The sequence below is a fragment of the Brassica rapa genome, chromosome A05 (genome assembly GCF_000309985.2).
Source record: "Brassica rapa cultivar Chiifu-401-42 chromosome A05, CAAS_Brap_v3.01, whole genome shotgun sequence".
Lineage (NCBI taxonomy): Eukaryota > Viridiplantae > Streptophyta > Magnoliopsida > Brassicales > Brassicaceae > Brassica > Brassica rapa.
In genome coordinates this window covers 10,285,985-10,430,163 of record NC_024799.2, presented here as the reverse complement: position 1 = coordinate 10,430,163, position 144,179 = coordinate 10,285,985, and the positions used below count along the sequence as shown (strand labels likewise).

The following is a 144,179-nucleotide window of genomic DNA, read 5'->3' as shown; positions in this document are numbered from 1 at the left end:
ACAATGATTTTTAAACTTCTATGAAAAATTTAACATATAAAAAGGGCGATGAATTAGTCATCAAATTGTAAATAATTTCATTATTTTATTAATAATAAATTATTTATAGTCTTTGTTTTTCGTCAAGAAAATTATTAAATATCCATAACATTAATATGTTAAAAGACCATATTATGAAAGTCCATGTTGTAACCATTTTTTTCTGGAAAGTGTAACAAAAATAAATTACCTTTAACTCTTCGTTTTATTTAAGTTATGTATTGGTAAAAGATTAAAAAAAATATCTCTATATTTTTCAATGTTCAATTTGAAGCTTATTATGCGAAAATACGCAAATATAGGCAATTGGTTGTAATCTCTATATCTTTATATTCTTACAAATTTAAATTTATTGTTTCTTCTTCTACATGTAAATCAATTACCGAAATAATATATCAATTGGTTGGAATCAAATCTATTCTTATAATTAGTGTAATTATGGTTACAATTTCTATATTTAATAGGTACATTAAAGATACGACATCGAATATATTATGTTTTGATTAATAGAAGATACTAGATTTTGATCCGCGCTTACGAAGCGCGGATTATTTTATGACGAAAAATTTCACTAATAACTTAACAAATATTTTGTTAATTTGTAAGAATTTTGTGTATTTATAATATTTTTGAATTTAAATCAATGCTTTTGAATTCGACCCAAACCTGCGGTCTAACCGGTTAATCCGGTGATTCGACAATTTGATTTAGATTTGTAAAAATATTCATATTTAAAAAATCACTAAAATCTGAGACTAACCGATTGAACTGATGGATGACCAATATATAACTCAATTTGATTTAAATTGTTATAGTATCATAATTTTTCACCGTTTAATCCAAATTTTAAAGTTCCTTATTTTGTAATTTTATGAAATTATGACGTTTTTACAAAATTTTGATAGAGAAAAATGAAAGATATAAAATAATTAACAACTATAAATATGTCTTGATCATATTGCTCCTTTTTATATAGCTTAAGTATTTTTTTAATAATTGTTTTGTGTAATTTATCTTGTTAATAATTTATATTATAATCAGTTTAAATTTGTTGTTCACAATTAGTGTTAAGCATTTCTTTTAGATAACATATATATTTTGAACATTTTTCATAATTGTTTTTGTTATTATATTTATTGTACAATGTATAATGTTTATATATATATATATATATTATGTAATTGCTATTATTGAATTGTTATGTTACTTAAATCAATGATATAACCATTATTTAGTAATTATAAAATTAATATGTTAATTTAATTAATTTATTATTGATTGAAATATTTTTCTAGTATTTAAACTTGTAAAAATAAGTTCTATTTATTTTCGTTGTTTTTATTAATTATTTGATTTTTTTTAATTATATAATCTATCTAAACCATTTGAAAGAAAATTGTTAGAAATATTAAAAATATGAATTCTGATATTTTATATTGTTTGGACACAAGATTAATTATAATGTTGTTTGGAAACATGGATAGTAGTATAAAGAAATGAGTATATTGTTTGGAAACATTGATAGTAGTATAAAGAAAGTATTATTAGTGAATTTAATGTAGGTTTAACTATAAAGTAGGAAGATGCATTTATTTAAAAACTTACAAAATAAAGGTCAGGTCCAACGCAATGTTTCTGTTTTAATAATATAGATTGGATTTTGAGTTTGTATTTATTGATTTATTTTTTATAAAGCTTAGAAAATCAATAGGATGATTGGTTGGTTAATACATCCTATAAAGAAAACGAAAACTATAGGTGGTTTGAATATTGTACATCGATCGATGCATGATGTAAGTTGACTATATAAAACTTGAGCATGATCATTTCAAAGTAAAGTATAGGTAGGTTATGTGCATTTGTTATATTGTAGTTAATATATTTTAAATATTACATATGTCAAGTGATTCACGTTTTCGGCAAAATAAAATAAAATATAAGTTCATTATTGGGTCGTACTCGTCATCGTTCATAATAAGCTACATTAAATATATGATGTATTTTTATGTTCATTTAATGATATTAAGTTTAAATTTGATTAAGGAAAACTCATTAATTTAACTGAAAAAGACAAGCATTAAAATAGATAGGGTCATTTAATGACATTAAGTTTAAATTTGATTAAGGAAAACTCATTAATTTAACTGGAAAAGACAAACATTAAAATAGGTAGTTTAATTTAATTTTCAGTGGCATGGAAGTGGAAATAAATTAAAAAACTTAAGGGTATTTTTAATGCGTACTTCTCTTTTAATAATATAGATAATATTAGCATTATCATTATCATTATGCTCTACATTATCCAATCAATAATTGTTAGAAAAATATTTAGAAAAATATTTGCTAAATGTTAATGCTTTCCAAATGTTCTATGGCCAATGCTTTCATATGAAGCTTTTAGAAGAGTATTTGCATTTATAATTTATAAAATTAAAGAAAATATATAATTAATTCATTTATTTTATTTAATAATATCATAAAATTATTTTTATATCCATAAAATAAAATTTTGATTTCTAAAATTAATTTACAATAAGAATTGTTTTTTTTTAAAGTAGTATTTCACATGTAAAATATAATTTAATGTATTTAAAATGTGAAATATTATTTTTAAAAATAGATATTTTAATTATAAATTTTATTTTAAAATAATAATTTTCGATATAAACATAATTTTAAACTTATTAAATAAAATAAATTAATTAAATAACTTTTTAATTTTATATGTTAATATATATATATATATTCATTAAAAATAAATATATTATATACTAATTTTTATAATAATTTTAAATAACATATTCATACTGCTTTACCAATCATTCTATCAAACAGTTTAGTAAAATTATACAACTCCTTTAACATACTACTACTGCTAATGCTAATGCTAATGCTAATACTCTAGTAATCAAGGCCTAAGCTTGTGTATATATTCATATTCCCGTGCTGTACATTCTTTGAACATATGTGAAAACATATCTCTTATAATATATCGTTCGCCTTTTCTTTTACAGTCAACAACACAAATCGATTCAAAGACTGTTGGTACTACTAATCTTTTAGTACTGTTATGTCAACCTATGATGGGCTATTTTCGAGAACAAATATTTTTTTAAAAAAAATTATCTTACATGTTTATGAGAATGCAAAGCTAGAATCAGCTGGAGCAGTTGAGATTTTGTCGCTTTGAAAACTTACGGTTTTATTCAATGCATAAAAGGTTAGCACAGTTTTCGCAATCAAGCTCTCTAAAACAAGTTAATGTCGTTGATATTCTTGAAGAATATTTAGATATAATTTATTTTATAACTGAAAACAAATTTTATATTAGGTATATATGTTATATTAGATAATTTATAAAAGAATACTTCTAGAAAATAAGAAAATTCTTATATATATATATTCTATTGTTATATAGAAATAATATTTTTCATAATATAAGTTAATATTAAAAAAAATTAAGATATAAAATAATTTATAATTAAATATTAATCAAACAAAAACATCTGTATAAATGTATTTTCTAAAATATTTCTAAGGTGTGAATGTTTTTCAAATATAAATAATTTGATGTTTGATTTAAAATTTTGGAAACATAAATAAGAATTTATTATGGTGATTTTTGAATTAATAAAACATAAAATAATAAATATTCATAAAAATATTATGTCCGCATATGCGGGCAAAAAACCTAGTAGACATATACTAAAATCTCTATAAATTAATATTTAATAAATACAATGAAGTAATATCAAAAATTAGTTTCAAACTAAAATAATATAAAATATGACATAATTCAATTTTAAAAAATATATTTAGATATATACATGGTTCCACTAAAATCATAAATTAATAATTGCTATATATGAAACTTATATAAAGTTTATATAAACATAAACACAATATTATATTTTTTATTAATTTTAAAATAAATCATCTATGTTTCTTCATTTCAATATTGTGTGTATTTTGTCATATTAGAATTTGTATTTTAGGATACATTATTCCAACATTTAAAATACATCAAACAATCTTACAAAAAGGAGACATAATCCAAATCTACAAAATTTAATTGGTATATAATATCGTGAAATCAAAAATGCTTCCTTTTCTTGATAAACTTTTAGATCTTATTTATGTATTTTATTATTTTTGTATCTCACTTTTTGTATCTACAAAATAATACACATAATATATCTGTATAAATACAAAAACAAAAACTACATACCAAGAATCGTGATGGCAGACAGATAGGACCTACTCGAAGACTTCTTCAACAAAATGTAACTAAAAGATAAAATTTTCTAGCAACCACTATTCAAAATGTCGGCACCACTCAAAAAGAGGCACGTATCAAAGGACTCAGCATGCATCTTTTACTATAAATACCCTTTTATCAATAAAAATAGGTACAAGCGATTTCACCTTATTTTATAAAAAAAATTCAACAAATCGATGCAATTTTTTGCATAGTTTTCTTAAAAGGTTTTCAAAACAAAGTTTTCGTGAACTCAGACTAATTTAAACCCCTTTAGGAAGATTCTTACCTTTCTGCAAAAAAATTGTTACTGTAGGTGTTCCAAGCAGAAATACCTGAAAGAGAAGTAAGACCGTTGGCAAGCCACAATCATGTCATCGTAAAATTGGTTAGTATCCTCCTAGTATGAGTTTAAATTTAAAATAAGTCATGTCATCCTCGTTTAGAAAACTCTTTAACCAAAACATGCATCAACTTCTGCATCATATACAATAATTAATTCAAGAGAAATTATGTTAAAATAAAATTTAATCAAGAAATAACAAAATATCATCTACCTCATATCCAGCCAGAACACATATATCAAACTGGAAATCTTTAAAACAGCTTATTAAATAAAAGAACATGAGCAAACCCCATATCTTCGAAATGAATTTGAAGAAATTAAACTATTATTTTCACTCGCTTTAGTCAAATACATGCAAAAAGGATTCAATTATATGTGTATTTTGATTTAATACAAATTGATAACCTTTATCAAGAACCAGAATTAGATTCACCAATACTTATGTTATTAAGAGATAAAACTTTGTTAAAGTTTGAAGATTCGCTCATTGTAGCAATGCTATCTATTTTTTACAACGGGGTAGTCTATTTTAATTGCGCTCCTACTTTTCAAGTAAGCTTATATGATCCAACTATACTCAAACTCTAACATTAAATCTTCATTTACCAGAAATTAAATTCCAAAATGAACGACATAGATATTTGTTACTCTTATCGAATTTATTTTAAACTTCAACTTTTGAATTTAAACCCAAGATGTTTATCACAAGAAGATAAAGGAGAAACAACAATTTTATCTGTTCATAGTAAAGATGATTCAACAACTACATACTACATGTACACAATTAAAAAGGGATGAAATAACTATTCCAGATCAATGGAAATTTGAAATTACTCAACCTCCTGGAAAGTTTGAAAAAACAAATATTTCAAAAATAATTGAACGAATGGATAGAAAAATATTACTACAATTAGGGTCATATATAAAATCTACTTCTACCCATAGTTAGTTCATATCATTCATGAGCTTCCATTTCAGAATATCGTACCGATCAATTTAGTGCAGATTCGAAAACAGAAAATGTAAACCAAAGTATTTGACAAGAAAATTAAATTAAATTTAAAGTACCCATAGATGAACCTGAACAAGGTATGTATCTACACCAATACATTTAAATATTTAAATGTCATAACAATAAATTTGAAATTGACCTACAATATATCAAAGACAACTTTTATTCAAAAGAAAATGAAGAAAAACATAACTGGTATTTCAAAACATTCTCTAATCAGAAAACTACTTAATTTAGAGAAAATTTATAGTTGCATAATATTAAAATAAATATATATTCCATTTTACATCATTTTAAACATATTTAATCACACATAATATCAATTCTCTATTTAAAATTAATACAAGTTCATCTCTCAGTCAAATATGGGAACAAGTAGATGTTAATAATATTAAATCAATTCATCCACCACTAAAATATTTAAAATAAATACTTTAAATCGACAAATAATAGCCACACCTTTAAAAACCAGAGCTAATAAATATGATAAAGACTCTGTAATTCTACAAGATATTAAATCATATATTAACAAAATAATTACCAAAGTAAATTATTATATACAATTTCTAAACAATTAGAAAACACAGAAAATAAAATAAATGCCAATTAAAATAACAACTGGATCAATTTAACCAAAGTAATCAACATTCATTTTCATTTGTAACCATACCAATCTTTAAGCCGATAACTAGACAAATCAAATTTCCTGAGAATGAAATTTTAAATCAATTTCTACTAGATTAGATAAATTAAACAAAAATAAATAAATGAATATTATAGATGCAGATGATAATGATTCTATTCAAACATCCTCACAATCAGAAAAAAATAATCAAGAAACTAATTGAACAAAAAATAAAATCTATAAGATGTTATTATCGACGACATACTCCACCTAATCTATTATTTTTAAAATACCATAAATATACTAATAATTTTTAAACTGGAGATGATATGTATGAATGGAATATTGATGGACGTTGAGAATATAAAATAATGAATTTAATTCAAGAAACGAGGAAGGCCGCTATAACATTTATTGTTAGAGATAATTCTAATAAACAAGCATATGTTATACTAGTAACATGATATAATGAAGCATTAAACAATTGGTGCGATAATTCACTAGATACAGGTATCCAAAATTCAATAATAAACCATGTTGAAATAAGAAGAATAGAAGACGAAAATGGTCTTTACAAGGAAATAAACCATGTTGAGAGAGGTGGTATTCATAGTAGAAGATGCATGCTGAGTGCTTCAATACGTCTCTCTTTCTTAGTGATGCCGACACTTTGAATCGTGGTTGATACTTGAAAGGGAATACTGTCTTTAAGTGATACAAGATGTGAAGTCTCCTCGATACTTCCAGATACGAAGTATTAACCTTTTAAAGGGTACTTACTGAGATCGAGAGTTGCTAAGGCTTAAGTCTAAAAGAAGAGAGGTGCTAAACGTCGAGTATAAACTTGTTTTATTGAGTTTGGATTAAAGTACAAATTTTAATATATCAATTACAAAAGTAGATTTTAAAACTTTAAAAGCTTGAAATCTGAAAACTTTAATTGCTTGTGTCTCTCTTCTATCACTCTCTTCATTGATAGAAGAGATATTTATAGTAGAAGATGCATGTTGAGTGCTTTAATATGTGTCTTTTTCTGAGTGGTGTCGACACTTTGAGTGGTGGTTGATAGGGAATCTTGTTTTTTAATTACACTTGGTTGCATAAGTTTTCTCGTAGGTTCCATTTGTCTGTCATCATGATTCTTGGTAGGTAGTTTTTCGTATTTGTACAAATATATTCTATTTGTTGTTTTGTAGATACAAACAGTAATATACACCAAAGTAATATACACCAATAATAAAATACACAGATGACAAAAAAAAACTAATCAAATATTATTCAAAGAAGAAAAAAATATAAACCAATAAATGCATAAAAATTAGTCCGTTAAAACTGTAAAAGAGCTGGACATAGATTCACATAATGCAAGATGAAAAAGAAAATAAACGAAATATTCCAAAATCAACCAGATATTCAAGAAATAAAAACTAAATTATTAATATTAGAATTTGAATTATCAGAAGATACTGATAGTGATTATTAGTTTCAAAATGCTATATATGTATATATCACAAAATAACATTTGTTTCATAGTTTGATATCAACAAACCATATCTACTACAACCCTGAAAATATAATACATACTCGATTTTGACCCGCGCTTCAAAAGCGCGGATTTTTTTTCCGATTAAGAATATTGTTTGATATGAATTATTATTTTGGTTTTGATGTTTTGAAGTATATTATTAAGTTATAAAGTGTTATATATCGAAAAAGTAATGAATTTTAGTTTAAAATTATATAATTTATCAAATAGTTTATTTTAGATTTTATATGTGTATTCTTATGTTACAACGTCATCGTTGCATTTTGTGTGTATTTTTAAGAGTTATATTTGTTGAGTTGATGAGACAAAAAATTTACTTGACAGATTTTGGGCTAATCTAATAGTATATATATTGTAGAATTTTTAATATTTTTAGCAGTATTTTCATACCCGAACCAAACCTACAATCTCATAAGTAAATCAGGTGATTCATATAAATCTGGTCTGAATTTTGTTAAAACCTTATATATAAAAATCTGATAAAAGTCGGTAAAAACGTAAAAACTATCATTAACCTGCTATCCAATATTGGTCGACCCGATAAAATCCCATATAAATTGGATGACATTTTTTCAAAACTCAATTCAAACTTTTGAATCAAGCTTTGAAGCACGGGGTTAATACTTTTTCAAAAGAGAAAAATCTTGTTTAACTTAAGTATTCCAAACCTAGTGAAGAGTTTATACCAATCTCAGTGTGTTTAGTATATAATATATGATTGAATAACCCGCGGCAACCTGCCAGCTTGAAACTCAAATAATATAAATATTAATTCTGGACCTAATTATATTTGTAAATTTATTTTGTTATTTAAATTGAATTACAGAAGTGGACTTGTGTTTGAGCATCTTTTATACTAAACATTATTTGTTGCCCAAAACAAAATACTAATCATTATTTATGATTTTAGTAATTGTGCTTCATAAGTAAAAATCAAGTCAACTAATTTTTTTTTTAAAAAAAAAAGAGAAAATATGGAGCAATATTTTCAAAATTATTTGTATTTTTTAATTTTCCATAATATAGTTTAAGTAGTTGTATCTGAACTATAGTAAAAACTCAATTAAATATGTTGGCCCGAGGATAATTTTTAACTAACTTCATATGCATTTTTTCAAATTTGTTCAGTACTTATATGTTAATATCGTTTTTTATGAACTGAAAATAATATAATATACTACTAAGTTTGATCGGTTCTATAGTAAAACATGATTTTGTGATAATTATTTATCATACTTCATTAACTCATTTTTTTTAAATACATGTATTACTTACCAGACTATTTTAATTCAAATGGCAAATATTATTTAATGGTGATATGCATCATACCATTCGTTTTATATAGATATGAATTTAATAATTAAAATAAACATTATATAATATATATATATATATGGTCACATGCATAATAGATTAGTCTATGGACCCACAAGTTTATATATTATTGCATCAAAAAAATGTTGGTTAGTAAATCGTATATGGGATATCAGTAACTAAATGGAGAAATTTATAATCAAAGGGTGAAATTTATAGAAGGTAATATAGTAGTTACCATAAATATAGGAGTGACACACTTATAATATCTAAAGAAAATCAGAGAAATATATGAAAATATATTGTTAGGAGAAATTTAAGTAAGACTATGAAATTATTAACTCTTAGGAAATAGTCCAAACAACTTTGTATAAGTAGATTTTTCAAGACTGCTTCCCTTTTAATAGAATAGATAGTAAAAACTCTATAAATTAATATTAAATAATTAACTAAAAGTTTTATTTGCAAACTAAATTACTATAAGATTTGACAATACAATATAAATTTGATTTAATTAAATATAAAATCAATATTTAAGAATATGCATGTATATATTTGAAATTATAATCCTAGATAGATTTTTCTATCTATTTATTTTAATTAAATATATTAAATAAATTTGTAAGAGTTGTGTAATTACCAAAACTTAAAATTAAACAATATTAATAAAATTTGTAGATATATAAAAAAAATAATAATTTTACGATTAAATTTTTCTAATTTTCTATAAATATTGTATACATTTTTGAAAATTTTAGTAATAAAATTGTATAATTTGAAAATATATAATTATATTATATTTAAATGTAATATATAAGTTATTACCATATTTTGAATAGTTTACCAAAAATATAAATTGACATTAAATGTAATATATGAGTTATTACCATATTTTGAAAAGTTTACTAAAAATATAAATCTACTCTATTAAAATAGAGTCATGTTTTTTATCTACTATAGAGAAGTCTTAGTAGGACCATTTCATTAATAATTAATGTTCTAACAAATATTGTTTCCATTTTATTAGGTACATTTAAATATCCTATATTTTCTGAATTTAAATTCCATACTAATATTTATATAACAAACAAACAAAACGCAATCTATAGAATAAATCTTAAGAATTAATTAATTGCCCTTAATTGTATCAACAATTTGTTAGTTTTAGATATTTTCAATCAACCATGAGATTTGTTTGTATTTTTAATGTAATTTTGGAGAATATACTAATGTTTTTTTACTTTTAAAATGTTTTTGAACATAACAATTAATACATTAGATTAAAAATTTGTTAGTTTAAAATCTTTGACCCGTTAACCATCACGATTTTTAGTTTTTATATAAACTACCTAAATTGTTATTATCTTAGCTAAAATCTATTGTCGAACAAAATACCAATACTCTAAGCTGAAGACTATAAATATATGACTCCCAATACCAATTCTTTTTCATTCACATAATATTTCTCCCTAAACGCCCCCCTAAAGATTGAATACATAATGGCAAACAAAAAATAGTAATATGCAACTAAGTGACAATGCTTTTGGTCTTTAATCACGAACTATCTGTAATCGATCGAAACATAACTAGAAGTACTATGGGTCAATATACATAATTAGAGGTACTAGCTATCTATGCATTTTTTTTATTTACTCTTGCAAATCCTGTGAATAGTCAAAAGTTAAATAGGGAAACTTCAAATATTAAAGGAAAGTTGAAGAATTCAAAAGTTGGTTTCGGGTTTCATATGGTTGATTAACATTTTATACTCATTTAAAAGATTTATTCACTGTCTTCTTCTTTGGACAGATTGGCCATGTTGTAAAAAATCTGAATCATTTATGATAAAAAAATAAGTTGAATTTGTTACCTTTTTTGGAACAAGAAGTTAAATTTGTTATTTTTTCTGCTTTATACTCATGAAATCCATAATAATTATCATGGAAAACTAAAAGCTTTGACACGAAGATAATAATCAAAGGACAGCTTCACAGAGGGCAAGCAAAGTTTTTTACTTATTTTCTTCAGAAGAAAATAATTTTTTGATCCTTCTGCTTCAAAACATTATTTTCGTCAAACCACAAAAACTAATCTAACTATAATTATTTTCTTCAGAATCTCTTAGTTAAAATTATAAAAAACAAAAAATATCCGCACGAAAGTGCGGGTCAAACTCTAGTTAACATTAAATGCAATTGTCCATGTCATATTAAGCTATAAGACATGTCATCAATTTCAGTAGTCATGTCATATTTGTTTTGTGAAATTGATTGTAGAAAGGACATGTGACAAAATCACTTCGCAAATATAGTCTAGGGGATTTAATCATTTATAAAAAATTCAAATTTTTTTTTGAAAAAAGTTATTTTATATTTAGCGTTAAGCATATACATAATTTTGTTTTCTTGGCAAATCCAAACAGATCCTGATACGTGGCATAATATAATATATATGAGCAAAACATATATAGTTTGAATTCTTAAAGAAAACAAAGGCATCTTTTGATATATTGGAGTGTTGGGTTATGGTCCTACGGATAGTTACGTCCATTTTGTTTGGTAACGTCTAAAGAACGACGCGGGGGAACGAAGGAAATCATGCAGAGAAAAATCTTTACTAAAAGGATCCAACCATTTTAAAAAAAAACGTTTGAATGCCTGCAACATGCACAGTAGGCCTGCGGCTATTATCCAAACCGAACCGGCCCGAAAAGTTTGGTATTCGGTTAGTTCGGTTCGAAAGTTCGGGTCGGAAACTAAAAATAATTTGGTTTTTAGTTTGGTTCGGTTAATTCGGTTTTCTAAAAAAATTCAAACAACACCAATCCTATCCGAAATTCTGAACCAACATCCGAATCAAAATAACCGAACTAACCAAAAAATTTCAAAATAAGTAAATTTGAACTGAAAATTAACTAAACTAACCGCATAACCAAAAACTTCAGTAAAATTTTTGAAATCAAATTAACCAAAAATCGAACTGAACCAATTTTTTTCGTTTTACTTCGGTAAAATTTCAACTGACCCAAACTAACTGAATTTCGAACTAACCACCCAAATTAACCGAATAAACCAAACCCACGTGGCTAATGCAGATATCAACCCCATGGACTCTTCTATATGTCTGAGATCCAATAAAATAAATAAATTATTCAGTTGTCATATATTCTTATGTTGGTGGATTTAAAAGATCTTCTTTTCGGGGTGTCACATTCTGGAATCTTTATTTTTTAGTATTCTTTTTAGATAGTCCAAAACTTGAATGTCAAACATTTTACTAGTCAAATGCAACATGGGTTTTTCTGGTCAGCAGCAAAAAGATTAACAGGAGCATCATGGCCATGGGTGGTCCGAAACGAGAATGGCCAACTCCTCATGCACAGCTGAAGGTCATATACTCAGGTTGATTCTCTAATATTGGCCAAAATGAAGAATTGGAAATGGGCACTTGAAAATATGAGAAGTCTGGTTTTGCTTTGTTATTTTATTAGCAGGATGCTTTGCTCTGCTCTTACGTGAAGCTTATTTTGTGGTTGAACTTTGGATTGTTTGCATGAGTATGAATGAATTTATATAGAGGAAAAAAAAACATTTTACTAGAGAAGCTTTCTAGGGAATTACTTTTATATTAAAATTTCATTTCCAACCAAAGAAAATCAAATGAACATTAACATATAACGAACCATTATTGTTATTTATTACTCCCTCCGTTTCAAAATAAATGATTTTTAGAAAAAAAATTTGTTTCAAATTAGATGATGTTTTCAAATTTCAATACAATTTTTTTTTTAATTTTAAATGATATATAATTCTTTATATTCTTCAGTTTATTTATCTATTGGTTTAAATATGGTTAGATGTATAGTTAACGATGTTTTTATTTTAAAAAATATTAAATATTAAATATTTATTAATTTCATGCACAAATCTAAAACGATACCTAAAATGAAACGGATGAATATTATCTTTTTTTTGTGCAACGGATGAATATTATCTATTGGTTATATAGTGTCCTTATGAAGGAGATGTGACAAGTGGACAAATAGAGTCCATTAATACCACAATTAATCATTTTCACTAAACCAAAAATGAACCAATCAGTTATACGACTTATACTCTTTTTCGTTTCAAAAAGAATGTAATTTTAACATTTTTTATACAGATTAAAAAAATGATTAAAATATATTTATATTTTTATTAATAACACATATTTGACCAATTGTATTTGAGATAAATAAAATTATTTATAAAATCAATGCAGTTTACAATTAATATTAAGCATAAATTAAATAGAATTTGCTTTGAAATTCTAAAATGATATTTTGTGTAACAAGAAAAATTGTTAAAATGCCATTTTTTAAGAAACAGAGAGAGTGTATGCTTTTAAAACCAAGCTAACTCAAACCGAATCCAAATTTTATCATTGAATTACATATACTTTTATTTGTTTACCAGATAAACTACAATTCTAACCGAATAATTAATCATCTAACCAGACCAAACCAAACCAAACCGGAAACTCATAGAGACAAGTTTACATGTTCAGTTCTGTAGAAACAACAAATGCAGCTTTTGCAAAAAAAAACAAAAAAAAACTAAGTTGCGTCTGGGAGAGAGTACAATGTGGCATGTGAAACCTTTGTGTCTTGTCTCTTTCACTAACCAGTAATTAGTATTCCAGTTTCAGTCAGATATATAATTCAAAACCAAGAAAACAAAAGTTCAACTGTAAAAAAGATGATGACAAAGTTTATCAGTCAACCGGTGAAAGAGTAAGTAAAACAACTTATATGTTTGCTACTACTTCTTTGGCTGTTCAACTCAAAGATTCAAAGTTACATTCATTTGTTTCAGTGACTCTATTAATTCATAGTTATGAGGTAGTTAGTGGAATCTGTCAGCGATGAATCCTCCACAACACAACACACTGTTAAAAAAATCTAAACTGAGAGATATTGTTACTTTTAAGCAGGTAAAAAAAAAACTCAAAACAAAAATTGATCCAAAAAAAAAAACTCAAAACAAATCTCTTTCAGGTTCAAGATGTCTGTTTGCATCAACCCTTTAATTAAAGTAATCTCATTGTTCTATATTCATCTCTCAATCCGTAATTCCCCACTTCTACAAAGAATCTTTATATAAGCAGTGGTGATAATAAATCCTAGCACAAAAAAAAAAGAAGAAGAAGAGAATCGTATATAAGCAAGCATCTACTCTATTTTTTGTCCTGGTCCAGACACATCTAACATACATCATCATGCTTATGACATCAAGTCAACACGATCAAACGCAAAACCAACAAGAGAGCAAATCCTAAGATTTGAGCCTAGCAAAAGAATACTCAAGGTTTGCTGCAGCAAGAAAAGGAATTCAAGAGTCACATCAAATAATTGATAAGACTTTTGTTTGGTTCCTAAAGAACAGAAGAAACTGGTTTATGAGTTAAGTCCATGTGTGTGTTCCAAAAAAAGAAAAAGAGTTAAGTCCATGTGTAAACTATGGACCGTATGTACTATTGCATACAGTGGCAGGCCAATAAAAACATCTTCTCTAAGGCAACCAATGATATTTTCAAGATAAAATGGTCTGAAACAACCAAACAAATGAAAATGTCATACTTCTATAAACCAAAGTCTATAACTAAAAACAAACAAATGAAAACTGTCAAAAACATCTTAAGAGTTTCTATACCCAATCTATCTAATCTATTTTTCTCTTCTTTTTTTTTTTCTGAGGTAGCTTATCAACGTAATCATGCACTTATTCCACCAGAGAAGCATACAAAAACCCAGTGGTCCATGACCCAACTTTACTTCACCTTTTAAACACTTCAAAATGCTTCAACCTCGTCAACAATATCACCAAGTCTCATTCCTCAACATTTCTTAGCCTACAAGAGCTTCCAATAAGACTAGAGCTTTAAGTTTCTCTCCAGAAATGGAGGGCAAAAAAGCACAAGGACTAGGGTATCTGAAAAAGAAGGCTCCTATGTCAACTTACCATGCGGATGAAGAATTAGAGAATGATACTGATGGAGAAGAGGAAGTTGAGAGAGAGGAAGAGAAGAGGAAAGGAGTGATGGATAGGTTTAAAGGATCTAGCAGCAACCGTGTCTCATCGCGGCTTTGTCAAGTAGATAGATGCACAACTGACTTGAAAGAGGCTAAACAGTATCACCGGAGACACAAAGTGTGCGAAGTTCATGCAAAGGCATCTTCTGTCTATCTAGCAGGCGTTAAACAACGCTTCTGTCAACAATGCAGCAGGTACCATACAAAATTTTGCTGAGTTTTATTAGCCCACACACTTGCTGTAACTTTGAATGGTTTGAAACAGGTTTCACGAGCTCCCAGAGTTTGATGAAGCTAAAAGAAGCTGTCGGAGACGCTTAGCTGGACACAACGAGAGGCGGAGGAAGAGCTCTGGTGAGAGTTTTGGAGAAGGGGCTGGTGGTCGAAGAGGAGTAACTAGTCAGGTGATGCAAAATCAAGAAAGATCAAGGGTAGAGATGACACTTCCTATGTCCAACTCATCATTCAAGCGACCACAGATTAGATAGATAGAGAAGCTGTTGGCTCTCTCTCTTCTGTCATCTAAAATATCTCTAAGAATCTGAAATTGTGGTACCTATTACCATGTTAAAAATCAGCTGAGTCATGGTATTGACTCCTGGTATAGTATAGAGAAATAAGTAATAACTACCACTCTTCCATGTATTTAATGGATATGCTAAGACTTTGGCTTAACCTTATTCTACATAAGTCTAGTGTGCCATGTATGTTTTGAAGATGATTTGTCATGCTAATTGGTAAAAGGTTTTCAATACATATTTAAGGAGTGTCAGTTATCCAAAAGCACAAGAGACTAACCGACGATCACTAAAGTTTCAGAGCCAAGAATAAGATGTCCTCTTAGAAATAGTATTGCTGTAGATTTTGCCTAGACTCATTCTTTTTTTGCTAAGAATGTTAATATCATATTGAATGAGAGGTAGTCTACAAAAGTAGTTATCCTTTACAAAAGAAACCCTGGCAAAAAGAAAGTAAAAAACAGGGGTTCAATATAAATAAGAACAGGGGCTCGTGGAGAGGACCCTAAAAGATAGTGCGCAAGAGTCGAGCACTATTAAATCAGCCAAGCTGCATAAGGGAGCTGAACTTCTTCCTATATCTCCACGCATAAATAGAATTGATGATGTGCCTATTGATGTGTTTGAAGACAACCAACGGAGGCTGCAGCGTCTGGTTATGAAGATTATTATTTCTCTGCTGCCATATGTTGTAAACCATAGCTTGAACAACCATCATTCTCAGGTTTCCCGGAGCTGTAGAGCTAGAGGATGTAGTCCAGTGGATAAGTTGTGTCCAATCAGTGAATGATGGGACGGAGACTCGAAGGTGACGCCTTACTTGAGACCATAGAACCGTTGCGTAGTGGCAGGTGAGCATTAGGTGGTCTCGATTTTCAATCTCAGAGTTGCAGACACAACATTCTGTTTGTACTTGCATTCCCCATGAAGCCAAGCGAGAACGGGTGGGTAACCTGTTAAGGTTTGTGACCCAGAAGTGGAAGGCATGTTTAGGCGTCGCACCGCTGAACCAGAGATGTTTGGCGACATCTTGAATTGCAGCACGAGGTCTTAATGCATCCCATGTTTTTGAGGACGAAAAAACTCTGTTTTTAATCCCATTAGTTAACCAAAAGAACTGATCAGGTCCTCTATCAATGGAAGGTAGAGGGATGCCAGTGAGGTATAGGTGAAGATTGACTTCTTGCTCTGATCTTGGGTGAGGAAGAGACCATCCTCCTGCGTTGCAGGAAGCAGAGACAGGAGCATCTATATGAATCCTCAAATTACGAGTCCCTTCCCTCCCAAACACTCCAATTAATGGTCCAAGTGGGGATCAGTTGTCAAACCAAAAACTTGTATTCTGGCCACTGTGAATTTCACTGAATAAAAACCGAGACAGTATCTCTCTTAGGCGCAAGATGCATCGCCAGCTCCAAGATTGCGATGGTGACTCTACTTGGGACCAGAAAGCGTAAGAGGATGGGCAATTATGAGAGCGATGCCAAGCAACCCAAAGGGAGCTACTTCCTGAAAAGAGAAGCCATCCAAGCCTCAGAAGTAGCGTGAGATTCCAAATTTTGAAGTTCCTCAGCCCGATACCTCCCTCAGCCTTCGGCAGACAACAAGTTTTCCAAGCAATTTTTGCGTTTGCTCTTCGGTCCGTAGCACCAGACCATAGAAAGCGGGAACAGAGAGATTCAATCCTTCTTATGCAGCCTTGTGGCAGCAAAAAGGTTGAGATCCAGAAGTTAACCGTTCCCGTGATAACAGTTTTGATTAGGAGATAGCGCCCTGCAAAAGAAAGAGACTTCGTGGCCCAGCTGTTGAACTTTCTGTTTAGCTTGTCAATGAGCGGGGAGTACTCTGCTATTTTAAGCTTCTGGTGCATCAGTGGGAGGCCCAAGTAACGAATGGGAAGAGAGCCAGTCGAGAAACCATAAGCTGAGAGCGCATTTGTTTCATCTTGGCTCAATCCCGCATGGAACAGTTGCGTTTTGTCTTTGTTCATATGTAGACCTGACCAGCCTGCAAAGTCATCCAGAGTCTCGATAATTCCATGAAGGGAAGAGCTTCCTCCATCAAAGAATACCATGACATCATCTGCGAACATAAGATGGGAGATACCCAAATCTTCAGTGTTAGGGTGATACCGTATATAGCCCGAATTGTATCTCGACCGGAGAAGGCCAGAAAAGACTTCCATCGCTAGAACAAACAAGTATGGAGAGAGAGGGTCTCCTTGACGCAATCCTTGTGTACTCTTAAAGTAGCCGCTAGTATGCCCATTTACGCAGATGGAGAATGAAGGTGAGGTAATACAAGAAGCAATCCAGTTGACAAACTTCTCTGGGATGTTTAGACCTCTCAATGCAGCGAGAACAAAATCCCATCTCAAGGTATCAAAAGCCTTTCTCAGATCAACTTTAAGCATCCCACTAGGCTCAACGTTTCTCGAATTGTATCCATGAATGATCTCGGTGGCCAGGAGAACATTTTCTGTTAGCAATCTCCCTGGTAGAAAAGCAGATTGAGAATGCCCTATTGCCAAGTTCAGGATATTCTTTAGCCTGTCTGCCAATAGCTTTGAGATGACCTTGTAGGTTGTGTTTAAGCAAGAGATGGGCCTAAAGTCTGTTGTTTTGGAAGCGTTTGGGATCTTCGGTATAAGGACCAGGTTAGTGGCATTCATTTGCTGTAGCAGGCGACCAGAAGAAAAGAACTCAGAGACGGCTGCAGTGACCTCGCCCCCTACCACTGACCAGCAGCTAAGAAAAAATTCCGGTGAGTATCCGTCCGGACCACTCGTTTTATTACGAGGAAGAGAGAAGAACGCTGCTCTTATTTCTTCATCGGTGACAGTAGCAACTAGAGAATCCCTTTGTGATTGAGAGCAAGAAAACTCTAACAGACCTGATATGTCATCTTGAATGAAGATAGGAGGGTCTATCGGCTTCCCTAAGAGATCAGAAAAGTAATTGACACAAAGATTCTGTATGTCCAGCTGAGTTTCATGGCGATTCCCGTCTTCATCTTCGAGAAAGTGAATGTGGTTGAGCGCTTGCCTTGCAGTAGCCATGCGATGGAAATAAGGAGTGTTACGGTCCCCAACAGTGAGCCAGGTTACACGTGATCTTTGAAAGAAGAATGTTTCCTCAGCCGAGGATAGGGTCAGCCACTTCTTCTGTAGAGAAAGCTCCATGTCTGCGTTTTCCAGAGAAGGATCATTTAGAGTCTGGATTTGGGCAGCAGCCAAAGCCTCAGCCGCTTCAGAAACTCTTTTTTCGAGATCAGAGTAATTCTGTTTACTGAAGTTTCTGATGGCTCGCTTCAGGGTCTTGAGTTTTCTAGCCACACGGTACATAGCTGTACCACTGATGTTATAGGAGAACCAATGGTGGGCGACAAGTGGCAGAAAGGCTTCGTTCTGGAGCAGATAGTTGAAGAAGCGAAAGGGCTTTTTCTGCCTTGGAGCACCAGACTGCATAGCGAGACTCATGGAGGCATGATCAGAGAAGGATGGTTCACCAAATACAGCCAGAGAGAGCGGGAAGTTTAGGAGCCAATCTTCATTTACCAACACTCTATCAAGCTTTTTTGCAATAGGTTCAGACCGTCTCTTGTTCCACCAAGTATTTGACGGACCTCTAAAGTTTAGGTCCACCAGCTCAGCTTGGATCAGGGCATCAGCAAAAAGACGAGTTTGAAAATCCACGCTGGAACTAAGAGCCGCTGAGTTTTCAGAAGGCCTCAGTACCTGGTTGAAATCACCTAACACAGCCCACGGCTTGCCGGTAATACGATTATCAGAAGATAACGAAATAAGCTCGTTCCACAAGGACCTCCGAACTGATTCATCCGTAGATGCATAGACGAAGGACACAATAATGGTAGAAGCTAAAGACGGGAGCATGACCTCGCAAGAGACACACTGCAGGGACTTGTAGAAGACTCATTCTATATATGGTTTCTTGATTTTAATAACCAACGACTATTATCAGTTGAGTGGCGTGGAACATCTCCAGATTTTGAATCAACAGTAAATCATTCAAAATCGTTAGTAGTAAAGTGGAGACAGGCAGGAAAAAAAATTAAGCATGACCATAGATCAACATTAGCTCAACTGGAAAGGATTCTGACCATTGTGTCACAGATCCGCAGTTCGAAGTACCGTTAGGACGAAACTAATATTAATAGATGATGTGTTTTCGGGCATTATTACGGCCGAACGTCATGGTAATTTTTGTTTTATTCGAAGATCATACAAGACACGTCCATACGTGGCGCAAGCCAAGTTTTAAGAACGCCACGTGACATTTTTTTGCATGCATCCCCTTTGAATATCAAGATTCTCTTTCTCTGACTTTGATTTCTGCACCTATAAGTTTGTATGATCTCTATTCTATTTAACCGAACATCGATCAGCTCAGCTTTATCCATCAATACATACATTTTCATTTCGATAACAAGAAAAAAATGCCAGGGATCACACTAGGAGACACGGTGCCAAACCTAGAGGTGGAGACGACACACAGGAACTTCAAGCTCCATGACTACTTCGCCGATTCTTGGACCGTCCTCTTCTCTCACCCTGGTATATAAGAACATCCTTATATCTTGACTAACCCAGTCAAGTTTCGTTTTTTTCCTTAAATTGATCAAAATATATGAAGCATCTCCAATTTATTTACTCTCCTTATTGACCAATGGACTCAAAGGGGATTTCACACCCGTATGCACAACCGAGCTTGGTGCGATGGGAAAATACGCTCATGAGTTCGAGCAGAGAGGTGTGAAGCTCCTTGGTTTGTCTTGTGACGACATACAGTCGCACAAAGATTGGATCCCCGACATTGAGGCATTTACTGTAAGATTTAATTACATGCATGCATGATGCATATAATATAAAACTAATTAACATTTTGACATACCTGTTACGTTCTCGTTTTGATTAATTGCAACTCACATTGTGTTCTTCTTTTATTGCGACTTATAAAATTGATATAGCCTGGAAGCAAAGTGACATACCCAATAATCGCTGATCCGAACAAAGAGATCATCCCTCAGCTTAACATGATTGATCCTATTGAGAACGGTCCCTCTCGTGCCCTTCATATAGTTGGTCCTGATTGCAAGGTAAATGATCATATGTCATAATTTCATTCTCATTTATTTTTGCATGTATATATGATTAATTATGAATTTTTTTTATAGATAAAGTTGAGTTTCCTGTATCCGTCCACCACGGGACGTAACATGGACGAAGTGCTGAGGGCTTTAGACTCGTTGTTGATGGCGGCCAAACATAAGAACAAGATTGCCACTCCGGTTAACTGGAAACCAGATGAACCGGTTGTTATCTCACCGGCTGTGTCAGACGAAGAGGCTAATAAGTTGTTTCCTCAGGGTTTCAAGACTGCCGAACTTCCGTCCAAGAAAGGCTACCTACGTGTCGCCGATGTCTCTTGAAAGACCGAAAGAAAGAAACTAGTTATGTTGTATGAGTGTATTGTATAATAATGCACACAATGGGTTGATAAAAATATGAAAAACTACTTTTGTAACGTGTCGTGTGTGCACTCTGGAGGATATAGCCTTATATTAATAGAAATAATGTATGTTTTATAAAGTGGTGTACTACGACGTTTAACCGATCTTAGACGTGCTGGTGGTCGAAGAGGAGTAACTAGTCAGGTGATGCAAAATCAAGAAAGATCAAGGGTAGAGATGACACTTCCTATGTCCAACTCATCATTCAAGCGACCACAGATTAGATAGATAGAGAAGCTGTTGGCTCTCTCTCTCTCTCTTCTGTCATCTAAAATATCTCTAAGAATCTGAAATTGTGGTACCTATTACAATGTTAAAAATCAGCTGAGTCATGGTATTGACTCCTGGTATAGTATAGAGAAATAAGTAATAACTACCACTCTTCCATGTATTTAATGGATATGCTAAGACTTTGGCTTAACCTTATTCTACATAAGTCTAGTGTGCCATGTATGTTTTGAAGATGATTTGTCATGCTAATTGGTAAAAGGTTTTCAATACATATTTAAGGAGTGTCAGTTATCCAAAAGCACAAGAGACTAACCGACGAACTAAAGTTTCAGAGCCAAGAATAAGATGTCCTCTTAGAAATAGTATTGCTGTAGATTTTGCCTAGACTCATTCTATATATGGCTTCTTGATTTTAATAACCAACGACTATTATCAGTTGAGTGGCGTGGAACATCTCCAGATTTTGAATCAACAATAAATTATCCAAAAATCGTTAGTAGTAAAGTGGAGACAGGCAGGAAAAAAAATTAAGCATGACCATAGATCGACATTAGCTCAACTGGAAAGGATCCTGACCATTGTGTCACAGATCCCCAGTTCGAATTACCGTTAGGACGAAACTAATATTAATAGATGATGTGTTTTCGGGCATTATTACGGCCGAACGTCATGGTAATTCAAAAAAAAAAATTAAGCATGAAATGTAATCAAAGGATGGAGCTTGGAGCACAAGTAATCGAATTTTGTTTAATTTAGAAACAAAAGTTACTCTTGAATTGTTCTGCGATCTCTGTAAGCTCAACGATTTGGAGCTTGATGTGTGGTGCAATGACAGAAAGAATCATGTCAAGGAACACTCTCTTTGTGTCATTTCACCAACACATCAAGCACGTAGCCTTTTCAATCACCACTAAAGCTAATACTATTAACGCTCAGTCATGTCAACCCTAAGTTCTTATAAGAAGAAGAGATTATCAAGAACGAACAAGAACAAGAAAAAACGCTCATGAATACAAGTAGGAGAACGGGCGAGTAAACCTTGACGGATTCTTTCCAGCTGCAGGGATGTTTCTCTATGTTATGGACACAAGAGCAAAAGCCTTGCATCTTTACGCTTGTTCTCCTGTAGACATATTAAAAGACCAAAACTTAACAATTGTGCTCACAGTTGTCATCTATGGATTTTTTTTTGTCAACGTCATCTATGTATTTTACTTTGATAAAAAAATTCGTTAGAATCTTAAAGAAAACCTGAACAATATCAACTGTACACCTATAAATATTATTTATGTGTTTGCTAGATTCATTATCATCTTATTAACGTCCAGATAATATTATCATCATCAGGGCCGGCACAAAAAATAGTGGGGGGCCTGTGCCATTTTTTTTTAATTTAGTGAACTTGAAGTTGAAAGTTCAATCCATGTAAAAACTAAAAAAAAATAAGACCCTATTGAGTAAAAAGAATATTAGCCCTGTTTGTTTCGAGATCGCCACGACTAGCGTCAGCTACTAAAAATTAGGCATGATTTTTGGTCGCCGGAGTGTAAAACAGAAGACGCAGCGGCAAAATAATGAAAGAATTCGGTGGTTCCAGTGTCGCTAATTAAAACAGCGGCTTGTTTATATGTTTCTCTCTTTTCCCAGTGTCAAGAAACCCAAAGATTCCTTCACCAGATCTTTTATTTTTGCCTTTTGAATTCTGTTTTTGTTCTTTTAGTTTTGAACGCTCGTCACCGCATCAGCGATTGCGAAACGAATAGGGCTATTGACTAAAGCTATAATAACTAAAAATTTAGAGCCCTAAAAAGTAAAGAAATTTTGACCACAAATGTGGGGCTCTGTGCTGATGTACTATGTGCACTACCCTAGAGCCGGTACTTTATCATCATAATATCAACATCAAATCATTATTGTGATAAATTATCAATATTAACTAATAATTATCTTCATATCATAACATCATTATCTCAATATAATCATGATACTATTATCATCATAAGATCATCACCATTAACATATAATCACTAGGATAAGACCCGGGCTTTGCCCGAGATGAGATTAATAATTTTGTTATTTTGAAAATAAGAAGACATTAAGTCTATTTAATTTGAATATTAGTTCTTTTTGGGTTGGTTGTTTCGGGTTTTAATACCCATTTATATAACTAAATTTTAAATCCATAATTTTTTTTGTATGTTCGGTTAAAATGGTTGAGGCTTCTGATTTTTTGGTGATAAACCTAAGACTATTAATACTTAATTGGTTTTATGTTATGAGAATTTTAGACAATCCTGAAGCTAACCAATCATTTCATATTATAATTTCTAAACCATGCAAAATTAATTCAAATCAAGATAATTGTTGAAGAAAAAAAGAAAATTATAAAAAAGTATTTCATTACAATTTGGTTAATGGTCAAATGAAGCATTAAAAAAAATTAAAAAAAAATTCCTATAGATTTAGCATCCTCACTTGCAGTGAATATTTAATTATATAGGTATTCACTTCAATGTACATATATGTATGTGTATGTAAAAAATTAAATATATCAAAGAGGATTTTGAATCCATATATAATAATGTCAGATCGAGCATTACAAAAGGTTATCACATGACTTACACTTGAATCAACTAAAACCATCTCAATGCTCTCTCCAGCCAGAGTAGAGTATTGTTTCCATACCCAAATTATCTTAACCCTTATTCTCCACATTGTTTTGAAAGGTTTCAATGCAAAGACTTGATCAAAATTTGCCATCGCTTTATTCGTTATCAAGTTCTTGCGAGTCTTTGTTAGAAACAGTATAAATTCTTACTATTATATAGCAACCTTCAAACATTAGGTTAAAAAATAGATCACATCGAAATAATGGAAATAAAATATATTCCATGTACGTTAAGAGTTGTGAAACAATGAAAAATAACACAATCGATCTTATTATCAATAACAATAAGATCGAGATTACAGGACATATAATATTGTGTTCGCATAGTTTTATAACTCCAAAAACAATAATAATATTTTCAAACTGGTTTTACTTGGTACGAACGCACGATCTTAATTATGAATAGATATTATTTCCAATTTCCCGGTACCTTATTGAATGGTTTGCGTAATCTTCAAGTCAAATGCGAACTCCAGCTTATAATTAGGAATATATTTTATTTCCTACAAGATATGAACCCGTTGCGTTGCAACGGTTTTTTTAATGTTTTAATTTAATAAAAATCACAAAATAATAAATCATTTATTACAGTTTTATGATTTTTGTTTTTTCCATATGTTGTTTGAGATTTATTTTATAATTAAAACTTATTTTCACACATAAGTTCAAGTTAATATTTGTATTTTATAATCATGGTGCATAGATGAATTGTTATAAAATTTATACTTCGGATTAGAAAATATTATACCTAAACATTTGAATTGAACACAACCCGAAATAAGAAATTGAACGAAAATTAGAAAGAAATGAAAGTCAAATACACCAATGGCAATGACAACATTATACATGTTCTTATGAAATAATTTAATGTTTTATTAAATAAGTCTTCAAAATTTTATTTTGCTAGGATTCTTTTTTAAAAAGAAAACATTCTATTTTATAAATTTCCTTTTTATTTAAAATGAAAAATATAAAAAATAATATTAAATACTCTTTTACAATTTTGTTTAAGATTTTAGAAAACGAACATTATTGTCATATAACCTATTACAATTATCTTCTCTTTAAAATTTCATAAAAAAATAAAACTGCTATCAAATAATTATTTTTAGTTATTAATAAATAATTTTAAAATTACTATTTTGACAATTCGTATCAAAACTAATTTACAGTTCTTTTGTTAATTAAATACTTTTTTGTATCATGATCAGCATTAAATACTCTCTTAAAAATATTATCAACTAAATTTGTACAATTCTGTTTTGGTTAGGACTTAAAAATATGATACATTTTTTTTTAGGATTTTTTTTTTAAAAAGGAAAGCAACTATCAAATATTCTTTTACAGTTTTTTTAGATTTAGAAAAGGAAATTAATATTACAAAATTTTTTATAATTATATTTTGTCTAGGATTTAGAAAATTAAATTTCTATCAAAAAATTATTTCCAGTTAATATTAACTGTTTTTGTAAAGTTGCCATTTTCAAAATTCCTTTTTATTATCTTATTATATATATTATTTGAATCATTATATATTTAATCACATGTCACAATATTAGAAAGAAAATTAGTATCAAATAATCTTTTGCAATTATCTTTTGATTAGTATTCTGAAAAAGGAAAATTACTATTAAATAATATTTATAAGACTTTTTAATAAAATTAGTTTTTGTTAATATCTTAGTATATATATTTTTAATTATGAGATAGATTAACAATTGTCAAAATCTTAAATATATAATTCTCATATGTCGCGATCATGTTAATTAGCAACTTTGAAAAACCAACATTTATGCAACGGTTTTTTTTATCTTTTAATTTAATAAAAATCACAAAATAATAAATCATTTATTACAGTTTTATGATTTTTGTTTTTTGCATATGTTGTTTGAGATTTATTTTATAATTAAAACTCGTTTTCACACATAAGTTTAAGTTAATATTTGTATTTTATAATCATGGTGCATAGATGAATTGTTATAAACTTTGTACTTCGGATTAGAAAATACTATACCTAAACATTTAAATTGAACACAACCCGAAATAAGAAATTAAATGAAAATTAGAAAGAAATGAAAGTCAAATACACCAATCGCAATGACAACATTATACATGTTCTTATGAACTAATTTAATGTTTTATTAAATAAGTCTTCAAAATTTTATTTTGCTAGGATTTAAAAAAAAATAAAACCTTCTATATTATAAATTTCCTTTTTATTTAAAATGAAAAATATAAAAACTAATATTAAATACTCTTTTACAATTTTGTTTAAGATTTTAGAAAATGAAAATTATTGTCATATAACCTATTACAATTATCTTCTCTTTAAAATTTCATAAAAAAATAAAACTGCTATCAAATAATTATTTTTAGTTTTTAATAAATAATTTTAAAATTACTATTTTGACAATTTGTATCAAAACTAATTTACACTTCTTTTGTTAATTAAATACTTTTTTAGTATCATGTTCAGCATTAAATACTTTCTTAAAAATATTATCAAATAAATTTGTACAATTCTCTTTTGGTTAGGACTTAAAAATATGATACAATTTTTTTTTGTTTAGGATTTTTTTTTTATAAAAAGGAAAACAACTATCAAATATTCTTTTACAGTTTTCTTAAGATTTTAGAAAAGGAAATTAATATTACAAAATCTTTTATAATTATATGTTGTCTAGGATTTAGAAAAATAAATTTCTATCAAATAATTATTTCCAGTTAATATTAACTGTTTTTTAAAGTTGCCATTTTCAAAATTCCTTTTTATTATCTTATTATATATATTATTTGAATCATTATATATTTAATCTCATGTCACAATATTAGAAAGAAAATTAGTATCAAATAATCTTTTGCAATTATCTTTTGATTAGGATTCTGAAAAATAAAACTCACTATTGAACAATATTTATAAGACTTTTTAATAAAATTAGTTTTTGTTAATATCTTAGTATATATATTTTTAATTATGAGATAGATTAACAAAAATCAAAATCTTAAATATATAATTGTCATGTGTCGCGATCATGTTAATTAGCAACTTTGAAGAACCAAGTTTTATATAATAAGATTATATATATTTTTAATCATTATATATTTAATCACATGTCACAATATTAGAAAGAAAATTAGTATCAAATAATCTTTTGCAATTATCTTTAATTAGGATTCTGAAAAAGGAAAATTACTATTAAATAATATTTATAAGACTTTTTAATAAAATTAATGTTTGTTAATATCTTAGTATATATATATTTTTAATTATGAGATAGATTAACAAATATCAAAATCTTAAATATGTAATTGTCATGTGTCGCGATCATGTTAATTAGCAACTTTGAATAACTAAGCTTTATATAATAAGATTTATGCACCTTATTGAACTTTTTTTCTTAAAATCCAAAACTAATGAGAGAGTTAATAATAAGGGGACTTCCAAGTATAATTCTTAAATTAAATGTCAAAACAATTAATCGAAAATAACTTGACTTAAAAAATAATTTTTAATATAATATAATATAATGGGTATCTAACGTAAACATGTAAAATCAAGTTTATAAAATTCATATATAAGGTGTATTAAGTACTCGTAAAAATATTGAAACGATATATTGGATTTAAAAACAAAAATAACTACGATCATTTTAGACTATCCCTAATATATTAAAAAAGAAGCATTACAAAATATTTTTGTAGCCACGTGTCATCACCACAATCCTTCTTAGAATCCTTAGAAAAATATGTTGGTTCATATAAATATATAATAAGCTTTTTATTAAACTAACCATAAATTAATCATAAATATTATTCATTGTTTCCTTAAATAAAAATCACAGAATTACCTAATGTGGCTAAAGTATATATGACAATAAATGATTTTGAATAATAAAGATTTGATAAAAATTAGTCTATTCTCTATCATTTTTTTTAAATTTGAACTTATTAAAATAAATTAAACAACCATATTAACTATATAATAAAAATTTAGATTTTTTCGTATATGTTATATTTTGAATTTTTAAAAACGAATATAAATGACTAAAGTTGTTAAAAATCTCACATTGAAATTTTTGTGATCCATAGTTTAAAATTTATGTTATAACAAGATACAAATGATTACGAAATTACATAAGTAGAAAGTCTCATTTACTAAATATTATACATATGTATATTAATATTTTTTTTAAATATAGTATATACCATAAAAAATACATAAGCATTTTAATTTCTAATTAGCTTTGAATTTTTTTTGATAAACATTTTGAAAAATTATTGACAACTTAATATTTATATTTTAAACTTTGCATTGAATGTTTTTAAAATTATAAATTACTAAAACTATTAAACATCCCACAAATTTTTTATTGTTATCATTGATTTAAAATTTTTGTTATAAAGAAATACAAATGATCAAAAATAATATGAGTATAAAATATTTTTTTAACAAATTTCAATATTAAAAATGGACTATATATATATATGTCAATATCATTTAAACTTAATTTTATAACATATAAAATAGAAAAAGTGTTTGTCTGGATTAATAAAATTTATTTAAGTATTTGTACCAATTTAATTATATACGTAATAGTTACTAAATTATTAACTATTCAATATATATTTATTATTTTATAATATGTAAAAAAATATAATACTTAAAAATAATTTATATATAATATTCATTCCGCGTAAGGCGCAGATCTTAACCTAGTACATATTCTATTGGTAAAACCGTTGGTACCAAAGAAAATGCAATTAAGGTGATGATTGTTTGGTTAGTTTCTAGATTTTGGATTTTGGTTTTTGGTTTTTAGTTTTGGGTTTTTTGGATTTTAGATTTTGATTTCTGGTTTTTGATTTTGCAGTAAATTTTAGTTTTTGGAAAATCATGAATGGTGATTTTAGATTTTGGTTTCTAGTTTTTTATTTTGTTTTTAAAATAATAAAGTAAAAGTTTTATTAATAGTAAAATATTTATTATGGAAATAATAGAATATAAAATATTATTTCCAAGACACACATAATCTTTTTTTTTAAAGAAAACACAAAATAATATAATTATATGTTTAAACATAAACTTAAAATTAATTCTGTGTTGAAACATACATTTTTATATATATCTATACACTCTATATTATTACTTGTACATATAATATATGCATATATCCGTATATATTAAAAGTGAAATGTACAGATATAATTTTTAATAAACTTTTCCATAAGTATAATATATATTCATCAGCGGTTAACTACAAAAAAAATAATTATATGTGTAGAATTTAACTATACATGCATTAATTTAATGTAAATTTTAGAATTAAATCATTGTTGATAACTATTATTTACAAATTTAAATTTAAAAGTTAACAAATATTTCTAAAATTGGGAAAACACAAGTCTATAGAGATGGTATAGTACAAAATAATAGTGATATTTCTTCATAAACTAAAAATTAATTTTATTGGGTAGAAAATGAATTTTGATAAATTTAATAGTAAAATGTTTACTCCGAAAAAATAGCATTGTAATAACACACATAAAACTATTTAATAGTTTTGAGGTTCATGTTTACTTTGCGTGTGTTTGTAGAGTTGGTCTTATACAGTACTATTTAATAAAATTAACAATTTTACATTAAAAAAAGAAGCAAAGCAATTTTTTTTTGGTTTTGATCGTATGTAAATTTTAGGAAGAAACAAGTAGAAGATGGATTTTGGTTTTTAAAAACGAACTAGTAAGAGGAAGCAAAAACTAGTTTCCCTAGAAAATAGGGAATCTAATTGACTAAAATCATGATTGGGTAAAAAACAGTTTTTGAAAATCAAAAACTAAAGACTAGTGTAGAATCTACCAACAATCGAACTCTAAATTTATTACTATTTGCTTAAACATTGTAAAATTTAGTATGTCATTGTTGTTATGTTAAAGTATATAACTCGTAAAACATTTTGAACAAAATAATAAAACAGAGGCTTTCCATTAATTTAAGAATAACAAAGAAGTTCGACAAAGAGATATCTCCATAATTCAAAACGCTTGAAGAAAACAATTGCAATATAGTAAAAAAAAAACAACAGATGAAAACAAAAGCCTCTGTAAAACGCCTTGCAACCCCTAATTTCCTTCATCCACTTTTGTCAGGCTTCTCCTTTTTGATTCGAGTTGAACATGAATTCCTTCTCACCAAATTCTCGTCATAGTGTTCCTCCAAGTTAAAAACGGTTGTTCCTCGGCGTTTAGCAGGAGTCAATGTGTTAGCTTCACCTTGCTGGGACGATCCTCCAGACAACATTAATGAACCATCTAATACAATTACATAATTGTACAAAAACATACCGTAAGAAACATTGCAAAAATAAGAGGTCAAACCAATTAAATAAACAAAACTTTACTCCGATGCATCTGAAATTAAAGAGTTTTCCAAAGACAAAGTATTCACTACTCCCTACAATACAAAAAATATTACAAAAACATGTAATGGCCGTAATGAATCAAACACTCAAACATATAATATATTACAATACCTTTGGTTGACTGAAGTCCACGAACTCGGTAATCATTTCAGTGTTGGTCATGATTTTCAAGACTTTGACTCAAGTCCTCGAACTCGGTAATCATCTCAGTGCAGTTATCGCAGTCATCATAGTAGAATGAGATTAATTTATTAGGTTTCGAGTGTATGGAATTCCTTATATGAATGGGATGAAGGAGTCTTATATAGGTTTTCTAAACCTAATTCAATGCACGTGGATCTCGTATACCACGGAAAAAATAGCATATATTTTAACCTTGCCAAGCACTCTAAAATATATATATTGCCATAACATAAAAATGTGAAATAAATGCCATTTACTATCATTAATTTACCTTGCCAATCACTCAAAACAATTAAATATCAAGCACACCCACACAGACGGTTTAATTCGGTCTGTGTACTCTTGATTAATATCGGTTTAATACTCTAAACCATAATATCATAATTTCCGTAAATGACAATTGGTCCTTCTCGTGCATGAACTAACAACAAAATCTTGCGTAAAAAACGTGATTTTCTTATTGTATGCAAATCATAAACCATAATATACTCAACCATAATAATCTAATTTACGTATATGACAACTGTGTTGATTTAAATTCAACAATGATTCATAAAAATGAATCCTTTAACCATATGATTCTTTGATTGGATAGACTTAAGCGGAAGCGTACTTGTATCCATTGCTTTTAGGATATGAAGTTAGGGAATAGATCTTTCAAAGCAAACTTTATTTGACTTTAGTTCTCTATTGATGAGATATAGAGAGATTCTGTATTTTCGGCTAGGGTTGCTTTGGGGACCATAACCCTCTTTATATAGAGAATTAATTTCTAGTTCAGTCATTTATTAAACTAGAAATTACTTAAGGTATCCACATATAAATATTTCATAACACTTATGCCCAAGCCTTTACCTTATTCACAATAGTGACCACTTAAATAGGCTAATTGATTAATGACTCTATCATATTTATTCCTTAACATATGTGACCCCACTAAATGATCTTACAATCTCCCACTGGGTCATATATGTGCCTTAGAATATGATAGACTGTATGAGCGCTCTTTATGCCATTAATCCCGGGAGCATAAATAATCTCGTCCATTAATTGTACTAATATAGGATCATGGCGCCTTTTGTTACATTACTTCATAACTAAACCTTCCATGGTCACTTACATCAATACAACCAAATGATGTGGCATGAAAATCACATGAAATCTGGACTCAGGGAGAGCAGAAGCAGATCGATGTGCATATTGTAGACAATACAACAATGAAGTTTAGAGTTTCGAATCCAGTAATGCGAGCTCGAATTCTTCGAAGAGGTATGTGGAACATCGGAAACGTGCCACTGGTTGTAACAAAATGGACACCTGATGAGCTGAAAGAGAAGCCAGAGATAAAGTCGATTCCAATGTGGGTTTATCTCAAGAATGTGCCGATGAATATGTTCTCATGGCAGGGACTTAGTTTCATCACGAGCGCTGCAGGGGTTCCAGTTAGGCTCCATCCAGAGACAGCTTCCTGCTCGAATTTCAAACTAGCGAAGATCTTCGTAAATGTTGATCTATCAAAGGAGTTACCAGACAAAATAAATTTCACCAAAAATGGCAAATCTTCTTTGGTGGAGTTCATTTACCCATGGTTACCTCTAAGATGTCATACTTGTGGAAAATGGGGGCACATAGCTAGAGTATGTGTTATGAATAAGAAAGATGGAACAGAGAAATCAGTCAAACAAATAATATCAGAGAGAGAAGATATGCAAAGCGATGGTGTTAGGAGAGAAAATGAAGAAGAAAGAAAAAAGAATGAGGGTAAGGATGTTATTATTGAATCTAATGAGGAAGTTCTGGGAGAACAAAAGACTAATGTAGAGGAGGATATTGAGGAAGGGGAAATGGTAGAAAGCTGGTCAGATGTAACGCCAGAGAAAGCGAGCAAAAGTCCCAGCTCACTGAAGTTCAGTCAGGAGAAACTATTGACTCCATCAAGATTTTCAGCTTTACTTGAAGTAGATGAGAATGGAGATAAGATAAAACCAATTGAAATGGAGGAAGTTTTGAGTATTGAAGAATGTAATGGGGGGAAGAATGTAACTGAGGAAGGGGGAATTGAGGAGCAAACAGGGGGGATGAATGGGAATAAAGAAGTGAGAGAAGAGAATCAAAAGAGAGACATAGCTGGGTTGGATAAGGAGCACTGGCCTGATCTTGCAAGCGCAACTAAAATCAGACCTTCACTCCCGAGAAGATCAAAAGCTTTACACAAAGTCATTCCAGAGAAACCCGGGCAGCTGGGAAAAAGGAACCCCACAAATCTTTCTCAATGACAGGGTTTTTTTGGAATGTAAGAGGATTTAATAAAAGCTCAAAACATAGAGTAGTAAGGGAATGGATTCAAAATAAAGGTCTACAGTTTGGAGGGTTGCTGGAAACAAGGGTTAAGGAAAGTAAGGCTGGTCGAATAGCTTCATCAATATTTCAAGGCTGGTCTTGCATTAATAACTATGAGTTTAATAGGAAGGGGAGAATTTGGGTGCTCTGGAATTCTCAGGTCAGATTGACTCCGGTTTTTAAATCTGATCAGATAATTACAGTATCGGTTCTATTGGAGGGAGAGAAGGAGGAATTCTTCTGCTCGTTTGTCTACGGAGAAAATATGGCAGAAAAAAAGAAAAGAGTTATGGAGGGATTTGAAAGATCATCAAGATGCTGGAATGTTCAGGAATAAAGAGTGGGTTATTATGGGAGATTTTAATGAGGTGTTGGATGGAGAAGAGCACTCAAGTTACCAGGATTCAGGTCTTGTTACTTCGGGTATGAGAGATTTTGAAAGTGTGATTCAGTATTGCAGTTTCACAGATATGGGGTACCAAGGACCGCGTTTCACATGGTGTAACAAGAGAGATGAAGGAACTATTAGTAAGAAGTTGGATCGTATTTTGGTGAACGAGAAATGGTTAAATAATCGCACTCAAGCTTATGGAGTGTTTGAAGCAGGAGGAGTTTCAGATCATCTAAGAGGGAGGTTTCATATGACTGCGGAAGCTGTTGGGAAACGTAAACCGTTCAAGTTTACAAATGTAGTTGCAGAAACTTCAGAATTTATGGAGGTAATTGGTAACTATTGGAAGGACATGCAACCATTGTTCCAATCAACTTCAGCTCTATACAGATTTTCAAAGTACCTTAAAGGGTTGAAGCCTCATCTGCGTACTCTGAGTAAGAGTAAGCTAGGATCACTCACAAAGAAGGTAAAGGAAGCGTATAGTGATCTTTGTGTGAAGCAAGAACAAATGATGAGAATGCCCACACCAGAAAATGTGTATGCAGAACGAGAGGCTTCTGCAAGATGGCAGCGAGTGTCAGATATAGAAGAGAAGGTGTTAAAGCAGAGGTCGAAGGTAAACTGGTTACAAGTGGGTGATAAAAATAATAAGGCATTTTACAATGCAGCTAAGATCAGAGAAAGCAGGAATGCGATCAGGGAAATTAAGTGTGCAGATGGAAGTTGTGTTACTACTCAGGATGATATAAAGAAAAAAGCTGAGAGATTCTTCAACGAGTTTCTTACCTTTGAGCCGAGAGATGTAGAGACTGCATCTGTGGAGGAGCTAACAAAACAATCCCATATCGCTGCACTGAGGAAGAAAGAACAAAACTGACAAGAGTAGTCACAGAGGAGGAAATAAAAGAAGTGGTCTCCAAGATGCCAAGTAACAAGTCACCAGGGCCAGATGGTTACACAACTGAATTCTTTAAAGCTTCCTGGAGTTTAATTGGTAAAGACTTCACTGCTGCTGTTCAGTCATTTTTCAGTAAAGGGTTTCTGCCTAAAGGGTTAAATTCAACTATATTAGCTCTTATACCCAAGAAGGAGAGTGCACAAGAGATGAGAGACTACAGGCCGATCTCATGTTGCAATGTCCTGTACAAAGTAATATCCAAGATCATAGCCAACCGGTTAAAGGGTACTCTTCCTCAATGCATATCGTACAACCAGTCTGCTTTTGTTAAGGATAGACTTCTTGTGGAGAACCTACTGTTGGCTACAGAAATAGTCAAAGACTATCACAAGGAGGATGTCTCCCCACGCTGTGCGATGAAGATTGATATTGCAAAAGCGTTCGATTCAGTGCACTGGCCGTTCCTCTTGAATACGCTGAGAGCTTTGAATATGCCTGAGGAGTTCATACATTGGATTGAGCTTTGTGTCTGTACGGCTTCCTTTTCAGTTCAGGTGAATGATGAATTAGCCGGCTTCTTCCAAAGTAAGAGAGGTTTACGGCAAGGCTGTGCTTTATCCCCCTATCTATTTGTGATATGCATGAATGTGCTGTCTGGTATGTTGGATAAGGCAGTGGAAAGGAAGCAGGTTGGATATCATCCTAAATGTAAAAACATCATGCTATCGCATTTGTGTTTTGCGGACGATCTACTTGTATTCACGGATGGAACCAAGAGATCAGTAGAAGGGATACTCACGGTTTTCAAAAAATTTGCAAGCATCTCGGGTCTTAAGATTAGCTTGGAGAAATCTACTCTTTATACAGCAGGCATTCAAGATAACACAAGAGAAGATATTCTTCGGGAGTTTCCTTTTGCATCAGGGCAGTTGCCAGTGCGCTATCTTGGATTGCCTCTACTTACAAAGCGTATGACAGTAAGTGACTACCTACCGCTTGTAGAAAAAGTCAGGAAGAGAATGAGCTCTTGGACAGGTCGGTTCCTATCTCATGCTGGTCGTCTGCAGTTAATAAAGTCAGTCATCACTAGTCTGGCTAATTTTTGGATGGCTGCATTTAGATTGCCTGGAAGTTGCTTAAAGGAAATTGAGAGGCTGTGTTCTGCATTTCTTTGGTCAGGTCCTGAGCTCAAAACAACCAAAGCGAAAGTCAGTTGGAGAGAGGTTTGCTTTCCCAAAAATGAGGGAGGGTTAGGGATGAGACCTTTGAAAGAAATCAATAACGTATACGGTTTGAAGCTTATTTGGAGATTGATGGCAGATTCATCATTGTGGGTCAGATGGATTCAGTGTTATTTGATCAGGAAGAACTCGTTCTGGTCGATCAAAGAGAACACAAGTTCTGGATCTTGGGTATGGAAAAAATTACTAAAGTTAAGGGGTCTTGCACAGCAGTTTCTCAGGAGGGAAATCAGAAATGGGGAGTGCACTTCTTTCTGGTATGAGAATTGGTCTCGATTTGGTCCGTTAATAGAGATACTCGGAGAGAGAGGTCCACTTGATTTGGGGATTCCTAACAGTTTCTCTGTTGCGGAGGTTAAGAGAATGAGAAGAAGAAGAAATCACAGAGTGGATATTCTTAATCAAGTTGAAGAGGAGATACGTAAACTTGGGAATCAACAAGATGAAGATATTACTCTTTGGAAGCATGCTGAAGGGAAGTATATGACTAAGTTTACAACAAGTAACACTTGGGACCAGATTCGAGATACTAAACCGATTTGTGATTGGAGTAAGGGTGTATGGTTCTCTCATTCTACTCCGAAATACTCGTTCATGATGTGGGTTGCATTGAAGGGGAGGTTGCAGACAACTGATAGAATGATGAGATGGAATAATTCTATAAATACAGAATGTGTCCTGTGCAATGAGGAATCTGAATCATGCGCACACCTTTTCTTTGGATGTCGGTATTCAGAGAACGTTTGGAGGAACCTGGCTGGAGGTCTTATGCAAGACATGTTCACTACTGATTGGAGTAACCTGATAAGGATTGTCTCGAAGCCTTGGCTAACGCCTATCAAGACTTTCCTCCTCAGATACACTCTACAGGCTGCGATGCACACAATTTGGTGGGAGAGGAATGCTCGTAGGCATGGGGAAGATCCTAAAACCATGGCTACTCTGACACAGCTTGTAGATAAAAATATAAGACTAAAGCTACTTGCAGTGAAAGGGAAGGGAAATTATTTAGAAGAAGGGCTGATTACTTGGTTTGGGACAAGACTAGATTTATGAAGAAGTAGATTCTATTTCTTTTGGAGTAGGAAAGTTTATATTTCATAAAAACAAAGAAGCACTTGATGTAATACTGTTTTTGTTTGAATAAATTTTACATTCATTCAAAAAAAAAAAAAATCACATGAAATGTGGTCTATACATGTCGATTTTCAACTTGTCCTACTTTAGTGAGATCAACTTAACCTTAGTGTACAAAGTGTATGCCGAAAACTTTAAACTTTATTTCTGATCAGAAAAATGCGCATAACATAGAACATAAACCAAATGACAAACTCCCACTAAACCGAATGATCCTCAAACACCGAAATACCCATACGAGCAGTATGCTCATGAAAGACCTTAGGTACAATACCTTTTGTGAGAGGATCCGCAATCATGGAGTTTGTCCCTAAGTGTTCTATGGCAAACTTTCCACTTTGTACACATTCCTTAACAACTTGGTACTTGATGTCTACAAACTTAGACTTTACCGAACTCCTACTGTTGTTGGAATACATAACGGCTGCCTTATTGTCACAATACAACTTGAGGGGTCTTTCAATTCCCTCAAGAATCCTTAAGCCTGTGACAAAATTTCTCAGCCAAATTCCCTCATTTGATGCCTCGTAGACTGCTACCATTTCTGCTGCCATTGTGGACGATGTTACGAGTGATTGCTTAGCACTACGCCATGAGATCGCCCCACCGGCCAACAGAAAAACATAACCTAAGGTAGACTTTCTACTATCTTGGCATCCCGCAAAATCAGAGTCAGAATACCCAATGATCTCCATATTATCTGATCTCTGATACGTGAGCATATGGTCTTTTGTTCTCTGCAAGTAACGCATGACCCTTTTGGCTGCTTTCCAATGGTCCATGCCTGGATTACTTAAGTATCTGCCTAACACTCCAACTATGTACGCAATATCCGGACGCGTACAAACTTGGGCATACATAAGATTCCCTACTGCTGATGCGTAAGGAATCTTTTGCATCTCCTGAATTTCCAGTTTTCCTTTAGGGCACTGTTCGAGACAAAATTTGTCTCCCTTAGCGATTGGGGTATCTCTTGGTTTGCAATCATGCATGCCAAATCTTTTAAGAACTTTATTGATATAGCTCTTTTGTGATAATCCAAAAATTCTTCGAGAGCGATCTCGATGAATCTCGATCCCTAATACAAAAGATGCCTCATCAAGATCTTTCATTTCAAAATTTCCCTTAAGAAAGTTCTTGGTTTCAACCAGCATGCTAATATCGTTAGTGGCCAGAAGTATGTCATCGACATATAAAACCAGAAAAATGCATTTACTCCCACTGAATTTTTGATACACACAATCATCAACTAAATTCACCTCAAAACCAAAGGAGGTGATAACCTTATGAAATTTGTGGCACCATTGACGAGAAGCTTGCTTTAGCCCATAGATGGATTTCTTTAATTTGCAAACCATATCTTTTGCATCACCTAAGGCAAAATGTTCTTGTTGCACCATATAGATTGTTTCCTCAATGTCTCCATTGAGAAAATCAGTCTTAACATCCATCTGATGAAGCTCCAAATCACAATGTGCAACAAGGGCCATGATTATCCTAAAAGAATCCTTCGAAGATACCGGAGAGAAGGTTTCTTTATAGTCAATCCCCTCTTTCTGAGTATATCCTTTAGCCACTAGACGAGCCTTATATCGTACCACCTTACCATTCGAATCCCGCTTGGTTTTAAATAACCATTTACAACCAACGGGTTTCTTTCCTTCTGGTAATTTAACGATTTCCCAAACCTCATTGTCCAGCATTGACTGATACTCTTCTTTTGCTGCTTCGAGCCACATATCCGACATGGAACAACTCATAGCCTGAAGGAAGGTGATTGGATCATCTTCCGAAAGAGTTTGATTTTCCTCATGTTCTATTAGAAATACTATATAATCATCTGGAATAGCATTTCTCCTGACTCGGGTAGATCGCCTAAGAGCAACTTGATCTTGATGCACTAGTTCTTGAGGATTTTGATTTTGACCTTCTTGTACGATATCATCGACAACCTGAGTTGGAGGGACGACTTCATTATCAACCTGAGGATCCAAATTTACTTCATCAGAAGTAACTATACGAATCGGTATGGGTACTGGAGCCGATTCTTCCTCAAAATTGATATCCTTAACCTTATTTCTCCCCCAAAATCAATATCCTCAAAGAACGTAGCAATTCCCGTCTCAAAGATATTCTTAGCAGTGGGATCGTAAAACTTATACCCCCTTGAGCGCTCAGAATAACCAATAAAGTAACTGCTAATTGTTCTTGAGTCCAGTTTCTTTTCATACAGCTTGTAAGGCCTTGCCTCAGCTGGACATCCCCATATCCGAAGGTGCTTTAGACTAGGTTTACGACCAGTCCAAAGCTCATAGGGGGTTTTAGCAGTTGCTTTAGTTGGTACCCTATTAAGAATGTATGCTGCAGTCTTTAGTGCCTCTCTCCAGAGTGATTCAGGCAAGGAGGAATGACTAATCATACTCCTCACCATGTCCTTAAGAGTGCGATTCCTTCTCTCAGACACACCATTCATGCTAGGCGTCCCTGGCATGGTGTACTGAGGCACAATACCACACTCCTCTAGGTATCTGGCAAACGGTCCTGGACGTTGTTCACCTGAGCCATCATACCGACCGTAGTATTCACCACCACGAACAGATCTGACAGACTTTATCCTTCGGTCGAGTTGGTTCTCGACCTCAGCTTTAAACTTTTTGAACACGTCCAAAGATTCTGATTTCTCATGAATGAGAAATAGGTATGCATATCGAGAGTAATCGTCAATGAATGATATAAATTATTGTTGACCATTCCAAGAAGCCGTAGGGAATGGTCCACAAATATCTGTATGTATCAACTCAAGGACTTCAGTAGCTATATATGCACCTAATCTCTTATGCTTGGTCTGTTTTCCTTTAATGCAATCCACACATATATCACAATCTGTGAACTTTATGGAACTCAATATACCTTCTGACACGAGACGCTCAACTCTATTTCTAGATATGTGACCTAGGCGTTGGTGCCAAAGAGTTCCTGAATTTGCATTTTCGAACTTTCGTTTAGTACCTCTTGATTCAACATTTAAACTTTCATCTTTAGAGTTTATAATTTCAAGCATATAAAGACTGTGTTTTTTCAAAAGTTTACCGGTCCCAATAAATTCTGAATTTAAAGACAAACTAGCGGTTCCTTTCTCAGTTAGACACGAATAACCTGAGTTGTCTAACCAAGGGCCAGAAACCAAATTACGTCTAAAAGACGGTACAACAAAAGTGTCTTTCAAATCCAGAAAATGACCGGAACAAAAAAACAATCTAAAATGTGTGATTGCCTCCACATGCACCGGACTCCCATTAGCCACATGAATGCGTTTTTCAGCATCAGTTGGGATCCGATAGCTTAGGCAACCCTGAAGTGAAACACTGATGTTAGTAGTAGCACCAAAATCTAACCACCAAGTGTTTACAGGTACTTCAACTAAGTTCGTTTCCGAACAGACCAAAGCAAAGAACATGCCTTTCTTAGCACGCCATGTGTGATACTTAGGGCAGTCTTTCTTTATGTGTCCACCCTTCCTGCAAAAGAAACATGTATCTTCAACCTTAGCATGTTTCTTTTGGGTAGGACCCTTAGCAGCATCATCCTTAACAAGCTCAATTTTTTTTCTTTTGCCCTGTCCCTTAGAGGTGTAAACCATATGAGCACTTTCAGTCTTTTCTTGTTTCATTCTCTCTTCCTCTTGCACACAATACGCAATGAGCTCGTTAAGAAACCATTGCTCCTTCTGTGTGTTATAACTTGATTTCAGCTGACTGAACTGAGGAGGAAGAGAGTTCAAGACAAAGTATATGAGCAATTCAGCCGAAAGCTCAGTCTTAAGTGCCTTGAGTTTTGAAACAATATTGGACATTTCCAAAATATACTCCCTTATTTTTCCATTGCCATGGTACCTCATCGTACCAAAGCGATGCAAAAGCATGCTTATTTCCGCCTTATCGCTTCTTGCAAAGCGCAAATCCATCTCGGCAAGGAACTGTTTGAGATCATTGATCTCCTCACCACCTCTAAAGGTTTCTGGAATGGTGTCCTTAACGATCATCAAACCCATGCGATTTGAACGCTCCCACTTCTCATGAACAGCCTTATATTCTTGAGTGTTGTCATCCATAGGAGAAAAAGGTTTGTCCATCCTTAGCGCAAGGTCGAGATCCATACACCCAAGAACAATCTTAACTTTATTTTTCCATTCGGAAAAATTAGAACCCGTAAGAGTTGGAATGGATCCTAAGTTGGCAGACAAAGTAGCTGAAAAGAGAACAAAAAAACCGTATTCATTACTCACTATCCGAAGAAATCAATAACAAATTTTAATTGATTATGCTTCCCATCCAAGATACCAAATGTAACATCAATATCAAGTCTTTGGACAGTAATATCGACTACTAGCGGTACTCTTGTTGTAATGATCAAATACTGACAATAATTCATGATAAACAATAAACCTTCCTTTGGGCCGATTTATCATTCACATGTTAAAAATCCATATAATTGTCACGTATTCACCATCACAGTTGTATGTACAATTCGGCCAAACATCAAACCTTCCTTTGGGCCGATTTGACATCCGCATGAATATTGCACATACTTATATATGTAAACCCGGGCCAAATACAACCTTCCTTTGGGCCGATTAAATATTCGCCATGAATTTACGTACATACTTCCTTTAATAATTCTTTTGTAAAATCTCATCAAGAGAGGTCTTCCTTTGGGCCGATATCTTGATTTAATTAAACAATTAAATTATTAAAGATGCATAATCAAATTTATTAATTGATTTAAAACTGAATTTATTCTTGCGCAAACTATAATTCCGAAAATTTTCAACAAAATTCTCAGGAAGCTATAACCTTATGAACAATATTTTCCAGAACTAAATCCATAAACTTTATTTAAATCTGAATTTAAATATTTTTCACTAGATAACAACCAAAGATCTAGATCTAAACATGCCCAAAAATTCAGATCTAACACAGATCCCAGAATACTTAATTTATCTTAAACCTTAATGAAAATCAGATTCAACAATCCAATATTTTCACACAATAATAAAATCCGAATTTATATTATGAACTTTAAGTAAATTCGAATTTCCTTTAGATCCAAACAGAAAAATCAATATGGTGCTCTGATACCAATTGTTGATTTAAATTCAACAATGATTCATAAAAATGAATCATTTAACCATATGATTCTCTGATTGGATAGACTTAAGCGGAAGCGTATCTGTATCCATTGCTTTTAGGATCTAAAGTTAGGGAATGGATCTTCCAAAGCAAACCCTATTTGACTTTAGTTCTCTATTGATGGGATATAGAGAGATTCTGTATTTTCGGCTAGGGTTGTTTTGGGGACAATAACCCTCTTTATATAGAGAATTAATTTCTAGTTCAGCCCTTCATTAAACTAGAAATTACTTAAGGTATCCACATATAAATATTTCATAACATTTATGCCCAAGCCTTTACCTTATTCACAATAGTGCCCACTTAAATAGGCTAATTGATTAATGGCTCTATCATATTTATTCCTTAACATATGTGACCCCACTAAATGATCTTACAAACTGGTCCTTTTTGTTTTAATGTAAAAAACTTATATAACTGAGATGACATTCAGAATTTCAGATATTGTTCCGTAGAGGAAGAAAACACCAAACAATCAAAGCTGTCCACATCCCACTCTGGCACCTCTAATAGATCTATGTCATCATCCTCGCTCTCCTCAATCCTGTCTTCTTCAATCTCACCATCGCTTTCTTCCTCCTCTTCCTCTAGATCGAGCTCGGCCTTACGCTTTCTCTGGCGTTTCTTCGCCAATGGCCGAAGAAACCTCCATGGCCTCCGTCTCCAACTCGGTGGAACACTCTTCCCCTGCCGTAACGGCTGCGCAAGGTTTGAGAACTACTGAAGATGCTCCCATCAAAGCCTCCTCCAAGTTGCTCGAATCTCTCTCTGTCTCTGAGCAAGGTTTGAGAACCATGATCTTCGGACAAAACTCTAGAACACCTTCTCTGTTTGAGATTCGGACAAAACCCTACAACCCTACAAAACTTTGTTGTGGTATTAGGTATAGAATTATGACACCGTAATGGTAGGTATTAGATATCACCGAGTGTATAAACACTGCATAAACATCAAACCAATCTCCGCCTGCATAAGCATTGCAGGTCTCCATCTAGTTATCTCATCTAACTAATCTCCGGTTTCTATCAAGTCAATCGGTTTGTTCTCAGTGATTAAACGATCGTCTCGCTAATTAACGTAGGAAACTTCCTACTATATATTAATTGAGAAGTCATTTAAGTGATTTTTGCTTACGTGTCGATCATAGGTGAACACTTACAAAATTGTTATAATTTGATTGGTCGATGATTTTTAATTTTAATTTATTTGAATTAGATCTAAAAAGAAAAGGTAAGCCTATCACCAATTAATATCACTTGCCAAATAAAATACATAATATTACAAATAATAATTTATGGTAACTAATTGTTAAAATTATAGAAATATAAATTGATTGATCATTTTTTATATTTAAAAATACATAAAATAATAAAATAATAAACGACAACCGTTTATATAAATCAATATAATGATTTTATATTCTTATTTAAAAGCATTATATTTTATATAAATTATCATAATAACTATTAACATCTTCGAAAGTTCATATTATATGCTTTATAAATCATCTATAAGAACATTTATCAAATTATTTATCTTGGCTTATTGTATATGTTAAATTATTATAAGAGTTTGTAAATTATCTATAAGAGCTTAAAATCAAAGCCATATATCCTACTATATATTAACTTAAAAGTCCTTTAAGAGGTTTTTGTTTATGTGTCGATCATTTATGAAATCTTAAAAAACTGTTATAAATTGATCTACATAATATTACAAATAAGTCTATAAACAGCTAATATATATCACTTGCCAAACAATCTATATAATATTATAAATAATTATTTATGGTAACTAATTGTTGAAACTATAGAAAAAAGTAACAATGTTTGATCGATTTTTATATATTTATAAACTAAAAAAATAGTAAACAAAAAGGTTCATTAAAGTCGATATAATGATTTTATATTCTTATATAAAACTTTATATTTGTATATGGCCTTATATTTGTATATAAAGAATTATAATAACTATTAATATCTAATAAAATTCATACATGCTTTATAAATCATTTATAAAAATTATAAATATATTTATAAAATTATTTATCTTGGCTTATCATATGTTTTAAATTATGATAAGAGGTTTTAATTTATTTATACAAGCTTATAAATTAATTTATAAAATATATTTTTAAATTTTATTTTATATTAAAGGGGAAATTACATGTTCACCACTTTCATGCTACCACTTTTTATTTTTACCACCACTACATGGATATTTTCAAAAGTACCTTCTTTATTAAGTGGCAAAAGATTCTTATATCCTTGTTATTTATATATATAATAAATCATTGTTTACATTACAAAAATAAAAAATAAAAAAATATATAAAAAAATAAAAGAAAAAATATAAAAAAAGTTTTTTATGTTTTTGAATTATACTTTTTTCAAATTTGAACTTTTTTATAATTTTTTTTTTGAATTTTATTTTTCGAAAACTTTTTTTTTTGAATTTCTTTTTGAAAATCGAAAATTATGTTTAAAACTATTTTAAAAAAGTTATATTTTTTAAGTGTTTATTTATATATTTATTAGAATCCTAAATTTCACATTCCAAAAACTTTACCCCACCCCTCAACTTTAAACCAGAAGTCTAAATTAGTTAACTCTAAGGGTATAAATATCTTTTACCCTTCATTAAAAGTGAAGGTAAAAATGGTTAGTGTAAACAGAAAAATGGTACTATGAATGTGCTATTTGTGGCAATTCCCTGTCAGCATCTTTGTTTTCAAATTCTTATGAGGCCACCACATGTCAAAGATAATGTGAAAGTATTTAATCTAAATGATTATCCTTTAATATAAAGGGGATAATAATTAATTATCAACATCATTATAACTTCGTCATCATGGTTTTGTGAGATAGTTATAATTTCATGCCACTCTTATATTTATGCATACCATTATTAATTATCATCAACCAAAAAATTAATTTAAGAAATATTCCAAAACTAAAAAAAACAATTACATCATATATAATATCTTTCCTTTATCATTTCCTTTCAAAAGGTACCACTGTATTTATTATCATAAAACAATTTACATCAATTTTCTAAAAACTATTTACATCAGTTTCCTAAAAACGCATGCATTAGAACCTTTTATATAATAACTAGGTTAAGACCCGCGCCTTGCGCGGGATGAACATTATATATATAAATTATTTTATATATTATATGTTTATAGCATATTATGAAATAATAAATATATATTGAATAGCATATTATGAAATAATAAATATATATTGAATAAATAAAAAATCATTATCTACTACTTATATAATTAAATTGGTGCGAACGTATAAATAAATTTAGTAAATCGAAATTTTTTTTTCTATTTGATATGATATATAATTAAATTTAAATGATAGTAACATATATATGGTATATGTTAATATTAATATTTATTAGATGATGCTTTTTGTTCATATTTTTTTTTATCATTTGTATTTGTTAAAGCAAAAAGTCTAAATTAGTGATAACAAAATTTTCACTGTGGAAATAATGGTTTAAGTCATTTATAACATTTTAAAAAATTAAGTTGTCAATATTTTTTCAAATTTTTATCAAAAAAATGTTCAAAGTAAATTTCAAAATTACGATATTTATGTATTTTTATATGACATATAATTTAATTTAAAATGATACATATATTTATATATCTTTTAACTTATTAAATGAGACTTTCAACTTATATTATTTTTCAATTATTTGTATCATGTCATAACAAAAGTTTTAAATCATAGATTACAAAATTTGAATGTGAAACTTTTAACAGTTTTAGTAATTTATACTCGTTTTTAAAAATTCAAAATATAATATATAAATAATTTTTTTAATTTTTATTATATGGTTACTATGATTGTTTAATTTATTTTAATAGCTTAAAATTAAACAAATATAATTATAATACACACTTATTTTTATCAAATTCTTATTATTCAAAATTATTAATTGTCATATATACTTTAGCCACATTAGGCAATTCCGTAATCTTATTTAAGAAAATAATGAATCACATTAATAATGTATTTATTGTGGTTTAATAAAAAGCTTATTATATATTTAAATGGACCAACATATTCTCTAAGGATTCTAAGAATCATTCTAGTGATGACATGTGGCTACAAAAAAAATGTTGTAATGCTTCTCAAATAATATATAGGGGATGTTTTGAAGATATTACTGTTTTGCAGTTTAAAATTTTCCGCAAAACACTAAATTAAACAGTATCTATTTTTTATTAAAAGTAACAATGAAAAATTTATAAAGCTTAAAATATTTAAAAATGAAAAATTCAGTACATAAAATTGATACTATAAATATGTCAGAACTATCCTAATATTTAAATAAATATCTTAATAAACAATTAATAAATTAATGTGTATAAAATCATTTAACTTAGCATATAATTAACATTTTTGGTATTTGTCAGAATAAAATTATATTCCCCAGAAAAATATTGTCAAATATAGTTTTTATCATTAAAAATTATATCCAATTATAAAACATTAAAATCAATTAAAATAATAAAGTACATGCCTAAATAGACAAATTATACTATTTTGATTCTCATATATGTATATTTATATATAAAAAATTAAGGAATTAATAATATTAACAAATTATATATCTTGACATATGCTATATACATATTATATACAGATAATCGGGTCTATCTGTTCGACCATGAGTCTGGTTCGGATGCAAACACTGTTGAAATTCAAACATAATAATAGAACAACTTTAAAATTATTTTTTCTAATAAAAACTTATAGATTCATGTATATTTTATTAAAATGATCAAGAGAAAATATCAGCGCTTTAAAAGCGCGGATCAAAATATAGTATACTAGGGTCGGCCCGCCCTACGGACGGGATGTGATGTATTGTCTAATGGCTAATAATTAAAATATATATTTTTTCAATGAATTTTTGTATGTTCATTTGTTTGGTAGTGTGAAAATTTTTACTGGTTAGTCATGTTTACACCAGTTTATGAGTGTTATTGGGCGATCATTTGGGTTCTGAAACAACAAATATAGCATCAATCCATGTAAGAGTTTTCTAAAAATTTGATGGCATATGTGTCCAACACAGGATGTAGAATGTGTGAAGCATTTGCATGTGTTATTGCATTTTGAATTCGTTGTGGTAACGTCGTCTCATAGGATAAGATAGTAATGAATTTCTTGACTTGCTTGAAGTAGAAGCAAAGTTTTTTGATATCATTGACATGACAGTTTATTGGTGGTTTAAGCTTCCGCATGTTTCTCTAGTACAGACTCGTGAAGACAACGTTCAACTTTCGTAGTGCTTTCTGGTTGTTATTCCAATAACGGTCTAGCCTCTCCTTGTTTGTTTCCCAATTCAGAATATCTAGATACTTTTCTCTCTTCTTCCATATTACCTAATCATAACAATATAACACCATAAATTAAGATTGCAGAGTCATAGTGGCGAATAGAATCTTTTTTTATGGGGCAAAACACATATAAACTTAAATATATGGTTAAAACATGATATTTAAGAGGATAAAGTAACTAAAGTTTGAGGTATAATATGCAAATTTTGAGATTTTTGTGGTGGCATTGCTACCTTCTTGGTTTACCTAGGTTCGCCACTGCAGAGTCGTACAAACCATCCACTGATCTCTGGATACTGAAAGGATACATATCTATGGAGGTGAGCTGAATCCTAGGGATTAGAACCCGTTCCCCAATATCTTTTTCGGTCATAATCTCTACCTCAACAATCGTGTTACCACCATCATTGTACCATTGCATAACCAATCTGTTTGGTTGAGATTGCGCAGATAAGTGAATAATGTAGCAAATCAATTAAGAGGCCCAATCAGAATATAGTTAAAACTCAAGTGACGGGGTTGGAGTTTTTTCTACCCTACTATCATTGCCGTTAATATTCCTTTTTGAAAAAAAAAATCGGTATGGTAAAATTGTTAATGTGCTTATATCTATTAAAGTATTTAGTGACAAAAGGAGATTTAGCATCCAAATAACTCCCATTTATTTTTGTTAAAAATCCAGTTCATCCTCAATGCCCGTACTTTTTTTGTTTTCAAGATTGATTATGACTTTTTTGTCCTTTTTTAACCAGACTGACTTTGTTATATATAATGGCTAGCTGATTGGTGGTTATATATTGTCGTGGTCAGTAATGCTTTTTATATTTTAAAATAATTAGATAAGTGTACATCTATTCAATTTATATAACGAAGTTTTGTGTCTGTGAATGATTATGTTCCTTTGTTTTTTTTTTTAAAAAAAATTGCAACTATGCTTGCAGAAGGATTGCTATCTTTTGTTGACCCAGTATACTTATTAATTTATTATTGTCCTATTAAAATACCACGTCTTCAGCAAATTGTTTTTTTTTTCAAAACTTACGTCTTTTTTTCTTTAAATAACACAATAGGTTACTAAACTTTTTCTTTAAAAAATTGTGGTATATAATATCCAAACCACGTAGTGCAAGTTCATAATTGTTTTAAATTATAAAAACGGTTTTTTAACGAATTCTATACATTGTTAGGTTAATGTAGTAAAATCTATTGTGGCAAATATCTACTTAATAACTGTTTAAAATAAGATAGTGAGATAAATGTGAAAGTTGGAAATCCCAGATTTTTTACTGAGCATTGTTGGTGATCTAGTAATTGTAAAAACACTAATTTATTTACACGAATTGTTTGAATTGGTAGGGTGTTGCATCAAAAGCTCGCGTGGATAATATTTACATAATTAGCTTCTTTTCAGCACTAAGACCTTGCGACCCATTTTCATGGCTTTTAAAATCACTTACGATGTGTTCAAAAAAAAAAAATCACTTACGATTTACCTAAATGTAGTTGTGGGCCTAAATAATGATTGAGACGGACCAAACAATGTATTATAATATGAAAATAACTGTGGGGAAAACATTACGGTTTGCATAAATTTATACCAATAGTACAAATATTTAAACCAAAACATGATTTTATAGAAATTTCAGAAAATGCAGATTATTCAGAAAGTTAAAAAAACCAGAAGCAGACACCACACCCTTAATAAAAAAAACAACATTGATGCCATAGCATTATGGAGTAAAAGTATCTCAGATGATAAAGAATTAAGCAAGACGGGCTTCTTCACCATATTTTTGAAATTGCTCTGGCTGAAGGCTTCAGTGGATCTCCACCATTAGGGGCTGCTCCAGCATCTGGTCATGCCTGCTGACGCTACCCCCAGTTTCAACCTTAGCATGAACGGTGCCGTCACCTGGTGTGTCGTCACCCTGGTCATGTCCATTAATATATATTAAATTGGTACATGAATGGAATAACGAAACAATCACAACACTCACATTATCAACGAATTCAGGGAGGGGTGCACGTACGTTCACGTCCGTTAAGAATCCGTGTGATGGTGTAAGTCTGATGACTTGCTGTGAAGTTGTATGCAGTAAGTCTGACTTGGAAGGTGAATGTCTTTCCTCCCATGTCCAAAATTAAAAAGGGGGAGGGGGATCTGAGTATTCTCAGGGTTAACACCTTCTCCAGCATAGTTGTTAGATTAAGATTGCACAGGTTAGAACTCACACGGGGGAGACGATTATGAGAGCTAGAACGTAACGTACCAACATATGACCAGCCTCATCTGCTTTGAGGTTGTGAAGTTTCGTCATCACCCCATCAAAACAAACGAAAACGCTCTCAGCAGTATCATCAGCTATGCCCAACTCCACTCGATATCTAGAAACCAATAATCAAATGCTAAGGTTAGTCTGTAACATGGTGGTGGACACATACGGAAAAGAACAGGGAAAAATATAATAATATAAAGATTCTCTAAATTTAAATAATAACTAAATACCTCCAACTATTTTAGGATTTAAGCTTGTCGCAACAACAACTCTTGGTTCACCTCGTATGGCTTCCAGCTTGTTGTGAAACGAAACAGCATGGGCGTCGAACAAACTCAAAGTCACACACGCATCGCTGCTAATACATAATATATATGTATGTGATCATTACAGTATTTGTAGTAAACATGATGCATGAGATATGTTTTTTTTAGAGGCTCTGAAAATTATGAACTACTTACTTCCCCAGTTTGGTGGTCGCCATCAAGTGATTCTTGTCTGCCGGAAGGTCACTGACAGAGCTCTTAACAACCGTGATCTCCCCAATGATATCTACGAATGAATGAAAATTTAATTTAGTTTCCGGTTAGAACGATGACAAACGTAAGAGGATTACCCGGGAGCTGACTGCTAGCGTTTGCTAGAGCAAGCATCTTGCTTTGACTACGGAATGGGAAGCATTCTTCAGGGTGTGGAGAACTGGGTTCGGTTCAGTTAACACGTTCAAGGAGGTTGCATCACTGAACTGGATCAACAAAGAGGAGTCGAACAGCCTGAAGTTTGGAATTGGAACACGGCTAGCAGCAATGGTGGCTGGCACAAGAGTCGCCTGAAACGTTTATGGAAATTTTCATATTCATTAAACGGATCATTAATGGTCAATGCAAATTCTTATAAAACGTGAAAATAAACTTCAAGAATACCGAAGAAATCCTAAAACAAAACTCACATTTGTATCAACCAAAAGCATATCGACGGACATGAGCTCATCAGCGCGTCTGATATTCCTCGCCTCCCAGAAACGCAGTAGTCTCACCTCAACCGTGGAAGAACTTCTGCCGGACTTCAAATCGGAAAAGAAAACTCAAGAGTTAGCCATTTTTCAGTAAATAAGTAGATTTCTATGTTCTAAATGATTGATAGGATGACTCAGAGCGTAGGGATGCTTACCTTTTATACTCGAACATCCACCGCCCCTGAAGAGCAAATGCGTCATTGAAGATAGATTGTGTGCGATGGATTTAAGAAGGTATTTAGGATGATTGAATCCGTAACCGATTGAGCTCGAATCGATAGGAAGGAGATGAACAAACAGAGCAAAACCCTAGAACTGCTACGGCGGAGAAGAGAGCGCGCTGAAACAAAAAAAAATGCAAGAGACGCAGCTTTTTGGAAATATCTTGTTTTGTTCTTACGGTGAAAATCAAAACGTATCGTTTTGCAATAGATATTGGTATGGGCTTTATAAGGTTTCACACGAAGAGCAGAATGTAGAAACCCAACCGGTTTCAAAATTTTAAGTGATACGATGCGTTTAGAACGGACACGTGTCATTTCGAGAGTAAATCAATTGATGATGTGGCATCACCAGGAGAAAGGCAACATATTTTTATATAATTAGATTTTTAAATTAGTTATATATATATATATATGCTATACAAGTTAATTGTCTATTGAAATATATTTTAACCCTTCTAATTTTGTTGAGCCTTTTGATAAAACCAACTAATTCTTCAATAAAAGTCGGTTTAATCATTTTGTACTGCTCAACCTGATGATCAGCATATCAGAATAATAATTTACTTGTAGTTCACTTTAGAAATAAAAATTTAAAAGGTGAAAGCTAAAAGTAAAAATATGAGTAAAAAATAACGCTTCCTCTTTCTAAAAATAAGACGGTAGGCTTAATGGACCAAGAAAACCACATTCATTAATAGTTTCATATTGCTTATGGTCCAATTATTAATAAGCTCCTAATTCGCCTCTCAATCTCAATCTCAGCCGCATCCTTTTTTTACAGAATACTGAAACCCTAAAGCATTTCATTTCTCGTAGAAATCTACCAATGAGCATTGAAGGCGGTGATGGGTCGGAACCTAGTATTTTTTTTAAAAAATATTGTTTTAGTTACTATTATATGGTGATTTTACATAAACATTTTACTATGAACTATAAATAAATAAGCTAAAAATAACTACCCAGTTTACATAAAATAGTTTATTAATGTATATTATACTTTTATTACATGAATCTTTGTAAGGCTAATAGAGTAGGAAAGATCAAGTTATTTTCATATTTGATACGTTCCATAAATGATTCATAGAGATATATTTGAATTATAATTTCAAAACCAAATGTACTAATGTTAAACTTTCAAATCTTAGTTACAAGTAAAAGTCATGTAGAAGTGAATGTTAGTCCATTAGGATCACATATGTGTACACTGGAGCCAAATCTCCATATTTTTGTTTATTTAGCGATGAGTTGTCTTTTTGTCTACTTGATTTAGATCAATGATGTAGCTAGAGAGAAAAAAAAAGAGTTTAAATTGATACATAACAAATACATGACTGTATTGCAGCCGTTGATGAAGTACAATTTTTTTTAAGAAATATATATAGGATACACAACAACAAATGTATGATTCTATCGCAACCGTTGAAGAAATATGTTCTCTAGAAATGGATAATTTAGGTATGCTTTTGTTGTCTATTTAATTGATTTTTTTTCTACTTTCTAATAACAACAACGTCAAAGGGAAATAACAAATATATCAAATATTCATATGAAAAAAACATTCATGAAATTTAGTATGTCTTGCACTTTATATTGTCTTTTTTATTTTCTTAAGTGATTATAGTACAAGTAAAATAAATATAGAGGATACAAGAACAAATGCATAAATATATCTCAACCGATGATGAATATTTTCTTTAGAAATAGATAATTTGTGTATGTTTTGTTATTTATTTGACTGATTTTGTTCAAATATACATATTAGGGGGAAATAAGAAATAGACTACATATTCATATGAAAATTAAACATTCATGAAATTTAGTACATCTTTCACTTTGTTGTTTCTTATTTTCTTATGTAATTCTAATTCAAGTTAAAAAATAGAGGATATAAGAATAAATGGATGAATCTGTCACAACCGTAAATAATTTCTGTATGTTTGTGTTATCTTTGATTGATTTTGTTTCTGTTAAGAAAAACACAGTGCAGCAGAATATATGATTGTGTTCCTCAAAATCTGTGAAAAAAAAATACTTCTACGATTGCATGATATAGTATAAATATTAACTAAATAAAACAAATAATTTTAATGTTGAAAACCTGAAAAACCAATAGAACTGTAGTCCACTCAAAATTCACTATATAAATGGGTATGAGTAAAACTATGTCCTCCGTGTTAAACACCCTGAATAGAATAGAAACTTTAGATACAAAGAACTATCTCTAATATAAGAACAACAACAACAACAAGAGAGCAACACCAAAGCTTCAAAACATACAACCACAAGACGACCTCAACTCACTAGGATTCCAGCAACCAGAGACTAATCTCACCGTACGAATCCAATATGAATAAGTCAACAACATCTCTGCCAAATTTCAGCTCCACCAGAGAAAATCCAACCGTCATATTTACCAAACACTCAAAACAACATTGCTGAAGAACTGTGACGACTGGCTTCACTAAAACCCAGACAACAGAAGATTAAACCGTTGAAATCCAAATCCCTTCGGTGAACCTTTAACCCACTTACTGAAGAAGATTCCCACAAAATATCAACCCGATCATGATATGTTTGATCCTCAAAACCTGCTTTGACAAACCCAGACGAAATTTGTCTTCTTCCCCGTTTGTCTCTCAACTAATGCCACAAAATGCTTGAAATATTCCAGCACCTGATCATTTGTCCTCATAGAAAATACCTACAACTTCTTTGAATGATCATCAATGAAAGTCACAAAATATGATGCACCGCTAAGAGATCTTGTCTTCATTGGACCACACACATCTGAATGTACCAAATCCAATACCGTGGGTTTCCAAGAAGGCACATAAGACTTGAAAGATACCTATGTTTTTTTCCGCAAAGAAATGCGAACACTTCTGCAGGTGCAAATCAGAGATTCCTGGAATCACCTCATTCTTGGAAAACACAGACATTCCCTTCTCACTCATGTGACCGAGTCTCTTATGTCATAACTCCATGGCATTATCATTCTCCACCACATTAACAAAATCTTTGGAGACCTTAGCATGCATCCAATAGAAAGATGAAGACTTCTTACCTTGAGCCATAATAAAATAACCACGAGAAAGCTTTCATTTACCACCACCATGCAAGCTCAAATAACCCTTATCATCAAGTATTCCCTTCGATATCAGATTCATCCTAATATCAGGAACATGCTTAACTCCTTAAGAACCAACCTAGTCCCAAGAATAGTTTTCAAGCAAATATCACCAATGCCAGCAACTTGAGCCATCACATCATTTCTCATTTTCACGAAGCCATAGTTACACGTGGTATAGGTAGAAAACAAATCCCGCTGTGATGTTGCATGAGTAGTAGCTCCACTATCAATCACCCAACTGGTGTCTTGAGATGCGACATTAATGGCATCACCCTCAAGAAGAATGGAAACTGATCTTCGGTGACAGTCACCTGATCTACATTTTCTTCTTGATTTCCTTGCTGCTTGTTCTTCAACTTCCAACAATCATTTTTCATGTGCCATTTCTTGTGACAGAAATAACACTCATTATTAGAGAATTTATTATATTTGCTCCTGATCTTGTTCTTGTCCTTCTTGGGATCTTTATTCGAACTCCTCCCCCTTGATTCAGTAATAAAGACATCTGAACGCGGACTGCTAGAATTCAACTGCCTTCTTGCTTCCTTATTAAGAATAATGTTCTTCACTGAATCCATCGAAATAACACTTTCCTACGCGAAGTTACAAAGAGACATCTTGAAAACCTCCTAAGAATCAGGTAAATTACCGAGAAGCCACATACCGTGAATCTCATCATCAAACTTAATGCCCATATCAGACAACTTGTTGAGCAATCCCTGAAACACATTCAAGTGATTTGTTATTGGAGTTCCTCCTGATACCTCAGCTCAATCAATTTCTTGAGCATGTACATCTTTTTATTTTCGGTCTTCCTAGCATACAACTGCTCCAGCTTCTTCCACAAAAAAAGAGCATCCGTCTCAGTTTCAATATGATGCAAAACATTATCATCTACCCACTGCCTCATCAACCCATACACTTGGCGATGCAACAACTTCCACTCCTCATCCGTCTTTTTCACGTTTCTTCTCTTCGAAGACTGGAACATGGAATTCTTTAACAAATAGCCGATCTTCCATCTTTCTCTTCCATAGATGATAGTAATTAGCACAATTCAATCTTATCATCATGCCCATATTCTCCATCATTCACACAAGCAAACAATAACCCAAAGTTATCAAACCTAAAGCTCTAAAATTTGGCTCTGATACCACTTTGTTGGAAAAAACATGGCACAGCGGAATATATGATCGTGTTCCCCTGGCCTTGTGTAAACCTGTGAGAAAAATATTTCGACGATGGAAAAATATAATATAAGAAATAACTAAATGAGACAAAGAATTTTTACTTTGGAAACCTCCTCGATGTGAGAAGGAAAAACCAACGGAACTGTAGTCCACTCAAAAATCTGCTATATAAATGGATATGAGTACAACCACGTCCTCCATGTTCAACACCCTGAACAAAACAGAGACTCTAACTACAAAGAGTTATCTCCAACACAAGAACAACAACAATAACAACAACAAGAGAGCAACACCAAAGCTTCAAAACAGGCAGCCACAAGACGACCTCAGCTCACTAGGACTCCAGCAACCGGAGACTAATCCCGCCGTACAAATCCAAGATGAACAAATCAATGACACCTCTGCCAAATTTCAGCTCAATAAGAGAAGATCCAACAGTCAGATTCACCAAACACTCAAGACAACACTGATGAAGAACTATGACGATCAGCTTCACTAAAACCCAGACAACAGAAAATCCAACAGTTGTAATCTAAACCCCTTAGGTGAACCTTTAACCCACTGACTAACCACAAAATATCAACCCAATCATAATCCGTTTGACTTTCCAAACCTGCCTCGACAAACCCAGACGAAATATGTCTTCTTTTCTACTTTTTGTTTTCTTTTGTCTAATGAACAAGTGCTCCTCGTTTCCTCCTTTGTGACCAAGAAGATAAAAGATCATCTATCTTAAGGAGTATAATCTTTTTTGTTTTCGTGCTTTCCTAAACTAAATATTGATTGCTCTGGATTGGGTTAGGCCTACCTTATGGCCCACTAATATTAGGTCCACTTTGAACTAAAAACTGCGAAAACTCAGGTCGGGTCATTTAGACTTGATGGGATAGTAACTTGGGTCGGGTCGGGTCGGGTCATTGAAGTTTATATTCATAGTAGTAGAAAGGGAAATCAAATCGAGGAAAGGAGGAGGAGCACTTGTTCTTCTCGATCTCTCCTTGGTGCTCGGGAGAGAGAAAAAGAGGAAGAAGATCTCTCTCTGTATATTATATTCGAGCGACTTCGTCTAACCATCAGGTAATCTGAATGCGATCCTCGATTTTCCAATTGAATGAATGTCTAGATCATCAATCAAACTTTAGTAATGATAGATCTCAAGTTTTGGAATTTAATCGTAAATCTGCAGTGAGAAAATGGATGGTGTTGCCGGTTTACAAGAGGCAGCTGGGGCCAGATTTAGCCACGTTGAGTTAATCGGGAGAGGATCCTTTGGTGATGTCTACAAAGCGTAAGATGATCTTATATCTTCTTGGTCTCAAAGGAGGCTTCTTTTTTCTTTTTTGTGAGGGGAAGGGGCTACTGAGGTTCATCTAACTCATTGACATTATGTAATTTGAGATCTTCTGCTCTCATTGCTTCTTTCTAGGAGAATCTGAGTGGCATTAATTTTCTCTCTATCATATCAGTATTGACTAGAAACAGTGTGTCTGCCTTATTCTTATGTTTGAGCTTTTGCATCTGCTTCTCAGGTTTGATTCGGAACTTAACAAAGAAGTTGCCATTAAAGTTATTGATCTGGAAGAATCGTAAGTATCTGCCTTCTCAATACGATTTTTCTCGCTAGTCTTCACTTATGCTTTTGGATATCATTCTTTTCGCTCTCTACTAAAATTGCGCTTCTCATTGATACTTGATTTCTTCTGTGACTGTGAGAGATAGCTATAGTTTACTAACTAGACCTTTTACTTCATATCTGGCAGAGAAGACGAGATTGAAGATATACAGAAGGTATTTCTTGGATTTACTTTCGGTAATTATTAGCAATGCAAGCTCGTCATGTTCACCTTCTGTTATTAACCGCAGGAAATTTCAGTATTGTCACAATGCCGTTGCCCATACATTACCGAATACTATGGTTCTTACCTCCACCAGACCAAGTTATGGATCATCATGGAATATATGGCTGGTGGCTCAGTTGCTGACCTGGTTCGTTGTTTCACACATCTCTGTGGACTTCTTACTCTATACTATACTTGTTGGTGCAAATTATGATCCTCTTTGCGATTTACGAGTGTAGCTACAACCTGGGCATCCATTGGATGAAATTTCAATTGCTTGTATTACGCGGGATCTACTTCATGCTGTTGAATATCTCCACACTGAAGGAAAGATCCACAGAGATATCAAAGGTTTTGCTCTGCTAATATATTTCAAAATCTTGTGACTTTTCTTGATCCAACTGTGTTCTTGTCGCTTATTGCATAAAAATTGTTTTCTTTTTCCTATTTTGCAGCCGCTAATATTTTGTTGTCCGAGAATGGAGATGTTAAGGTATGCTCTACTTCTGAAACTCAATTCATTAAATTCGTAAGTTTCTTATATGTCCGAGTGGTTTAGTTGCACTTCTGATCGCCAACTTCTTTCACACAATTCAGGTTGCGGATTTTGGTGTATCTGCACAATTAACCCGGACAATTTCAAGGAGAAAGGTGCTTATCTTATTATGCTAATGAAACTCCTGGTTCAGTATCGTGTTTCTTTCTTCATCATCTATAGTGCTTATTGTTCGAGGAATTAGAGTTCTCTTTAAATAGGCTTCCCATTCACTTTTCTACCCTTATCGCTGTGGCTCTGTGCACTTTTAGTGGACTACGTCACATAATTTTGTGCACGTTTTCAAAGTCTTGTGATTCCAATGTTCGAACATGTTAATAATTTTATCTCATACGTGATCCCATGAAAGCTGAAGGATATAACTTTACTATGTGTAGCTCTCCCCTGTGATAGTTAAGTGTTATTATACAACTATTTGTGCTGCATTTACTGATAATATAAAATTGACAGACATTTGTAGGAACACCGTTTTGGATGGCACCAGAAGTGATTCAAAATTCAGAAGGGTATAATGAGAAGGTATCTTGCATCTTCTTTACTTCTTATAGCTAACCCAATATTGTATATGTTCTGACTTTACATGTTTGTATCCTTTCTGATATTTTCTCTGTTCTGTTGTCGGATTGGTAAATCGTTTCCAGGCAGATATATGGTCTCTCGGAATAACAATGATTGAGATGGCAAAAGGAGAACCTCCCCTTGCTGACCTTCATCCTATGAGAGTGCTTTTTATCATTCCCCGGGAAAGCCCTCCTCAGGTTTCATAATTCTTATTTTATTTTTGGCACGACAGTAGCTTGTTAGATGGTTGGAATGCATCATTTTCTAGAGGAAACTTGATAATTCCATATGTCTTGATTGCGATATTTAACGTTTTTTTTTTAATTTCCTCCACAGTTAGATGAGCATTTTTCTCGTCCTTTGAAGGAATTTGTTTCATTTTGCTTGAAAAAGGCTCCTGCTGAGGTATTTGTAGTGCATTCTCTGCTCTTTATTGCCAGACACGGCGTACCAAGATCTCTCATGCAACTCTTCCTTTATACTTTCAGAGACCAAGTGCCAAAGAACTTCTCAAACATAGATTTATAAAGAGTGCTAGGAAAAGCCCGAAACTTCTGGAGAGAATAAGGTGATGCTTGTTCTCGTCATCCGTGTTGATTTATTTCTCCGCTTATTTGGTTGTGTGACAATACATATGCGGTTTAGATATGTAGATGGTTTTCCACTTTGTTCCTTTTTACCTGTCTGCTTTATGCCAAAAGAAATTACAGAACAGGAAGAATTCTTATGCTGTCTTTTTATTTTGTTTGAAGGGAGCGGCCAAAGTACCAAGTAAAAGAGGACGAAGATAGTCCAACACGTGATCCGAAATCTCCGGCTGAATCATCTGGGACTGTTAGAGTGGCTAGAGATGACAGAGGCCATGGAACTTCTGGAACTAGGTTGGATCAATGGTCTTTTCTTGGGATTTCTTCTCTATTTCTTGTTATCACCATGCTGAGAACTTGTAGTTACAGTTTTCAGGGAAGAACAATCAAAAATGCCGGGTGGGATTTTAGCATTGGGGGTTCCCAGAGTGCTGGAACTGTTCGAGCTTTGAAGCCTCCTCAATCCAGGGAAAGGCGCCAAGAAGTTACTTCTGATCAGAGTTTTCAAAAATCATCACGAGCCAGTGCTAGTCAGTTGTCTTCCACTTCTGGTGCTGCAGTCCCCGAAATCTCTGAAGGAGGTTTTCTTAAAAGAGATTCTTATCAGAATGACTGTCAAGAAGAGGTAAGATCCTTTGCCTCTTGTGTTTCACGTTACTTGGTAGATCATACACTGTCTCATCCTGGTCATTCTGAATTTTAGGATGATTCATCACTCAGTGGTTCTGGAACTGTTGTCATAAGATCTCCCAGAAGCTCTCAATCATCTTCAGTATTTCGTGATCTAAGCTCTGGGGTATTAGAAATTCTTTCTCCTTTTTTTCTTAAGATCAAGTCTGTATGCTCTACCTTGGTCCCTGTCTTGCTGTTCCAACAACTATTATGTCTAATGTCTAATTACAGCTTTGTGTAGTCTACCAGCAGGTATACATCTTTTGATGATGCTTCTACAAGTGGAACGGTTGTTGTCCGTGGGCAGAATGATGATTCTGGATCACCTCGAACACCAAAATCAAGATTAGGGCTTCAAGAAAGAAGTTCAAGTGCCTCTGAAGATAGCATAGCAAATCTTGCAGAGGTTGCTTAACCTTGATTAATACTTTTCTCTTTTGAGTTGTCTCCAGTGTTCTTACTCATTCATTCAATTCGTTGTACCTTCTTCTTACAGGCAAAGGTAGCACTTGAAGCAGGTTTCAGAAGGGGCAATGCTAGGGAAAGACTTGGTAATGGGAAGGTTAACAAAAGAAGGGAACAAGCAAAAGATAGTTCTGATCATTTGAGGTTAGTTTTTGTGTAAAGTATACACTAAGCTTTCAGCTGATCACAGGTTTTTTCATTTTATTTCTGACCTGAAATAATTACGTTGCAGAAGTTCCCGCGATGATTCTGATAAACAAAAACCACTCATAAGATCGCAACAAATGAGTGATGATGAAGATGAGTCTGAATTGGCATCATTATCTGCATCATTGTCACTATTGCTCTTACCATCCCTGAAAGAGGTGAGTTGCTTATCTCTTAGCGACGAACATTGGGCAATCTTCCTTCTCTCAATAAGTAAAGAGTTTGCTTCGATTTGGAGAAAAAAGTTTTCGTATTTTGAGAAAAGCTGCGAATGATGTAGGCTGTTGGGGGTGACACTTCAAAAGGATCAGTTGGACACAGAGTTTCGAGAGCCTTAGTGAAGATGGAACGAGAAAAGCCTGGTTCTTCTGAAGCATTTATCGCCAAACTGATTGAACAGTTGGGAAGGTGAGGGAAGCTGTAAAAAAAAGAAACACACAATTGCATAGATTTTATTAGTCATCTTATTTGTCAATATACCTTGAAAATTGTCATGCAGTTCAAAGGAAGTGTCAGTGAAAGAAGTGCAAGACATGGCGATCCGTGTGTTCGGTAAGACAGTGAACAATGATGCAGAAAACAAAAGAAAGCAAGCTAGCAAAGAGTTTGCTTCCAATACCAACGTTAGCCCACTTGGAAGATTCTTATTCTCAAGGTTTGGCTGAGGATAAGAGCATTACATTCTTCCTTAAAAATCGAAATCAGATTGATAACTTTTCTTTTTTGTTCTTCGTGTTTGCAGATGGCTAGGCCAAACATCACGTGATCTTAACCCAAGTTGAGACATGGAGAGAACATAAGACTGGTGTTTGTGTTTGTGTGTCTTGACATTGGTTGATGCATTGAATTTTGGTACTTATGTGTATAATTTATTTGTCAGCAGAAGATGGGTGTATTTATGAATTTTAAGTAAAATTTCCCCTTTCTTTTTTTCTTTTTATTGGGATCTTTTTAATCTTTATTTTTATTATTCCTTCCTGTTTTTTTTTCGAGAGGAAGCATATTCTTAGTTGTATAATTAAGGGCTTGCCTTTATCTGTGCAATGCAATCACTCTTTTACCATTCATATTATCTATCACTCATTATTCATCAACTCATTGATATCACTCTTCTTCCTCATATCCTTATAGGTTTGTGTGTTTCTTTTACTGCAAAACAAGAGATAATTGTTGGTGGTTTGGTTACCTTGAGAGGTGTGAGTGAAGGTATCATGTCCATGTCTCACTTACGTTATGCCCCCAAATCACATAACGTTTCTTGTATTGAACTCCCACCGAGAATGATGTATATATTCTGGCAACAATAGTTATAGTTTTGTGATGTTGGCCGGCACTATTCCTACCATTTTGGGATCCCTAGGCTCATGAAATCCCATCACATACCTTGGTTAACATGATACGTTTTTGTTTTTTGTTTTTTCTTTTTGGTATCAATTCGGGAACAACTGTGTAAATAATTTTGATACGGAATGCTTGATCATATTGTCAAATGTTCGGAGCTAACACCAAAAGTGTTATCTTTTGTTACCAAAAAAGAAATACGTAGATAAGTAAGTGAGTTCCTTTCGACCAGAGAAATGGTCAAAGTCTCAAAAACGAAATGACCTCCTTAAACATCTCATGATAATATTTATTATTTATTTAAAATTTTAAATGACAAAACAAGAATGAAATAATGGTAGAATGACATCATTCAAATGAATCTCTCGAACTTTGGCACGAGTTTCATTAAAATTCGTCTCTCTCTCTCTCTCTCTCTCTCTCTCTCTCTCTCTCTCTCTCTCTCTCTCTCTCTCTCTCTCTTAGAACCATCTGTTGCGGGTGTTCATAGTGAGAGTTTTCTTAATGTTACTTTATTAAAACCATATAGTCACAGTCACAGAGTTCAAAAACGGCGTTTTGTATCCGCCGTTATCGTCCACGTGACTAGAGGCCGCACCAAAACAAACACACAGAGTTTGTATGTGTGACCCAGTTAAACTGAAGTAATTCTCACCAAAACGGCGTTTTGTATCCGCCGTTATCGTCCACCTGATCGTCTCCAATTCATTAAGGTGGCTCATACTAACAAGAAGACGGGTCAAATTCAGGACCTCGTGATCAAAGGTGTCGTTGATTTGGTGGAAGCTGAAATAGCATCTCAATCTCAGCCTCTCTCTGATAACGGCGATTCTACGGGAGCTTCAACCAACTTGTCCCTATTGCAAATAAATGAGATAGTTGAAAAGGTAATTTTTTTTATTAATATATTTTTTTTATAATGTTGACTACTAACTTATCCTTATTTACTAACTTTAAATATTTTTGTAGGCGGTTCCTAAAAAGAAAGGATGCCGTTTAGTTGGCCCGCCGTGCTTCTTCGTATCCGGCATCTTCTTCGCAAGCTCCGTATGCTGATCCCATGATTCTCGAGGAGCTACATGACAAAGATGAACGGATTGGGGCATTGGAGGAGCAGAACACCACTATCCTTTCTGAGAATGCCACTATCCGTTCGGAGAATGCCACTATCCTTGCTGAGCTGGCATCCCAGAAGAAGTTCAACGTCGAGATAATGCAGAAGCTACATCGTTTGATGTCTTTGAATTCTTAGTTTTTTCTGCTTTTTAAAACTTTCTGAATGTTTTTTTTTCTATTTCGGTTTGTATGAATTTAAATTCTATAATATTATTAGTTTTAAATTTCAGATTTTATTTATTTATTTATTAATTTTTAATATAAAAAAATATATAAAAATGCAAAATTAATTTGTATTTAAAATTGATATATTCTGACGAATTGAGGGCGTCGGACTATACCGACGAACGAAGTCCTCGGAAAATACCGACGGATCAGGTTTCTCGGAAAATTTCGACGAACCAGTGTCCGTCGGTATTTTCTGAGGAACGTGCTCCGTCGGTATATAGTTTTTCCGATGAACTCTGGTCTCGTGTGTACGCATCGGAATATCGTCGAAAGTTCGTCAGAATGACGTTTCTCGGTATTCGTCAGTAAGTCGTCGGAAGGTCTGACGAAATTCCGACGAATCTTTTTTTCGACGAAATGATACCGACGAATTTCTGACGATTTCGGCCATCAGAATTCTCATGTTTTCTTGTAGTGGACGTGTCTGGAGTGATTGCAAATATTTTACACTTCCTTCACGCAAACCCCATTTATTTTTGGATTGTAGCCTAAATCTGTAACGTAAATGGCTTTGAATGCACATTTGAAATAAACAAAATATTTATTTCTGTTAAAGAGTGTAAAATTTGTTTTGCTAAAAAAATAAATATCATTTCAGGAATGAATAAAAAGTTTTACAAAGATGTTTGTGGCAGCTTGTAAAACTTTTTTTGTTTTAACACCCAGCTTGTAAAAAACCTAAGTAATTGGTTCCACGATAAAGAAGATTAAAAAAAAGATTAGAAAAAAACATGAAACAACGATAACCAGTAACTAATTTAAACTTCTTTTTTTTAACTACTTTAAACTTCAGCTTGTAAGTATCCATTTATAGAATTAGCGATAAGAAATGAAACTGACACACAATTTCAATAAACAACGATCGACAACAAGGCTAAAGTGGGAAGGAGAACCGACGACACTATATATACAAGATGCATTTTGCTTGGTCGACGGTCGTGCCAGCACCCGAGTGACGTGACATGAATATAATTAGTGCTAAATTTAAAATATTCAACTTTTAAAGACCTCGACATAAACTTCGTATATACGAATTCTGTGTTTCATGTCCACTTACTAGCTTTTAAAAAAGAAAGTCCACTTTCACTTCATACGTTCCTGATTTTCAGCCGCATGCATTCCTACTTTCTGAAAGGGAGCTGTATATATGAATCGCATTTTGTTTTTTTTTTCACATATTTGTGTTAGCAAACATGATTTATGCTTTTTTTTTTTTTTGGTAAAATAACATGATTTATGCTTTGTAATTCTATAACTACTAAAAGTACAACAAGTCAACAATAGTTGATTTCAATATAGAAGTGCATATATTAAACGTCTTAATTTTTCTGCCTCTCTGAATCAGTGACAACAATAATGATCAAAGGTAGTATATATAAATGGCATTAGTGGAGCATTAACACTTCATAACAGAAATTGGTTCGAGGCATTGGCCTCAGGCCCCCTCTTAGATTATTAGATTTGAGGGCCCCAGATTCAGAAAATAACTCTGTAAACATGTAAATGATAATCTAATGGTTTTAATGTCCTAAATTCCTAACACATACTCCCTCCGTTCGTTTATGCATGACGTTTTAAACTTTTTTGTTGTACCAAAATATTTGACGTAAACAGAAACCGATGCATAATATATCAATAAAAAGACTTTTTCTACCCTTACGCATTTCACATAATTTTTCAGTCAACAAGTTCAAGTTTCAGTGGAAGTATCTCGTAATCGACACCTTTTACAAGAAGTGCACATTTCCAGTCAACTGAGTAAACACACAAATTAATCATAAAACTCCATCTCTCCACTATATAATCCATCTGGTATTTTTATCCTCTCCACTAAGTTTATACTAAAAAAAAATGAAAACTGAAGAGATCAACGAGAAAAAAGATACCAAAGAGAAAGAGGAGACTAAAGATAAAGATGATCTGCCGGTTTACAAGATTTTCTACCGTGTCAAACGCGACTTCGATTTGAATAAGTTGTTCTTCTATGATGAAGGGGAGCTTCACCCTGACATAGCAACTGAAGAAGTCATACTGGAAATGTTGAAGATTTATCTCTCACATTCTTTTTAAATCTAGATCTTATTCTATTGTTCCAGTAATTTCGTAAGAATAAATATGTGAAATATAATTTCACAATTCTACATTTTCTATTAATCATTTTGCTCTACTTTTTGGTCTTGTCGTTGTTATAATTCACAAAACAATTTTATGTTAATAAAAAAAATAACAAAAAAATTATTCATTTGAAAACATTAATAAATAATAAAACTACAAGAAATCTGAACAAACAAAAAGACTCCAACGATAGTTCAACAATTTTAAATAACTAACTCATGAAGATGAAGCTAGTGTATCCATTACACTTTGGACTAGTGAAACATCACAGCTTATTTGAAGAGGAAGGCGACCTTCTCTATCGAGCGCAGCTTTTTTCATATGTGGAATTTGATAGTTATTTTTCCCTCCAACTTTCATGATCTCTTTCATGCATGTCTGAAGAGTCAAAAAAATATAATTTACCTTCGCGGAAGAGTATTCATCATAAGAATCTTCCACGGCATGCACAAGATCTTCTACGGTAGTCGGACATGCTTGGTATTGTAGTGATTGGATCGCACTGAAAAAACCAAGATCTAAAATGTTTAGATCGGGTGATTTTGGAGGCTGGCACATTAGACGTATATCAAAACCGTTTTTAGACGCAGCTTCTTGAAACTCTTTGTCATCGCACTCAACGTGTGTCCGTGCGTTGTCTTGTTGAATGAATATAGTGTTCCCCCGATCTTCAATTGGCCATCGTTCATGGATTACCGGAATAATCTTTTCAATCAAATACGCTTTTATATCTTTTCTTTTGACGGAGGTTAATGCTTTTAGCTCCAAAGTTCCGGCATCTCTGTTCTTACTTCGTCTTTGAGCTGGTTGGAGGGTGACAAAAGGAAATACTCCTATTTTTCCAGAAAATGTCTCATTCCCTTCATCATCAAATCTCGGCCGAGCCATCGCCGCTAAAAACATAACTTTCGTAATGAAGTTCTTACTTTGACAAGTTCGATGAGGCACCTCTTCCTCTGGAAGTAAATAATACTTCTCTGTTTGCTTTGTCATGTAAAACCATTTTTCGTCGATATGTACAATATTGTACATATCAACGAATTTTGGTTCATGAACCAGAGAGTCCTTTTCCAACATCGACAAACAAAACTTCAATCTAGCTCTCATATTCTCATCCGTTAAACCTGGTTTGATAGCATTAGTATGACGTCGAATCGTACCTTCCTTGACACGTTTATGTAATGTCGAAGTAGCAATGCCCAAACCCATTGAAAGCGACCGTAGTGACGTTCTCTTGCGCAACGGAATTTCCATAACTTGATTCAAATCAAGTTGGATTTTCTTACGACCACAGCGTCCGGTTTTTTTGTGTGATACATTGACTTCTTCATCATTTGAAGTGTCTTTAGCCTGTTTCCATATCCTTTGCACCGTTCGGATAGGTACCATAAACAAATCAGAAACTTCCCGTGTAGTATTTTTCTCTAGTTCTCCATTTTGACTTCTCTCCAACAAAGCGTTATATATTGCCCACCTTTCTGGATTGGAGATATTCAACCTTTTTCCGTTTGGAAGCTCTGTTTGATCATCAATCTCTACATATTAATATAAAAATAGAAACGGTTAGCCAAAAAATATCTGCAAGACTGACCTAAAAGAATGACACATGTATATTTGTTCATATAAACATACACAACTTTCATTCATATACTCCGTATTAAGAAACCTATAGAGACAAGTATAAATAAATGTCTGGAGTAATTTTAAATCAAATTGCACATACACATCACAAACAAACAAAAATAGCAGCCTTTGTTGACTAGTCTATGCAAAATTATGTACAGAAATCACAAATATAACTAAAAGTCAAATTTTATTTAACACTATTGATCGTTATTAGAACAGCAAAATGTTGAGAGAAAAGAATTACTCCGTAGAATGGAAAAATTTACCTAAATCTGTTTCGCTAAAACAATCGTTGGAGACAATTTCATCGATCGCATTAGCATCATCATCTTCATTATTGAATACAACTATTTCTTCATCAGTAGGAGTTTGATTTAGATTAAACAAAAACTCACTTTCATTACTTGTAACTGGGAGATTTAGATCAAAATTATAATTCATCAGGGAAATTGTGATCCGCTTGACTGTGCTCAGTCAATATATAATCATGATTTATTTTAAGTTTGGCTCCAATTTTAGTTTAAAAATTTTTGTTTTGGCTCCTTGATGAAAATTTTTAGAAGGATTTTTACACCAAAAATTTGTTTGTACGTATATCACAAGAACACAGAAACTTGACTTAAAATTAATGGTGCATTTATACATTTCTATGATAATTTGTCAATATATTTAATAGCTAAGACTAATAGAAATTGGGATCGATGAAGTTTGACTGAATAATAATTGTAATAATGAGTAAGAAAGCAACGACAAAGGACAAAATAGACAATACAATATTTGCCTTAATCTATGTGAAACTCGGATAGCGTCATGCATAAACGAACGGAGGGAGTACATCTCTATTTTCTAATTATAAGCGTTAAATTCCTTTATTATTCTTTTTTCTTCTTTAATGTTTTTTTTTGAACTGATTTATGCATAAAAGAAGAATATATAATAAATCCTTCTTTAATTTTTTTTTAATAAATCCTTCTTTAATTGTTAGAAGTCTCTTCTCTATATCATTTATATTTATAACATTTTCTTTATAAGTTTCCATTGTTTGTTATACTTTCCTGAAAAAAAATTCAAAACTAGAAATAAGATATTTACATACATAGACCAAATTTTCTATATGACCTATATTATAAGCAACTATTTTTACTACTATTATTATTCGAAATAAAACGAACCAATTTTTTGCCTTAGGCTCCTAATATTATAGGCACGGCACTGTTGTGATCTTCTACTATTTTTGGTTTGCTGACAATGCGAGTGGTTTATCACTATCAGGGGGTCCTTAGTCGTTTAAGTATCTGGTTCATGTAACTTAATTCTTGTTCTAAGGCTATTATCCTCCTTTTTTGTTATTATTCTATTGATACATCCGTCTTTTTGCTATTGAAAATGTTTTAATAAAATATTATATCAACGATTTTGAAAGTGAAAAAATGTAAATTTTAAACTAAAAGAAAACTAAACTTACAAATTTTAAACTAAAACGAATACAACTGAACACCCTAAATAGTAAAAAGAAAACGTGACTGGCTTTGTGTTTACGCAACGTCACTCTCATACCATTAATAGTAAAATATTAGTAATATGTCACAGAGAAAAATGAACTGATAGTGATAAGAATGCAAATGTTTTTCTACTGGTTTTTGTAGCTTCATTCTTTTTTAATTCCAAAAAGCCAAAAATAAAGAGAACGTTACTGTGTTCAAAAAAAAAAATAGAGAACGTTACTATGTTCATCCACGTGGAGATGGTGATGATGAAGACGCTGGCCGTTGGATCAAAGCGATAGTGCTTAACTGCTTATACGTTTTTGATACCAAATTTGGGGACAAGAATCCAATCAGATCTCACCTTCCTTGTCTCTCATTTTGAAACCGCCTCATCATCTTAACCTCCTTAAACGTGATCGTTTCAATATTCCAAACTTGTTAAATAGTCGGATTAGTCTTTTAAGTTAATTTAATTTCTGCAAACTCAGAAAGTCAAAAGGTAGACCAAACTATGAACTGTAGGGCCCATGAAAATGACATAGGCGTAAAGAAGTGTTCCTCACCGCAGCCAAAGAGTGGGGTCCTCCCACGACCGGTGCGTGTGTGCAGTGCAGAACACTTAATTGGTCCATTGTTTTCAAGGAGGACGATAACTATTTTATTTATTTTCATTTTATAGAATAATACAACTATAATTATCACTATTAAGAAGTATTTGTAACACGACCGCACGACCAAAACTACTATAATAATTATATTCTTTTTTCTTTTTCTTATCCTTGCAAAAAGAAAAAGATTATAACAAAAGCTTATACCTTCTGTTACACGTTCATATTATATACATTACGATCTTCCCATGTCAACTTATTAAACCATCACGATATTCTTATAAAACGGGTAATATATAATTTTTAGACAGAAACAAAAATAAAGATACTATCATAGGAGAACGCACTTTCTCTTGATTTAGAAGACCCGACGCATGCACTGTCAGTAGAAGCGACCTATTCCGCCGGAGGAGGGAAGTTAAGGTCCAGGTTGAGCAGCTGAGGTTTCTCCTCAGTTTCATCCTCGAACTCAAGGACAGACGACGAGTCAGACTCGCTCTCGGCCCCACACGTAGCACACGCCGTCATGTTACAGCAGTAAACAGGACGTGCAACAGGAGGACGTGCAGCAAGAGGACGTGCAGCAAGAGGACGTGCAACAGGAACCTGAGGATAACATGCGCCTCCGCCGCTACTGCCACCTAAGCTGAGCCTGAGATGCGGAGGTGCAAGTCTCGCCGCCAGGGGAGAGACCGAGTGGACGGTTCTGCTTTTTCTAGGACCACGAGTGTAACCGCTGCCTTTAAATTGAAGCTCAAGGAGTGTCGGGAAATTCGTCTTAGCGTTCGCTCCGCGAAGCTCACGTGCTGCAGCGTCGTAGGCACGCGCCGCCTGTTGAGCAGTGTCAAAGGTACCGAGCCAGACCCGGATTCTCTTAAACGGATCTCGGATCTCAGCTGCATATTTTCCCCACGGACGCTTCCTCACACCTCTGTAATGAATCTCTTCCGCATTGTTCTCGACAGGGTTTGGGTTTGGTTTCGAACCACTCTTTGTCATGGTAATCAAGAACAACGGTGAAAGACTCTTGTGGTGATGAGTAGAGAAGCTGTCTTTTTATAGTGTGAGGAGATTAATGCCTACACTCCATTTAGGGACCTTTCAAAACCATTTAGATGGGTTATTACAATGAACCGGTTTTTTTGGGTTTGTCGTTTGTATTATCCACTTACATATATCAACGTGTTTACGCCTTTTTCTTGCAAAGATTCTTTTTTATTTTTTTAAACTAAAGATTCTTATTTTCTACCTCGTGGTTTTCTAAAAAGAAATTAAACATGGACTACACAAATCACAGTACGTTCAACGAGATATGATATGAGTACAGTTGATATTTTACTCATTTTAACTGAAGTTACTGGTTTTGGAATGCAATGGTATGATTTGGGGTGTCCACATTCCAACTTATTGTGTAAAATGTGAATATTAAAGCTACAATATCACATTACCACATGAAGGTTATTATCTCAAATAAAATTGGTAAACACAACGACCAAATATATCTTTCAAAAAAAAAATATACAATGACCAAAATATATTTATATCAAACAAAATTATAGGGCATGATGAAAAATATTCATTTATCGAACAAAATTGTCGGATATAACTAAAAAGGAAAACATCTATAAACGACAAACTCGATTATATTTGAAAATTGTCGGATATTCATTAAGCCGGATAATTTATCGATAAACGACAAATTCGATTATATTTGAAAATTATAGACTATAGCGACAAAAACTTTCTATTCCGAATAAATTTGTCGGATACGACTATATAAAAGTAATTTTATCACACCGGATAAATTAGCGGCTATAACGGCAAAAGTTATTATATTAAACAAATTATCAGATACGATAAAAAAATTATACCAATAAAATTAATGGTTAGAACAGTAACAAAAATATTTATCAAATAATTTGGTCGGATACATCGACAAAATATCATACCAAATACATTCGTAGGATTTGAGGACAGTAAAAACTATAGTATTGAATAAAATTGTTGGATTTGATAGTTAGATGAACTGATAGATATCTATATATGTTATTCTTATGCGACTATTTATATTAAATCTTAGTCGCAATGAAATCATAGCTGAATAAGTATCCAATAAATATATCGGTAAAATACATTTTATAAAAAATGATTTTGATTTTTTTTATTTAATTAGTTTTCATGTGTATTTTGTAGTTGAAGAAATCATTTATCATCACTAAAATGGCTTTGTTATAAAGTTTTCCTTGTTGCATGTAAAGTTATTTAATGGTAAAATATTATATATATATATATATATTAAGAAATAATTTCTTTATAAGTAACAAAAAATAGACTAAGATATCATAAAAGTAAATGTTAGATGTGTTTCATTACTAGTTATTTTTGTTATAATTAAGTGTCGATTTATGATTTTTCACATAAATAAAGAGAACATGTAAACATTTCTTATATTTTTAATAATTATTGCATAATAATTTCTTATATTTTTACTAATTAATACATAATATTTTCTTATATTTTTACTGATTAATTACCTAACATTTTCTCTAGTTTATAAGCTGAGATACTTGGATGAAACTGAATATTTTTAAATATATACTAAAATTGAAGTAAGCAATCTTTAGAACGTTGTTAATTTGTAAACTGGATAAAATATAATTTAATAAATACATCTTCAAACATACTATGTGTTGCAGTTACAATTTTTTTTTGCATCAACCAATAAGTGGTTGTTTTCTAGGTTTTTTTTTTGCAAATTAATCTTAGTCAGTCGAATGTGTAATTGTGAACTTCAACGATCATAAGCATCTAATTACATGATAAAGACATGTTTAGTGAAATTGAACACGTAAAACTGTCCCTTTTTTTTGGACAAGGTAAAACTATCCTATAAATTACATATTCAGGAAATACAAATGCAATCCAGGTTATTAAAGATACGCAGATTCTGGCATTAAATAACTACAAAACGACGCAGGGGCTCATCAAAAGTTGAGAAAACTTGGCACAATCACGAGGACGCGCGGCCCAGGAACCGCGTTTCAGTGAAGCTCGCGTGAGGCTCACGTCTTAAGGGTCCCACTACCGTCACTCGAGAGCCGTTTCAAGGAATCGCTTGAATGGGCGTTGAGCGCTTGACAGATCCCACGGTGACGTAAGCAAAAGCAGCCGCCCTTCCCTTAATAACTCAAACACTGGGTCCCACTTCTTTCTATTGATCACGTGGTAAATGGGGACGTGACTTACGATTAAAACGAGTCCACGTCGATTAACCACAGTTCTAACGCGGTGGGTCTACCGTTAGTATTTTAAGCTTTCCTCTCATTTTCTGTGATATGACGTCTTTAAATTTGACGGCGGGATGAGACAGCGACCGTGAGGTGCTGATTTGGTTAATAAGTTGTTTAATTATTGTGGACGTGTTCTTCCCCGTAACCACTCGGTCAACAGTCGACACTTAACACCTACTTATGCCTTGACGCTTTGATTAATGGATTGGGTTATCTTGTGCCCACAGATTTAAAAAAACTAAGCATCATCATCACTTCACTAGACTATAGTAATATTTAATTATTTAGTCTGTAACGTCGAATTCAAAAAGCTCCTTTTCTTTTTGCATGCACCGGATATTAAATTAACGAAAAGAATGATAAAATTTCCAACAATTTTACACTGGAGATAATATCATATAACGCTAGTATTAACTAGACGAGGCCAAGTGGTAGCTCTTTAGCACGAGTACTCTATATTTTCTTTGTGCGTTATTAATTGATACTAAGCTATTTTGTTTTTTTGTTTTTTTTTGTTTGTTGCACCAAAAAAAATGTTATTTTGTTTGCAGTTTGTGATGACCACAATGAGATGGTGTCACATTCGTCAAATTGTGTTCGACAAGTACATAGTATGTAGTACACATAGCCGGCCTTAAAAATTCACATTTTTTTAAAACACATGAAAAATATACTACTTACTAAATATTAATTTTTGGCCTAATATTTATGGCCTACTAAATACTAATTTATTTAAAACTCATGAAAAACATAAATGTCATGGGTTGGATTCGAAACCAGCGCCCCTTGTCCAGACACTGATCAAGATGCATCCAAGACGAATATCTATGTGATCTATGAGCCAACACCAGCATAAACAAAGAGATCACGAAACAATCATGCACAATATCCATTTCCAGTCGATTACATCATTACCAAAGAATTTTGATTTCAGCTCCGCACCAGTAGTATCTAGTTACAAGCCACCTTGGCCTTTTAAGAGCCCACACAAGTGGAGAATCAAACCGTACGAGCCCAATCCTTCAAACTTGGTCCAACGGGTACATTTGAATCCAAATAAGAATATTAGTCTATTTGACTGTTCTGTGGATAAAGTTGTAGCACGACGAGATTTTATGATAGAAGTTTTTACATGAGTAAACAACGAACTGAAGACTTTCCTCAAATGGCATAAACGGTATCCATTGGAATAGTGAATATTCGAGTCTAAAACCTTTGATTCAATCCCAAAGATTCCAGATATATTATCAAAAGATAAATATTCTGATGGTCAAATGGTGTCTATTATTAAGTCCAAAACATCATATGTGATATGTGTACTAAATACTCTCTCCGTTCCTAAAAGATTCATGTTTTAGAATTTTCATATTTTTTAATATAACATATTACTAAAATTTAGCTATAAATACATACTAATTTTTTGTAATTTTATATTTCTTATATTTTTAAACCAATAAAATTTTAAAAAATGCAATTAATGTTCTTGAACTTCATAATTTTTCATTATTAGTTGACAAAAATTACATTGGAAATAAAAAATATGTATTTTTTTTTGAAACAAAAGTTTTTTTCTAGAATATAAATCTTTTAGTAACGGATGAAGTGATAAATAAAACCTCTAGTTACCCTTTATAAGAACAATATATTCGGACTCAGGTGTTCAAAGACTTCACAGAGCTCACTTTTTAATGCTGAAAGTTCCAGATAGCATACCAAGTTCCAAGCGTTACCTAGTGAGTAGTGAGAGGAGAAAAGCTCAAACTGATTTTCTTTTTGAAAATATTCTAATGTCAACGTGACATTGTATAATGTTATAACATTGTTTGCGGCTTAAGATTAGTGTCATTATTATTATCTCGCTATTGAAGTATTGATACGTACAAGTAGGATTATTATGAAAACATTCTTCATTTTCACATTTTTCCGGATCTATCTTTCAAGAACGAAGAATGATATCAATTAATGCTTGATTTTCCAACACGCATAAGATTCTACGTTTTGGTAAGATTTATAACGGGAAAAGATAAATTGACCAAATATTCTATATTCCTCGTTTTTAAGTAGATTCAGAATAAAGATTGATTCTATCTCTTTAGAGTACTAATAAAATACTATAGTGTGTTTTTAACTAAAAACTAAAATACAATAGTGTTCAAAAGATGGAAGAGAATGTTGCTCAAAAGAGCTTTATTTTACTTTCGATAATAAGAATATCTAGCATCTCAATTAATTTTCATTAAAAAGTAACACAGATGAATATCCTGGTTTTTAATTTCTTGTTAATGCACATAATTTCAATTTCGTCTACTCAAATAACAACTTAGTTCTTAACATAAATTAAACTTATGACCAGTAGATTTATGCATTGCTTTATCTAGGCATGCATATTAAGGTAGTTGGGGTAGTTCAGTTCTGGTAGTTTAGAATTCGGATAGTTGGGTTTGGTCAAAATCTTGTCAAAATTGAACCAAATTTTTTTGATTTATTTGGTTCGTTATTAGAATAGCTTGGTGTTTATTTATTTATCGAAACTAACAGAAATTTTTGTTTATGATTATATTTATTTAAATTTTGGTTAAATTTTGAGTATTTTTGGTTAGTTCAGTCTGAAATTTTGGTTAATTCAATTAGTATGAGTCGAAATTTGGCCTTAAAAAAGAAATTAGAAAATAGATTATCAAACCGAACTAAAAACCAATTTTTTTTCTTATAAACACTCTGGATTAACAGAACTCACAGCCCAACTAACTAAACTAACCAGAAATTTTTGTTGGTTTGGTTTGGTTCAGAACCGCAAACCTAGCTTTACAATCATAACAACTTTATTTAACGCAAGAAAAGTAAAGAAAGATAAAGCTCTTTAGAACATCAAGCTATAAATAGTTCTTTGATTAATATAATACTACATTCTATCTCAGATGTTCTTTTTTTTTTTTTTTTATCTCAGATGTTCATCACACACATTTATATGAAAATTTATTTTACTAAGAAAAATCCTAATTACATGGACTAAACTTCTAATGATATAGTACAACATAGACACGTCATACTCATATGTGCTTCATCAACTTTTTAGTATCCACGTGATTATATACAAACACAAAACCATCAATGCCATGGAATATTTTATTTATTAAAGCCATATTAAAATATTTTATATAATCTTATCACTAATTGAACCAGTTGTCATGCATACATACACATTGCGGCTTTGTGACGGAGATCCAGAACTCGTGATTATTGTTTTTTTATCTACTGATTTTTATACTTTAGATATCATAAATTTTGTATTTATTCTTCAAAATACATGTTTTAAGGTCTTTGTATTATTAACTAGTATAATTGTACTATATGTATGCCTATTGATGTATGCAATCAGAGGATGGACAAAAAATGTATATAAACAGAGAAGTCACATGGCTTTTGGAGGGTCCTGACAGTGATTAATTGTTATGAATCACCTAAGCAATCATAGCTTTATGGAACTTTATTTTTCTTAGCTATGCCAAAATAAATTATTTTATTTCTCATAAAATTCAATTCACTCTATTTGCTTATTTGTCTCTATTGCTCTAGACTTGTGAATATTCTATCCTGGAATAAGGTCCAATTTCAGCCTTGTTTATACCTGGAAAATCGTTATACTATTTTATGCAAAAACCAATATATTCACTCCAGATATATATAATAAAAAATTGTCAAAAATAATTGAAGAAAGGCTGCCCATGTGGGCACTTCCAAGTAATCTCCAGAATCGATGCTTCAAATACATTGGATGTTACTAAAACAACACATATATGAACAAACAAACACCCACAAAAGAAGATCAGAAGACCCGATCGTTGTTATAAACACACAACTTCTTTCTTTTTAGAATATCTTGTCTTCATTTTCTTATAACCTTCTAGTCTTTCTCTACTTTTTTCAGTCTCTAGTTTGAAAAGGAAATGGATCTTGTAAGTTCGAGTGAATCATTTATTGATGATCTTATAGAAGATTACTGGTTCTTTGAGAACTTATTTACCAGGAGATCGAGAGCCTTAAGGGATTGTCACTCAGATCCTTACCCTTCTTCTTCTTCTTTGAGTTGTCATGAAAAAATGGGAGATTCAGATGAGAGGAAGTATCTAGAAGCTTCCACAGGGCGATGTTTGAACAGGGCAGCTTCGATAGATGGAAGAGAAGGAGGATCCAAGAAGAAGCAGTTGTCTGAAAATATTATGGTTCAAGAACAGACACCAGTTATGTCTTTCTTGCATAAGAAGGAACCTGTGGTTCTTCCCAAATCTGGATCTCGCTCGGCTCCGGGGAAGATTCAAGAACCTTCCACAGAGCGCAGTTTGATCCGGGCACCTTCTTTGCCACCTCGGATAGACAAAAGAGAAATGGAGTTAGAGGCAAAGAAGATGATTAATAAGCTGACACGGCAGTTCTCTGAGAAGATTAGGGTTCTAGAACCAACGACAACAACAAGTGATCGTTTCTTGCAGAAGAAGAAAACACTTGCTCCAAAGAAAGCTAGTAGTACTGAAAGGAACAGAAGAGGAGCTGATAGTAGTAGCAGTGTCAAGATTAGTTTGCAAAGAACTCAAACGATGCCAAATAACATTAGAAGAGGAGAAGAAGAACTTGAAGATCAAGAAACCGACTCAAGAATGGGATTCTTGATCCGTGAAGCTCTTGCAAGCTCACAAAATGCTCAAAATGTAAATAAAATGATTCACTCTTTATGCCACAAAAAAAAAAAAATCTGAAAAGCTTTGAATCTTGAAATGTAGGTCTCAGGCAATGAAAGGCAGAGACCACCGAGACACTTGAAACCAGAAGCAACTGTTTTGGTCAAACAAACAAGCCCAAGTCCCAAAACGCTGCGTAAAACGGTAAGCAGCATAGAAACAGCCAAAGAGATTCAAGGTTATGATGATCAAGTGGTCGAGCCGCGTGTTGTGAACGGGTTAGCTACACCACCTAGGGTTCCGAAGGATACAAGGAAAGAAATGAAGGATCAGATCAAGTTTTGGGCTCGAGCTGTAGCTAGTAATGTCCGACAAGAGTGCTGAAAATTCTTCTAATTACACTAATTAACTCTGTTCTTGTATGGCACTATTCCGTACAAATGATTCTTATCTTGAACTCTATTGTGTTTATTTTCTTTCTGATCCTCCTGAAATAATGAGATTCTTCTGTTTATGTGATGATGATGTTCTTTAGTTCTTTTTTTTTTGCAAGAAAAAAGTCATGATTATCATGAAGAAAAGGGGTTGAGAGAAAACAACAAGAACATTATAATAATGAATCTTAATGGAAAATTTATATTTAAAACCAAAAGAAAGAACATAATTATTTGTGATTTGATTGCGATTTATGCAGAGTTTCCTAGAAGCATTCGAGTTAAAATATTCATTCAGTCTGTTTCGATAACATTACACGTAAAATACGTTGAATCATGTTGGCTTAAATAGTTGTTTTAGTAATAACGTGGAACTAAAACTAGATTGAACCGGTTCTTGATTGCAGAGATCTCTCGTAAGACCTAAACGATAATAGTTTATGCATTTATTCAACCTCAAGAAGTTGATGTCAAAGTAATAAACTAATAATCGAGCATCCTTTGTTTTTTTGCTAAACTGTAAATATCATATTAATGAACAAAAGATTTTACAAGAAAGATCTTAGTTCTGAAACCATCAAGGCAAAAAATTAAAACAAGATGGATCAAAGGCAAATATCACTAAACAGAGGAGTCTATCTCAGCCACATTTGCATGAGGCTTTTGAAAGGCTTCCTTTGTTTCCTAGCTGAGATGATATTTCGCACCTCTCTGTCGATACCATGGAAAACAGTTGCGCTCGATAAGGAAGCTTGATTGTGAATCGAGCATCCTTTGAAAAGATATACTAACGCAAAATCTGATAATGTAAGTATGTAATACGCTAGTTTTCATAGAAAAAATGATTCCATGACCTGTCACCGTTAATTACGGATTACTGTTATAGGATTTGTAGTTGCTAGCGTAGTAAACTTCAATACATTGTTACTATTTTTGCGACCAAATCATCTTACAAAAAGAGAAACACATTTTAACTAACAGACAACTCTCACCAGACTTTTATACTTTTTAACAGATGACAGAAACACAGTAGCTTAGGTCAAATCTCAAAGTAGAAAAATAAAGAAACTACTGAAAGAATTTAAAAAGGAAAACTATAAAGTCAGAGAGAAAAAAACAATTTACAAACAAGTAGCCGGTTGGTGTAAACAAAACAACAAGCCATTTTTAGTTTTTCGTTTTTTTTTTTTTTGGCCAATTTAGCTAAAAATACAAATTGGAGGAGGTAATTGCAGAAGTATGCATTTTTTTAAAATAATTGGGGAACCATGTCAAATTTGTTTTGAGTTGCCAATTCTCTCCTCTAGCCACAACTTCTTCGTTACGTATATGTTACCTGCTACGGGGATGATGCCAAAAAAATTATAATGTATTGAAACTGTTTCCAAAGGCAATCAATGTTTTGAAACCGGATACATTCATTTAAAATGATGATATAAGATATTAAAACCGGATGTAACTCTAATAATTGAAGAGAGAAGAGTTGTGAGATAGTTTACAAATTGTTTGTCAGAAATGTGATTGATAGGAAGATATTTTACAACATGTTGTTCCATGCGCTGAAAGTGATATGATGAGTGCTCGACGCCATAGGACCATGGTATCCTGTTCATCTTGATATATCAATCAAAATACTATCCATGTTGGGAGATGGTGTCGGTTCCCTGTCAAATAACGGAGCTTGAATGTTAAAAGTATCTTATTAAAGAAGGCAAGAGCTTGAGATATGCGTATATGTGTCAATAGGCTGCAATTATAGCATGATTACATTTATCTAATCCGAGTTTTACTATTAGTAACCGGATATATGACAGTAAGGTGCATATCTACATAAGTGAATTCCCGATTCTTTGCATTATCAGAAGTTTTAAGATTGTTTGCATTATTGATACTTTCGATATGTGCAACAGTCCCGTCATTATTTGATTTTGTTATGTCTATAAGGACACTTTAGGTATTACTATAAAATGTACAGTCTCTTTACCTGTTACCTAATTTACATCTATAATTTTGCTATCTAGTGCAAAATCCCTTTTTTTTTTACAAATTCCTATTCTTACTTACCCCCATGCGAAGACTATCTCTACTACGCATTACTTAAATCACTCGAACATAACTGATTAAGAAATAAATATTTAAGAAAATGGTAGATAATAGATACATTGGAGTCTCTTGTTCTAAAATAAAAAATAACACATCAAATATCAAACACAGATTAAACAAGGGAAATTGCATCCTACATCTATCAAACAAATTATAATTATAAATTCACCCATTAAACAATGGAACATGCAAAGAACTCTCTAACTTGTATCATCATACAGGGTATGATGACTGAATGAATATCATCATACAGGGTATCATCATCATGAATTATCTTGTAAACAGAAATAATCTAACTTTTGAGATGTGACAACTCTTATTTTTTCCTTTTAGAACAAGTGACAGTTTCCGGTTTATAAATGTTTGGCTCAATAAAACAAAACAATTGACTAGTCATTTAAATTTTGCCTTTTTCAAAACCACTATCCTGATTTTGTCGTTGTCGTATTTAACGATTTTTTAATGTGGGTTAACAGTTCAACTCATAAATCATCAGTAAATCATCACAAGAACGACGTTCTCATGTGGGATACCTACCTATGGAGCTGCTTTTGCCACAGAGTTTATAATTATTTTATTGAAAACATGTAGTTACAGTAAGGGCTGGACACAGATCGGATATCCAGATTTTTGAAAGTATTTGTGATTTGATTCGTATGTTACGGATATTTAATTTTTCGATTTGCTTTACTTTGGAAAAATACGGATATCCAGAAAAACGGATATCCGAAAAATAAATAGATATTTGCGGATATTTATGAATACTTACTAATATCTCATCATTTTGATTAATATAAATAATTTTAAAAATTCGATACAGTTTTTTTTTAAAATATATTTTTTACATGATATATAAAATAAAAATTAGAAGAAGTATTGAAACTATATATTTTGTAAATTTTAAACTTAGTTAACAATTATAATAGCACAAAACTTAAGAAAAAAGTTATAATTTTCATAAACATTTTCTCTTTCTTTTTATGTACTACTTTTATATAAGTAATAATGTGAATAGAATTTGTCAAATCATATGTTAGAATAATAATTATATAAACTTATACATTTAAAACTTTTAATATAATCAAGATATACATGTATTTATATATTGCCGGATCAGAGCGGATATCCGCTTTCCAAAAATTTAATATTTGTGATTTGTTTTGATTTTAACGGATATTAATTTTTGATATTTGGTTTGCTTCGAAAGTTTACGGATATCCAAAATTTTTGGATTGAATCGAAACGAATAACAAATCAAATCAAATTTAACGGATAAAATGTTAAGCCTTAGTTACAGTCACATTTGGTCCAAAAAAAAAACATTGTTCCCATGTCTTAAAACAAGGGGAAATCAAGGAGTACACAAGAAAGAAAAAAACAAGATCCCTTAGGACTTGGGAGTTAGGATGCTTTCTAAAAATCTTCAGCCCATAATACTTTCTCAATGCTGCAAACTTTTGTTATTCCTTTGTTTTTCTATTCCGATATATGCATATCTTTTCTCCTCAACTGATTCATTCATTCCTCTCTCTCAAAACCCTAATATCTCTGAGAAGTATTTCTGGATACCCTAATTCACAAACCCAAATCGATCCACCGTTGATTGATCTCTTTTTGAAATAGTTTATAAAAGCTTGTGTTTATTAATTGACATGATATCATATATGTATATACAACTCAAAGTATAAACCTAACCGAAATAGATAAATCTTAAAATATTGATCCAATAGAATTAGGATTATATCCTCTAGCTTAATGCCCCCCTCCCTCTTAAATTTGTAATATCTTGAATGTCCAACTTGAAAAGGAAATATTAAAATGTGGGAGTTGGCAACGCTTTAGTAAGTAAGTTTTGGGTTGTTGTTTTGTTGATATGTACTTAATAGTAACTAGTAAGTAGTTTATATTAAACCACATCATAATCATATGACTATCATTTTTAACATGCTTCGTCTTTTTTCATGAAATATTGGATTCTTACCTATGTGGATTGCCGATTGACCATCGCAAAATAAACACATTGATGATTATGAAAAAAAAATAAACATTAGAAGAAATTTGAGCAATTTAAGTTCACAAGTTGAATCTTCCATAGGTCGATATTTGGTTTCGACAAAAGATTGTGAAACAGTTTTTTTTTTGTCTCCCATGATACTAAAGAGTCGTCAAAAGGACTACATACACACTAAAAGAACTTCTTTTAACTGGAAAAGCCGACCAATTAGAATCGAAACAAGCTGTCAATCGCATGTCATAGTTCGACTTGAGCATAACTAATCCACACAACCTTTTAAGTATCTTACCGCACATTTTCTGCATGAATTAAGATGAAATATGGACAATGCAGATGAGTGAAAGCAAGATAGATCGAACTATCTATACTTGCTTGGATCGGTAAGCAGTGTTCATTCATCAAGAGCAAGACCATAACCGTTTATTAGAATGTTTATATATGATACTCTTTATAAGACTTTTACTAGTAAGACCATAACCCTTAAGGTCAAAAGCTCTAATACCATTATCAATGTCAAGTCAAAAATTAAAGACAATTGAATCAATGTGTTCCAGATTCCTATGGTCTGGCAACATCGAAAACAGAACAGCATTAAAGGTCGCTTGGAATACTATCTGCTTGCCCAAGAGTGAAAGTGGATTAGGTTTGAGAAAATTTACTCAATGGAACAAGGTTCTCTGCCTCAGATTCATTTGGTTATTATTCTCTAACTCTGACTCTTTATGGAGTAAGTGGCACATGCACCATTACCTGAGCAATACTATTTTTTAGGCCATCACTCCAAAGAATTCAGATTCTGCAATTTGGAAGTCCATACTATCGCCAAGCCCCTTGCTGATAAATTCATCAAATGCAGTATCAACAATGGCTATGTCGCCTCTTTTTGGTATGACAGTTGGACACCGCTAGGCAAGCTAATTGAATTCATCGAACCTACTGGTCCTAGGGACCCAAACCTTCACATTTCAGCCTCTGTGGCGGATGCCTGCAATTCCAAGGGATGGAAGTTGCCTTCACCTCGTTCAGAAAACGCTCTAACCCTGCATATACATCTAACGACATTGAGTTTGCCTAACCAAGCTCTTGGGACTGACACTTATCATTGGATAATTAATGCTACGGACTGCAGGGGTTTCTCCTCGACAAAAACTTGGGAAGCTCTAAGACTGCGAGCTCCTGTCAAGCAGTGGAAAATGTTAGTATGGGTCAGTGGCTTGATCCCTAGACATGGATTCAACATGTGGCTAGCTCACAAGAGGGAGACTAGCAACGTGGGGTAAAATCCTAACTGTTGCCTTTGTAACAGCTTCGAGGAGACTCGGGATCACTTGTTCCTGTACTGTGACTTTGCTATGAATTTGTGGAACCAGGTTTTCTCGCGGCTCGACAACAACAGACGTACCTTCATCTCTTGGGAAGAACTCCTCTCCTGGACTCGACGATCGACTTCATCAGCGCCTTCGTTGCTCAAGAAACTCGTGGTTCAAGCTGCTGTCTACAATATTTGGCGACAAAGGAACTCGGCCCTACACAGCAACGGACACGCCTCTACTCAACAAACTTTCAAGATGATAGACAGAGATGTGAGGAACACAATATCAGCAAGTCAGACATAGGAGAAAGTTTCAAACTCTTAATTATGTCTTATTGGATTAGGTGATTTTTTTCAAAATTCATAATCTGTGTTTTCTTTGTTTTTTATTCTTTTTTGCTAAGGGAACACTTTCTTAGGCTTATAAACCTAAACTTTTCATTTTTTTAATGAATATTTAGTAAAAAAAAACAAGACAGTGAAGAATACCTCCGAATTAGAAGAGATTGAACTTTGGTTCGGGCATTGACCATTTTAGTCTGATGTGTTTTTCCCCTGTTATGTTGATGGGCTACTAAATGGGCATTTACTATTCAATGCTCTAAAGGATAATAATTCAAGGGCTTTCTATAACTGTATTTTATCTTTCACTTTTGTGGTGATACTAATCACAATATATTTTAATCTGCCGTTTACTTCTTGTTCTATTGAACTTGGTGTTTCAACCAAAGAAAATAATATCATTTTGATAAAAATAAGACATTACACAATTCAACTAGGATCTTTTCACTCTTGTTTTACAAAATGATCTTGTTTGGTATTTTGCTTTATTAATCCAAACACAGAATTATGAGATAGATCTTTATCTGATAGTTTGTTTTGTTAAATGAATTTCCTTTTCTATAAAATTAGATTAATGTTTCTATCATAGAGGCGCCATTAGTATGTGTAATCCAGTTGATTCGTATATACCTCAATAAATAAGGAATAAAAGAGAGCATATTCTCTTCGTTGGTCTAAGACAGTCGAAAGAATCTGATCCAAACTCTACAGTTGGAAGCAATGTTAATGTGCTTCTTTTTTTTTTGGCTATACGTGCTTGCTTTTCCAAGCACCTACGTGGTGTGGCTAATACGTATATATACGGCGTATGTCTAAGTTTCTCTAGTATGCCTACTTCTTTGAGTATAAACTATTAAGATAGATAGATTTCCAACCTAAAACTGATTGGTGATAAGTGGAGTTGTCCTTCTATATCTTATATATTACTCCATTCGTTTCACAATAAGTATCAGTTAGATATATATTACTCACTTCGTTTCATAATAAGTGTCAGTTAGACATATTTCATGCAAATTAAGAAACTAACAAAATATAATAATTTCTTATCTATTAAAAGAGAAACATTGTAATAAATGTATTCACACACTATAATAGATACGTGGCAACCTCTTAATGATTTGATAATAAGTATGCTAATGAGTTCACACTATATTCATAAATATGTTCACACTATGTACATTGCATTTTTTTAATATAAAACTCACATACATGGTTCCAATAAAACTCTGGATTTTTCTTCAGTTAGAATAAAAATAGATAATGAATCAAAAGCCGAACTATATATATTATTTTTATTGTTTACGGATAAAGTTGAGCAAAATATTCATAAATTTTGATTCGATTCGTTATCCGTTTTGATTTGAATCAAAAACTCTGGATATCTGTAACTCTACGAAACAAATCAGATACTAAAATACAATATCCAAAAAAGAAGCAAATCACAAATACCAATATTTTTAGGAACATATATCTAATTTGATATGTTATATGCATATATATACATATATGTAAAGAATTATATATATATATATATGTTATATATATTATACTTTATATCAGTTTTATAATATTTTTATGAATTAAATTTATTATATTAGGTACTATAATTTAAAAGGTAAATAATTTTTAATTTTTGTAATAAAATGTTATTATTAAAAAAATTTAATTATTTTTAAAATTTTATTTTATTTACGGATCAAATTGGATATTCTTTAAAATTCTAAAACATTTCGGATATCCGAGTCACCGAATATCTAGGTGGCTAAAGATCGAATCGACACGAATGCTTCCAAATACCCAGATATTCGATCTGTGCCAACCCCTATTTACGGATACAATTTTATTTTCTTTATATGAAAAAATGACTAATGCCAAGGCCTTTTTTATTTTAAATTAATTTTAATTTTATCTTTCATGTATTATGTTGAACAAAAAATGTCATTTAATATTAATTAACAATATTTTTATATATTTGTCAACTATTTTTATATATTTTTTACATACACATAGATGTGCACCTTGATGTGAGCACTTTGTAACTAAGTGTTCACCACAACTGAAGTATCTAATTTTTTAAAAAGTTGAAATATTTTGTCTTAATGCTTCTTTCACTACTGACCAAATTGTAGTGAAATGATTTGTCTTAATAATTTTCTTTTCTTTTTCTTAAACTACTATCTGTTTAGAAACTATAGTACGAAACTATTGGTTCGACATGACGACTATCTAAAATTCATAACATGAAAATAAATAAATAATATTAATTTTTGGTTTTTACTGAAAAAAACCAAAAAATCAAGCATTTTAACCAAATAAACGAAAATGAATATTAATTTAAAATAAGTTATATTTTAGAAGATTAAATCTAAAAAAAAAACTTAAAACCGAACCAATATCCAAATTAAACAGATTTAGTGTCTTTTTATTAAAAAGTAACGAAACTAATAATCACATTCTGCACAGTCGACCTTTATTTATTATGCAACTATTTAAATAAAAATGATTTAACTAAACATCTATTGGTCATTTAAAAGGGTAAGAAAGTGATTAATGTTAAAACTTACATTGAAAATGTAGAATGACATTTATTTTGAAACAGAATAAAAAAAAAAAACTAAATGACATTTTTTTATGAAACAGAGTAGTAAGGATCCCTTCCACTTTGTGTCTAATATAGACTATCAATTATTCTGCAAAAAAAAAAGTATACCAATTTATAGAATTACTTGATACCAAAAAGTAGATATTGTACAGGTGACGGGGATTTTGAGATATATTGTTGGCATTAAAATCACATACACCAAGAACGATGCATAGATTTTAGTGTATGTCGATTTGATCTTCTCTATATGTGTTTGACTAAAAAGTCAAAATGTACATCTTAGCTCGAAGTACGATTGTTTGGCCTGCATACAAGTGAACAACCTATGCTCCCTTGGTTCGTTTGAAAGGTATTAACATTAAACAAACGACATTTGAAAGGAACATTGAACAAACATAATTTTTCTATTGGTTCAAAAATCATATTTTTCTATGTATTGTTTTTCTTTATAAACGATTGTGCATCTTTCAAGATGCGACCCAAAATTTTACCAAAAAAAAAAAAAGATGAGACCCAAACCATATAATTTTTTTAGAGAATAAGACTTCTTCCAATAAAATTTGATCATGTGATTTCAAAAATTTCTTATTAGTAATCAAGGAGTTTTAATCACTTGACCAATTAGCCGTTGGTATTTTTCTGTAATTTTACTCAACATTTATCTCTAACTAGTTAAGGTTATTGATAGGATTTTAAAGTTTGTTTATTTATTACAAACACACGGTTTAAACTGTATTTTTTAATAATGAAGGTTTTGGAACTTATGCTAATAATCTTGTTCAGGTCTTAACTTAGTTTTTTGATAATTCGATTTAAAGACTAATCCTTCATATTAAATATGGTGAATTTGGAGAATAAGGGACCCCGTTACACTACCATTGAACGGTGTTGCATGAGGATCATTACTTTATATCAGTTAATTACACAGCGCATTTGAGTTTTAATTTCTTGGATAAGATGTGGTTGTCTGGTTTAGATTGTTCACAACGTTGTGTAGCCATAAATTGTAAATTAATGTTTGGGCATAATTAGGTATCAAGCTGGTTCAGCAAAGAAAGCACATGCATTGGGGCGGCACTTCCTTAAAGCTTTGTGTTAAGAAAACCAAACAATTCAATAATTTTTCTCAAAATCTATCTAAATGCAGAGATAAATAAATATTCAGTTATATAGTACTCCTTCCGTTTTAATATAAATTGTTTTAGAATTATGCACGTTGATTAATAAATCATTAATTTTTTTTATATTTTCTAAACAATAAATTACCTAATCACAAATCAACCAATAATAAAATATAAAGTATATTATCATTGGTCATGTAACATTAAGTGTTAATAAATTTTACATAGAAAATTAAAAATGTCATATAATTTGAAACATAAAAAATTCTCTAAAATAACTTATATTAAAATACGGAAAAAGTATTTCTTAACAAACATGTAACAAAAACAAGAATAACCATTTTTGATAAAGTAATCAAATTTAATAAAATCATGTCAATTTGGATCATTTAATGAAGATAAAATAAAATCCTCTATAATTATTTTAAAAAACTTGATTAATAAATGAAGTTTAATTCATGGTTGGCATGCCTCAGCAATCAGCTACGATGAAGACAAACAAAAAATTCTGAGATTAAAAGTTTGTATTAATTAAAGTTGGTAGTAGTAAATAACTTTACAGAGTACTCTCTGTATTTAAAAGATTAATTTTTATATTTATTGATATTTTAAATATTAATGTTTTTACATTATAATGAATGTGTTTTTGGTAATATAAAAAGTGAGTAAAAAATTATAGTAGAATAAATAAAAGTGGTTTATCAGTTATGCAAAGGCTAAAGTAATATTTAACGGCGACGTTTAGGTCTATAATTAGGGCACTGTCTATTTCTTTTTAATTAATTAGAATTGAAAAAATGCTGCAAAAATGAGAAACCAATGAAAAAATAGGAAACCAAAGAGAGAAAAGGATAAATGAGAAAAATAAATAAAAAGCTTGTTGTTCCGTCAGCGTGCGAGAAGAAAGGGTTAGAATCAAGAAACCGACGTCCCTCTCTCTCTCTCTCTTTCCCCTCACCTCTTCTTCCTCTCTGCTTCTGATCTCTCTCTCTCTCTCTCTCCCTGATTAAACCTTCATAATCAGGTAATTATCACGTTTAATCGGCTCCCGAAGCCCTTTTTCTCTTGTAATTCTCCCAGGCTTCGAATCATTATTTTGTTTTTGTGGGTTTTTAATTATGATGATGATGATGAAATTGCATTGTTGTGGGTTTGTTGGTTTTGCGATTTTGAGCATCGAAGATTGTTCATAACCTTATCTGCATGTTTGCAGGGAGTTTTCGATATAATTTACAAGTCTTTTTGTCTTGTCTAGCTCGTTGCTGCCCTTCGACATCTCCAAAGCTTTCTCCTTTTTTGCTCTCAAGGTCTGATTTTTCCTTCCTTCTTGCATTAGATGATACTTCTGATTGATTGGGCTTTCTTTTTTGTTTATTTGTTGTATGAAAGTTTTGATCTTTATTTAGTTCTGAGTTTCTCATTTTTGATTTTTAGCTAAGTTTGTTGTTTCCTTTCATGAAAATGATGATCTTGTTGGCTCTTTACCCTGTCATCATGCGTTTGAGAATGCACAATGCAATCTTCTGTTGTGAACATGTTTGCTTTTATACTAAAATCACAAGTTGACATATGCAGCTTAGCTTAGTTTTAAGTATCAGCCCTTGAGAAGGTGTAATGATTGTTGTTGCATTAACTGATATAAAAATCTCGATTTCTTACTCAGTTTATACTTTATTGTGTCATCATTATGGTTGCTGATGTTTCTTTTATATATAACTCAAAACTCTTGCTTTCTTTTATATATAACTCAAAACCTATCAAGGAGAAAGTTTTGGTTTTTTCTTGGCTAGTTGTAGAATTTCTTTGATATTGGCTTTTTACCCTGTCATCATGAGTTTAAGAATGCACAATGCAATCTTCCGAGAACATGTGCTTTGTGTGATTTGATTTCGTTACTTCACTTCCGAAATCACAAGTTGACATATGCAGCTTAGCAGCAGCCTTAGCTTACATACATGTAATATAACTTAGTTTTAAGTATCAGCTGTTGAGAAGGTGTAATGATGCTGCATTAATTGATATAAGAAAGCTCATCCTCTTACTCAGTTTATACTTTCTTGTGTCACCATTATGGTTTGCTGAGACTTTGTTTTTTTTCTTCCTTCTTGCATTAGATGATAGTTTTGATTTTGGTTAGGCATGGTGGGCTTGTTTCATCTTTTTTTTTTCATGTATGAAAGTTTTGATTTTTTTTTCTTTGTTGTAGAATTGTTCAGAAGCTAAATTTATATTTCATGAGAATGATCTTGGCTTTACCTTGTTATCATGAGTTTGAGAATGCACAGTGCAATCTTCCAAAAACATGTGCTTTGTGTGTTTTAATTTCGTTAGTTCATTCCCAGTATCACAAGTTGACATATATGCAGCTTACAAAGAGAGACATTGATTATGTGTAATAATGTTGCATTGATTGATTGGTTCCATTAAATTTAACAAAGTTCAGTTTCTTACTCAGTTTAAACTTTGTTGTGATTACTGATGTTTTTTTCTTTATAACTCAAAACCTTTCAGAAGTTGACATATGCGGATTACATAGAGTGACATTGATTATGTGTAATAATGTGGCATTGATTGGTTCCATTGTATTTTCTTTAAAAAAATGTTCCGTTTATACTTTGTTGCTGATGTTTCTTTATTATGTGACTCAAAACCTGTCAGAGGGCTTATGCAGCAAGCGAAATGGGACAAAGAAATAGAACAGTCGATTTAGAAATGGAGCAGCAGCAGCAGCACCAATCTCAATCCTCTCTCCAACCAGGACCTTGCATCCTTCTAAGCAGCTTTCCCCAACAACAACAACAACCTGATAACAATAATAATAACCTACCTGCAATGGCTGCAAGCTTTCCTAATTTAGAAGCTCGTTCTCTTCAAGACCCAACCTCCTATGACATGTTCTACGGTCTTCCTCAGTACCATCATCACCATCAACTCCATCAGCCTGCTCCTCCTCCGAATTACTATGTTCCCTATATGGCATTTCAGGGTCCATCCTCAAGCAGTCAAGGTGTAGTTGGAGTAAGTTCTGATCAATTTATGGATCATACAAGAGGGACGTATAAGAGAAAGAACGCCGAAGGAATACCAGTGATGAATCATCAGTCTTTAAGTACTTTAGCAGCTCCATTCAACAATACACCTGAGACAATAGCTCCTTTTGGAGGCCCAAGGAGCAGACCGATGAACCCTGTTCTTCCTCCTCCTCCTCCTCCTCATGCTCCTAATAGCTTCATTCAAGGGAGCTATCCTGGTCATCATCCTTTCCCACCTCCTGGCTCAATCTGGTACGACCAACACCATGGCAGGCCTGATGGTTCACCCTCGTTTTGGCCTCACCCACCTTACATGCACGGTACCTACCCACCCATTATCTCTTTTTTGAAGCTTTGAACTGTAATAATCTTGATTATGTATCTTTTGAATGAACTTTTGTAGCTGGTTCCATAGAGTTTAGTAGTAGAAACCCTACAGCATTCATGTATCCTCCGAGGGACCATTATTATCCTCACCCTCCACCTCCTCCTCCTCCTCCTCATGTACAAGGAGTGAGAGGCCCGAGCGCCACATTATACCCTCCCATGGCTTCTTCTTCACCCTCGTATGGATTTCCTCCTGGGAACTTTGCTCCTCCTCAGAACACAATCAATCGAGGTGGTCCCTCGGGTTCAGAGATGGGTCAAGTTCAACCAACAGGGTTTCGGATATACCAGCGAGATGATTCTGTACCTTTAGCAGCTCTTAGACAACACCGTGGAGGAGTTCCTCGCTTTAGAATGATGCCTGATGATGTATGTTACTTTCTTTCCTCATTTAGTCTTCTCCCTGTACTTTGCTTAAGATTCTGTTTGGTTCCTCTCAACGTGTGTTCAGGAAGTTGCGATATTGGAGTTTGGAGACTTCCTTGGTGGTGGCTCTGGAAATAACCACATTGATCATCATCGAGATATGCGTTTGGACATCGAGGAAATGTCTTATGAGGTGAACCAATCATTACTCTTTACCTATGTTCTTATCAGAGTTAGGATTTTGTTGAAACTGATTTGAACAACCGTGGGGGTTTGAACAGGAGCTACTTGCGTTGAGCGAGCGAATTGGAACCGTGAACACTGGTTTGCCAGAGGAAGATGTTAAGAACCATTTGAAAACAAGAACATGTTCTGTAATCAACCTTGCAGCAGAGTCTCCACAAACTAAAGATAGAGAAACAGAACCTTGCACCATATGTCAGGTAAGAAAAATATATCCAACACATGCTTGGATTTCAAAGCTCTAAAGAATGATCTGATCTCAATTTGTATTACAGGAGAGTTTCAAGAACGAAGAGAAGATTGCAACTTTGGATTGTGGGCATGAGTATCATGCAGGATGCTTGGAGAAATGGCTGGTTGTGAAGAACGTTTGCCCAATCTGTAAAGCAGAGGCATTGGTCATGGAGAAGACAACTGTTTAATAGGAAGAAAGAATGGCTTTTTAAATCTATATATATATATATTTATATAAAAAAGAAACTTAACAAGAAGAGAAGGGAAGAAAACAATAGTTTGGGCTTGTTTTCAGCTCCAAAAAGGATTCTGTAAATTTGTACTCTTTTTTGTTTGTGCAGATATTAATATGTGTTAATGGTGTCACTCTTTTCTATTTGGTTTCTTGGCTTATGTGAAACTGAACAAATGTACAGGCTAATTTGCTTTATCTAGGACTTTTCATTCTTTTATGCTTTCTTGTTCGGATTGCTTAGGGTTTATATTGTCCTTTTTTTAAAAGGAAAATTCTCTTTTAAGACGTGTCAAATTAAAAAATTTGAATGGACAACATGTATAGGTTGAATTCTTGCACTCTTGACAATTTTGTGTTTTATTGAATTTGTCACGCGTGGTATCCTGGTATTCTTGAATACCCTATAGAAACTTTTGTATCTTAATCTTCTATTTGGATCCTGAAGGTACATCGGTCCTCTAGGCTGTAGTGTAGATACCATGTTTACCAATTCCGAACTGTTTGTCTTGAAAAATATTTATAATTGTTGAAATTTAATCATGCATTTTCATCACCCAAACTAGAGTTTCAAACTTTGCAAATAATGATGATAAGCTTCGCCGAATGTTGCGTGCTCCCATCAAACCGTCAATCCCCTATATATTATTTGAGAAGCATTACAATTTTTTTTTGTAGCCACGTGTCATTACTAGAATGCTTTTTAGAATCATTACAGAAATATGTTGGTCTATCTAATTATATAATAAGCTTTTTATTAAACTAACCATAAATTCATTGTTAATCTTCTTTATAATTTTCTTAAATAAAAATTACGGAATTGCCTAATGCGGCTAAAGTATATATATGACAATTAATAATTTTGAATAATAAATATTTGATAAACATTAGTGTATCTTCTATCATATTTGTTTAATTTTAAACTATTAAAATAAATTAAACAAGCACAATAACCATATAATAAAAAATTAGATTTTTTTGTATAGGTTATATTTTGAATTTTAAAAAATGATTATAAATTACTAAAACCGTTAAAAATCTCACATTCAAATTTTGTGATCCATGGTTTAATTATATATGTAATAGTTAATGAATTTTAATTATTCAATATATTTATTATTTCAGAATATGTAATAACATATAATATATAAAATTATTATATATATAATGTTTATTCCGCGCAAGGCGCGGGTCTTAACCTAGCATCTTCTTGTTTGGCGAATCATACATGTCCAATAAATTGATCTATGTCTTTCCACGATGCAGCGAATTTACGATTTACACCATTGTTTAGTTTGGGCTTATGCTTGGATCTTTAATACTGTCTTGACCTTATTGAAATTCTTATTCACTTGTGATTTCGTTTGGGCCTCTTCTTATAAGATAGTCTCCGCCTCGTCATGGTTTAAAATATCCCTCAGAACTCTATTAATACCGTTATATAATTTATCGTTTTGATATTTCCAAACATATCATAATATCCATGGGAATGCAATGACTGAACTAACATTTTGTATCTTTCAAAACAAGTAACCCATATTGGAGTATAAAGATGATGTTGCAAAGATACTCGGATTATATCGTATTTGCAAAAGAGCCTAAGCAAATCATGTATATATTTTGTGACTTGACATTCAGATTTGACTGTATTTTTCTGATTATATAAAATGACATCTCAACAAATCAAGTCTTGATGTACAACTAATTGACATACTCAGTATGATTGTTGCGTCGTCATCTTCTACCAATGAATGAATAAATTTGTTATTCCATACCTTCAAAAGTATATCAATTAATTGATCTACCATTAGGGAAGGTTACAAGTTAATATTGCTGACTGATTTATAATTTGCTGATTTCATAGATCATTCTAAACTAAAATTGACTCACTTGTTTCACCCTTTTTCAGTCTTTGCTTACTAAAGATCTAGTTGAAATAATACTTCTCCACCCGTAGGAAGGAGAGTATGGTTTAATAAGATCCATAAGGTTTGTTTTCCGATAATATATTTCTTTGAAGACTTTGGCAAGAAGTGAGTTTGGTCTGTCCAAAAACTGTCATAGTTGTTTTGCTAATAAAGTTTATTTAATCTATCTAAATTTCAAAAATCTATTAATCCATTATTTTTATACCTACATAGTTTATCGCATGACATCATGTGCATTCCTCTATCAGGGTTCCTCTGGAGCTCCATCTTGTAAGATTACACTTATTAACTTTTTGGTTGTCAATTTTGACAGCTCGAAACATGACATTAAATGATTAAATATAGCTATTGTCACTGACTTAATTAGGACTTTTTTCCTCCTTAAGCAAGAAACTTTTCCATCCACCATTGACCTGGTTGACATGGTTGTGAACTCTATCCTTCAGAAACCCAAATATTTGTGTGTGTTTGAACTTCCCAAGCTTTATGGAATTCTTAAATAACTCATCCCACCTATTGTTGAAATACCAAGTATCTCTTTCATCTCGCTCTTAACTGAATCTTCAATCTTATAGCCGAATTGTAATGATGATTTAGAAAAATTTATAAGTTTTCTCAAAATCTCTCCATATTTATTATTATGCTTAGAATAACCTTGCATTCTTTACTTGTCTCCTTGTAGAGGAAAAGACAATTATCTGTAAAGAGAGTATGTGAAATTGGAAGACTTGATGTTGCTATCTTAAAACCAATGATTGTTTTTTTTTATTTTCCTGTTTTTTAATATTTGAAATCAATAATGGATCCCCTTACCTCAGTCCTCTTGGTGGTTTCACAAGTCCCCTAAGACAGCCATTTATTAATATCGTATATTGATTCGATGTAATAAATTACATCATCCACGTGATCCATGTTGCCATATAAAACCAATTTATTATTATTATTATTCTCAAGATATAAATATCTTATAACAGTCATGATTTAAACATTAGGCATGATCATTTACAACTAAACCTAAAATTTGAATCCGACTAAAAAAATAGTAAAATTTAATTGATTTCAGAAAGATATCAAATAGAGCAAGGTTAAGCATTTCAAATATTGGATTAATTTGAAAGAAAGATTTAAATTAGTATGTCAAAAGTTCAAAGTTAACTAATAATATTAATTCTTTTACTCTTCTATAAAATAGATACATTAAAATATTTTTGAAGAATATGGTAGTTTTTATAAAAAATATTTTGCTAATTCAAATTCTTTTGCGCAGTTTAATTTTTTTATTAGCTTTTCAAGTACTTCATATATTTGAATACTTTTATTTTCTTTTAAAAACAATTAAATTAAAACTGATCCAAATTTAATCAAAAAGAACCAAAACAAGCAACTTAATAATTAAAGTTATCTGAATAGGAAAAAACTATATAGTTATATGCTGCAAGTATGCAGTGGGCAATATTCATAACGTATCTTGGATGGTAGCGAGAAAGAATGGTTCTTCTACATGGAGGAGTGTGGCATTGGGGATAAGGGAGGTGGTTTCTAAAGGCCACAGTTGGGTCATGGGGAATGGAAGAGAAATAAAGTTTTGGACTGATCGATGGCTATCAAACCAACCACTTACAGCAGTTACGGTTGCAGAGTTACTAGAAGGTTACGAGGATATAACAGCTAGAGACATGTGGGTAGTAGGTGGAAGCTGGGACCTAACTCAGATCGCTCCATTTGTGACTGATGAGACAAGACTGGAGCTTGCAGCAGTAGTGGTTGATACTGTTATGGAAGGTGAGGATCGGTTAGCCTGGGGGCATACTAATAATGGGCAATTTACTGTAAAATCAGCTCATGATTTGATCACGCATGATGACACTCCAAGACCGTATATGGGAGAGTTCTTTAGAGGGATGTGGCATGTTGTGGCTCTTGAAAGAGTGAGAATATTTCTTTGGTTAGTTGGACAACAAGCAATAATGACAAATGCAGAGCGGTATAGACGGCACCTTAGTGGGACTGATGTATGTCAGGTCTGCAAAGGAGAAATTGAGACGATCTTACACGTTCTAAGAGATTGTCCAGCGATGAGTGGAATATGGGAGCGTCTTGTCCCAGCAGTGAAGAGGTACTCATTTTTCTCAAAGCCTTTACTTGAATGGCTTTATGAGAATCTGAGAGAGAATGGAGTAGGGAGAGGAGTTCCGTGGTCTACGAGCTTTGCGTTAGCTATATGGTGGGGATGGAAGTGGAGATGTTGTAATGTATTTGGTGAGAATCGACTCTGGAGGGACAGAGTAGGTTTCTTACGGAACTTAAGTAAGGAAGTGATGGTAGCAAATGATATCGAGAGAGGGCGTGGTAACATGAGAAACAGGACCGAAATACTGGTGAGATGGACTACCCCTCTGGAGGGGTGGATGAAGATGAACACAGATGGGGCTTCATATGGAACCCGGGGCCAGCTGCTGCGGGAGGAGTAATGCAGAATGAGGAAGGTGAGTGGTGTGGTGGCTTTGCTGTAAACATAGGATGATGTGGAGCTCCGTTGGCGGAACTATGGGGAGTATATTATGGTCTTGTGGTTGCTTGGGAGAAAAGGATTAGGAGACTGGAGGTAGAAGTGGATTCGAAGGTGGTGGTGGAGTTTCTTACGACAGGGATTGGGGATACGCATCCGCTGTCTTTCCTGGTACGGCTGTGCCATGGCTTTATATCGAGGGACTGGTTAGTCTGTATTGTTCATGTGTATAGGAAAGCAAACCGCTTAGCTGATGGGTTAGCTAACCTTGCATTTTCTTTTCCGTTTGGTTTTCATAGATTAGATAATGCACCTATTGAGGTTGCTGATGTATTGCAAGAGGATGTTGTTGGACCTCCCCGGCCACGACTAACTCATGTGTAGACTGAAGTTTAAGTTTGAATAAATATTGGGAGCTTGCTCCCAGTTTCCTACCAAAAAAAAAAAAAAAAAGGTGGTCTTGGTTTTTGGATGATACATGATTTTAATCTTATGTTGTTAGGAAAGCACTTGTGGAAGTTAGTTCAGTTCCCATATTCTCTTCTTGCTAAAGTGTGCGGTAAGTAGGTAAGTATTTCAGATTTATTTCGCCTGTGTGAGTATATCATTCAGAGAATCCATCCTATATATGGATAAGTAAAACCATTGGTGGCATTGAGAAGCAGCCAAAAAGAGCATTCAGGTTTTGAAGTTAGAGTTTGGGAGAATCCATGGATACCATATGTTTGTAGTTCACCCGAAGATGACAGTGGGTGACTTTATTCATGGTGATAATAGACGTTGGAATGAGGAGTTGTTGGAGACCCTAGAGGTATCAAAGGATATTTTTTTTTATTCAGAGTTTTTTCATAAGTCAACAAGACAGTGAGATTCTTATTGTTGGAGCTATATGAAGAATGGACAATACACTGTTACGTATGAATATTAGGTAGCAAAGAATGTTCTGAACAATTAAGCATACATTATGTATTCAGAAAACAGTAACTTTCAGCTACAAGCCTTTTCGTCGAAGATAAATGTTCTTCTTAAAATGCATCATCATATATGGCAAATGGTGACAAATCATTTAATGGCTACACAGAATCTAGCATGTCATCATATGTGATGTGATAATCATAGACCCTAAATGTGGGGCATTTGATGAATTTGTGAATCATGTTTCTTTTGGATGTCCCCCAGTTTTACAAAATGGGCATCATCAACAACTCTTTCTAGCCATTCTATTTTCATGATATCAAGTGTTTACACCAATCTCAATTACCTTTTAGCAGAAGAGTGACATTGGAGACGTGGAGCTGGACAGAGATCCTTATTTTTTGATAATTTGGTATTATTTAGAAAGTTTAAAATTATAAGTTATTTAGAGGAATTGACAAGAATCCTTTGAAAACTATTAAACATGCGGAGAGTGAATGTCAAACTTGCAAATGAAACGCCTGTGGAGGAAGGAGAGCCACCACCGACTCCATCGTTTACACAAACTATATGCTTGGAAAACATTTGTTTGGTTTACTGAGCATGGAATACATGACTTACATTTTAATGTGGTTGGAACAAGAAAGATTCACAGGAAATACATAACTTTAGCCATTAAGAACCAACCAAGAGAGAGTGTTATCTCTACATATGAAATTGCAAGGACTTATTTGGAAGATAGAAAGCATGTTAAATATTCGTCAGACTTTAAAAACTTGATTTCGCTGATTGAAAAACCAACAGCATGGATAGATATCTCTACAAAGCTAAGAGTTAACAATTCTAAAGATAAAAATTCCAAAACTTCAAGATTGACTATTTTCTACAGCTTAAAATATTTCAACAAATTCATCAGCTAAGAGTGCAAGAACTTTTCTTAAGATTATGTAGTTTACCGGTTTTTTAATTCCTATCTGACATATCAAAGCACATCTAGTTTGAATAACATCTGACATGAATAATAAAACAGTCATCTGATATTAAAAAATTTAGAAAAATATAAACATAGTATCGAAATCTTTTGAAACTATATATAATCCGAATAGCCAGAGACCTATCAAACATTGTGAAGAAAAGAAAATTCAAATTTAAAATCTGTGTAAACATTTTAGTAGGTCCGTATTCTTACATCAAAGTGAATCTTACAACAAAAAAAATACAGTAAATATTTAGTAAACCAAGAATGTACCGTGTGTAAACTATTGTAAGTTGTATATCCTGTTCCAATTCTGTCTGTGTCTTCGCACAAAGTTGAATAATTCTAAACTGTTTCTACCATTCTCCAACATACCTATGTTGTTACTATTATTCTCAAGCACACACATGTTTTGTATGTTGTTTCTACAGCTCTCCAGCAGACCATAAACTGTTGTAACATAACCAAACTCTGGTCCGTAGAGACGACTTGCACATGCCGCTTTGAAACTCATCAATCTCAACATCTCCAAATCTCCTATCAACATCAGAATTTACTTACAATTAGATAATTGAAAAAGAAAACACGAAGACTGAATCTGGAAACAGGGTTGCATATAAAGATGTACCATTTATCTGTTCTGCCTCGAGCTTTTTCATTTCTGTCTCGAGTATCTCCGGGGAGAAATGGCGATTTAGCCACCACTTAGCTCTACGCGTCCATGAAGTACCGGTGAACATTCTAGGTGTCCGGTTGTATCGAACAGAGTATGTTTGTTGACACCCTTCTTCTCCATCTCTGTTGAGGCATACAGACATTCGATCTTCATCAACATTCTCAAAGAAGAGAATCAACATCTCTGCAAACTCTTTCCAAATTTGGGGCTCAGGGAAAGAAGCTTCTACATGCAATGCTATCATTTCTATTAGCGACTCTCTACTATACCCGTCTGCAAGTTTGAAAAACAAACGATATTAGAGACAGAATAAAAAAAAATGTTTGATGGCTTGATGCTAAGTTTAAGTACCTTCTTTTGACATTTCAATAAGCTTCTTTAAGGTGGTTACACAACTAGGATCAATCTTTAAGACATCTTCGTAGCATTTTGCGAGCTCGTCGCTGTTATTATGAAACTTCTCCTTCATAGCAGCTCTAATCCTACAATTAAGCAAAACAAAGCTTGAATGTCTCAAGCAAAGATACTAAACTAATAGGGACTGAGAGAGAAAGAGATCATTTTTTTACCTGAAAGGTTTGATGTCATGTACTTTGTTACACATCTCCTCAACCAATTTCATAGCTTCATCTACACGGCCTCCAATTAAGAGAAGCTACAAGGAAAATCAAAAAGAAAACATATTAAAGGAAGGAACATTATGAGATTATGAGTCAGCAATTTTTACCTGTACAAGAGGATGTAATGCAGCCAAAGATACATAACGAGGGGACTGCATAGTAAGCCGCAGATATGACACAGCGTCCTTATAAAAAGAATCACTGACTATCTTTCCATGGCAATCAGGATCTTCTGGTGGTTTCAAAGGAAGCAACCATGGATCCATCTCCCCTAACAAAACAACAAGAAGCCATGAAATCAACAGAACTGGTTGTGGGTTTATGCAGCTAAAGAAAATTCTACTAACCAAGAATTTGAACAAGAGCGGGATCAAATGAAACTCCATCTCTCAAAGGCTCTTCGTTTTCTTCAGACGAGGCATAGATTCGTGGTGGTTCAGTAAAATGCTGACAACTCTCCTCCACTTTAACATTCTCCAGTTTTACCTTCACCTCCACCACTGACCCTGAGTCACGCGTCGAGGCATCAGAATTTACTTCGCAATTCCCGACAGAAGCCTCTGACACGTTTCTAACAGAACCCGAAGACTCCACAGAGTAAACAGACTCGTTCCTGGGTGAACACTCGGCCATAACACCAGATCCTGACTGAGACATGTTAGATATGCTGTCACTGCAGTCTGCGTCTTTAGGCTCCAGCTCCTCCGAGTATTTACGACACCACAGTCTGTAGCATGTGATTCCTATATATAGATTGGTCCGTGGAAGGTTTCCCAAATCACGGCTGCGCATCATGCTGCCAAAACAAGAAGAAGATCAGCCATCAAAACTAATTCAATCAAAAGCTAGTTCAATAAGATATCGTTAAACTATACCCTATTGCGGCATACTCGGCCTCCTTCTCCATGCCATGCTCGAGTAAATGACAAATTTGTTCGAACCAAACCAAGAGCCTCTCCTGTTCGAACAACCAGTTAAACTCAAAGTCAGCCTTGGAACAATACTCAGTCAAAAGATAACAAACAAGTGCTTCTCATGCACAATCAAGCTAAATAAATCTAAAAAGAGGGACCTCTTTATGCTGTTTACCAATCTTCCCGATCCAAGTATCATATATTCTTTCAATCTCCTCAACATTGTTCTTGTCAGGTTGCAAGTGACTCACAATCTGTATTTGAGCCTGCAAGAAACAAAAAAAAAACAACACAAACCAGACCAAAAGGAACATGTAAGAAACAGACAGAGAAACAACAAACCAAATCATAAGTTCCATCAAAAAACAAATCCGTAAACAGGAACATGTAATGAACAGACAGCAACAACAACAAACAAAGCAAAGTACTAGTTTCATCATTTTTGGAGCGACAACAAAAGAAACAGGACATGTAAGAAACAAAGAGCAACAACACCAAACAAGCAAAGCACTAGTTGTATCATTTTTAGAGAAAAAAACAGAAAACAAAAACACAGAGAAAGGAACATGTAAGAAACAGACAGCAACAAGGAACAAAGCAAAGAACTAGTTTCATCATTTTTGGAGATTAAAAAAAGAAAAAGAAAAAGAGAGAACCTCGTATTTGAGGCGGTTCATGGAAGGAGAACCATCTCTCATAGTCCCTTGCATCAAGACGCTAAGTACACCGCTAGCTTCTCTCCACTTTCTCTGGCGAAGCAGCTCACTAAGGATCTTCGGCAACCGTTTGAGGTAGTTGCATCGGGTACTACTTCGCTCAAGCAGACTCAGAAGGTAAGATGGTTTCGCCACGCAGAGGACGGTTCTCTTGAACTTTCTATCTATGGCCTCGGCGGAGCTAACCACGCGGCGACGGTGCTTATTGTCTTTGATTGTGATGTCGTCATCAAGCTTCTCGGTCTTCACTTCGCTTTTCACCATTGCCTTATCTTCGATTCAGTTCAACAGTAAAAGGGAAATTAGGGTTTCTCTCCGCCGAATCGAGAATCAAGCGACGGGATGGTTCTGGCGATACGAAACTCTCCGGCGAGAAGCGATTCCCGCGGCAAGTGTGTATATATATATATAGAATCTGCAGATGATAAACCCTAGGCTTAAATAAGATACTCAATTGGGCCATTTAAATGGGTTTCTTAGCGAGGCCCAAGTATCTTTAGCCCAACTAAATCATAAGCATTTTAACCGAAATAATGTGAGCCTAACCTTTTAACCGACAAACCCTGAAACCGAAATTGTGAAGAACTAACCCAAATTTTATTTGGTTTCGATTCGGTTTATCTCCTTTTAAAATCCTGAACCGAACCAAATCGGTCTCTTCATTTTGTCTCATTTCTAAGAACCTAAACCGAACCAAATGAATTTCAGTCTGAAACCTGAACTGAACATACACATTTTTTTTACATCACCTCATAAACACATTTACCTTTTTAAGTACGATTTTGGTCAGCGTTTTTTTTTAGTATGGTATCGGCAAGTGTTGACTTATGTATTAGGCGCTTGTGATGGCCTGATTGGGCTTAATATACACGTGTCGCCGGTAACTAAATCCGGTAATAACGACTAACGACCGGTTCTGAGCTAAAAAGCACAGTTCCCGAATTGCCCTTCTTACCTACTTTTTTCTTATACCAGCCCATAACCTACATTAAGTTGTTGGATTAACGTTTAAACCAATTTTATTCTTTAACTTTCTTATTAATATATTCTAAAATTAGAACAGGCATATTCTATGATTCATGATTTTTAAATTCATGTAGATACTTTAATATTCATGAAAAATACGACCAAATTGATGGCAACCATATATATGTTTATCATATTTCGAGGTCATATAGTATATTATTAGCTTAACCTTTTATAGAATATTACAATATCGAAATAGTGGGAAAAAGAACAAATGCTGAATAATTCAATGTTGAATTTGAGGAAGGCCATTAAGGTAGGGGAAGTAGTAGTAGTAGTACACCGAGACTTTTATTTTGTCAATAAATTCTTTCTTATCTCTTTCTTGTTGAGGTGGATAAGTATTATAACAATTTTTATTAAATAAATTACAGCAACTAGAATGTTTGTTCTTTTTTTAATTAAAATATATGTACACAGAAGAAGTAAACCAATACGGTAAATAAAGCGAAAATGAAAGGTTGAAATGGTAAAATGACTCTGCTCTCTTCATCTTCCTTCCTTACTGCCCCCACACGATTTATACACACATAAGACACAACCATATCTTCTGTAATAAAAGCTCCGATTATATATATATATACACACATTACACACTCATCCTCACATGAACGTCATCCTTTGATCTTCTTTTCAAACACATCATCATGAGACTCAGATCTCTCTTCTCTCTCCTCTTCCTCGTCCTCTTCACCTCATCGGCTTACGCTCGGTACGTCGCTGTTCATCCATCTTCGGCCGATCTCATCTCCGATGGAATATCCGGTGGAAGTCTCGACTCCGGATCGGTTATCAAAACCGTGGTCTCTGCTCCCCCGGCCGAGGAGAAAGAGGAGGCTTGTGAACAGACGTATGGATTCATGCCGTGCACTAAGACGGCGCTTGGGAACGTGTTCTTGATTCTGGTCTATGGGTTTCTCATGTTCACGGCAGCGACGTATCTCTCCGCCGGAAGTGAGCTTTTGCTCGAGATCTTGGGACCTGGAATCGTCGGTGGTTTGTTTCTTCCCATGCTCGGAGCTCTTCCGGACGCTATGCTTATTATGGGTAAGGTTGAAAGGTTTATTCTTTATTGGTACTGTTTGAGGTTTGAGAGATAAAAAAAAGTGAATCTTTGTTAGGTTCTGTGAATCATATAGTTAGTTATGATGATGATGATGATGATACGTTGATGGTAACTGATGATCTCATGTCTTCTGTTTTTTAGCCAATTTTTTTTTTTTGTGTGTCAATGGAATCTTTGTTTTTTTTTGTGAAGTTTCTTTTTTTTTTCATGATGGGGTCTCTCTTGAATTGTATTTTTTTTCTTATGTGTTGGGGGTATTATTTTGCAGTGTCTGGACTATCTGGAGATGCAGCAACTGCACAAAGCCAAGTCTCAGTGGGAATGGGTTTGCTAGCTGGCTCCACCGTTATGCTTCTCACTGTAATCTGGGGAACTTGCACTGTTGTTGGCAAGTGTGACCTTCGTGATAACATTGCTCTTAACAACCAAGACACCAAAGGCTTCCATCTTAAAGGTAATAACAAGAAAGCAACCTCTATGTCTCTTGTGACATACAAAAAGGTGAAATGCTAATAACTGTTGTTTTTTTTGTTTTCTGTGTGTATAGATTCTGGTGTAACTGTTGATGTCTGGACCAGCTATGCCGCAAGAATAATGGCTATATCTGTTATTCCGTTCGTTATTGTCCAGCTTCCACAAGTGTTGAACTCCACATCTGGAAGACACTTGGCCGTGTTGGTTGCTCTAATCCTCTCTGTTCTAATGTTGATCTCCTACTGTGTATATCAGGTACATAGCCAGCCACTAGACTGGTGTCTCTTTGTTTTTTGCTTTCTCCATCTTGCTTATGAGATTGTTCTTCTATGTAATAGGTGTTCCAACCATGGATCCAAAGGAGAAGGCTTGCTTTTGCGAAGCACAAGCATGTTATATCAGGAATCCTAAGGCATTTGAAACAACATGCTTTGGGAAGACTTCTTGATGATGAAGGCCAGCCTGATGAACATGTCATTCGAAAGTAAGTCAAATTTTATTTCACCACTTTGCTCGGTTTCACCATGTGCTTTAAAGTTTTTAATCTGTTTATTAGGTTGTTTGATACAATTGATGCAAACAAGGACGGACGCTTATCAGCCACTGAACTCAAGGCGCTTATCATTGGTATCAGCTTTGAGGACATAGATTTTGACAAGGATGATGCTGTGGGAAGAGTTCTCCAAGATTTCGACAAGACTCTTGATGAGGAAGTTGATCAAGAAGAGTTTGTCCGTGGGATCAAGCATTGGCTTATTCAAGCAATGGGAGCTTCTGGTCATTCTGGTCCTGACGCTGGTCCTAGAACAATGAAGTTCCTTGACCATTTCCATGTGCAAACAAAGAGAGAGCATGCTTTGTTGGGAGACAATGAAAATGGTGAGAATGATGAGGAGTCTGGTGAGGTTGCAGACCCGAAATGGATCACCATCAAAGCAGCTTTACTGCTACTATTGGGAGCAGCCATTGCAGCTGCATTTGCTGATCCTTTGGTGGACACAGTTAACAACTTCTCAGCAGCCACAGGGATCCCATCTTTCTTCATTTCCTTCATCGCCCTGCCTCTAGCCACCAACTCGAGTGAAGCCGTCTCTGCCATCATCTTCGCCTCTCGCAAAAAGATCAGAACCGCCTCCTTAACTTTCTCCGAGGTCTGTTTATTTTCCATGAAGGAATCATCTTTCTTGTCTCATTATACTCATTAATAAAACCATTTTTCTCTGTGTAGCTATGTGGTGGAGTGACAATGAACAACATTCTGTGTCTCTCGGTGTTCCTAGCAATCGTCTACGTTCGAGGACTGACATGGAACTTTTCATCAGAGGTGTTGGTGATTCTCATTGTTTGTCTGGTGATGGGATGTTTCGCTAGCTTCCGCACAACGTATCCTCTTTGGACATGTTTCATAGCATACTTGCTTTACCCATTCTCTTTGGGTCTGGTCTACATTCTTGACTACTGGTTTGGCTGGTCATAGAGAGATTCCCTCTCCTTCAAAGATTTGTTCTATTGAGTGTTTCTTTTTTTTTTTTTCTCTTCTTGTTTATGTTATGGATCAGAGAGTGTAAAAAACTCAAGTTACATTTCTGAGATTTATGTGTTTGCAACACTGTTATTAAAGCTAATCTTATGATCTTTTCTTGTTTCTTGAGTATGTATTCTTCTCCTTTCCCTTTTTACTGTTCTTTTAAGTTATATTACTCATGGATGTTAATCCCTTATATATTAATTGAGGAACATTTGAAAAGATGTAACCTTAATTTTATATTAATTAAAAGAGACCCTAATGTATAGGTGGCACTCAATTAGGTAGTCAATTACATTCAATTGAAAAATAAGTAGGCTCACATTCGATTTTTATATGTTGTTAGATATATAAGTTGGTCAAACTATATGATATAATGATATGATATGATATTTTCTTTCCTTAAATAAAACCTACGGAATTACCATAAATGACTAATATATATATGACAATTAATGATTTTAATAATAAAGATTTGATAACAATGTATATCTCCTCCATCATTTTTTTGTTTAATTTTATATTATTAAAATAAATTAAACAATCAAATTAGCTATAAAAATAAAATTTAGATTTTTCGTATATGTTATATTTTGAATTTTTAAAAACGACAATAAATGACTAAAACCATTAAAATTATTATGTTAAAAATTAATGATCAATGGTTTAACATTTTTATTATAAGAAGATACACATGATTTTAAAACCATATGAGTAAAAAATATCATTTAATAATAATATATATATATATATATATATTAAACACTATATACCATAAGATTACATAAATATTTTAATATTAAAACTTTCAATGAATTTTCAAGAACATTTATAAATTATAAACTTATTAAAGATTTCAGATTGAAAATTTTGTTATCGATGATTTAAATATTTTGTTATAAAACGATATGAACGATCATAGAACCGTATGATTATAAATTCTTATTTAATAAATAACTATACAAAAAACCGGGGCTTCTAGCTCTAGTGGTAAAGGACTTACAGCTGTGAGTACCGCCACCTGGGTTCGAATCCCGGCCACTGGAGAATTAACATTTCGGCATCGCCAGGGACAGAGGACCGACACGTGGCAACACGTGACTAGTCTGTATCACTTTTGTGGGGCCAGGATACCTCTGTATAATTCAAAAAAAAAAATAACTATACAAAATATACTATTCCTAGAAAAATAGGTTGGTCCATCTTAACTTATATTACACTTTTTATTAAACTAACTATAGAATTGATAAATAACGTACCAAAAAATATTTTGCACTTTCCTTGAATAAAAACTACGAAATTACCTAATATGATTAACGTATATGTGAAAATTAATTATAATGAATAATAAATATTTGATAACAATTTTTGTATCTTAGTTCTTTTTTTTAATTTTATATTATTAAAATATATTTAAGAATCACATTAAATCTATAATAAAAACATTTATAATTTTTCTTATATGTTATATTTTGAATTTTTCAAAACATCTATAAATTATTAGAAATTTGAAGATCCTCACTCTGAAAATTTTGTTATCAATAGATTATTTTTTTTGTCATAATAAGTTACAAATGATCATAAAATTGTATTAATATGAACTTTTATTTAATATTATAAGAAGATACACATTATTTTAAAACCATATGAGTAAAAAATATCATTTAATAATAAAACATATATATATATAGATTATACTATATACCATAAGATTACATAAATATTTTAATATTAAAACTTTCAATGAATTTTCAAAAACATTTATAAATTATAAACTTATTAAAGATTTCACATTGAAAATTTTGTTATCGATGATTTAAATATTTAGTTATAAAATGATATGAATGATCATAGAATTGTATGATTATAAATTCTCATTTAATAAATGACTATATAAATATACTATTCTTAGAAAAATAGGTTGGTCCATCTTGACTTACATTATATTTTTTATTAAACTAACTATCGAATTGATAAATAATCTACCAAAATGTTTTTTGCACTTTCCTTAATTAGAAGCTACGAAATTACCTAATATGATTAACGTATATATGAAAATTAATTATTATGAATAATAAATATTTGATAACAATTTTGGTATCTTAGTTCTTTTTTTTTAATTTTATATTATTGAAAGATATTAAAAATCACATTAAATATATAATAAAAACATTTATATTTTTTCTTATATGTTATATTTTGGTATCTTAGTTCTTTTTTTTTAATTTTATATTATAAAAATTTGAATATTCCCACTCTGAAAATTTTGAGATCAATAGATTATTTTTTTTTAATAATAAGTTACAAATGATCATAAAATATAACGCATATGAATTTTTATTTAATAAATATTCAAACTAAATAATATATATATATATAAACACTAATGATTTAAAGCAACAAGATTGACTGATCAATTTAGTCGTCCAGTTGAAATCTTTCAAAAGTATGTGAAATATTAAAGTCAAAGTAAATATGGATTTAGAATGGTAATTATATTTTACTAACCAAATACCGAAAAAAACCGAACCGAAACCAACCCGATATCCGGATTGAACACCCGTAATCCAATGAAGCCAAACTATTGTTTCATTCTCCAAAATATAATAAAAATAATAACTTAGTCCCGTGCAAGGCGCGGGTCTTATCCTAGTATTCTACTATTGCTTCAACACTACTGCCCAAAAAAAGAGTTTAAACCACATGTAATCTCATTCAGGGGCAGACGTTTATTGAAACAACTGATGATTGGTTCTTGCTGTTAATATCATTTGGATTCTGTTTCATTTTATATTAAATCATAATATTATAATCAACAAGCTCCCGTAGCTCAGTTGGTTAGAGCGTTGGTCTTATGAGCCGAAGGTCGCGGGTTCGAGCCCCGCCGGGAGCAAATTCAATTTCCTTATAAACTTCTCAACTTTTTCCCATTTTGGATTCATGTCTTATTCAACATTAGCATATTAGGTTCAGGCTTCCTATCGTTTTTATTTATTTACTACTGCTGCAATTTGAGTTTCTTATGTCCACTACTTTCATCTCATATTTATCATATCACATGTTAGTGAAGTGTTGAGCTTCTCCATGACATTTACATATTAACAACAATATTTTCAAAGTATCAATAGCGAAAAATTTAACACGTTTTCACCAAAATAACATTAATCATGCTAGTTTAACTATGTGTTAACAATGCACTGTTGATCTGGAAAGAAAGAGAGTTGCTATTCCTTTCCAATTTTTTTCATTTCGACCAACATTGGTGTCTTCATGTACTAGTAATCTCATGTCCCTTTCTATTTTTACTTATTAAAGACTATTATATCACACACTCAAGTTTGGTGGATCTCTTACACTCTTCTTAAAGTAAGTGTTTAAAAAAGAAAACATATTATTCTACACTAGACATCAATATCCTTGTTCACTTTTTCATTACATGTTTACTTTAAATAGCCACTAGTAAAAGAACTTTTAAGAAATTGTTTTTTTTTTTCAAATTTGTAACTGCTTAATGAAATAAGAAATGAGCAAAGGGAATGTTTTACCTTAAGCTCATGTTGAGTAGGAGGAGACTTGTCTGGAGAAGGCATGAAGTCTACACCCATAAAGCCTAAACCACTGCGCTTAAAATCTATTGGTTTTGGTTGAATTGGTACGTGTATACCTTGCGCTGAAGCTCTCAGTCCTCTTCTTTTGTATTTCATGGAAATCATCATGTCATAAGCTTTTCTTGAGTAATGAGTACTGGGTGGAGGAGGATACGAGAGAGATGGTAATAAGGATTGAGATTGTGGTGAGTGAGTCTTGTCTTTTATCTCCATGGTGAATCGTGAATGTTCAGATTGGAGAAGGTGAAGATGAGTAATATGAGATTTTTTTTCTGAGATTAAATGGGTATTCAATTTAGAAGTTCAACTGAATTTGAAATAATTGAAGTGTACATGAAATTCTTATGTTATTCAGTTATATATGTATATCATCGATTCTTTTAAATTTTTGTGTTATTGGATTATGAATTTGAAATTATTATACTAAAATACTTTAAATATAGTGTTATCCAATTCACTAATTCTATTAAATATTTTTGTCATTCAATTTTTGGTGGATTTCATGATTATTCTATTTGAAAAAATTTAATGGAAAACTTATTATATTATGTAATGAACCAATTCTAAGATTTAAGTTAGGATTTGAAGATAATTCTTTATATCATTTATTTATTATATATGTACGTCAAAGTTATTGAGACAATGGACTTAGAAATGTAATGTTCATTATCAATTGAAAAAATATATTATCTTTTTGACAAAATGACAAACGTATATTGTTTGTTGTAATCCATATTACAATAGGGGAACAAACTTTTTTATATTCTGTTATAGTCTTATCTTTACATCTTTAAATAATGATATACATGTCGACAAAAAAAAATGATATACAAATAATTGGCTTTTTATTACTTTTTTGTTAGTAGATTTTTTATTCTACTTTTTAAAATGACTTTCTCTACCTATCTAGTACCAAAATGATTTTTGGTTTTATTATTTGTGTTATGGCTTTATTCTACATCTTTATTATGATTTTTTTATTCTACTTTTCAAATTTTGGGTTTTTGTCTTTGTGCTTTTTCATACAAAGATTCAAAAACTCATGAAATTTAACAGAATTGATTTCTATCAAATTTAATTGTATTCCTTTAAAATCTAAAACAAAAGAATTAGAGAAATGCATTAAAATCTCAAATCCTTTAAAATAATTCAAATCTATTATTTTCCCTATGCTCTGATATGGCGTAATAGGAATAGACAAAAGTCTATTTTATTGTAATAAAAATTTATCATAATTAAAGAAAGGAGCGAATGGTACAATTTCGTCAATTCAAATTAAAAGGTTAATAATATAGAGCTAGTCGGTGACTTAGGAGGTGGTGTTGAATTCAACAATTTAATTGACATCAGAGCATAGGGAAAATTTTACCATGTGTCATTCTATTTTAACGATCTAAAAATTCTCTTTCGGAAATTTGTTTATAGGACTTTCCTACTCATTTCAATGGAGGCCCAATTGTTTTTAGAATACAAGCCATTATCGAAGACATCGTATCTACTGAATAAAATAGCATTGTCTCTTCGGATCACAGTTCCTCCGATCAACGCATGTGTAACAGCTTCAGTTTTCGTCGATGTTCTACATTAATCCAAGCATTTATGTTGTTTCCACCACTTCTCCTACTCTCTCCAAAGGTAACCGATTAAAGCTCTGACTATAAATGTTTGCTTCGAAGCTCTTACCAGGGAGGATCGAACAGTCCTTCTGAGTGTTCTTAGGTCAGTTTTACTAGGACGAAGCAGAGATTTTAGGTTTACTTTAGGCATTTCTTTTAGCTACTAAGATGATTCATTGGATTGGACTTTGCTTTGAGGATTATCTCTTCATCTTTACTTTGAATGTTATTTTCATTTTTGAAAGTTTTTGTAACCTTTAGTAGTGGTTCCTGCTTTTGCTGATTCAATGTCATTAAAATGATTTAGAGCAACGGACTTTGGTCTGAGGATTGTCTCTGTAACTCGAGATTGTTATTATGTATGTTTGTGCTGATTTTGTATCTTTTTGCTGAACAAGTTGTAGTATTTAGCCTGGCTACGCTCTGCTGTCCTTGAGAACTTGAGTCCCATTGTCATGAAGCGAGGTTCTCAGAGTACATATATTAGAAGACATGTTTTCTTACATCAGAGACTCCATTCTATTATTATTACACATAATAACACTTGTGTTGTTGTTTCAGATACATAGAGGGAAAGTGACAGTTATAATCGTGACAGTTATAATCGTGTCAATTAGATAATTAATCACCATTTAGCGGGACATGCCCCAGAGCGATTTTGATACAGTTCAGTTTTGAAGGGTTCGTATTAAGCTTTCTCATCCTATTCTAGCTGGATCTACTATGGATTCTTGTGTTATCCTTTAGTGGATTTGTTATTCCTTCCTCTCTGCTGTGATATCTTGTATTGTTTGAATGAGTTTTCTCTCTTGAATTAAGACGTCAAGTGTTAGTTGGGTATGTTTAATGCTTTAGTTAAGATAGCATCAAAGTATGTGTAGTGCTAAAGTTTAAGAGCTAGATCTCAGAATATCATTTCCATATGGGGAAAATCGCATTTTAAACCATGAAGGTGTAAAAAGATAGCACTTTAAATCTTGGTGCTCAAAAACTCACACTTCAAACCCTCAAACCAATTATATTAGCACATTAAACTTTGAAACTAACTTACTTCTTTGCCAACAAAGAAGTAAGTTAGTTTCAAAGTTTAATGTGCTAATATAATTGGTTTGAGGGTTTGAAGTGTGAGTTTTTGAGCACCAAGATTTAAAGTGCTATCTTTTTACACCTTCATGGTTTAAAATGCGATTTTCCCTTTCCATATGGACTGTTTTGTCTTAATTCCAGACCAGTGTGTGATTTCCACAGATGAATGTGAAAACTGATCTTGCTTCTTGATTTTGAATGAATCAATTGATCAATAAAAAGAAAGACATGATTGAACTAAGGAAACGTTGAACAAGTGATTTTTTTTTTACCAATTACTTTTGTATGAAACCATAATTCAAACAAATATAGTACTGCAAAACCAGAAAGAAAGTAACACATATGCAGCATTAAGAAGAATTAACCACACTTGTGATCTGTTTATGAAAAAAAAAGTATCATTGTTCCAAAAGGAAGAAATAATCGTAACATAAACTGACATGTTCATTGGTAATGAACCAAAGAGCCTAACACATATATTTATTGATGCAACCCAATAAAGGGAGGGAAGGCAATTATAACCGGAAAATTGGAGAATAAACCGAGTCGAATCGGTTTAATCATTGGTTGGCAAACTTAACTCCCTTCTCGATAGAAGACTTGAGTTCTGGCTTCAGTGCTTCCAACCCTTCCTTCTCAAAGTCTGAGAGTGGCCCCAAATCAAGAACCTCCTCCACACCGTTCTTCCCCAACCTCACCTGAATCACACAACCAAACCATCACATTCATCAACTCAGTCACGAGCACATTGTGTGTTTGATTGATGCTCTAAGTTTAGAGGATTACCTTTGAGGCAAAGAAAGGAAGCTCAGTGATTGTGGATTGCACGTATGAGCATTCTACAACATCGGGAACTCCGTTGAGTCCCTTCAAGCATGCATCAGCAAAGAGTGCTCCAGCATAGCTGTAACAACGATCACATTACACAAGTTGAGGATAAAAAAAGTGAGAACAATTATGAAAAGGCCAGTGTGGCATAACACTTACGCCATAGACAATGTAGCTGAACCTTTTCCTGCTTTAGCCTCCACAACTTCTGTACCTCCATCTTGAGTACGCTTGGTGAGGGCTGTGAGTACATCACCTGACAAGTTGGCTTGAGGAGTGGCCTACATTGTTTACAAACAGAGTGACTTGAAGAACAAGTAACAAATAAGACATTCAACCATATAGAGAGGAATTGAGAGGTAACCTGGGAGAAGAGTGGGAGAATAGTAACCCCAGCATGACCACCAATCACAGGAACGTTCACTTCTGCAGAGACAAGAAGCATTCAAAGACTCAGGCAGGCTTTGTAAAGAAAACATCCTTGAACCCATATGATTACAAAAGAGGGGGAAAAAAAAGAAGACAAACCTGCAACAGGGACATTAGCTTTTCCAGCATAGAAAGTCTTGGCCCTAACAACGTCAAGAGTGGTAACACCAAACAGCTTCTTTTCATCGTACATACCAGCCTTCTTGAAGATCTCTGCTGCAATTGGAACAGTAGAGTTCACTGGGTTGCTGATCATATTAACAAGTGCCTGTTTCAAAACAAAATAATAAATCCCACTGGTCAAGAAAACCACAAAAGGAGACATCTTTTACACCTAAAAATCAACAAACATTTATTGCAAAGAGGCTTACATGAGGGCAGTACTTGGCGATGGCAGAGCAAAGGTTCTTGACAATGCCAGCATTGATGTTGAAAAGATCATCACGGGTCATACCAGGCTTCCTGGGAACACCAGCAGGGATGATAACGAGGTCAGCTCCTTCAAGAGCTTTCGCCAAGTTATCATCTCCCATGTATCCAACTACCTATATAAACCATACAAATTAATCAAGAATTCATTTCAACGACTTTATTGAATCTCATAAGCTACGATGAATATCAGAGACTCCAAATCTAGTAATTGAGATGGTAGAATATATATATATATACCTCAGATCTGGTGTTGATGTGACCAACATCAGCGGCAACTCCAGGTGTGTTTGCGATATCGTAGAGTGAGAGGCTAGAGACGAGGGGGTTGAGTTTCATGAGGAGAGCCAGAGGCTGACCGATTCCACCGGCGGCTCCCAAGATGGCGACTTTACGCTCCGGGACCGATCCGGAAGACAAGTTACGGCGGATAAGCGACTGCTTCGCCGACGAGGAGGATCGGACAAGCATGGATCTGAACATTTTGAGATGAGAGAAAGAAGATCTAGAGGATATGTGGTGAAACTCTGGCGAGACACTCGATGATGATCACATATGTAATGTAATGACACTCTGCTTTTAATGCTTCCAGGTCTTTTGGGGTTTTTAGATGTTTTGAATTATTTTGGGTTAATTTTGCGTAAAATTTAAAACTGGGATACTTGTTTGTAATATTGAAGCTTTTTTAAGTTTAATTTAGTTTTAGAGGAATAAAAGCTGGATATTTTATTTTGAACTTTGTTGGAAACATGATTCTATCGGATTAATCAGAAGTAAAGATGCTATACACTATTCAAGTAATAATCTCTATTCAAGTTTCAGAGTGTACAATCTGTTTTATTTATTGAAAATAAAATCTTGTGTTAGCTGAGAGTTTTAGAAATTTGTATTAAAATGGCTGATTTGTATTATTCAAATATGAATTTTAAAAACTCATTTAAAATCCACTATTATTAAACTTAACATTCGGTAGAGTACTTTAAAATCCACTGTTAATTGAAAATACTTTTAAGTTGTGAAATTTCAAAGTTTTCAAATGATTTTAAAATGTTTAGGTGGAGATTAAAACATAAATCACCTAAATCTCTACAACTAATTGAAATCATGTAAAAGTTTATTAAAAATCAAATCACCTTTGAATACACACCCTCTAAATACCCCTAAATGATTTGGATTGTTTTGGAAAATCCTTTCAGTTGAAAGATTGATGAAATTTTATTGTTTTAATGATATTGGTAGAGCCTTTTACAAAAAAAAAAAACTATATTTCCAAAATTCCTAAAAACAATCAAGCATAATCAAAAAATTAAATCAACCCCAAACCAGGTGATTAAACACTAGCAAAGTACAAAGTGTAACAACACAATATTCAATTACATGTTACAACGAAATGATATCTCTTTGCCACAACTCGGTCGCACCAGAAAATCGCCAAATAAAAAGGAAAAAAACAACAAAAGCCGAGTAAATCAAGAAGACGTGGTCACAAGTTAGTGTGGACACATGATTCCTAACAATGACACAGACTAGTCTGTTTGGGGACATGAAGAGAGATCAGATCCAAGTATTTGTCTTCAGAGAATATTCCACCCAAACAAAGCCGTTAAAGGACAAGTTTCTGACATAAAACCTCAGACGACCATTGAAAGTAAATCTCTTCATTTGGTATACATATCACACAGAATCATAATATAGATTTGTTATAATCTGAAACAGATTTCTTGTCAAACAATAACAACATATAATAATAACAAGAAACATTCTTCAACAAGTTCTATCATGTCTGGTTTTGACATCAATAGACAAAAGAGCTTCTTCACAACTATTCATGGGAAAGAGGAAAGGCAAAATACAAACATATCAAGCTTCTAAAGCAAAAGACATGTTCAGCACTTTTTAACCTATGAATCAACCAGTGAGAAATGATTCACAGAGAAAACCATCTAGTGCCACTTTATTTATGTCAAGTAAACGATTCTGTAGGTAGATGTAAACCCCCAAAGAGATATCCTCAAAAAATCAGACAAGTAAAGGATTCTGTGGGTGGATGTGAACCCCCAAAGAGATATCCTCAAAGATCACAAACAAGTAGAGCGTTGTGTCTACATTCAGAAGATTGAAAAGGAACAATAACCAGGAAATAGAGTAGAGAAGAATACAGTAAATGTTATTGAAAACTCACTAATCTGACAAACAAAACAATTCATCTGCCAACTATGTCTATGAAAAGAGAGAAAAATACAGGCTAGTCTAATCATTCATAGAGTAACTAGGCATTCAGAGGCCAAGGCACATTCAGTTCAAGTGCAGAGAGAGACAGACAGATGTCAAAGCAGCAATACATTCATCAATCCAGAGATTTTTAAAGAAGCTGCAATCACGTAATCACCACTAAGCACAAAATGCATCTTCTCCCTGTCACAAACCTGAATCATTCATTCACAACTCAATATGGTCATTAGCATTAACAAACAAGTCACTTCAAACGGAAGATTAATACTTCAAGCAGAAAAGAAGACTTTACAATCAGCGTATAGAGCAAATATGAGAAACAACACTTTGTTGCAGAAAGAAGCAAATGATGATAATGATGGTTGCAGACAGAGTAACAGATTTATGATTGAAAATAATACTAACGCCTAAAATAATTATAGTTTTAGGTTTACCCAACAAACAATTAACCAAAAGATTACTAAGGCATTACATCAAGTAGAAAATATCACTGAAGCAAATAGCCCCAAGTGGACACATAGCAAACAAACCTAAGTACAGCAGCAGTAAAAAAAAATACAGTGAAGAATACGTAAAAATGCAAGACCATGATCATGCACAAAAAGCTCTACAACCAGCAAGATCAAGCCTCATGCACAAAAAGCTCAACAACTAGCAAGAAAGAGGTCAAGCATAAAGAATAACTCAATTTCAAGAAAAACCATCTCACCATTCAGTAATTTGGTGGACCGTTGGGGTACATTCCTCCAAGAGGAATTCTCGGCACTGTGGAGGAACCAACAGGCGGATGCTGTCCAGGATATGCTGAAGCTGACGAATGCCCATAATGCCCACTCTCTGGATAACCACCACCAGACATCGAACTCGGCGGCATTCTATACGGACCACTTCCACCACCAGGCCCACCATAACCCCCACCGGCACCACTCATTGATCCATAACCCCCAGATCCTGCACCAACGTATCCACCATAATGACCAGCATACGCACCTCCATAACCACCTCCTCCAGCAGGAGCAGCAGCACCACCCATAGAAGATGGTGTGGAATTCATATGATGCGGCGGTGGTCCTCCCGAGTAACCACCGTAAGGACCCATCCCACCAGGTCCACCGTGAGCACCAGCATAAGGCCCAGGAGGAGGCACCATCCCCATTCCATCACCTTGACCATGTCCTCCAGGCCCAGCACCACCGTCTTGCCCAGGCGGCTTTCCTTTCTTCCCATCTATAGCCAACTTACACTGCAGATGCTTCCCATCAACAACCTTTGTAGGATCAGCAAGCGCAGCCTGAGCACCTTCAGAAGTCTTATACACAAACAAAGCAAAACCCCGTGACTTCCCAGTAACTTTATCAAAACCCAAAGGCCCTTCTTCGATATCTCCATAAGCAAGAAACTGATTCAACAACCTATCCGCAGGCATTTCAAACGGCACATTCGCCACATATATCTTCCTCGTCGATATATCCGAAACATGTGCCGTCGTCCCTTGATTCCCCGCCGCCGCGAGCTGCGTGACCGTCACGCGCCCGTCGATCTTCTTGGACGGATCCTTCAAAGCGAGGAGAGCTCCGTCCACGTGCTTGAACGTCACGAACCCGTACCCTTTCGATTTCGCCGTAACCTTGTCGAGAATCACGATCGCTTCCTCGAGATCTCCGTACGTGGAGAAAAGCGATCGGAGGCCTTCCGTCGTGGTCTCCGCCGCGAGGCCGCGGATGAAGAGCTTCCTCTGAGAGATGTCGGAGTCGGCGGTTGATCTAACGAGCTCGAGAACGTCGGGGTGCCGAGCGACGGCCTCTTGTAAGATGTCGAGAAGCTGATCGTTGGAGAATCGGTCGATGATCTTCCGAGCGTCGTGTGGGGTTAATCGAGTCGAGATTGTGGTGACGTGTCCGTCGTTGAGGAGCCCGATGCCGTTCTCGTCGAGACGTCGCTTCTTCAACATATCCATGATCGAGGGGTTTGTGTGTAGAAGATGAGGAGAAGATACCTTTCGCCTAATATCCTTAACCCTAATCCAGACGACAAATAAGAGAGAAGGTTGTTTATTCTTATAAGCCTATATTGTGTTTTCAAGCGGCCTTTATAAGGCCCAGCCCATTAATGCTAAAGGTTTTAGACAAGCCTTTAGACCGGTTTAGGTTCGATCGATTAAGAATAGATTAGGATTTAGGACTTAGTTTACTCTGGTTAAGTCTGTAATTGAATTAATTGGACTGGATCTCTCTATTAGTTAATACATGTGCGTGTAATGAGTTAACCAACTTGATTTATAAGAGTCGACTAACTTTAGGATAACGTTGATATATATATTGCGCTGATTAGTTTTGTTAGATCAGTTTGTCGTAATCAACAAGAGAGAGCACGAGGTCAGGTCGTAACGACGGTGGCTCGGATTGTGAATTCATCTATAGAAGTTATTGCTTCCGATGAAATATAGTGGCTTTTCCAAGTTAACGGAGAGTGGTGCGGTGAACACCAAATTGAACATATCGTGTGCTTCCTTAGATTGTGTCGAGTTGATTCAAGAAAGAGTTTGAGAAGAAGATCTGAGTATTCAAAGGCTATTTGTAGAGGCTTTGATCTTCACAAATGTTTTAGAAAAAAATATTTTTAATAAATAGATTTTATACATTTTTAATGTATTTTAAATTAGATAATAACAATAAACTATAAACTATGAATAAATTAATTTTATTGTTTAAATTTTGACATGAAAAAGTTGTGAAAATATTTAATCCCAATAAACAATATATTTATAATCAAATTTTAATATATTTTAATTCATGTGAAAATTCAGACACATATACTGTACTCTTTCCATTTTTATTACTTGATGCTTTAGTGTTGTACACACAAATTTAAGAAATCACTAGGTGACCGGCCCGCACCCTGTGCGGGCATAAGAACATGACCGGCCCGCACCCTGTGTTCTCTCTCGGTCCGTACCTCACGAGAGGGAACACATGAACATCAGTATGAAGAGGCAGATATTGTGTGTATGTATAATTGCAACGTCACAAAATATTTTGTGTGTTTACGAAGATATTTTCATTCAAAAAATAGAATAAATAGTAATAGTTTTAGAAGTAACTGATTTTATATTATCATTAATTAGAATTGTATTGTATATGTTTCGTAATTCTTTATTTTAGGTGAATAATATTATTTTTCCATAAATAATAAACAAACATTTATGTAGACATAATAAAACAAAATATAAAAAAATCAAAATATTATCCATAAATAATATAAATTATGAAGTACATTTCTCGATAAAGAAAGCAAATTCAATTAGAAACTTGCAAAAAACTAAATAAATTTTGTAAGTAATTTGACGGGTTAACATTATTTGATAGATTTATAAATTTCTAAATTTTATTGAACATGAAATAATATTAAATTGACATACCGTCATCGGTTTTCTAACTCATCACAACCCATCTAGCAAATATAAAAAATAAATAATGGCAACAGTTTATTTATTTTAAAATTTGTATTTGAAAAAAAAATGTAGATTAAAATTACGTACTGTGACTACGGAATATTCTGAAAAACTTGTTTGTAGACAACATTCAATATTTTTGTCTGCGGCTTCCCTTCTTTACCAGTTATTAGGATTTTTAATCCAGATCTCGACTTAACTCTTGAAAGTGCAACTTTGCCTTGCATTTTGTAAGCATTTTATAAACTATTTTAAAATTATGATAAATTTATTCTTTAAACAATGATAAATAATTTAAAAATAATATTAATAAACATTTTTGGATTTTGTAATATTTAAAATAGTTATTATATAATTATATTCGAACACAAGTCATCAAGTAGAGTATAAAACAATTATAATTATCTTATATAAAATTTCGTTCATTGTATTTTATAGTTTATAGATATTAAAAGTAATAAACAAAACATTATTAATCTTTCTATAATTTCGAAAATTAGTTTCCATAAATTATTATTTGTAATATTCGTTAGATTATATGACAAGTGATGTTAAATGATTTTAGACTTATCTAAAATTTTTAGATCTAAATTAAATAAATAAAAATTAAAAAAAATCGACCAATCAAATTATAACAATTTTTTGAAACTTCACCTATGAACCCCAATCTGCGATAGATCAGTCCACGAGATTCACAAAAAAAATCTAAATCCCTTACAGGTTGGGTTACTTAAACGTAGATTTGTCAATTTGACATATATGCACCATGTTGGTAAGTTGACCACGATTATTGGTGAAACTAATATCCGGTCTAATAAAAAAAGGTGGCTGGTTCGATTATTAATTTTTTAGGTTTTTTGACTGCTTTGAAAATGACCTCATGAATTAAATAAAAAATGCATAATGCTAGCTTACTTATAAGATATAGTATATTCAACAAAAAAAATGATATAAGATAGTATTCCTAAATGATACTATGTAATACTTTCCCCGGACTATATTCAACAAAAAAGAGAAAGTACTAAAGAACCTCTTCAATAACTGCTTTAACTTGGCGAAGCTTCTCAGCATGTTCAAGGTCTTCTGGATCACTATCACTCTCACGACCTGGTCTACATATAAAAAAAGGAAGACCATATTGTCGTTACCAGTATTCAACACATGGAAATGATAGATCAGACATGCTTTTTGGAGACAAGACACAAATAGTTGAGTTCATGGTTCTACCCTGTACGGGAGACTAACATTCTTGTTGCATCTAATAGGTCTTGCAACTGGACTGCACTTTTTAGTTTTGTCTACAAAAAGAAAAAAAGAAAATAAAATGAATCAAGGCTCTGATAAAAGATGGATGACAGAAAAGCTGGAGCATCTCGCACCTCAGCTCTTGGCTTTCCACCATTGTACTTCAGCATCAGGTTTAACAGTTTCTCCTCTGTAACATTTAGTTTCACCTTCTGTTTTGGAGTTCGATCGCCACTGTCATGTAATAACAAAATTTTAACAGAAAGAAGTATAGAGGAGATAAAAGTGATTTATATGCTAAGAAAACATATTGTCGAATAACAGCAATGACACAACATAGCTCTTATGAGTTCTCATTGCCTTTGCGGGTTAGTCCTTTATTAGGCTGTACATGTTTATTGAACTTCCAAGGCAAAGTGAGTGGAAGAGTAGATCTAAACACATTTTTCTTAGCACACAAGCAGCATCGTCGTAATACCTTAATAGTATGAGAGGAAGATTTGTGAATAATACTTTAAAGAATGAAAAGAGAATGTTTGTATTTTAAGACCTTGGGTGTCTCCTATATATATATATACAGTTGATTTATTTCTCATATTAATGACGCACAATATTTTGCACAATAAATAATGAAATCGTTTAAAGAAAGATATTAAATGTGTATTGTCAAAAAATGATTTGCATATGATATGATTTTAACTTGCGCAAGTAATCCATATTAGAAAGGTAAGTTATTAAAAACAAACAACCTAATTAGAAACATTAAAATATTTTGTAAGCAATGTAATAAATATGATATCAACATGCGCAAGTTTACCGTTTGAATAATAAGGAAAGTTTTTAATATTTGTCTTAATTCTAAATCTTGAACAAGGGTAAACTAAATCGATAATATTTAATGATTTCAACTTGCGCAAGTAATCCATATTGTGAATAAGTGATTTGCATATTTAATGATTTCAACTTGCGCAAGTAATCCATATTAGAAAGGTAAGTTATTAAAAACAAATTTTGTCAATAAGTTATTTGCATATTTAATGATTTCAACTTACGCAAGTAATCCATATTAGAAAGGTAAGTTATTAAAAACAAACAACCTAATTAGTAGGGATGGACACTTTACCCGATATCCGAAGTGGCACCCGAACCCGATCCGAAAATGTATGTCAAGTTTTTTATTTAAAAAATTAACAAAAAGTTACATCCAATTTTTTTTTAAATAACTAAATTAATGCATTTTTAGTTTTAAATTTTTATGTCCAAATCTATTAACCATTCAATCTATTAAAAATAAAAATTAGTTAACTGAAAGTTATATATTTTTAAATATAAAAAACTTGAGAAATGAAAATTTTAATTTTTTTTTTCAAAATCTAAATATCCGAACCCGATCTGAAATAACCGAATCCGAACTAAAAATACCCGAACCCGATCCGAAGTACAGAAATACCCGAACGGGTTCTACACCTCTATACCGAAATACTCGAAAATTCAAAATACCCGACCCGAATCCGAACGCTCACCCCTACTAATTAAAAACCATTAAAATATTTTCTAAGCAAATGTAATTAATATGATATCAACATGCGCAAGTTTACTGTTTGTATAATAAGGAAAGTTTTTAATATTTGTATTAGTTCTAAATTTTGCCCAAAGCTAAACAAAATCGATAATTATTATCTCCTAGCTATATATGGGCTTAACGAAATCGACAATAGTTTTGGGCTTGTCTACATAAGTGATTGATTAAAATAAATGAAAAATAAAATTCAAAAAAATCGACCAATAGAATTATAACAATTTTTCTGAGAAGCTCTATACTAATGCCATGTCAGCAGAAATCACTAAAGTGACTTCTCTTTTAATGTATAGGAAGATTTGATTACATACATATTCTATAGGAGAACATCATTATATATCTGACTATAATTCGATAATAAAAAATATTTAATATCAAAAACTAATAAAAATTTTATATTGAAAACTGAAAATATTGTAAAATTTGAAATAAATAAAAAAAAGCAAATAAAAATGTCATTTATTAAAAAGTGAGGGAGTATCATTTTGAAATGGAAGGAATATAACATTACAAGAATAAATCCTAAGTGCTTGTCTCCGGAGTAATATATAAGATGACGTTTAGAAGACGTTTTTCATATATATACGACTAAAAACTAAAAATTAATTAATAACCTCTGTCCAAAAACGGAAAGAAAAAAAAAGAATTAATAACCTCTGTCCCTACACAAAAGAGCTATTGGCAAGTACCATCAATACGTGACCGGATCCTAATACATCTGGATCCACCGGATCGGAGAGACCCGTGGCGCCATTAACGAAGGTGTAGCTGCTTTGCACACAACAATGCAATCTCCTCGCAAGCTATTCCACGCGCGTCCCTCACTCGCCACGCGCCGATCAACCGCTCTTATCGTGTTAACTTCCCTAGCTATCGGAATCGCCGGATTCACATTTGGACTCGCCGTGATTCTCTTCCCGGCTCTCCGATTAACCGGCCGTAATTGCTTGACGAACGCTCCTCCGAAGACGGTGCGAGTCGTTTGGGACGTCGCCGGGAATAGAAACGGCGCGGGTGGTGGCGATGGGAGGAGGCATAAGGTTATGGGATTCGTTGGTATTCAAACCGGATTTGGATCCACTGGCCGGAGACAAGCACTGAGGAAGACGTGGATGCCGTCAGATCCGGAAGGACTTCGACGGTACTGATTGGTTTCGATTTCTCTTGCCATTGGTTTGATCTGGATTTGAATTAGCACATGTGACATCTTTACTTGAATCTTGAGTTTGTTTTGATCTTGATTCCTGGATTAGGTGCTGAGTACTAGTGAGCTCTGATCTCAAAATCTCACTAGATTCAGGAAATGACAGTATAATCAAACCATGGTTCTTGACTTCTTGTTTTACTGTAGTATATTGGTTCTTGGATGCTTTCACCATGGTTCTTCTTTTGCTGTAGTGTAGCACATTGGCTCTTGTTTTGTTGTAGTTAGTACATTATGGTTCTGTTTGGTTCTTGGATGCTTTGATCTCAAAATCTCTCTAGGTTCACTATTACATGGTTCTTGTTTTGCTGCAGCACATTGATTCTTTGATGCTTTCACTATTGCATAGTTTTTGTTTTGCTGTTGTTGCACATTGGTTTCTGCATGCTTTTCACTATTACATGGCTGTGCTACTTTGATTCTTGGATGCTTTCACTATTACATGGTTCTTGTTTTTGCTGTAGTACGTTGGTTCTTGCATGCTTATACTCTATAGATGGATCAAGTTGTGTTGTCCTTTGCACTGAGTAACATTATTCTTTGCAGCTTGGAGGAATCTACAGGATTGGCCATTAGGTTTGTGATAGGAAAGACCAAGAATGAGCAAAAAATGGTTGAGCTCAGAAAGGAGATCGCAGAGTATGATGACTTCGTACAGCTAGATATAGAAGAGGAGTACAGTAAGCTCCCTTACAAAACGTTAGTGAGAATGATTTGCTTCTCTCTCTCTCTCTCTTTTTTCCTTCTCCAGATCTCATCTGACATAGTATGATGACCCAAAAGGCTAGTCTTCAATCTTCTTTTGTTGTTGTATAGTTTGGCTTTCTTCAAAGCTGCATATGCGCTTTACGATGCTGAGTTCTATGTCAAAGCTGACGATGACATATACTTGAGGCCAGGTGGGTTATCTCTTGTGGTCGATCTCTGACTTCAGGACAAACTAAAAAAAGGTTTTGGCCTTTTTATGAACTTCTATTGTTTGTTTTCTCCACAGATCGACTCTCTCTGCTATTGGCGAAAGAGCGGAGTCACTCTCAAACATACCTAGGATGCTTGAAGAAGGGTCCAGTTTTCACTGATCCTAAGCTCAAATGGTAAGAAGGAGAGAACACAACTGAGAACTAATATTTTTTAAAAAAATTCTGATTGGAATTTCACAGGTATGAACCATTGTCTCATCTGCTGGGAAAAGAATATTTTCTTCATGCTTATGGCCCAATCTATGCTCTCTCTTCTGACGTCGTAGCAAGTTTGGTTGCCCTCAAGAATAACAGGCAAGATCTGTTTCATAACTTGACAAAAATAATATCATAGTGTCCCTCTTCTCTTAGTGTCGTAAATAAAAATTTGTCGGGCAACTGCAGTTTCAGGATGTTTAACAACGAGGACGTAACAATAGGTGCGTGGATGCTAGCAATGAACGTCAACCACGAGAACCATCACATCCTTTGCGAACCAGAATGTTCGCCTTCCTCTGTTGCTGTTTGGGACATCCCCAAGTGCTCAGGTTCTGTCTATTTCTTTGATGAAGCTTTGAATAATTAACACAAATAAGTACTGTCTGGACGCTGTTCTGTCGTTGGATCAAGATTCAGTTCAATAACATAGACTAGCATTTGATTGGTCATATAAAACTGGTGCAGGTCTTTGTAATCCAGAGAAGAGAATGCTGGAACTTCACAACCAAGAAAGCTGCTCGAAAAGCCCGACTTTGCCATCAGATGATGAGTGATCTTTTCCCACTTCTTCGACCAATACCCGCATCAAGATTGCTTCACAGAGATTGCTCTGTGATTTGCTTTTGTCTCCGATCTTACAAGAGTGAAAGTTTTGATTATTGTTGTGTCATCGAGGGAGAACGTTGGAGGATTCTGTCAGAGCCAGTATAGTCTTAGTATATAAACTCCTATACCATGTTTTGTTGTGGTTTACGATGATTTTCAAAATTATAATGAACCAATGTGTAGTCCATTTTGTTTGTTTTTTTTTCTTTCGTTAACATTAGAGACTTTTTTTTTATCTCAATATCAAATTCTCATTAATTAATCCATGATTACAAGATCTTTGAGCTCAACAGAAGTTTTAGCCACAGCCACAATGGCTATTAGTGTCTAGTGGCTATGATGCATGATTTAATATCGTCCAGAAACACTAACAGGGTTGTCTACGCTTCCTAATTAATTTTAAACTTGATGATTTCTACGTTAGGCACGAAAATAATAATTTTAATAATTTTTTATTTATTTTTTATTTTTTTAATATATATATATTATTTACATTTAGTTTTACATTCACTAATTTAAAAAAGTATAAAATAATCATTTCTAATTTTTTAGTTATATCTAAATTATTTTAATTTAGTAAAATATTTGTATTTCTTGAAATAATAATGGGCAATTCTCCTAAATATAACATTTTCAAGTTTTGATCGCAAAAATAGACCACAAAGAGGAAAATGACCAAAATGTTTCATTTAATAGGTAAAAAGATCATAGTATCTTAGATATATAAAAATAATAAAATAATAAAAAATAATAAATAATAAATAATAAATAAAAAATTATAGTTTTAGATTATATGTTTTCAAATTCGAACTTTTTATAAATTTTTCTTTTCGAATTTTCATTTTACTTTTTTCAAATTTTTATTTTGTAATTCGAAAATACTTTTTGAAACTATTTATAAAAATTTTATTTTTAAATTTTTAATATTTATTTTTATTTTATAAAATTTTAAATCTCAATCGCAAATCCCCACCCCTTAGCTCTAAACCCTAAGGTTTGGATTAGTTAATCCTATAGGTGTAAATGTATATTTACTTCTTTAATGAAACATTTTGGTTATTTTGATCTCTAAAGTATATATTTGTGACAGAAACTTTTTAGTGCTATTCTATGGTATTTTCCAATAATAATTTAGACTATTGATTTTTTTCAAAAATAAATTTTAATAAATTTAGCTTTTTGTTTTATTTAAAAATATTTAACTTATAGAAAAATTATTAAGCCTAATAAATCGAATAATAATCATTCAATTAAATTATTTTATCGCAATTAAATGTTTAATACATTCCGCAATTTAGAAACTTGATTAGGATTATCCTTACGTTGAGTAATAAACTTGAATATAACTTTACTTATTTAATTATCCAACAAAAAGTAAAAATATTAAAATATCTAATTTTTAAAAATATAAATATATCTATAATAAATTGATTGTGTTACCATAATCTTAACATCATGTAATAACTTCACAAAATAATTTTATATTATTTATAAATAATATGGTAATGAGACAATTTTCTAAAGGCGATATTATAGTTTGAAGTATATTTTTGAATAAATAACTTTTGCAAATATGAAACACATATTATTTTGTAAAAAAGTTTATTTGCGATTTTAAAATATTATAAATGCTATAATATAAGGAAAATTTATTTGCATATGATAATTTATATTCTAGTATTTTATGTCTTAATTATGGTATCATGTACTATATTTTTAAAAATAATAAAAACATTAAAAAATATATAGAACAATTTAATCATGAAAATATAAGAAAGAAATATCTTCTTACAGTTTTACTCTCATTAGAAACATTGAAATGTATAAAATACTAATAAATAAATGAATATTTTAATTTATTTTTATTAAATTGTTTAGTTTGTAAGTTTATGAAAAATTTTATCTAAGATTAAATTATTTTGCATATAATTTTAAAATTATTGTAATTTCTATATACATATTGTTTTAAATTTGAATTTTCTATCATTTAACTTTGAGTTATAATTATGTTAAATCATGTCATAATTGAATATGATCCATGTCATCATTTATAAAAGGATAATGCACCTTTTTTTCTTATAATGATCGTAGTGATGACACATAAACAATTAGTTCTCAAATAGTGTCAAGGAGAAGTTGACCATATTCGTTTTTGCATTTTAATACAACATCTAAATGCAGCAATTGAACATAATATATGGATGTTACATTCCAATATGATTCTTTATAGTTAATATTTATATCTAGATATAACATCCAAATGCTAAGTTTTTGTTAATAATAACATTTGAATGTTACTAGTTGATAAAGCTAAAAAGATATGATTTATATTATTAAAAACGTATCAATTATTTTGTTTGAATAAATTATATTGAAAATTATTTTTTGTGAAAAAAATCAGATTTGGATATTTTTTGGATTCAACTTTAAATAAATATTTGTAACATTTAATTATAATTATATAAATTAAGGTTTTGACAGGTGAATTTGTGAATCTGGCGAGCAAATATGATTTATAGTTTTAAAAGAAAATAAAATTTTGATCACATTTTTTATTTTGACCGGAAAATGTTGTTTTGAAATTTTAATAGAACAATCCGATTATAGAGTTTTGACAGAAAATTCCAATTTACAGTTTTAGTAGGAAATTTCAACTATACGACTTTGGTGAGAAAGATGTTTTTTTTGCGTTTTGGGAAATTCTGGTTTTGCAGTTTTAACGTTAAATCAGATTTTATAGTTTTGGTAAAAAAACATGATTTTGAGGGTTTGACGATAAAATTTAATTTTGTGGTTTTGGAGAAAGTATGATTTTGTTGATTTGGCAGGAAACTTGATTTTCCGATTTTAGGGAGAACGTGTTTTTTGTTTTTTGGTTGGAAACATATTTTGTGGTTCTGGCAGGAAGACATGATTTTAGAATTTAGTCCATAAACATGGTTTTGCGATTTTGACGAAAAACATGATTTTATGTTTTTGGCATAAAAACACGATACTGATTTATTAGTGTCTAAACGAACATCTAAACATTTATATTCATATACAATATCTGGATACAAAAATGGACAAAATCGTAATCTTAAACTACTACGTAAAAATCATTCTACTAAAACCGATGAGAATTAGTTCTCATACACCACAAAGTTATGAATGGTTTAACTTACATAACTAAACATAAATATAGTAGTAAATAATAGAAAAAAAAAATCAAAGCTTTTTCTAGATTTGGTTCTAGTTTTTTCGCAGATCTTGAGGTGAAAATGTTCTGTTGGTGGTTCTCACTGCAACTTCCATAAGTATGTATTCCTTATCATAGATCTATTATAGGTCTTTTTATCAAAAATATCATGTTTGAATGCGAAGAATTAGAACTTGATCTTCTGGTAGGTAATGGTGGGTCTGATACAGTCGCCGGATTTTTGCTTTTAGTCACCGGATTTTTTTCTTTTAAATTTGAAGTCAAATTTTCTTAAGTTTTGGTATTTATAGTTCTATCTCTGCTAATCCATGTTTAGGGTTTTGCTTTCAAATAGTTCATTGTGCTTTTCCAAATTTAATAATGACCAAAATTTATGAAAAAGAATAACAAAAGTCTCTCTAAATCAGTAGCAGTGTCGTGTTATCTTACAAACTAGGATAAGACATGCGCCTTGCGCGGGATTAAGTTATTATTTTTATTATATTTTGGAGAATAAAACAATAGTTTGGCTTCATTTGGATTAGGGGTGTTCAATCCGGATATTGGGTTGGTTTCGGTTCGGTTCGGTTTTTTTCGGTATTTCGGTTAGTAAAATATAACTACTATTCTAAATCCATATTTACTTTGACTTTAGTTTTTCACATACTTTTGAAAGATTTCAACTGGACGACTAAATTGATCAGTCAATCTTGTTGCTTTAAATCATTAGTATTTTATATATATATATATATATAATTTAGTTTGAATATTTATTAAATAAAAATTCATATGCGTTATATTTATGATATTTTGTAACTTATTATAATAAAAAAAATCTATTGATCACAAAATTTTCAGAGTGGGAATATTCAAATTTCTAATAATATATAGACGTTTTGAAAAATTCAAAATATAACATATAAGAAAAAATATAAATGTTTTTATTATATATTTAATGTGATTTTTTAATATCTTTCAATAATATAAAATTAAAAAAAACTAAGATACCAAAATTGTTATCAAATATTTATTATTCATAATAATTAATTTTCATATATACGTTAATCATATTAGGTAATTTCGTAGCTTCTAATTAAGGAAAGTGCAAAATAAATTTGGTAGATTATTTATCAATTCGATAGTTAGTTTAATAAAAAATATAATGTAAGTTAAGATGAACCAACCTATTTTTCTAAGAATAGTAGTATATTTTATATAGTCATTTATTAAATGAGAATTTATAATCATACAGTTCTATGATATTCATATCATTTTATAACTGAATATTTAAATCATCCATAACAAAATTTTCAATGTGAAATCTTTAATAAGTTTATAATTTATAAATGTTTTTGAAAATTCATTGAAAGTTTTAATATTAAAATATTTATGTAATCTTATGGTATATAGTATAATCTATATATATATATATATATGTTTTATTATTAAATGATATTTTTTACTCATATGGTTTTAAAATCATGTGTATCTTCTTATAATATTAAATAGAAGTTCATATTAATAAAATTTTATGATCATCAATACTATTAAAACAGAAGGCCCTTTTTTGAGGTACCCTTCTCTTTCAACAATATTTACCAGATTCTGCCACTGGAATATTTTAAGCTATGTTTTTAATTTAATTCTGTATTTTTCTGAGATTTCTTTTATTTAAACAACACTACATTTACTGCCTATCGAAACTATGTGTATAATTACATATCAAATTAACACCTTCTTGATGCATTTTTCAGTTAGTAAACGTTGTTAAATGGAAAAAAAATAGACGATGCTTCATCTACATATTAAACGATGGAACATAATTTAAAAAACTCAATTGCTATAACACACTGATTTTCATTTCTTACACAGTACATTTACCAAATCTTTGTATATTGATAATGATGTTCCATCGACACTGAAGCTTCAACGATTAAAGTTTGAAGGTTTCCCTCTCGAATATTGGATTCTGCAAGCTTCCAAATTAAAATAAAAAATACATTATGTTAATATCAATGTATCGACCATTCATCACTTCCAATCAAGGTTTTGGTTACAAACTATTGCACCCTTAAACATACATGTTGCACTATTCAAACTCCTGAATATCAAACTTATTAATGTTCAGATTCGTTTTTATAAATTTGTAAGCTTGCATTTTTATATGCATAGTATGAGTTACAGACGAACCCGCAAAACCACAAATCCTTTTTTATTCATTGATTTATTAAAATTAAGCAATGTCAAATCATACCAACCCCTAAACCCCCAAATATTTTAAAAGCAGCATGCATTAGTTTTGAATCTTCACGGGATTAACCATTGTGCAATATACTCGGCCAAATTATTGAATTTGCAAAGATTTTCACATCAGTAACCGAAAATATAAATATTAAATCACAACAAGAAAGAGTGAATTTTGGTAACTGAAATATCGATATAATGCCATTAATCTAAATCATAAATACCCACCCAGCCAATCCTATTGTCCCATATCTTCGATGATTGTAATAACATAAAATCAAAACAAGAAAGCGTGAATTTTGGTAACTGAAATATCGATAATAATATACCAGAAAATCTAATGTTCCATAACTTTAATAAACTAGAAGGTCGAGATAATATATTTTCCTAAACTCACGGCCCTATTTTATAACTATTTGAATGAGAATATTCTGAACCTCATGCCTTAAATTTTCTTATATATATCGACCATCTAGATTCAAAGCAAACACGCCATCTAGACTCAAAGCAAGCAATGTTGTTTTCTATACGTTTCTCATATAATGTATTCTAAAAAAAAGATGGTGTACCTTGATGAGATTAGGCCATGAAAACAACTTGGTTTATTGAAGCCAAAATCATGCATACCTGGAAACCATCCAATGTTGGGTTTGGTGAGACTTTAGAGATCTTTTTTTTTTGAGCAAAGACTTTAGAGATCATATTTGCAGACAAAAAGGTAAATACTGCGACATTTTTAAGTTTTTAGTTTACGAGTTGTTTTACTGAGATCGTGAATAATGTGTTATTCTCTAAAATATCTTTCAGTGGATCAAAATTCATGCTACTTGCAGGAAGAACAATTTGAAATCGTTGGGGGATCAATGCTAAAATAAAAAAAAATATTTTTATTTAAACAAATTAGTGTATAATTATTTGGGTCCGTACGAATACGAAATGTGTAGAAATCTATTACCTGATTTACGTTAGATACAGTTTCATGCCATCACAGTATTATCCTAATCTCCTTATTTGTTTTCCTTACGTATATAATCTTTAAAAAAAATCATAAGATGGTATTATCCTAATCTCCTTATTTGTTTTCCTAACAATGAATGGATATTAAATAGTATGATGGTATTCATCCGAACACTTATCTTAAAATGATTGTTTGTTGTGCACCAGCGTGGATGACAACATTTTGTAATACCTGAAAATGCTCACAATATAAAATCAAATTATTTTTTTTGTACTTATAAAGGACAGTCTATATTATATTGTAATAGTAAATAATTGTGAGTAAAATATATAATGTTTAGTTCAAAAAACACCCGTGATATATTTTACCTCGATAGATGTTTAATTATATGTATTTTTCATTTGTGGAGATGTTTGTGAACTAAAAACAAATCACATTAATAATAATAAGGAGAAAAATATATAATAAATAAGAATGAAGATACGAAATATTACCATTAAGGATCGGATTAAGAGAAACAAATGGCAGATAGCTATGAGAGATCAATAAGAGAAACAAATGTAACTGAGAATTTACCATTAAGGATTGGATTAAGTCCTTCTGTCGGAGATAGCCATCTTCTTCTCTTTGCGACAAAGGAACCGACAGGTGAGAGAGAATATTTTTTGTTTTCTTTTGTCGAACACCTGAAATTTTTTTTTATATCTGTCGATAAATTTAATGGGCTTGAACCAATATGTTTTAATTAAAAAAAATCAAAAGACCAAAACAAAAGAAGATGGCTGTAACATTTAATAAAAAAAAATATTTTATAACAAAGATTAATTTTATTTTTATTAATTACTTAATTTTAAATTATCTAATTTATTTATATTAGCTATTTAAATATGATACAAAATAACTGTTAAAAATATAATAAACATTTTGGATAATAGTTTTCTAAAATAGTTGACGCAAAAACAAAGAAAAGCCAATTAACCGGAAAATAATAACTAAATTTAAAGAAATAAATATATTTTTACAGACATTTTAAAAAAAAAATTAAGACACAGAATATTAACTTCATAGATCCTTGCAAGCAAAAAAAAAGATCAACAATCAATGGTATGAAACAATTTACTAGCAATCGAAGACAAACCTTTGGAGACTTTCTCATTGAATACCTAATTGAATGACCTCACCAAAATCTTTCTATGAATGCCTCAGATTGGCTTCAAATTCATCGGATCTATTCCATTTAAGCCATGGGACAGTACATGCAAAAGAAATTAAAAACAAAAAAATAAATTGGTTAGTAGAATCATGGAGTTCAACTATCTATCAACGATAATGAAAATACAGGAAAAGAGCAAACCTTGGAAATGATGCTTAGTCAAATTGTGGAATACCCGATTCTTCTGCTTCAGTCGCCATTTGAGTTTATTTTTGTTTAGAAACCTAGATTTTGTCTGAAACATGACAAAAAATACTTGGACTCTATTGGAAAATAACAAAACCATGGACTGGGCTTGAGCCTATTTTGAAAATTCTGGCTTTGCTAAACATTTTGTATTCAAAATACAACCCATCTTGATAATTTGTATTCAAAATTATAATAAATTTTTGGTTTGGCCCATTAAAAAGTCCAATCTAAATTATATAAGTAATTAAAAATTTAATTGAAAATTATAAACATTATTATAAAGTACAATGAAACCTCTATAAATTGATAATGTTGAACTACACCAAAACTATAATTTTTTTTATTAATTTATAGAGATATTAATTTATAGAGATATTAATTTATCGATATACTAATTGAACCAAAAACTCAACTTGGGACTATAAAATTATATTATTTTATAGAAATTTTTAGTGTATATTAATTTATAGAGTATTAATATTAAAGAGGTTATACTGTATCTATTACTACAAATAACATTACAATTTATTTTTTAAAATTTAATGGCTAAGATAAAAATATGTTATCCTATATCTAGCAAAAGAATAATAATCATATTGTGTTTCTAAGTTACACTTAAACATAAATATTATATGTGTACGATTATATTTATGCATAATTTAAAATTTGAAACATAAAAAAATCATAATTTATCTTTGTGTTTTATTTAACAATATAAAATCTATACTGTTGAATTAGATGGATTTGTTAGGTATGGACATTTTACTCGGATTGAAAGATCTGAATCAGAACCGATCCAAAAATACAGGTTCGGGTCTGGGTCCGGATTCATGTTAAAGTATATGTTGGATCTTTTTTCTTATAACTGCGGATCTCGGTTCGTGTACGGGTCCTATCCGAGACTCGATCGGCTACCCAAGTACCCAAATATTATTGTGTGTATCAGATATATTTAAGTGATTGGGTATATTTTTATATTTTGGATATTCCTTAAAGTTTCAGATTCGGTTTTTGGGCATAATTTTATTTTTCGGGTAAAATTAGATTTTCAAAAAATATAATTCGGGTACTCAGTTAAAATTTTGGGTATCTTTTGGGTTTTCGGGTCTGATTTTGGATAAATTTTCATGTATTTTTGCGGTTCTTTGGATATTTTTAGAGTTTTCGGTATATTTCGAGTTGTCGGGTCCAGTCCGGGTATTTCGGTTCCTAAATATCTGAACCAACCCAAATCCGAAATATACTCAAAAACTGTAGGTATTTTACGGGTATTAGAATTGTAGATCCGAACTGATCCGGATCCGACAAGACTCGACCCGTAACCGACTCAAAAAATTATAGATATCTATAAGGATCTAGATTTCCAAAACCCGAAGGATCCGAACCGACAAGACCCGGTCCAAACCCGATCCAAGGACCCGAGTGCCCATGCCTATGATATGTTGTACTAAGTAAAAAATAAGAACAATTTTCTCAATCATGTATCTCGAAATATAACCCGGGTATTGGGAATCTTACAATTTTGTTTCCTATAAAATACAACCGCAGTATATATGTTTTGATATGTTAACAAAAACAAATCTCCGCATTTTGAAAACAAATCCCGCGCTTTCAAAGCGCGGGTCAAAATCTAGTTTGTAACTTATTATGACTAAAAAATAATCTATTGATCACAAAATTTTCAGAGTGGGGATCTTCAAATTTCTAATAATTTATAGACGTTTTGAAAAATTCAAAATATAACATATAAGAAAAAATATAAATGTTTTTATTATATATTTAATGTGATTTTTAAATATCTTTTAATAATATAAAATTAAAAAAAAAACTAAGATACAAAAATTGTTATCAAATATTTATTATTCATAATAATTAATTTTCACATATACGTTAATCATAGTAGGTAATTTCGTAACTTTTATTTAAGGAAAGTGCAAAACATGTTTTGGTACGTTATTTATCAATTCGGTAGTTAGTTTAATAAAAGGTGTAATATAAGTTAAGATGGACCAACCTATTTTTCTAAGAATAGTATATTTTGTATAGTTATTTATTAAATAAGAATTTATAATCATACGGTTCTATGATCATTCATATCGTTTTATAATAAAATATTTAAATCATCGATAACAAAATTTTCAATCTGAAATCTTTAATAAGTTTATAATTTATAAATGTTCTTGAAAATTCATTGAAAGTTTTAATATTAAAATATTTATGTAATCTTATGGTATATAGTGTTTAATCTATATATATATATTTTTATTTTATTATTAAATGATATCTTTTACTCATATGGTTTTAAAATCATGTGTATCTTCTTATAATAAAAATGTTAAACCATTGATCATTAATTTTTAACATAATAATTTTAATAGTTTTAGTCATTTATTGTCGTTTTTAAAAATTCAAAATATAACATATACGAAAAAATCTAAATTTTATTTCTATAGCTAATTTGATTGTTTAATTTATTTTAATAATATAAAATTAAACAAAAAATGATGGAGGAGATATAAATTGTTATCAAATCTTTATTATTAAAATCATTAATTGTCATATATATATTAGTCATTTATGGTAATTCCGTAGGTTTTATTTAAGGAAAGAAAATATCATATCATATCATTATATCATATAGTTTGACCAACTTATGTATCTAACAACATATAAAAATCTAATGTGGACCTACTTATTTTTCAATTGAATGTAATTAACTATCTAATTGAGTGCCACCTATGCATTGAGGCCTCTTTTAATTAATACAAAATTGAGGCTACATCTTTTCAAATGTTCCTCAATTAATATATAGGGATATTAGAATTTTGTATGTTAGCATAGAAAACGTCTAATTATTTACGTTAGTATGCTAGTAATGATCAAGTATATTTTTTTCATTGTGAAAAAGAATTTTATTTTCTTTCTTTTTAAACTAATACTAGATTTTGATCAACGTTTTGAAAAAGAGTAATTTTCTTTATTGACTATTTTGTTAAAATTTATTCAATTTATAACGTTTTATTATAAAATAGATGATTTAAAAGTTGTTCTATTATAATATTTGAGTTTCAAACAATGCTTTCATATCTGAAATAGATCCGTGGTCAAACCAGTAGACTCATCGACCCATACATAATCCTGTTCTAATATAATGAAAAAAATTCCTTAATTCAAAATTCGATAATACTTGGTAAAACACAAAAAAAACATTATTAACCCACAATTTGATATCGGTAAATCAGATAAAACCCAAAAAATCTAATAAATTTTTCTTTTTTCTTTTACTAAAAATATATTCAAAATAGTCAAACATTTTAAACATTCCAAAAATGTCACGTATAATTTAGAAAATCTGCCAACAACTTTTAGAAATATATTTAAATAATAACTATCAACAACTTTTAAAATGTATATAACTTCTACGAAAACTGTAAGGTTTTGAATATGCATACAGTAGATACCTCTTTTTTTTTTGCCACGATGCGTAAATGCTTTCAGCAAACTTTTTCCATATCTCGCAAGTTATCCTTTGATAACTCTATGCACATGAATGTAGATTTAAAAAGTCTATAAGCTGCGGATATGTAAACCTTATTTAAGAATACTATAGTAAATAAGAAAATAAGTTTGTGAACAGCGATAGAAAAATCCCCAATTTTTGAAGATATAATCTATGCTGTATAGGCTTGAACAACCTTTTACGGTTACCCTGTCTCCTCGCCATATCTCCTGTCGCCGTGTCCTTGCTGTTATCAGCCTCCCCACACACCAACCCTTCCATCTCCTCCGAATATTCATGAACACCAGTAAACTCAGAAACTTTCTCCGCCTCCTCCTCCGAGAGAGTCTGGAACTCATCTTCTGGCGCCAGCTCCACACCACTTTCCAACAAAGTAGCATTAATAGCCTCTAATTCCATATCAATAGCTTCCAATTCCATATCATCCTGATTCTCCCTCATGCCTTTTAACTGGAGTAGCCCCATCTCCTCCTTTGTCGCCTCCATTATCGCCACTGAACCCTCCGCCTGCGTCTTAGCGAGTTCGAGTTGAAACTCCTCAGTAGCTGTAGCGGCATCTACCGCTCCAGTACCCTTAATCTCTCCTTCTTCTCTGACCTCCGGACCTGTATTCCTCTGTCTTTGTTCACCTCGTAACTGTTCCATAGAAGGCCTACTACGTGCCACTGGACCCCCACCTTCCGCTCCCGTAGCTCCACTACTTCCCTCATCTCTCCGGGTTGTTCTGTACCGTGAACCCTCACCCCCACCTCTGTAATTACCATGGTGGGAAGGCACCTTTCTAGATCCCCTCTCATCAACCTTAACCCACTTGGATCCACCTGCTTCAAAAGCCTTCCCCTTCCCTTTCCCGTAGTACTCTCGTGTATCTCTCTCTCTATTCTGTTGACTCTCTTGGCCATTTATAACAACACCTTTGTAGCTACGAGCTCCTCCTTCATGCTTAGCCCCATCAGACCATGCCCCATTGCCTTCTCTGATCTCCCTTCTTCGCTCCGGGCTCGATTTAGATTTCTTCTCATTCAACGGACATAGATCGTCCTTATGGCAGAGACTAGCACAAAGCTCGCAATACCCAAACAATTTCTCATACCTCAGAGACACCGCCACCTCCTCCTCCTCATAGAATTCTCCTCCTTTGAAATCCACTGTCGTCTCCAGGCACAACTCCTTAAAAGCGTCAATCACGACTTGAACCCGGTTATGCTTCACGTCAACTGCAACCACTCTCCCCAAGGCTCCCCCAATACTCTCGAAGGCCGGTACCGTCCTAAACTCCAGTGGAACCCCAATTACTCTTACCCAAAACATGATCTCCGAGGGAAAGGACTTGGACTGTTTTGGTTGCCACCTTGCCAATGCCAGCATCCAATAATCAAAATGGTATGGCTGCTGCTTCAACACCGCTTCAAGTTCCTCTTCCGTCATGAAATCGAACTGAAATCTCCCAAACCCCAGGTCAGTGCCGGTCACCCTCTCTTCCAGCTTCCAAATTTTTGGAAGATTTGTGAAAAGCGCATTCATCTCCTGCTCCGCCGGATTCATACATCTCCCGATCAACGTCTTGGAGTAAGTTTTGATCAGTGCAGAGTTGTCAAAATGCGCCACTGATATCTTCAATCTCTTACGCATACCTGCGCCATTCCTCAGCTCCTCTACGAATACCTGAATTCCACAGCGTGAACAACCTTTTACGGTTACGAATATTTATACCTTCAATCTCTTACCCTGTCTCCTCGCCATACCTGAATAGACCAAATCCTTTCCCCAAATTAAAACATTAACAAGTGCCACACAAGAATTCCACAAAACCAAACATCCATTTTTATTCCATGTCTTAATAGAAAACAAGAGGAACATCACAAATCCTTCTTCTACCACCCTCATCATCCCCCCTAATGCTCCATACGTAAGACAACTTATATGAATAATTAAAAATCCATCCTCATCACCTAATTCCCTTATACTCAATTTTATTATTATTAAGCCGTAATACATAATTTTATAACTTGAGATTCGTCTGCTTCGGGTGTGAAGACCCCTTGCTCTCCGGAGGTTTACCATTATCACCGTGTCGAGTTCCCACTTTTGCAACAGCTCTCTTACGTGGAGAGAGAAGCGCACTTGCCGTCCTCATCTTGTTACTTCCTGCCGTGTTAATAAATAAAAAGTTATACATATATACCTTACGTATACCTGCGCCATTCCTCAGCTCCTATAGTAATACATATTTAAATGAAACAGACTATGAGTTATAAATAAAAAGTTGCATAATATATTAAGGTAGTACTCTTAAACATGATATTGATTGGCGACATTTGGAAATATTAGTTTGGTAATTTCAAATAATTACCATAATACTGTTTTAAAATTAAAAGGCGATTACATTGCCGTAAATACTATAAAAAATCAAGGAAACCTAAAGGAAAGTTTTCTATTTTAATAATACTGATTAATAAAATAAAATATTAGAAAAATGTATAATTTATATATACGTTTTCTTGTAAAGTGACTAAATAAAAAAAATTAAAACTAAGTTAGGTGGATTTTTTTGTCATTATGTTCCACGTGGGGTGGCTCGACCTCTGTGTCCTATCATGTGCTGAATCTAAAGAGCATTCATTATGATTAGTCTCTGAACTCTGAATGAATTTACTCTTTTCAGATTTAAATTTCTGTATATATTGTTAGTAATTCGTGAATATATATTAGAAAAAGTATCCGTACGGATCAAGATTTGAGGGAAGAATCTAATAAGAGACTTAAGAGTGAATGAAACAAAGTGGGATTACTGAATCTTCTTCGTTTCTGCATCTCTATGGCTTCCTCTTTTAGACGATGTCTCAGTTTCACTCCTTCGGAACGTGCATTTTCTGTAAACTATAGATATCACAATACACCTAGGAGTGCCTGATTTGGTGTTCGATTTTGTATATAACTTTAGCAAAAAAAAGAAAAACAACAACTTTTATATAAAAAGAAATTGAAAAGGTGACTACAAAATCACTTAATTAATTAAAATATACGTGTAAATGTAATTTCCACAGTATCAAGCGTTTATTTTGGATTCTGGGTGGTCTATGCCAGTGAGCAACAGCGTAAACTGAGAGAAACCATATTTTTTCAAAAAAAAAAACTGAGAGAAACCAGTGATGGTGCTTACTCTGAGTTTCTGACGTCGGTTTTGAAGGACAAGGGTCATCTTTGACCAAATCTGTAGTATATTCTTTTACCCTAATTTTCAGTATTAACTTCTTTTTTTTTTGTAAACTATAGATTTAGATTTACTTGACCACAATTAACTTCATTTTTCCCAACTTAATATTTTACACAAATCACTTTCTCTAGTTTGTAGCCATCATATTCAAAAGGTTTTATTAGAAGTTAGGTTTAACTTTATATGTAATCTTTATCAAAAAGAACATCTATAAATTTTTGGTTTAAATTAACCAAAAATAGAAGATATTAAAAATTTAGGAAGAGCAAACAAATTTTGAAATATAACAAAAGGAAAGTGATAAGTACATATATACTTCATCACCATCAGAGAGATTACACACTTCTCAAGACATCTCCAACTCCACTCTATTTTTTACACCAAATTTTATTATAGAAAAAAAATTTCTTCAACCTCATTCTATATTTCACTCTAAAACAGTGTAACTCTTTTTTTTTACTATATATTTGGAGTAACTCTATTTATTACTCTATTATAGAGTGAAATTTTTTATTTATACTTTAGTCTTTTTATTTATTTATTTTTTATTTTGTAACTATTTATGTAATTTAATTATGCAAACAATACATAATTCTCTTCAACACAATATATAAACGTTTGAAACTTATTATTATTATTAGCCAAAGAAAACAAGGATTAAAATTAAAAATAATTTTATAAAATTAGACAAAGAAAACATATACTAAAATTAGAAATAAGCAACATAACATAAAATTAAAATTATAGATAATTTGATTTAATATTCTGGTAAATTGCCTCCAGATCCACCAAGATTGTTAAATTATTGTCCAAATGAGGTAGATGAAAGAGTAGCTTCTTGTTCATGTTGTTGACCACGTCGTTTTTGTAAAATTTGTGTTTGTTCCTCTTGAAAATATGCATGAACTTATGAATCTTGCACTGAATTCAAGTTACAAAATAAATACTTGTTTTCTTCCTTCAGCTCATTCAAAACATAATTCTTCTTTTGAATCTCCAAGTAATATTCTCATTGTGTTGTCTTCTTCAGTTGTTCCAAAAATTCAGTATTTCCTTTTTTGGATATGGCATGCATATTTTGGAATGCTAGACACAAACAATGATATCAATGTGATGGAGTCTTCTCACCTTTTCTCCAATCTCTCCCAAGATATTGCTCCTCCTGTTCATTATATCATTCAAAGAAAAGAGTATATTATGGGATATTACTTGGCTGATGGCATATATCCAAAATGGTCAACAATAGTGCAAACTATTCACCAACCAATGAGCCGAAAGAAAAACTATTTTGTTACACAACAAGAAACTTGTAGAAAAGATGTAGAACGCACATTTGGAGTTCTCCAATCACGTTTTGTATTGTAAAAGGACCAATTCGTTTTTGGAGAAAAAATGTGTTACATAACATTATGACTACATATATAATTCTATACAACATGATAATTGAGGATGAACATGATCTTGACGCACCAATTGAAGTGGGAAGAGAAGCTCCACCTCTAGAGATTCAAACACCAGAGGATGTTAATATTCGATTTGAAAAGATTCTTGGTCGATCTAGAAAAATTAAAGATAAAAGAGCTCAGTTTGCGCTTCAAAATTTATTAATTGATCATTTGTGGGAAAGATACACTAATGGTGATGTTTAAGTTAAATGTATTATGTTTTAATCTAATGTAATGTAATTTTTAAGATAATAAATGTTTGATATAAATATATAATTCATAAGAACTTTGTGAATAATAAAATATAAGAGATCAATTTGTAAATTTTGTAAGTAAAAAATATTAGTTATAAAATAAAAATAGTATATTTAAAAATATTTCTTTTAAAATTAAATACAGAGTCTTTTAGAATTAAATATAGAATAAAACCATTGGAAAGAAACTATACTCTATTTAAGAGTTACTCTATTTTTAAGTAAAAACTACTATAAAATAGAATAAACCATTGGAGATTGTCTAACTATCACGTAAACATATCAAGTCTCACCTGCTTGAAGGAAACAACTCCCAGTTACCTAGTACGAGCTCCTATTAAAAATTTTAAACATTGTTTAAAAGCATCTGAGAAATCATGTGTAAACAAGACCGTTTTATGCCAATCTACTAATCATTTATCCTATAATCTGATCTTAATTTTTTTAGAAGATAAATCATTTTTATTATTAAGAAATGTTTTTGATTTAAATGCTACTTCTAATCATAAAAAAATGTTTTGACCATCAGGAAAATAACTATACCTAATTAAATGAGTAATCGTGTGATAATTTTTGTTAAATATAAACCTAGGTTTTGATCTTCATGTGAAAACCAACAAGAGGTTAATAACTACGATGATTTTTTTATATAGTTGTATTAATCGAAACAAATATACCAATATGTTTCTACACATTACAACAAACATGCTAGAGTATTCAGTTACAAAAAAAAAACCCATATGAACTTGTTTTCTAATTTCTTTTGAAGATTTTTTTTTCAAGAAGTTTAAATCGCACAGCACCACTATTGTATTTATCACCATCATTCATAGCCATTTGCAAGACTTTTTCAAAAAAAAAATGCATTCATAGCCATAACTGCGATAGACAATGAACAATTCAATATTTATAGGACACTTGCATTTAAATGAAAATCCTAGGCTGGATTCAAGATTCATAGAACACTTACTCTGAATACAACCCACAAGATTATATATAGAAACGCATCTTTCCCCATCTCTGTAGAGTCCTTAAATAAATCCATCTCAGTCCATTAATATTTCACGCAGATTATTGGTTATATGTGTTACGAAAACACCTCTTTTTAATGAAAGATGACATCAACATTCATGTTTATCACTATTGAGAATTTGTTTTGGCTAGGAGATTGTCCCAAGTGTCAACGAGATTAAAGAATCTACTCTATTAAAAAGGGGAGGGAAGCTTTTGAATTAAGTATTGTTAGCTTTCTTTTTTTTTTGTAACTTGGCTTGTTAGCTTTTTTCTTTTCATTTTCTTTAAACACCTAACTTGTTCCAAAAGAAACCACCATCTATTTTATACATGATGGCATATTTACAAAATATACGCACATAAATACGTGTGGTTCGAAGCATATGAAGAAGTATAACGCAAGGTGTCGGTATATTCTCTATGCTTAAAGAAAAAGTTACGGTTGTAAAAACAAATGTTACGTAGAAATGCATCAATTTGGGCATTATATGGTTAAATCATACTTTCAAAAAACATTGTTATAACTTATATATAAATACATTGATTGGTTGAGGGGGTATAACATAATATATATGTTTGATAATACATTTTTATAAACAATATTATCTGGATAAAAACATACACAAAATAGTAATATAGTATCATGCAAGTGTCGGTCTACCAAACCCACTATTCGACTGCCATAGTTATAACCGCTCCATCATCGATAAAGCTATACTTTCGCATACGTATAACTGACTCAAATGCTTTGCTTTTGTTATTTGATGTGTATATATACACAGAACACACTTTAATTGCCAGATCTTTAATTAATTTTGAGTTTTTGACATTTTTTTTTAATTATACAAGGATATCATAGCCCCAAAGAAATAGTCTAGACTAGCCATGTGTTACCACGTGTCGATTTTTTGTCTTTGCCGATGCATAAATGTTAATTTCTCAATGATTTTACCATATTAAATTTTTGCCTTCAAGTTAATCACCATCAAACCACAAGCTCTGGTTTCACCTGGTTTTTGACATAATTGGTAGAAGAGAAAAAGTGGAAGCTCATATGTTAATAACCGAATCTGTCCGAGCTGTTGAAAATTTACAATGACTACAAGAGATGTATATATCTTTATCAAAAGGTACTATTATTTCCCGAATTTTCTCATCATGTACATGTTGATGATGTAAAACTCACATCTATTATTGTTATCTTTTGGATTTGTAGTAGAGATTTTAAAACTTAGTTAACTAATTTAAACTTTAAAACTAGCTTTATAAGCTGAAACTAGTAAGTTTAGTTCAGATTTTGATAATGATAACACAATGATCGATATGTAATCGCATTTAGATATGATATGTACATGTAGGCGTAAATTGGGTATATACGAAAGTGTTTAACAAAGATGGAATATTATTAGTTTCAAAAAATAAAACATCTTCTCTATTAAAAGAGAAGTACCATTTTTATCTACCATAAAAAATCATACTAGCTTTATTAGGTCCATTTCATTAATTACATTTATTTAATTATTTACATTAATCTATTAAATATATAAAGATATTAATAATAAATTAATTTTAACTGTAACTTTAAATTTTATTTTTAGTTATAACAAAATGTTGAGAAAAAATCTAACAAAATCTTTCTAAAATTTTTAAATATTTTATTTAAATTAATACTATTGATTAATTTCGTAATTAATAATATATACTATTATACATTAATTTAAATAAGATTTTATTATAAACCAAAATAAAATAAAATTGTACGCTATTTTCAAATTTTATAATTATATTATATATCTTCTTTATTAAAACAAATACCATAAAAAATTCATATTAGGTCTATTTCATCAATAACATCTATTTGATTATTTAAGTTAATATATTTAATATATAACATTTTGAAAAAAATATTATAAATTATATAGATATTAATAAATAAATTTTAACTGTAAATTTAAATTTTATTTTTAATTATAATAAAATATGTTGGAAACAATCTAACAAAATCTTGATAAAATTTTAATTTTTTTTAAATTAATGCAGCGATTGATTTCATAATTAATAATATAGTATTATTATAATGTATTTACTTATAAAATTCCACAATATACTAAAATAAATAATATAGAAATATAAATTATGCTAAGAAAATATCAGTTCTATAGTATAACTAAATAAAATTTTAAAATATATTGTATTCAGTCTGTAAAAATTAAAAAAAAAATGAAGGAGATTTTTAAATTGTTTATTTCATACTATGAATTCATTTTACCAAACTCGAAAATATATTAATATAAACAATTAATAATAAAGTAAAATGTATAAAACAAATCATTATACATTAATAATATCGAATAAGAAACATAACCAATAACATTATAGATTGACACAATATATAACACTAAAATGTAAATTATATCTTTTAAAGTTTTGCGATGGTATATGTTATATATTTATGCGAAAGATGCCAATAGAGATGCGTTGCAACCTACGAGGTCACTTATTACATTGATGTGATTATTGATTTCTTTATCACATACTCAAATCTATCTAGCTTTTTTGTTTATTAATAAATTTTAATTTACATTACTTCTTTACACTATATAAAAACATTTTATTTATGTATAACTTTAAAAATATTACTTCATTTAAATTATCTCGAAAATTATTAAAAAATATTTTGATCATTACTTATATATTAGACTGAATAAAACATGTTATTACACATAAGATTATTCACCATTAAATAATATTATTTAATTATATATATATGTATATATATATTTATTTTACTATAGGTATCTTTTAAAATCTTATATATATTATCAATATTTAAAATATTATTAAATGACCCTCTTGCATTTATGCACAGATATAAATATTACAATATATATATATATATATATATTATCATAATTTATTATACTCTTTTAAATATATATGTGACTTTTCTCATAAATATCAGTTCAGTTCAATTATTTTTTAGAAATATTAGATCGCATTTATTCTTTTCAGTTATACCGTATTTGTTTCAATTTTAAATTAACCTTTTTATTTAAATTTTTTGGTTTAGTGTCTTCGATTTATAATATATTTTCTTCAGATTATTTATAATTTGACATACCTTAATTTAGAAAATAAATAGAAAATAAATGCGATTCA

The 144,179-nt window shown here is 32.2% G+C and overlaps 12 protein-coding genes, 3 long non-coding RNA genes and 2 other non-coding genes across 26 annotated transcripts; 9 read left to right on the top strand and 8 right to left on the bottom strand.

Moving 5' to 3' along the window:
- Positions 1–941: 941 nt before the first annotated feature.
- LOC117133908 lies at positions 942–9,815 on the bottom strand. The gene is made up of 2 exons (XR_004457966.1): positions 6,856–9,815; positions 942–4,632 (listed from the first exon to the last, which is right to left on the bottom strand). It is a non-coding gene; the product is annotated as an uncharacterized LOC117133908 (long non-coding RNA).
- LOC103868453 (squamosa promoter-binding-like protein 5) lies at positions 4,464–15,885 on the top strand. Of its 3 annotated transcripts, none has more exons than XM_033291007.1 (4): positions 4,464–4,524; positions 4,614–4,685; positions 12,453–15,405; positions 15,476–15,885. In XM_033291007.1, the coding sequence occupies exons 3-4, from the start codon at positions 15,077–15,079 to the stop codon at positions 15,696–15,698; spliced, it is 552 nt and encodes a 183-aa protein (XP_033146898.1). In that variant the 5' UTR covers positions 4,464–4,524; positions 4,614–4,685; positions 12,453–15,076; the 3' UTR covers positions 15,699–15,885. The 3 variants fall into 3 exon arrangements, with proteins under 3 accessions (XP_033146898.1, XP_033146897.1, XP_009144795.2); XM_033291006.1 differs by having other exon boundaries at positions 4,468–4,524; positions 12,386–15,405; XM_009146547.3 differs by lacking the exons at positions 4,464–4,524; positions 4,614–4,685 and having other exon boundaries at positions 9,925–15,405.
- Positions 15,886–20,123: 4,238 nt separating this feature from the next.
- On the top strand, positions 20,124–21,314 carry LOC103868452 (1-Cys peroxiredoxin PER1). The gene is made up of 4 exons (XM_009146546.3): positions 20,124–20,301; positions 20,426–20,574; positions 20,715–20,843; positions 20,922–21,314. The coding sequence occupies exons 1-4, from the start codon at positions 20,184–20,186 to the stop codon at positions 21,174–21,176; spliced, it is 651 nt and encodes a 216-aa protein (XP_009144794.2). The 5' UTR covers positions 20,124–20,183; the 3' UTR covers positions 21,177–21,314.
- A 25,537-nt stretch (positions 21,315–46,851) lies between these two features.
- LOC117133900 lies at positions 46,852–56,230 on the bottom strand. Its single transcript, XR_004457958.1, has 2 exons — positions 56,036–56,230; positions 46,852–55,998 (listed from the first exon to the last, which is right to left on the bottom strand). It is a non-coding gene; the product is annotated as an uncharacterized LOC117133900 (long non-coding RNA).
- On the top strand, positions 56,018–61,004 carry LOC103868451 (germinal center kinase 1). Of its 3 annotated transcripts, none has more exons than XM_009146545.3 (21): positions 56,018–56,234; positions 56,344–56,445; positions 56,687–56,743; positions 56,918–56,945; positions 57,021–57,143; positions 57,235–57,346; positions 57,451–57,488; positions 57,593–57,646; positions 58,002–58,070; positions 58,193–58,309; positions 58,449–58,517; positions 58,601–58,680; positions 58,865–58,993; positions 59,069–59,324; positions 59,403–59,495; positions 59,613–59,777; positions 59,868–59,980; positions 60,072–60,201; positions 60,324–60,451; positions 60,543–60,698; positions 60,786–61,004. In XM_009146545.3, exons 2-21 carry the CDS (start codon positions 56,351–56,353, stop codon positions 60,823–60,825), a joined length of 2,052 nt encoding a protein of 683 aa, XP_009144793.1. In that variant the 5' UTR covers positions 56,018–56,234; positions 56,344–56,350; the 3' UTR covers positions 60,826–61,004. The 3 variants fall into 3 exon arrangements, with proteins under 3 accessions (XP_009144793.1, XP_009144792.1, XP_009144791.1); XM_009146544.3 differs by having other exon boundaries at positions 60,069–60,201; XM_009146543.3 differs by having other exon boundaries at positions 58,865–59,324; positions 60,069–60,201.
- A 1,628-nt stretch (positions 61,005–62,632) lies between these two features.
- On the bottom strand, positions 62,633–69,620 carry LOC103868450 (ethylene-responsive transcription factor 4). Its single transcript, XM_033291003.1, has one exon. It carries the CDS (start codon positions 69,561–69,563, stop codon positions 68,961–68,963), a length of 603 nt encoding a protein of 200 aa, XP_033146894.1. The 5' UTR covers positions 69,564–69,620; the 3' UTR covers positions 62,633–68,960.
- On the bottom strand, positions 65,060–66,232 carry LOC117134330. The gene has a single exon (XM_033292603.1). The coding sequence runs from the start codon at positions 66,230–66,232 to the stop codon at positions 65,060–65,062; it is 1,173 nt and encodes a 390-aa protein (XP_033148494.1).
- A 5,959-nt stretch (positions 69,621–75,579) lies between the features above and the next one.
- LOC103868449 lies at positions 75,580–85,828 on the top strand. The gene is made up of 2 exons (XR_004457946.1): positions 75,580–76,560; positions 76,633–85,828. It is a non-coding gene; the product is annotated as an uncharacterized LOC103868449 (transcript).
- On the top strand, positions 81,409–82,653 carry LOC103868475. The gene is made up of 3 exons (XM_009146565.1): positions 81,409–81,461; positions 81,977–82,357; positions 82,452–82,653. Exons 1-3 carry the CDS (start codon positions 81,409–81,411, stop codon positions 82,651–82,653), a joined length of 636 nt encoding a protein of 211 aa, XP_009144813.1.
- A 1,454-nt stretch (positions 85,829–87,282) lies between the features above and the next one.
- LOC103868448 (probable E3 ubiquitin-protein ligase ZFP1) lies at positions 87,283–91,167 on the top strand. Its single transcript, XM_009146540.3, has 7 exons — positions 87,283–87,482; positions 87,672–87,765; positions 89,117–89,810; positions 89,894–90,246; positions 90,329–90,436; positions 90,525–90,686; positions 90,762–91,167. The coding sequence occupies exons 3-7, from the start codon at positions 89,138–89,140 to the stop codon at positions 90,906–90,908; spliced, it is 1,443 nt and encodes a 480-aa protein (XP_009144788.1). The 5' UTR covers positions 87,283–87,482; positions 87,672–87,765; positions 89,117–89,137; the 3' UTR covers positions 90,909–91,167.
- A 6,261-nt stretch (positions 91,168–97,428) lies between these two features.
- On the bottom strand, positions 97,429–101,880 carry LOC103868447. Of its 2 annotated transcripts, none has more exons than XM_009146539.3 (9): positions 100,147–100,388; positions 99,666–99,756; positions 99,452–99,534; positions 98,924–99,372; positions 98,684–98,847; positions 98,526–98,611; positions 98,308–98,438; positions 97,909–98,229; positions 97,429–97,817 (listed from the first exon to the last, which is right to left on the bottom strand). In XM_009146539.3, the coding sequence occupies exons 2-9, from the start codon at positions 99,711–99,713 to the stop codon at positions 97,564–97,566; spliced, it is 1,536 nt and encodes a 511-aa protein (XP_009144787.1). In that variant the 5' UTR covers positions 99,714–99,756; positions 100,147–100,388; the 3' UTR covers positions 97,429–97,563. The 2 variants fall into 2 exon arrangements, with proteins under 2 accessions (XP_009144787.1, XP_009144786.2); XM_009146538.3 differs by having other exon boundaries at positions 97,432–97,817; positions 99,649–99,756; positions 100,147–101,880.
- Positions 101,880–104,426, top strand: LOC103868446 (sodium/calcium exchanger NCL). The gene is made up of 6 exons (XM_009146537.3): positions 101,880–102,279; positions 102,567–102,752; positions 102,846–103,027; positions 103,111–103,256; positions 103,329–103,923; positions 104,001–104,426. Exons 1-6 carry the CDS (start codon positions 101,880–101,882, stop codon positions 104,247–104,249), a joined length of 1,758 nt encoding a protein of 585 aa, XP_009144785.1. The 3' UTR covers positions 104,250–104,426.
- Positions 104,427–107,116: 2,690 nt separating this feature from the next.
- Positions 107,117–107,190, top strand: TRNAI-UAU. Its single transcript has one exon. It is a non-coding gene; the product is annotated as a tRNA-Ile (tRNA).
- Positions 107,191–110,904: 3,714 nt separating this feature from the next.
- On the bottom strand, positions 110,905–112,869 carry LOC103868444 (malate dehydrogenase 1, mitochondrial). Of its 2 annotated transcripts, none has more exons than XM_033290990.1 (7): positions 112,534–112,869; positions 112,236–112,409; positions 111,964–112,132; positions 111,827–111,861; positions 111,595–111,716; positions 111,394–111,511; positions 110,905–111,305 (listed from the first exon to the last, which is right to left on the bottom strand). In XM_033290990.1, the coding sequence occupies exons 1-7, from the start codon at positions 112,774–112,776 to the stop codon at positions 111,168–111,170; spliced, it is 999 nt and encodes a 332-aa protein (XP_033146881.1). In that variant the 5' UTR covers positions 112,777–112,869; the 3' UTR covers positions 110,905–111,167. The 2 variants fall into 2 exon arrangements, with proteins under 2 accessions (XP_033146881.1, XP_033146880.1); XM_033290989.1 differs by having other exon boundaries at positions 111,800–111,861; positions 112,534–112,868.
- A 714-nt stretch (positions 112,870–113,583) lies between these two features.
- On the bottom strand, positions 113,584–116,579 carry LOC103868443 (UBP1-associated protein 2C). 2 transcript variants are annotated; one of them, XM_009146535.3, is made up of 2 exons: positions 115,235–116,579; positions 113,584–113,949 (listed from the first exon to the last, which is right to left on the bottom strand). In XM_009146535.3, the coding sequence occupies exon 1, from the start codon at positions 116,480–116,482 to the stop codon at positions 115,238–115,240; it is 1,245 nt and encodes a 414-aa protein (XP_009144783.1). In that variant the 5' UTR covers positions 116,483–116,579; the 3' UTR covers positions 113,584–113,949; positions 115,235–115,237. The 2 variants fall into 2 exon arrangements, with proteins under 2 accessions (XP_009144783.1, XP_009144782.1); XM_009146534.3 differs by having other exon boundaries at positions 113,600–114,719.
- Positions 116,580–121,306: 4,727 nt separating this feature from the next.
- Positions 121,307–124,065, top strand: LOC103868441 (probable beta-1,3-galactosyltransferase 14). 2 transcript variants are annotated; one of them, XM_009146533.3, is made up of 7 exons: positions 121,307–121,941; positions 122,551–122,703; positions 122,821–122,903; positions 122,999–123,098; positions 123,165–123,278; positions 123,369–123,511; positions 123,663–124,065. In XM_009146533.3, the coding sequence occupies exons 1-7, from the start codon at positions 121,586–121,588 to the stop codon at positions 123,734–123,736; spliced, it is 1,023 nt and encodes a 340-aa protein (XP_009144781.1). In that variant the 5' UTR covers positions 121,307–121,585; the 3' UTR covers positions 123,737–124,065. The 2 variants fall into 2 exon arrangements, with proteins under 2 accessions (XP_009144781.1, XP_009144780.1); XM_009146532.3 differs by having other exon boundaries at positions 121,390–121,941; positions 123,648–124,065.
- A 4,677-nt stretch (positions 124,066–128,742) lies between these two features.
- On the bottom strand, positions 128,743–133,224 carry LOC103848677. 2 transcript variants are annotated; one of them, XR_004457953.1, is made up of 6 exons: positions 131,523–133,224; positions 131,307–131,396; positions 130,745–130,854; positions 130,166–130,399; positions 129,780–129,837; positions 128,743–128,942 (listed from the first exon to the last, which is right to left on the bottom strand). It is a non-coding gene; the product is annotated as an uncharacterized LOC103848677 (long non-coding RNA). The 2 variants fall into 2 exon arrangements; XR_004457952.1 differs by having other exon boundaries at positions 131,307–133,224.
- Positions 133,225–144,179: the final 10,955 nt, after the last annotated feature.

What these genes read in the sequence shown, in the direction of transcription:
- LOC103868446 (XM_009146537.3), top strand. Translation starts at nt 101,880, where the DNA reads ATGAGACTCAGATCTCTCTTCTCTCTCCTCTTCCTCGTCCTCTTCACC. An exon ending in GGACGCTATGCTTATTATGG is followed by an intron (nt 102,280 to 102,566) that starts GTAAGGTTGAAA and finishes ATTATTTTGCAG; the next exon opens with TGTCTGGACTATCTGGAGAT. An exon ending in CAAAGGCTTCCATCTTAAAG is followed by an intron (nt 102,753 to 102,845) that starts GTAATAACAAGA and finishes CTGTGTGTATAG; the next exon opens with ATTCTGGTGTAACTGTTGAT.
- LOC103868453 (XM_033291007.1), top strand. Translation starts at nt 15,077, where the DNA reads ATGGAGGGCAAAAAAGCACAAGGACTAGGGTATCTGAAAAAGAAGGCT. An exon ending in TTCTGTCAACAATGCAGCAG is followed by an intron (nt 15,406 to 15,475) that starts GTACCATACAAA and finishes GGTTTGAAACAG; the next exon opens with GTTTCACGAGCTCCCAGAGT.
- LOC103868444 (XM_033290989.1), bottom strand. Translation starts at nt 112,776, where the DNA reads ATGTTCAGATCCATGCTTGTCCGATCCTCCTCGTCGGCGAAGCAGTCG. An exon ending in TCGCCAAGTACTGCCCTCAT is followed by an intron (nt 112,133 to 112,235) that starts GTAAGCCTCTTT and finishes GTTTTGAAACAG; the next exon opens with GCACTTGTTAATATGATCAG. An exon ending in TCAGCTACATTGTCTATGGC is followed by an intron (nt 111,512 to 111,594) that starts GTAAGTGTTATG and finishes TCGTTGTTACAG; the next exon opens with CTATGCTGGAGCACTCTTTG.
- LOC103868451 (XM_009146543.3), top strand. Translation starts at nt 56,351, where the DNA reads ATGGATGGTGTTGCCGGTTTACAAGAGGCAGCTGGGGCCAGATTTAGC. An exon ending in GATCCACAGAGATATCAAAG is followed by an intron (nt 57,347 to 57,450) that starts GTTTTGCTCTGC and finishes CCTATTTTGCAG; the next exon opens with CCGCTAATATTTTGTTGTCC. An exon ending in CCGAGAATGGAGATGTTAAG is followed by an intron (nt 57,489 to 57,592) that starts GTATGCTCTACT and finishes CACACAATTCAG; the next exon opens with GTTGCGGATTTTGGTGTATC.
- LOC103868447 (XM_009146538.3), bottom strand. Translation starts at nt 100,470, where the DNA reads ATGGTGAAAAGCGAAGTGAAGACCGAGAAGCTTGATGACGACATCACA. An exon ending in TTGGTAAACAGCATAAAGAG is followed by an intron (nt 99,535 to 99,648) that starts GTCCCTCTTTTT and finishes TTGTTCGAACAG; the next exon opens with GAGAGGCTCTTGGTTTGGTT. An exon ending in CATGACATCAAACCTTTCAG is followed by an intron (nt 98,439 to 98,525) that starts GTAAAAAAATGA and finishes GCTTAATTGTAG; the next exon opens with GATTAGAGCTGCTATGAAGG.
- LOC103868443 (XM_009146535.3), bottom strand. Translation starts at nt 116,482, where the DNA reads ATGGATATGTTGAAGAAGCGACGTCTCGACGAGAACGGCATCGGGCTC.
- LOC103868452 (XM_009146546.3), top strand. Translation starts at nt 20,184, where the DNA reads ATGCCAGGGATCACACTAGGAGACACGGTGCCAAACCTAGAGGTGGAG. An exon ending in CCGACATTGAGGCATTTACT is followed by an intron (nt 20,575 to 20,714) that starts GTAAGATTTAAT and finishes AAATTGATATAG; the next exon opens with CCTGGAAGCAAAGTGACATA. An exon ending in TAGTTGGTCCTGATTGCAAG is followed by an intron (nt 20,844 to 20,921) that starts GTAAATGATCAT and finishes TTTTTTTTATAG; the next exon opens with ATAAAGTTGAGTTTCCTGTA.
- LOC103868441 (XM_009146532.3), top strand. Translation starts at nt 121,586, where the DNA reads ATGCAATCTCCTCGCAAGCTATTCCACGCGCGTCCCTCACTCGCCACG. An exon ending in AGTAAGCTCCCTTACAAAAC is followed by an intron (nt 122,704 to 122,820) that starts GTTAGTGAGAAT and finishes GTTGTTGTATAG; the next exon opens with TTTGGCTTTCTTCAAAGCTG. An exon ending in ACTGATCCTAAGCTCAAATG is followed by an intron (nt 123,099 to 123,164) that starts GTAAGAAGGAGA and finishes GGAATTTCACAG; the next exon opens with GTATGAACCATTGTCTCATC.
- LOC103868450 (XM_033291003.1), bottom strand. Translation starts at nt 69,563, where the DNA reads ATGACAAAGAGTGGTTCGAAACCAAACCCAAACCCTGTCGAGAACAAT.
- LOC103868475 (XM_009146565.1), top strand. Translation starts at nt 81,409, where the DNA reads ATGCAGATGAGTGAAAGCAAGATAGATCGAACTATCTATACTTGCTTG. An exon ending in ATCTATACTTGCTTGGATCG is followed by an intron (nt 81,462 to 81,976) that starts GTAAGCAGTGTT and finishes TTGGTATGACAG; the next exon opens with TTGGACACCGCTAGGCAAGC. An exon ending in AGGGAGACTAGCAACGTGGG is followed by an intron (nt 82,358 to 82,451) that starts GTAAAATCCTAA and finishes TTGTGGAACCAG; the next exon opens with GTTTTCTCGCGGCTCGACAA.
- LOC117134330 (XM_033292603.1), bottom strand. Translation starts at nt 66,232, where the DNA reads ATGGTACCTATCCGAACGGTGCAAAGGATATGGAAACAGGCTAAAGAC.
- LOC103868448 (XM_009146540.3), top strand. Translation starts at nt 89,138, where the DNA reads ATGGGACAAAGAAATAGAACAGTCGATTTAGAAATGGAGCAGCAGCAG. An exon ending in TCACCCACCTTACATGCACG is followed by an intron (nt 89,811 to 89,893) that starts GTACCTACCCAC and finishes GAACTTTTGTAG; the next exon opens with CTGGTTCCATAGAGTTTAGT. An exon ending in TCGAGGAAATGTCTTATGAG is followed by an intron (nt 90,437 to 90,524) that starts GTGAACCAATCA and finishes GGGTTTGAACAG; the next exon opens with GAGCTACTTGCGTTGAGCGA.